General features: G+C 44.7%; 5 protein-coding genes, 1 long non-coding RNA gene, 1 other non-coding gene and 1 pseudogene across 21 annotated transcripts; 3 read left to right on the top strand and 5 right to left on the bottom strand.

The window, feature by feature from the left end:
* Nucleotides 1–11,891: 11,891 nt before the first annotated feature.
* On the bottom strand, nt 11,892–13,127 carry LOC109439186 (L-lactate dehydrogenase A chain pseudogene; annotated as a pseudogene).
* Nucleotides 13,128–16,655: 3,528 nt separating this feature from the next.
* LOC141572032 (U6 spliceosomal RNA) lies at nt 16,656–16,762 on the bottom strand. The gene has a single exon (XR_012497043.2). It is a non-coding gene; the product is annotated as a U6 spliceosomal RNA (small nuclear RNA).
* A 31,153-nt stretch (nt 16,763–47,915) lies between these two features.
* Nucleotides 47,916–53,612, top strand: RNF39 (ring finger protein 39). Its single transcript, XM_019719434.3, has 4 exons — nt 47,916–48,741; nt 50,389–50,411; nt 50,617–50,708; nt 52,132–53,612. Exons 1-4 carry the CDS (start codon nt 48,379–48,381, stop codon nt 52,710–52,712), a joined length of 1,059 nt encoding a protein of 352 aa, XP_019574993.1. The 5' UTR covers nt 47,916–48,378; the 3' UTR covers nt 52,713–53,612.
* Nucleotides 53,545–56,624, bottom strand: PPP1R11 (protein phosphatase 1 regulatory inhibitor subunit 11). The gene is made up of 3 exons (XM_019719438.3): nt 56,367–56,624; nt 55,189–55,297; nt 53,545–54,752 (listed from the first exon to the last, which is right to left on the bottom strand). Exons 1-3 carry the CDS (start codon nt 56,433–56,435, stop codon nt 54,550–54,552), a joined length of 381 nt encoding a protein of 126 aa, XP_019574997.1. The 5' UTR covers nt 56,436–56,624; the 3' UTR covers nt 53,545–54,549.
* Nucleotides 56,611–58,202, top strand: LOC148758888 (uncharacterized). The gene is made up of 2 exons (XR_016020391.1): nt 56,611–56,841; nt 56,990–58,202. It is a non-coding gene; the product is annotated as an uncharacterized LOC148758888 (long non-coding RNA).
* Nucleotides 58,203–58,824: 622 nt separating this feature from the next.
* On the bottom strand, nt 58,825–63,512 carry POLR1H (RNA polymerase I subunit H). Of its 4 annotated transcripts, none has more exons than XM_088795914.1 (5): nt 63,371–63,512; nt 63,035–63,188; nt 62,699–62,799; nt 62,382–62,491; nt 58,825–59,053 (listed from the first exon to the last, which is right to left on the bottom strand). In XM_088795914.1, the coding sequence occupies exons 2-5, from the start codon at nt 63,168–63,170 to the stop codon at nt 59,029–59,031; spliced, it is 372 nt and encodes a 123-aa protein (XP_088652040.1). In that variant the 5' UTR covers nt 63,171–63,188; nt 63,371–63,512; the 3' UTR covers nt 58,825–59,028. The 4 variants fall into 4 exon arrangements, with proteins under 4 accessions (XP_088652040.1, XP_088652041.1, XP_019575002.1 ...); XM_088795915.1 differs by having other exon boundaries at nt 62,382–62,502; nt 63,310–63,474; XM_019719443.3 differs by having other exon boundaries at nt 63,285–63,469.
* Nucleotides 63,513–63,526: 14 nt separating this feature from the next.
* Nucleotides 63,527–90,517, top strand: ZFP57 (ZFP57 zinc finger protein). Of its 9 annotated transcripts, none has more exons than XM_088795913.1 (8): nt 63,527–63,665; nt 63,850–64,033; nt 65,560–65,778; nt 67,646–67,721; nt 86,915–87,415; nt 87,875–88,001; nt 88,403–88,507; nt 89,278–90,517. In XM_088795913.1, the coding sequence occupies exons 5-8, from the start codon at nt 87,290–87,292 to the stop codon at nt 90,471–90,473; spliced, it is 1,554 nt and encodes a 517-aa protein (XP_088652039.1). In that variant the 5' UTR covers nt 63,527–63,665; nt 63,850–64,033; nt 65,560–65,778; nt 67,646–67,721; nt 86,915–87,289; the 3' UTR covers nt 90,474–90,517. The 9 variants fall into 9 exon arrangements, with proteins under 9 accessions (XP_088652039.1, XP_088652038.1, XP_074188693.1 ...); XM_088795912.1 differs by lacking the exon at nt 65,560–65,778 and adding an exon at nt 69,715–69,739; XM_074332592.2 differs by lacking the exon at nt 65,560–65,778 and having other exon boundaries at nt 67,646–69,739.
* MOG (myelin oligodendrocyte glycoprotein) lies at nt 89,050–101,009 on the bottom strand. Of its 4 annotated transcripts, XM_019719435.3 has the most exons (8): nt 100,347–100,631; nt 98,779–99,126; nt 95,000–95,113; nt 93,239–93,259; nt 92,870–92,890; nt 92,151–92,267; nt 91,841–91,861; nt 89,050–91,421 (listed from the first exon to the last, which is right to left on the bottom strand). In XM_019719435.3, exons 1-8 carry the CDS (start codon nt 100,432–100,434, stop codon nt 91,408–91,410), a joined length of 744 nt encoding a protein of 247 aa, XP_019574994.1. In that variant the 5' UTR covers nt 100,435–100,631; the 3' UTR covers nt 89,050–91,407. The 4 variants fall into 4 exon arrangements, with proteins under 4 accessions (XP_019574994.1, XP_019574996.1, XP_019574995.1 ...); XM_019719437.3 differs by lacking the exon at nt 95,000–95,113 and having other exon boundaries at nt 100,347–101,009; XM_019719436.3 differs by lacking the exon at nt 92,870–92,890 and having other exon boundaries at nt 100,347–100,800.
* Between the last annotated feature and the right edge of the window lie 15,821 nt (nt 101,010–116,830).

A 116,830-nucleotide genomic window follows, 5' to 3' on the forward strand; every position in this document is an offset into this window, starting at 1 on the left:
AAGCTCTCCGCATACCCACCGGGACACTGCGCCCTGTGACCTAGACGAACTATAAACAGAGGAGAAGCCCGTCTCCCAGGGAATCCCCCCATTGTGTGAGAAGTTGGAATAGTGCAGAGAAAACATAGCACTACCGTGTGGGAGAAGAAAAATAAGTTGCAGTTGGAGAAATAATAAAACATTCTACCAACAAGTACTGGCAAACAAAAGAAAGACCGCTTTCCATCAACCTGTTGCAGAAGTCACTCCTGTAGATGTCTAGGAAGAGAAATAGTAAACCAGTAATCGCCATGAATAACCAAGGCAACAAGATAGCTCAGAAAGAAAGTGAAAAATCTCCAGAGAAGGCACTTAAAGATACAGAAATATGTGACTTAAATGACAGAGAATTCAAGATTGCAGTTCTGAAGAAACTCAACGAGATACAAGAAAACACAGATAGGCAGTTAAATGAACTCAGAAACTCAATCAAAGAACAGCATGAGCATTTTACGAAAGAGATTGCAATCTTAAAAAAGAACCAAATAGAATTTCTGGAGATTAAGAACTCAATAGGAGAAATAAAGAATGAAATAACCAGCTTAGGTAGTAGAGTTGACCAGATGGAGCAAAGAATCAGTGACATCGAAGATAGAAACCTGGAAATGACACAGAAAGAAGAAGAAAGAGACTTGAGACTTAAAAGAAATGAAAGAACTCTACAAGAACTTTCTGACTCCATCAGAAAGAGCAATATAAGAATAATGGGCATACCAGAAGGAGAAGAAAGAGAGAAGGGAACAGAGAATATATTCAAGCAAATTGTCGATGAGAACTTCGCAAATTTGTGGACAGAACTGGACCCTCGAATCCAAGAAGCAAATAGAACACCTAGTTACCTCAATCCCAACAGACCTTCTCCAAGACACATTGTATAGAAGCTATCTAAAATCAACGACAAAGAAAGAATCCTCAAGGCAGCCAGGGAAAAGAAGACGGTAACTTACAAAGGAAAGCCCATTAGATTATCATCAGATTTTTCAGCAGAAACTCTACAAGCCAGGAGGGAGTGGAACCAAATATTCAAACTATTGAAAGAGAGAAACCATGAGCCAAGAATAATATATCCAGCAAAGATATCCTTTAGATATGAAGGAGGAATAAAGACCTTTCCAGACATACAGAAGCTGAGGGAATATTCTAATACACGACCTGCACTACAAGAAATACTAAAGGAGGCTATTCGACCACCATCAACAGGGACAATTTGTGGCAACCACAACTCAAAAAGGGGGAGAGTAAAGGCCTGAACCGGAATATGGGAATGGAGAAAGTAAGCGTGCTGAAGAAAATGGAATACTCTAAATATCAAACTTTCTTTTACATAAACTTAAGGGTAACCACTCAAAATAAATCCCGAACTGAAATATATACTGAAATAAAAGAAGAAACAGAGGGAAACATCATAGAGTACCACCACACAGAAATAATAGACAACAACAAAAAGGCAAAGAAACAATGGAGACACAGCCTTACCAGAAAACTAAAGATAGAATGACAGGAAATCCTCACATATCAATAATCACCCTAAATGTAAATGGACTGAACTCACCAATAAAAAGGCACAGAGTAGCAGATTGGATCAAAAAACTAAACCCAACCATATGTTCTCTCCAAGAGACACATCTCAGCTACAAGGACAAGCATAGACTCAAAGTGAAAGGGTGGAAATTGACACTCCAAGCAAATGGTACCCAGAGAAAATCAGGTGTAGCCATAATGATATCAGATGAAACAGACTTCAAGGTGAAAAAGATAACAAGAGACAAAGATGGACATTTCATAATGGTGAAGGGGACTGTACAACAAGAAGACATAACAGTCATCAATATTTATGCCCCCAATCAGGGAGCACCGAAATACACCAAGCAACTACTAACACAACTAAAGGGAGAAATTGACCAAAATACAATTATACTAGGGGACTTAAATACATCATTGACAACTATGGATAGATCATCCAAACAGAAAATAAATAACGAAATAGTAGCCCTAAATGACACATTAGATGAAATGGACATAATTGACATTTATAGAGCACTTCATCCTAAAACATCAGACTATACATTCTTTTCTGGTGTACATGGAACATTCTCAAGGATAGACCATATATTGGGACATAAAATCAGTCTCAACAAATTTAAGAAGATTGAAATCATACCATGCATATTCTCTGATCACAAGGCTTTGAAATTGGGTATCAACTGTAAAAAGAAAGCGGGAAAAAACACAAATACATGGAGATTAAATAACATACTTTTAAAGAAGGACTGGGTCAAAGAAGAAATTAGAGAAGAGATCAAAAGATACATAGAAACAAATGACAATGAAAATATATCCTACCAAAATTTTTGGGATGCAGCAAAAGCAGTTTTAAGCGGGAAATTTATCTGATTACAGGCCTATCTCAAGAAACAAGAAAACTCCCAAATAAATAACCTCATGTTACACCTTAAAGAACTAGAAAAAGAAGAACAAGTAAAACCCAAGGTCAGCAGAAGAAAGGAAATAACAAAAATTAGAGCAGAACTAAATGAAATAGAGAACAAAAAGACAATAGAAAAAATTAATATGACAAAGAGCTGGTTCTTTGAAAAGATTAACAAAATTGACAAACCCTTGGCTAGACTTACTAAGATAAAAAGAGAGAAGACACTGATTAACAAAATCAGAAACGTAAAAGGGGAAGTTATCACGGACACCACAGAAATACAAAGGATCATCCAAGAATACTATGAAGGACTATATGCCACCAAATTCAACACCTAGAAGAAATGGACAAGTTCTTAGAAACATATAGCCTTCCAAGGCTGAACCATGAAGAACTGGAAAATCTAAACAGACCGATCACCAGTAACGAAATTGAATCAGTCATCCAAAACCTTCCCAAAAGCAAAAGTCCGGGACCAGATGGCTTCACTAGTGAATTCTACCAAACCTTCAAAGAGGATCTAATACCAATTCTGCACAAACTCTTCCAAAAAATTGAAGAAGAGACAGTACTCCCTAACTCATTTTATGAGGCCAACATTACCCTGATACCAAAACCTGGTAAGGACAGCACAAAAAAAGAAAACTACAGACCAATATCTCTAATGAATACAGATGCAAAAATCCTAAATAAAATTCTAGCAAATCGAATACAACAATGCATTAAAAAGATTATTCATCACGACCAAGTGGGGTTCATCCCCGGGGCACAAGGATGGTTCAACATACGCAAATCCATCAATGTGATACATCACATAAACAAAATAAAGGACAAAAATCATATGATTATATCAATTGATGCAGAAAAAGCATTTGACAAGATACAACATCCATTTATGATTAAAACACTTAATGAAATGGGTATAGAAGGAAAATACCTCAACATAATAAAGGCCATATATGACAAGCCCTCTGCTAATCTCATAATTAATGGAGAAAAACTGAAGCCCTTTGCTCTACGTTCAGGAACACGACAGGGATGTCCCCTATCACCTCTGCTTTTCAACATAGTGTTGGAAGTCCTTGCCAGAGCAATCAGGCAAGAGAAAGAAATAAAAGGCATCCAAATTGGGAATGAAGAAGTTAAATTATCACTCTTTGCAGATGACATAATGCTATATATAGAAAACCCTAAAGACTCCACCAAAAAGCTATTAGAAACAATCAACGAATACAGTAAAGTTGCCGGCTACAAAATCAACGCACAAAAGTCCATTGCCTTTCTATATACTAACAATGAAATCTCAGAAAAAGAAACACAAAAAACAATTCCTTTTGCAATTGCAGCAAAAAGAATAAAATACCTAGGAATAAACTTAACCAAGGATGTGAAAGACCTATATGCTGAAAACTATAAGACATTTTTGAAAGAAATTGAAGAAGACACAAAGAAATGGAAAGACATTCCGTGCTCATGGATTGGAAGAATCAACATAGTTAAAATGGCCATATTTCCCAAAGCAATATACAGATTCAATGCAATCCCCATCAAAATCCCAATGGCATATTTTAAAGAAATAGAACAAAAAATCATCAGATTTGTTTGGAACCACAAAAGACCCCGAATAGCCAAAGCAATCTTAAGGAAAAAGAAGAATAATGGAGGTATCACACTTCCTGACTTTGGCTTGTATTACAGGGCTACAATAATCAAAACAGCATGGTACTGGCAGAAAAACAGACACATAGACCAATGGAATAGAATTGAGAACCCAGAAATAAAACCACATAAATATGGACAGATAATTTTTGACAAAGAAGCTAAAAACATACAATGGAGCAAAGACAGCCTCTTCAATAAATGGTGCTGGGAGAATTGGATAGCCACGTGCAAAAGAATGAAACTGGACTGCTATTTGTCACCATGTACCAAAGTTAATTCAAAATGGATCAAAGACTTAAGCATAAGACCTGACACAATAAACTGCATAGAAGAAAACATAGGTACTAAACTTATGGACCTTGGGTTCAAAGAGCATTTTACGAACTTGACTCCAAAGACAATGGAAGTAAAAGCTAAAATAAATGAATGGGACTATATGAAACTTAAAAGCTTCTGCACAGCAAAAGAAACCATTGACAAAATAAAGAGGCCACCAACGGAATGGGAGAAGATTTTTGCAAACAGTGCCTCTGATAAGGGGCTAGTATCCAGAATATACAAGGAACTCATGCAACTCAACAACAGAAAAACAAACAACCCAATTGAAAAATGGGCAGAGGACTTGAAGAGACATTTCTCCAAAGAGGACATACAAATGGCAAATAGACATATGAAAAAATGCTCAACATCACTAATCATCAGAGAAATGCAAATCAAAACCACAATGAGATATCACCTCACCCCAGTCAGAATGGCTATCATCAACAAGACAAATAATAACAAATGTTGGAAAGGCTGTGGAGAAAAAGGAACCTTTATACACTGTTGGTGGGAATGCAGACTGGTGCAGCCATTATGGAAGGCAGTGTGGAGGTTCCTCAAAGAATTACGAATAGAATTGCCATATGACCCAGCAATCCCTCTCCTGGGTATCTACCCAAAAAATCTGAAAACATTTAGAGATAAAGACACGTGTGCTCCAATGTTCATTGCAGCTTTGTTTACGGTGGCCAAGACATGGAAACAACCAAAATGTCCTTCGATAGATGAATGGATAAAGAAGTTGTGGTATATATACACAATGGAATACTATTCGGCAGTAAGAAAAGATGATATAGGAACATTTGTGACAACATGGATGGATCTTGAGAGAGTAATGCTGAGTGAAACAAGTCAGACAGAAAAAGCAGAGAACCATGTGATTTCACTGATATGTGGTATATAAACCAAAAACAACAAAAGAACAAGACAAACAAATGAGAAACAGAAACTCATAGACACAGACAATAGTTTAGTGGTTGCCAGAGGGTAAGGGGGGCGGGGGGTGGGGGGTGGGAGATGAGGGTAAGGGGGATCAAATATATGGTGATGGAAGGAGAACTGACTCTGGGTGATGAACACACAATGGGATTTATAGATGATGTAATACAGAATTGTACACCTGAAATCTATGTAATTTTACTAACAATTGTCACCCCAATAAATTTAATAAAATAAAATTAAAAAAAAAAAAAGAAAAGAAAAGAAAATGTAGGCCAATATCACTGATGAACATAGATTGGAAAATCCTCAACAAAGTATTAACAAACCAATATTAACAAACCAATTCAGCAATACAATAAAAAAAAAATCATACACCATGATCAAGTGGGATTTATTCCTAGGATGTAAGGTTGATTGAATATCCACAAATCAGTTAACGTGATACACCACATAAACAAAATGAATGATAAAAAATTTATGATCATATCAATTGATGCAGAAGAAGTGTTTAACAAAATGCAACATCCATTTATAATTTTTAAAACAAATCTCAGCCAAGTGGAAATAGAGGAAACATACCTTAAAATAATAAAGACTATATATGAAAAAAAACACAGCTAACATCACTCAATGGGGAAAGACTAAAAGTGTTTTCTTAAAATTAGGAACAAGACAAGGATGTCCACTTTCACCACTTTTATTCAACATAGTACTGGAAGTCCTAGTCACAGCAATCAGACAAGAAAAGAAATAAAAGGCATCCAAATTGGAATGAAAGAAGTAACATTTTCATTATTTTGCAGATGACATGATACTATATAGAGAAAGCCCTAAAGATTCCACCAAAAAAAAAGAAAGAAAACATAAGAAAACCAAAAACCAAACCAAAACAAAACAAAACAAAAACGCCCAAAGCTGTTAGAACTGATAAATCAATTCAGTAAAGCAAGAGGATACAAAATTAATATTCAGAAATTGGTTGCTTTTTATACACCAACAACAAACTATCAAAAGAAGAAATTAAGAAAACAACCCCATTTACAATTGCATTAAAAAATGAAGTACCTAAGAATAAATTTAACTATAGAAGTAAAAGATCTGTACTTAGAAAAGTATAAGACTGTCGTGCGGGAGACCCTGCTCGCTGCGCCATTTGTCGTGCGCGGAGGCCTTCTCGCCTCGCCATTTTTCAGGCGGGGCGGCCTGCGGGGTCTCTGCTCCCGCTCCCCACACAAGAACGCAGGACATGGTGAGGCCGAAAAGGAACACCCACGGAGGCATAGGTAGGGGAGTCATACCACTATGGTCTCACTGGAGGCTGGGCCCACTGGACGCTGACCTGCCGTCCGCTTTTCCGCCAACCGACCGTCCGACGACTCTTCTCTACTCTCTCCTCTGTTCCTCTCTCTCGGCTCTCCTCTTCCACTCTCTTCGGCTCTGCTCGGCTGTGCTCAGCTCCTCGGCAATCCTCGGCAATCCTTCGGCAGTCCTCTGTAGTCGCAGCAGCTATACCAGCGGCCAATTGGCTAACCGGCCACAGCCACCGGCCAATCAGCCACAGCCGAGCCAGCACCTTACCATGTGAGGCCGAGAGCCTGTAAACTACTCTCTGGGGCTCTGTCCCCACAAAGACATTAAAGAAAGATATTGAAGAAGATACAAATAAATGGAAGCATATACCATGCTCACAGATAGGAAGAATCAACATCGTTAAAATGTCTACACAAACCAAAGCAATCTATACAGTCAATGCAGTCTCTATCAAAATAAGAAGTGGAACAATATAATGACGAGTGGGGAAAAGAAAGGAGAGGATATGCTGGAGAGGGACTAATTAATTTACTTAGCAATATGCAATAGCAAAAGATAGAGGCAATTAAAACAATGTGCTAATGACAGAAAGTAAAGGTGGTTAAGACCAAACTATATACATTGACAACAATGTCATGTCAAAGGAATATACATACATATAAGTTTAAGAGATCCCAATATATGTTTACTAGTGATCAAAAACCACTTCGCTAAATGCACAAATAACATCAATAAGTAGTATCTAAAAGCAGTAATAAATTTTATGGGATAGCAACTATTATAGTAGATGCCAAAAGCTCACCAAACTGTGGGGAAACAACAGTGGAAAGGTCAGGAATCAAAATCTTGCCAGGTCCATGGCTGGGAAACTGAAGCATCTTCTGATTCTGCAAGCTGCAAGCTGTATGTAAGTTTCCAAAATGCTAACAAGTCCTCAAGAAGGCTAACCGTGGGGAACAACACTGGAGAGATCAGAAACCAGCCAGCCCTCACCAGGTCCGCAGCTGGAAGTCAGGGCCTCTCCTGATGTTGTAAGCTGCATGTTGCATACAAGTTCCCAAAATGTTAGAATGATGAAGAATCACCAATGACAAATGACAAAAGTACACTGCAAACTGAGGTCTGTCTTATTTTTTTTTCTTTCTTTCAGATGTACCTTAGAGCCAAGCTCCTTGTTCCTGCCTCCCCCTCAGGGAATGGCCAGTTCTGGGAGGGTTCGGCAGTTACTGTGATAAAAATATTGCTTATCTCGCTGAAGGGCCAGTTCATGTGAACAAACAACACTTACCATTCTCGCCTGGGACCATCGGCTCAAAGCCTTCCAAAGCCTGGCAACATGCTTGTCACATAATTCTGATATAACTTAGTTACTTCACCACCTCATCTGCTGATGCAGGCAAACAGACAGAAAACAACATCCCATATCTCTCCTGCCGGGAATCAGAGAAGGGAGAAATTCTCTTAACCCTAAGCTAACGATCACCCCACGTCCAGTCTCTCATCTGAGGGAACAAAAAGCTAACCATCACCTCACATGCAGTCTCACACGTGAAGTAACAAAAAGCTAATAGACAAAACCTAACATCAGCCAATGAAGGCAAAATTTCTTAACATCTTCCCCACAAACAAGTAATCCTAAAATTTATATGGAACCACAAAAGACCGCAAATAGCCACAGCAATCTTGAGAAAGGAGAACAATGTTGGAGGTATCACAATACTTTATATCAAACTTTACTACAAGGCTATATAGTAATCAAACAACATGATACTGGCATTAAAAACAGACACATAGATCAATGGAACAGAATAGAGAGCTCAGAATTTAACCTATGCCAATATGGTCAACTAATCTGTGACAAAAGAGGCAAGAATATACAATAGGTTAAAAATAGTCTATTCAGTAAATGGTATTGGGAAAACTGGACAGACACATGCAAAAAAAATGAAACTAGATCACCTTCTTACATCCTATACAAAAATAAACTCAAAATGAATTAAAGACTTAAATGTAAGGCCCCAAACCATAAAGCTCCTAGAAACATAGGCAGTAAACTCGCTGGCATTGGTTTTAGTAATTTTTTTCTAATGTATCTCCTTAGGCAAGGGAAACAAAAGTAAAAATAAACAAATGGGACTACATCAAACTAAAATGCTTTTGCATAGCAAAGGAAATCAGCCACAAAATGAAATGACGACCTACTGAATAGAAGAAGATATTTGACAATGAAAGATTTGATAAGGGGTTGATATCAAAAATTGGTAAAGAACTCATACAACTCAATACCAAAATAAATAAATAAATCCAATTTAAAAATGGGCAGCGGACCTGAATAGACCTTTCTCCAAATAGAACATAGAAATGGTAGACATATGTAAAGATGCTCAACATCACTAATCATCAGGGAAATGCAAATAAAAACCACAATGAGGGGGCCGGCCCAGTGGCTCAGGCAGTTAGAGCTCCATGCTCCTAACTCCGAAGGCTGCTGGTTCAATTCCCACATGGGCCAGTGGGCTCTCAACCACAAGGTTGCCTGTTCAATTCCTGGAGTCCCGCAAGGGATGGTGGGCTCTGCCCCCTGCAACTAAAATTGAACATGGCACTTTGAGCTGAGCTGCCGCTGAGCTCCCTGATGGCTCAGTTGGTTGGAGCATGTCCTCTCAACCACAAGGTTGCCGGTTCGACTCCCGCAAGGGATGGTGGGCTGTGCCCCCTGCAACTAGAAAACGGCAACTGGACCTGGAGCTGAGCTGCGCCCTCCACAACTAAGATTGAAAGGACAACAACTTGACTTGGAAAAAAGGCCTGGAAGTACACACTGTTCCCCAATAAAGTCCTGTTCCCCTTCCCCAAGAAAAAACAAAAACAAAAAAATAAAAAATAAAAACCCACGAGATATCACCTCACTCCTTTCAGAATGGCTATCATCAATAAATCAACAAACAACAAGTGTTGGTGTTGGTGAGGATGTGAAGAAAAGGGAATTCTCGTGCCCTGTTGGTGGGATTGCAAATTGGTGCAGCCACTATGGAGAACAGTATGGAGGTTCCCCAAAAAACTAAAATAGAACTATCATATGACCGAGCTATTCCACTTCTGTATATTTACCTAAGAAATCCAAAACACTCATTCTAAAAGATATATACATTCCTATATTTATTGCAGTGTTATTTACAATAACCAAGATATAGAAGCAACCTAAGTGCCCATCAATAGATGATTGGATAAAGAAGATGTGGTACATATATACAATGAAGTATTACTTGGCCATAATAAAGAATGAAATCTTACCATTTACAACAACATGGATGGACCTAGAGGTATTATGCTAAGTGCAATAAGTCAGACAGAGAAAGACAAATACCACATGATTTCACTTACATGTGGAATAAAGAACAAAATAAACAAACAAATAAAACTGAAGCACACTCATAGATACAGAAAATAGACTAATGGTTGCCAGATGGGAGGGGTTTGGGAGGCTGGGTGAAAAAGTTGAAGGGATCAAGAAGCACAAATTAGTAGTTACAAAACAGTCACAGGGATACAAAGTACAGCATAGGGAATATAGTCAGTAATACTGTAATAACTATGTGTGGTGCCAGATGGGTACAAGACTTATTGGGGGATTAATACATATACATTGGTCTTATTACCACTACCTATTTTTTTCTATTTTCCACACATTATTGATGATCCCCTCCAACTATTTGCCTTCTGTTTTATTGGTTAAATTTTCTTTCTTTCTTTTTTTTTTTCCCTTTCACTGCTTTGGAAGTTATAAATACTATTTCTATTATTTTAGTAATCATCCTTAAATTTTTATCTTATGTTGTTAACTTTATAGTTGTGTAACAAAGGCTAAAGTTAAGTATCTCTAAACTCCTAAAATCTTAGGTCCCTTAGCTAGGTCTTTAACTATCCTCCAAACTTCCCTCGCTTCCAATTCTCATATTATACTTGTCTAAAATTTTAGCTCTGCTTATTTTAAGACAAAACTTTTGTTTCTTATGTTTTATAATCAAACGTATGCTGTATTTACCAACAAATATTACTGAACTATTTTTCTTTTGCTTCATGCATCACACTTCCTCCATCGTGGCTCATTCCCCCTTTTTTATTTTTTTTTCTGAGTTTATTCACTTTTTTTTTAAACATATGACCTTTTTTTTTTTTTTCAATTTGTTGTCCTTTCAATCTTAGTTGTGGAGGGTGCTGTTCAGCTTCAAGTTGTTGTCCTTTCAGTCTTAGTTGTGGAGGGCGCAGCTCAGCTCCAGGTCCAGTTGCCGTTGCTAGTTGCAGGGGGCACAGCCCACCATTCCTTGCGGGAGTCGAACCGGCAACCTTGTGGTTGAGAGGATGCCCTCTAACCAACGGAGCCATCCGGGAGCTCAGTTCAAGGTGCTGTGTTCAATTTTAGTTGCAGGGGGCAGAGCCCACCATCCCTTGCGGGAGTCAAGGAATTGAACTGGCAACCTTGTGGTTGAGAGCCTGCGCTCCAACCAACAACTGAGCCATCTGGGAGGCAGCTCAGCTCAAGATGCCATGTTCAATCTTAGTTGCAGGGGGCAGAGCCCACCATCCCTTGCGGGACTCAAGGAATTAAACTGGCAACCTTGTGGTTGAGAGCCCACTGGCTCATGTGGGAATCGAACCGGCAGCCTTCGGAGTTAGGAGCATGGAGCTCTAACCGCCTGAGCCACCGGGCCGGCCCTCATTCCCCCCCCCCTTTTTTTTTTTTTTTTCACTGTTCAAGGTTTATTTGGTGTTTTTGTTGGTACGACACTTGGATAGTTGACTGCATTATTAATATGTAGACTTTTCATTTTACATTAGTCTCCAGTATACACTGACACATATAGTACATAAAATAAGATCCTTTAGAACATGCAATTTTGGATTTATACATTGGATCTCCAGCTGTGGGACTGGAGAAAAAAAAGTTGGATTAGGCACACAGGGTAAAGGAACCCAAGTTATGTAACACTGTAAACACACATCTAGTTTGAAGGGCAACTGTAGCATCGTGTGCAACAATGGCAGTGGTGGTGCCTCTGAGGGGTGGAACTATTCCACACTAACCAGTTTAGGACGAGATAAGTACCATCCAGCATCAGGATATAGCCGCAGGGTTTTATGAACCATTCCTATTGCTAACTTTAGGAAACTGATGTTTTTCCTAGGCTGTCTTAATAATATTACTGGTTTAGTACAAATCAGATAAAAAGGACAATATGCACAACCTCCAACTAAAATTCTGTTGTACCCTAGACAGTGAAGTGGCACGACATTAGAAGACTTTAAAACTGCAGCTCTTTTTGGATCCCCCAAAGTGTATCTGCACTCTTCTTCAAACGGGCCTCTTCCTCAGGTGTCAGAGTCACCTTCACAACATCTGAGATTCCATTCTGTCCCAAGATGCAAGGAACACTAAGGAAGACGTCATCTTTTATTCCATAGAGACCCTTAATCATGGTGGAAATTGGATGCACCCGCCTAAGATTCTTCATCATACTTTCTGCCAAGTCTGCCACGGATAGTCCAATGGCCCAGGATGTGTAGCCTTTCAGTTTGATCACCTCATAAGCACTGTCAACCACCTGTTTGTGAACTTCTTTCCACTGTTCCTTATCAGCATCAGTGCCTAAATTAGGGTGCAGAGACTTCAGGGAGACACCAGCAACATTCACTCCACTCCATACAGGCACACTCGAGTCTCCATGCTCCCCAAGGACCCACGCATGACAGCTTGATGGGTGAACTCCCAGCCTTTCCCCCATGAGATAACGGAACCGGGCTGAATCCAGATTGCAACCACTTCCAATAACACGGTTTTTGAGAAAGCCGCTAATCTTCCAAGCCACATAGGTCAAGATATCCACTGGATTGGAAACAATAAGCAATTTACAGTTGGGGCTGTATTTCACAACATTAGGAATGATGAATTTAAAGATGTTCACATTACGCTGGACCAAATTAAGACGGCTTTCTCCCTCTTGTTGACGTGCCCCAGCCGTGATAATCACCAGCTTGGAGTTTGCAGTCACATTATAATCTTTGCTGGAGACAATCTTTGGTGTTCTAAGGAAAAGGCTGCCGTGTTGGAGATCCATCATCTCTCCCTTCAATTTATCTTCCATGACATCAACAAGAGCAAGCTCATCTGCCAAGTCCTTCGTTAAGATACTGATGGCACAGGCCATGCCAACGGCACCAACCCCAACGACTGTAATCTTATTCTGGGGGCTTTGTTCTTCCTTAAGAAGATTCACAATCAGCTGATCCTTGAGAGTTGCCATATTGAATTTAGAACCAAAAGGAATCTAGTACAGGGAGTGCGCGGCGGGTGAGCGGGCGTCTGTGGCGCGCAGCGTTGGATCCGGACTTGGCGGCAGCAGCCCCGGTCATTCCCCCTTTTTTAAATGAAGAATAGCTTTTAGGTTTTTCAGCAAAAATACAAGAATTTCTTGGTGGTAAATTATTTCACTCTTTTTTTAAAAAAAAAGATTTTTTTTTTTTTTAATTGGGGAAGGAGAACAAGACTTTATTGGGGAACAGTGTGTACTTCCAGGCCTTTTTTCTAAGTCAAGTTGTTGCCCTTTCAGTCTTAGTTGTGGAGGGCGCAGCTCAGCTCCAGTTGCCGTTTTCTAGTTGCAGGGGGCACAGCCCACCGTCCCTTGTGGGAATTGAACCGGCAACCTTGTGGTTGAGAGGATGTGCTCCAACCAACTGAGCCATCCGGGAGCTCAGTGGCAGCTCAGCTCAAAGTGCCATGTTCAATTTTAGTTGCAGGGGGCAGAGCCCACCATCCCTTACGGGACTCGAGGAATTGAACAGGCAACCTTGTGGTTGAGAGCCCACTGGCCCATGTGGGAGTCGAACCGGCAGCCTTCGGAGTTAGGAACATGGAGCTCTAACCGCCTGAGCCACCGGGCCGGCCCATTATTTCACTCTTTTCATGTCCAAAAATATCCTTATTTTGCTCTCATTTGTGAATCATAATTTAACTGAATATAGACTTCTTAGTTTGGCAGTTTTACCCAACTACTTAGAATATTAATCTCAGTTCTGAAGATCTACTTGTTATTCCTTAGTAGGTACTCAACCATTTCTTTCCAACAGGTTTCAAGATATTTTCTTTATCTTTAATTCTCTTCAGTTTCACTGAAAGAGAAAAGGGTTTTCAGTGTGGAATTATTTTTCACTTGTCCTGTTTGATATTTGGTGTACAGAATATTTTCAGAGGACTCTTAAATGCTAAACAAACAAACAAAGTCTTTTTCTCCTCATATTTTGCTCCTCTGCTATTTCCTCTGTTCTCTACTTCTGAAACTCCTACTGGACATATGTTGGCGCTTCTTGATTTATTCTCTACATGTTATCTTACATGTTTTCCACCCCTTAGTGTGTCTCTGTGCTGTGTTTTTGGTCAACTTCTCAGTGGATGTTGGCCTAGCACTATCTTCCATGCACTAATTCTCTCATTGCCTGGCTATAGATTTTTATGTTTAAAAACTACTTTGTCATTGCTATGTCTTTGGAAGAGGAGGGAGTAGTGGTGACCACATGAATTTACATTCCCATCTTGACCCCAAATCTTTTTTTTTTCTTTTTTATATTACTGATATTAACCCTTGAGATATCATATGTATTGCTAGTAAATTTTCTCTTGCTATTATTTGTCTTTTGACTTTTTTTATGGCATTATTTTCCATATCAAAGTTTTTGTTTTGTTATATTTTTGGTAATCTACTGGTCTTTTACCTTATATCTTCTGAAATTTTTATCTTGTTCAAAAATGTCTCTCACACACAAAGGATAAACATTATTCTAAATTTTTATATTTTCATATTTGGTCTATCCACCCAGAATTTTTTTCCCCCTCCTTTCTTCTGCCTCCCCATCCCACTTCCAGTTCAAGCCATTGTTTCTCAGTCTAGTTGTGTAGGACACAGCTCCCTAGTCTATGCTGGTATGAGCCTTGCTCTCACCCCTCACCCCCCCTCACCCCCACTGAGGCAGTCGTTGGCTTACAGCAGCTCACGGCAGCTCTCACCAGCTGCCGGCCGCTCATGCTGGCTGCCAGCCACTCACGCTGGCCACCGGCCACTCATGGTGGCATACAGTCGCCCACGGCAGCCCCCTGCTGTTCACGGGCAGCGCAGCTCCAGATAGAGCTGTTGTCCACAATCTTAGCTGTAGAGGGCGCAGCTCACTGGCCCATGTGGGAATTGAACTGGCTGGCCTTTGGTGTTAGGAGCCCCGAGTATCAGGAAACAATCTTGCATTTTGAGGTAAAACAATCTCATCTGGAAGAAAAAGTTTTCCCAACCACTTGAGCCACCGGGCGGGCCCCAGAATTTTTGTTTATAGTGTACAGTATGGGTTTAACTTTATTCTTTTTTTTTCTCTAGATAGTCAATTATGTCAGCACCATTTGTAAAATCAATCAATTCTCTTTCTATTAAGCTATTTTTATTTTATATTAAGTTTCTATACATACTTGGATCTGCTTTTGGAATTTCTGTGCTGTTCTTTTGATTTACTAATGTGTTCATATGTCAATACCACATGGTTTTGATGAAAGTAGCTTTGTGGTATAGCAAGTTCACTTTTTTTTTTTTTTGCAAAGTGCTCTTAGAAATCTGCACAGCTTCAAAATTATTTTGTTTCTGGCATCTTTAAATACCACATTTTTCCTGGAAACTATTTAAGATATTAGTTTATTTTTTCAAAAATTTAAACCTATTGTAGTAATTATTTCACAATATATGTAAACCAAACCATCCATCATTATGTATACCTTAAACCTTATACAGTGATGTATGCCAATTATTTCTCAATAAAATTGGAAAAAAAATAACTTGACAAATAGGGTGCTGTAAAAAAAAAAAAAAAAAAAAAAAAAAGGAGTCATACTGCTCTTTATTGGACTTCCAAGTGCATGTGTCCTTGATTGTGGTTTTCATGCTGCTGGTCATGCCTGATTCTGTGTCTGCATCTAATCTCTATGGATGACTTCCCTGTAGCAGACACTGTCAGTATGTCACCACATCCTGACACTTACCATTGCATGCACACTGGCCCGATATCCAACTGCCAGCTCCTGCAACTCTGTCTGAGGGCTTCCTGTTGTGATCAGAGCCTGCTCTGCCCGTGAGGGACAGACTGGAAGTGCCAGGGAATTAATGCTAGCTAGAAGCAGCCACCAGCCCAAGACAAATGGGAGCAGGTAGGAATACCCCAGGCCCCTTTCCCCTTGGGTGGGGTAACTGGCTTAGGGTTAGGGTTAGGGCTAACCCTAGAGCTTTCCAGAAGGATTAAGCTCCAGATGCTCTCAGTGGAAACTTGCTTAAGTGACAGCCTTTGCTGATTTCCTTCCCTTTTCTACCTCAAGTTCCCACTCTGCTCCTACAAGTGTTACTAAGAATCCCCTCCCAAATGAACTTCCCGAACTCAAATTATTGTCTCAGTGTCTGCTTTCAGGAGAAGTCAAATTTTCAGAAGTCTCATTACCTTGTTTTCCAGATATATCCATTTCTCTTGGGTATTTTAGCTATCATATGTGTATTTTATTCTTGTACATGCACATTTAGGGTTGAGTGATTCTGTTCTGTCACATCACTTCTGTTTTTTACTTCTGTAGAGGACTAAAATAATACAGTCACAGTTGAAATGTGAAGAAATATGACTATTTCATTTTTTTAAAACTGAACTCAAATTGTGAATGAAACCCCACTTCCACTCAGTATCAGGAAACAATCTTGCATTTTGAGGTAAAACAATCTCATCTGGATGAAAAAGTTTTTCTGGTAATTGCTCAGTTCAGCATGCAGACTGTCACTTCAATCATTCTCCCATTCTTTTTTTAAAAATTTATTTATTTTTATTAGTTTCAGATGTACAAAGCAACGTAATAGACATTTAAACCCCTCATAAAGTCATAAAAAATATGGAGCGCTTCACATATTTGCGTGTCATCCTTGCGCAGGGGCCATGCTACTCTTCTCTGTATCGTTCCAATTTTAGTCTATGTGCTGCCGAAGTGAGCACAGTTCTCCCATTCGTGCCTTCATCCCCAAGTTGGAATCCTGATGCGGGGGAAGCTTACGAGTCTGACAATGAAGTTAATGAACTTGCCATCATGCGCTTACATTGTGGGACAGGGGTGGGGGTGTCTAGTCACTGAGCTGCCTCTGGCCCTCACTGATATCTGACAAGGTGTCTCATCCCATTAAGTCTTGGCAGCCCCCCTTCTAGATCTGTGCACCCACGGCTGTGTGGCTCCTTGTCTGTCCTCTTGTGCATGATGACTCTCTGGGGAAAAGCTCTGCTTCACTTCCTCCCTTATGGACAGTTGTTACGAATTCTATGCTTGGAGATAATAGTCTCTTTGAAACTAACACCATACCATTTCTCTCTCAAGACTCAAACAAACTGGAGGCATTTTTGTTTTAGACCACTGAGCCAACTAAGATTTTAAAATATCCATTCAGTCCAGTGGATGGATGACTCAACATCAAGCTAACAATAATAATGCTAGGAGATAAAACATCTTTGGAACACCACACATTCTCCTTTTTTTATGTCTAAATTTTCTCCCACATGAAGCTGTCAGTATATTTGGTGATAGTTGTTTGAAAATCTCCAGTGGTTCTCATATGTGTATTTTCCTTCTCTCTGTTGGCTTGCCCAACTTTGTTGAAAAATACCAATGTTCTTTAACAGATTTGCTCATTGTTTTTGAAGATTATTCTTTATGTTTGCTGTGTAGAAGTGCAAGCACTTAATATGGAATGGAAAACCTGGGATTGAATCTCAGCTGTCATTTATTAGCTGGATGAGCTGGAGCAATTTGCCGTGTCTCCAAACCAGTGGTTCTCAGTGTGTGGACCCTTCAGCAGCACCAGCAGCACCTGGAAATTTGTTTAAACTGGCAATTACCAGACTCCACCGTGGACCGATTTACACAGAAAGTCTCTTCTGAGGCCCAGGAAATCTGTACTTTAACAAGCTCCCCCAGTAATTCTGAAGCATACTTAGTTTCCTTTTTGCAAATAGATAGCGTTTTTCACAGATGAGACTTAAATGAGGTAATATATGCAAAATAAATCTTAAATAAGGGTCATATGGTCAAATGTGGGTGACAGCACCAAGATGGCAGAGTAGGAGACCCCAGCAAAGATTAATAATTAGACAGCTATAACGAACTAAAACAGCTCTGAGACAGTGCTGGACTCACGAATGAGGTAGGCGTGGTTACATAGCCTTAGGCTACTACTGACCTTCTGATCATAGGTCAGGAGGAGGATCAAAACTAGCACAAACTTATTTTTCCTTCTTCACAATTTCATGGATAGAAGAGTCATTCTTACCATAGATCTGAGCAACCTCAGCATAGGATTTTTCTTTCTTTCCTTATGAACTTGAAAACCTTTACCTTTTCACACAAAGGAAGCACTTTCGGGCTTCTCTTTGGCCTATTTGAATTGCCAGCCTCACTACTTTGGTACTTCTGGGTCATCAGTAAGTGGAACAAGGGTTATTTGAGCACCAGCACCGCGATACTGTGACAGTCAATCTGATCACCGAGGTGGCTCTAAGCGGCTAACAGGCAGGTAGCTATACAGAGCGGAGGTGATAGACAAAGGAATGACCCACGTCCAGGGCGGGATGGAGTGGGACAGCAAGGGATTTCATCACACTACGCAGAATGGGATGCAATTAAAACTTGTGAATTGTTTATTTCTGGAATTTAATATTTTTGGACCTCGGGTAACTGAAACACAGAAAGGAAAACCACAGATAAGAGGGGACTACTGTAGTCAAGATATGGAAACAACAAGTGTCCATCTATGGGTGAGTGGATTTTAAAAATAATAATAAATATATAGATATAGATATAGACATATATGTATATACATACATACATGTTTTTCAGCATAAGAAATATCCACACCTATACAGAATTTTTATGAGTTTATTTGAGCCAAACTGACAACATATGCCAGGAGAAAGATCTCAGATGCTCCCAAAAGTAACAGTTTTGCAGCTTTTTTTATGCAACACAGAGGTAGGAGAAAGCAAAGCAGGGATTGGATTACAGGACAGTTAAGATTATATGCTTTCTTGAGTGTGGTTACAGCTTATTTCAAAGGTGTGTTAACCTAGATGCACAGAAACAATGGACAGGGCTTGTTTAAGGCAAAGATAAACCTTTTACTAAAGAAGTTATATGCCTGGGACGTCATCACCCACCATGACCTGCCCTGTTAGGAATTCATGATCAGATCACCCTGGGAGGCTACTTTCCATAGAACCATATATATACATATATATATAAAAATCCTGCCCTTACAACAACATGGATGGACCTTGAGGGCATTATGCTAACTAAGTGAAATGTTAGAGGAAAACAAATGCTTTCACTTATGATTTTATATGCAGAATCTAAACACATTGAACTCATAGAAACAGAGAGTAGAATGATGGTTACCAGGGGCTGGGGGATGAGAGAAATAGGAAAATGTTGGTCAAAGGGTACAAACTATGAGTTACAAGATGAATGAGTTCCCAGGATCTAATGTACAGTGTGGTGACTATAGTTATAACAATATTGTATTATATTCTTGAAAGTTGCTATGAGAGTAAATCTTTAATGTTCTTACCATAACAACAGCAAGAACAGAAATGTAAGTTATGTGAGGTGATGTGTTAACCTTTGCAGAAGAAAAAGGGGTTCTATGGAAAGTAACCAAAACCCTAACAGGGCAGGTCATGGAGGATAGTCACGTCCCAGGCATATAACTTCTTTAGTAAGAGGTTTATCTTTGCCTTAAGCAAGCCCTGTCCATTGTTTCTGTGCATCTATGCTTCATGTGACCTCTGGCAAGTGGCTTTTACTTCTCTGATACCCACTGGAGCTCTGTCTATTCCTGACTACAGAGGAAGAGAAAATACGTAGATTCAAAGTCAATTCTGGGGAAATCCCTCTTCCAGCTTTACAGGGAAACAGAAATCAGCCAGAACAGAAGTGATGACTTGGGCTTTAGATGTTTGGTCAAATATTTTCCAAAAAGTTGTCTGGGTTTGCAAGTAGGAAGAAGTTTCAATATTTGTAAAGACTCCCTTCACTGGGAAGGCTATGCTTATCTGTGCCAGGAATAAGGACTGCAGGATGGAGAATTCTTTCTAGAAATATCAACACACACACACACACACACACACATACACACACACAGTACTCCAACTCCCACCTAGAGCTAATAAAGCCCAAGGGGTAGGAGGGTACTGGGGAGTCAACTCTTACCACTAGTTCAGGTTTCCATTGCTCCCTGTTGGGGGACAACTGGGTCTAGGAACCAGGGGTGGGGTCGGCTAGACCCTGAGAGACCTTGTAGGCAAAGTGCTTCCAGTGTTTGCTCTGCTCGGGCTCTAGCTACGTGGACCCCCCATAAGAATGTCATTGAGTGTTCCCCATGGCCTGGCTGCTGGCTCTCAGGGGAGATAGCGTGCTTCTCTGCTCTCCTGGAATGGCAGGGCACTAGAAGGGTCCAGGGGCCCAGAGGAAGTCCCCCATCTAGGGGACTATCTCTACAGCTCTTTGCTGCATCCAGAACCCCTACAGGATATCTAGGCTCTTGTCCCCAGGTTCTGCGCTCATCTGCAAACAGCACAGGATGTTTTGTCCCCTGTCCCTAATTCTGTCAGGGTGCAAGCAAGTCAAAAGCCCTCCAAGTCTGCAGTGGGAGAGAAAAGGTACTGAACTCCCCACTTCAGCAATGTCTCCTTTCCTCTCTCAAGCCCCCTTTGGGAGGTAGGAGGAGTAGGGTGGGATTGCCATCCAGGCTTGAGGGTGGTGGGATTCTCTTACCACACCCAGTCCTGGGTGGTAAGCAGCAGGCTGCCTTCTGCAGCTAAAGGGCGAAGATGAAAAAAGCACCTTTTGTCCTCTGCCCTTTCTCGGTTGTCAGATAGTGAGGAAGGGACTAGATCTGCACTGCCCAGCTTGGTGGCTTCTAGCCACATGTACCGGTCGGGCACTTGAAAGGTGACTAGTCCAAATGCAAGTGCACTGTCAATAAAGAGCACACATTGGATTTCAAAGACTTAGTATAAAAATAGAATGTAAAATATAGCAGTAATTTCTTATACTACATGATACTAACAATATTTTTTAAATATCAAGTTAAATAGACTATATAATTAAAATTAATTTTACCAGTTTCTTTTGACTTTTTGTTAATGTGACTTCTAGAAAATTTTAAATGCCATTTGCAGCTCAGATTATATTTCTATGGACAGTGCTGGGCTGGATAGCCACCTCAGGGAGCAAAAAGGGCATCTCTCAGTGTTTTATACTGTCTTGGTCCACTAAGGATATGAGAAACAAATCTGACTCCCATTCTTCCAAAGCCTTTCAAATCAGTGTCTTGTTGTGCAGTCCTGGGTCCCCAGCTCAACCTCCCAGACTCTCTCTATCTCATTCCATTCTCTGCCCACAGACAACCTCCAGGCTGATAGAAAAAATTATATTAGGTTGGTGCAAAAGTAATTGAGGTTTAAAAGCTTAAAGATAATTGTAGGGGCTGGCCCGGTAGCTCAGGCAGTTGGAGCTCTGTGCTCCTAACTCCGAAGGCTGCCAGTTTGATTCCCACATGGGCCAGTGGGCTCTCAACCACAAAGTTGCTGGTTCGACTCCCGCAAGGGATGGTGGGCTGCGTCCCCTGCAACTAGCAACAGCAACTGGACTTGGAGTTGAGCTGCGCCCTCCACAACTAAGACAACATGACTTGGAAAAAAGTCCTGGAAGTACACACTGTTCCCCAATAAAAGTCCTGTTCCCCTTCCCCAATTAAAAAAAAATAATAATTGTAAAACCCACAATTACTTTTGCACCAACCTAATAAAAGCTGTTTTTCAAAGGCATGAATGCAAACTATATAAAGAGCTATAAATGGGGACCGATGGGAGAATGTTTCTGCCATTGGGAGAAAGTGAGGAAAGCAAATGGGAAGAATTCTGTCTCTATGGTCACAGGCAGGCCAGAAGTGAGGGAATACTCATTCCTTGACCAATTGAGAAGAACAGGCACATGCACAGGTTTTATGATTTGAAACTCAGGTAACTCACAAAACAGTGACTAATCCTAAAAGTTTAAAGTATTCAAAAATAATAGACAATTATACATTAATTTCTTCATTCCTCAGAGTAAGGGAGGAGAAAGCGGGACAAGGAGACTGCGGAGGCAGTCCAGTCGGTAGCATTAGCTGTCCCCCCACACACCCCCGCCACATGCTGGCTTTCTGGGCAAATGCCTCTGGGTGTGAGGTCAAGACAGCTCAGGGGATGCAGACCCACTGTAACAGCAGCCAATACCAAAGTCATAAGAGATGGTTCTGCCACTTGAGAAGGTTAACACTAAAAGTACCATTTCTTAAACACCCACTATGTACGAAGCTCCCTGCATTCGATAGTTCAAAACTCCACAACTAACCCAAGGTTGATGTTATTATCTTTAATTTACAGATGAGTGAGGTCCCTGCAAGTCCAGGAGGTGAGGTAAGTTTCCCAGGTCATTCGACTATGACGTAGAAGAGATAGAACTCATTTTGCTGAAGCCAGAAACAACATAATGTATTCCAAAGGCAGAGAGCAGGATGCAGGGAATCTATTCCAGCGTCTCTCCATGAAGAGTCATTAGACTTTGCAGAGGGTAAATTGCGGTCCCTGCCTTGAGCCCTGCTGAATGTTTCACATCCCAGGCCCCAAAGCACACAGGCCAGAACCACCCCCTGCTGTCACTAAGCCAACTTGAAAGTTTCCACACTTCCCCATGGGTGGGGGCAGTGATCACCAAGAACCACTGACTGTTGTTTTTATTGATGGTAGCAAGGTGTTTGTTTCTGTTTTTAACTTGCAGAGAAAATTGGTTTTCTCTTCCCAATCCCTAGGGTGCCTATCAGAGGAAACTAACCCTAAGGCAAACAGAACCTCAGAGCTGGAGTCACCCTCTCCAGGCAGGAGTCCTGCCTCTGAACACTGGAGGCTTCTTCAGTGGTATAGTGAGGGGCCTCAAACTCTACAGGGGGCCCAAAAGCTCTGTGCACCCCAAGCACAACAGGGAATGCTGTGAACTGACACTGCAGCGGAAGGGAGGAGACTAGGCTGCAGAAAGAAGCCCCTAACATACAAGAGCATCCTTCCTGAGCAGAGTTAGGTGGGAAGGAGTGACTTTTCTCAGTTCCAGCCTGAAGTGGAATGGAATAGAGACAGAACAGACAGGGATTTAGAGAGATTATATGAGGGACTGAGAGTTGGGAGAGGGAGAGGAAAGATGGTGAAATCTACACTTCTTAAAGATTTTAGGTGCTAAGATGGCATGGGTAGATGGGGGGCAATGGGGCATCTCATCCATCTCTGTGGATTCTCAAATTATACCTCCCCCAAGAAATAATACACTCCCTGATCAACTCACTCCTAACTTGTTCCTGTGTACTTTCTTGAGTCTAACCTTCATCCCTCCTGCTGTGTCTAGCTCTCAGAAGTGTTTTCTGGCAAAGGAGGACTATTGCTCCCACCGATCTCTTTTCTCCTTTCCTTCTTTTTCAAAGGTGACTGAACTACACCAGCGTCACCAAATCCCCACCCCTCAACTCCATCCCACTGGGCCTCCTTCGCAGGGAAAACCATTCCTCCAGGATTGCTCCTGGCGGGAAGTAGGGCCTCTTTTGTTGCGGTTTCCCTGATCCAACCCAGCTCTGAGAACCCGGGAAGATTTGGCGCAGAGTGGTCTGAAGAGTTCAAGGTAGAGTCCAGTGAGTGGCTGAAAGCTGTCAAGGGTCCCTGGCTGAGTGGAGTCGGGCTGAGGAATTGGAGCCCGCGGGAGAAGCCCGGGATACTGAGAATGGCGACAGGGGTGATGGTGGTGAAGTCTAGAAGAAGGGGTGAGGGTTTCTTGAGCAAAACCAGGAAAAGACCACCCGGGACGTCCAGCGCTTCCGCCCCACTTTTGTCTTCTCATTGCGTTGGCTATGGTGCCCCCTGGTGGATAAAGGAAGTCTCTGTAGCTGACTCTTTTCTGTTCCACTTTAAAAACAAAAAACCAAAAAAAGTAGTATTTACTACCGCAGCACTTCAGCCAGGCGTGGGGTCTAGAGATGAGTCTAGAGACGAGTAAGGCCTGCCTGAGTCACAATCTGCCTAACCGATCTTGATGAACCTTCCCCACATTCCCACATCCGCCATCTCTCCCAAACCCCCACATCCAGCAAGGGAAAATTAATGAATATTGCAGTAAGAGAATGTGAGACTAGATAACATTGGGAGATTGAATGAAGCCCATATTCCTAAATCTCTAGCAAAGATTGGAACCACCACTGTGCAACCCCTTCCAGCCTTGATAAACTATGACAACGTCCAAACCCAAGTAAAAGTGTGCGCGGGTGGTGGGGCGGGCAATGACCATTCCTCCCGCTGTACTGCAACCCTCCACTCATCCCTATCTTTGAGGGGCTTCTCTTTAGAAAATTAATCGCGTTTAGAAAGTCTGAGCCTCCACATCTTTTATATTAGACCCAGATCTTTTAAAAAATGAAAATCAGAGACCACAGGAAACGGGGAAGGAAAAGGAGACAGCCTAAGCTCTGGGTATTGAAGTTACACCCCCCACACACCACCACTACCACCTGTGGGGAGCTGCCCCTCTGCATTTATAGAGCACGAAGACATTTAGGGACTAACTTCAAGGAGGAGGATGGGGGCTAGGACTTCCCTAGGGGCAACGAGGGCGTGGCTGGGAAGAGAAAGGCTTCCTCGGGCTGTATCCAGCCGGAGCTCAGACGTAGGAGGCTGGACAACCTGACCCGGGGATACCCTTCTCTCTCATCTGTCGGCAGCCTCCGCGACCCTGGATGCGGCCTCGTCCCACTCGGACGTCGTCATTTTACAGGATCTGAAGACAATGACGCGGGACCTCATTTCTCAGGGTGGCTCGCATGAGCCTGCTGACCCACGGCGCTTCTACCGCTTCCGCTGTGTGCTGGGCTCGCTGGGCCTCTGTGGCGCCAGGCCCCGGAGACTGAGCTCTGAGAGTCCGGGGGCGGAGCCTGCGTGGTGGGCGTGGTCTCAGAGCTACCTGTAGTACTCAGGAGAGGCATCCCGATAATAGACCCTTCGACCACCTTCTGGGTGCTGCGCATCGCGGGTTCTGAGTGCCAGCGCTCACCAAGACCCGCACCCGGGAGTGTCTCCTGTCCGTCCACGGAAAGTGGGCGTCCGCGTGGGTCACGAATGCGGGGAGGTCGTAGTCTACGAAGTCTCACGAAGTCTAGAGCAACCGCATCTACCTTTCCACACCTCCTTCCCCGGGCAGACCTTCCCCTTTTCCCGGCTTCTGTTTTCTGGCACCCAGACCACCCTGAGTTCCTAGAATTGTTACTTTGCCTTTCTCTCCGTCTCCTCCCCGGTACCCCCTCACTTGGGATGTGCTGCAGCTGGCAGGGTTGAAGCTAGGCTTCCAGGAGCCCTTTAGGAAGGTTACATTCTTTGGGCTTCCTAGGCTGGGCCTGATGTCTCTGACCCTGCTTTAAATTTTTCTTCTTTCTCTCAGTCCCCCTCCCCCAATACACCTAGGTCGAAAAGAAAGCCTCGAATACACGAAGAGACTCCGCACAGGGCTATTCATTGCAGCACTGTTTGTAATAAGACTAGACTGGAAACAACGCAGATGTGAATCAACAGGTGATGGTTAAAAATGACGCAATGAGAAAGGAAGCATCCAGCTGTATCTTGGATAAGACACAGATACAGGAAACTGGACAACTGACCCGGCGCTGCCCCCTTCTCCTCCTCCACCTCATTTCCCTGAGGCTCCATGACGCCGAACCTGGCCTTAGCCCATCTGGACATTTTCCTTTCTGGGGATCTGAAAAAAACGTAATGCTGGACATTGTATCTCCAGGAGATTCAGTCAGGCTCGCCCCTGTGCCTTCTGTCCATTTTACAAATAAGGACTATCTATGTGTTCTTATAGGATGACCTCCAAGATATAGTGTCAAGTGAAAAAAAAAAAGAGGGGGAACAGTGCACATAATATGCTACATTTTACCTAAGGAAAGGGGAATGTAAATATACATATTTGGTTATAATTATTATTTTGGTTAAATATTTATTATGTTTATTTATAAACCATAGCCTAACAAAACAATTACCTATTGGGGCAAAGAAAAAACAGGTAGAAGGGATAGAAACTAGTCTTTTCCGAGTATACCTTGTTTTGTACATTTGGAACCATGTAAATGTTTTACATCATTATAAAACAAAATTTATTTAAGAAGAGAGGAGTTATTCTAAGTGACTTTAAAATGCAGTAATTGGGGTTGGCCGGATGGCTCAGTTGGTTGAGCCTGTGTTCTCAACAATCAAGGTTGCTGGTTCAATTCCTGCATGGGATGGTGGGCTGCGCCCCCTGCAACTAAAGATATATAATGGCAACTGGACTTGGAGCTGAGCTGCGCCTTCCACTAGATTGAAGGACAGCAACTTGGAGCTGACGGGCCCTGGAGAAACACACTGTTCCCCAATATTTCCCAATAAAAAAAAATTTTTAAAGGTTATTTCTGATAATGTATTTTAAAAATGCAGTAATTGGGCCAGCCCGGTGGCTCAGGTGGTTGGAGCTCCATGCTCCTAACTCTGAAGGCTGCCAGTTAGATTCCCACATGGGCCAGTGGGCTCTCAACCACAAGGTTGCCAGTTCAACTACTCGAGTCCCGCAAGGGATGGTGGGCAACGCCCCCTTCAACTAAAATTGAACAGGGCACCTTGAGCTGAGCTGCTGCTGAGCTCCCGGATGGCTCAGTTGGTTGGAATGCGTCCTCTCAACCACAAGGTTGCCAGTTCAACTCCCGCAAGGGATGGTGGGCTGTGCCCTCTGCAACTAGAAAAACGGTTGCTGGACCTGGAGCTGAGCTGCACCCTCCACAACTAAGATTGAAAGGACAACAACTTGACTTGGAAAAAAGGCCTGGAAGTACACACTGTTCCCCAATAAAGTCCTGTTCCCCTTCCCCAATAAAATCGTTAAAAAAAAATGCAGTAATTGACTATATATCCTTAGTTGGATGTATCCTAATGACATAAAGAGTTGCAAATAAAACAAATTTTTCAGTTATTATTTTGGTAATAATATTATTGTTGTTATTCTGAATCTACTACCATGTTTCCCCTAAAATAAGACTGTCACACAGGGAGTCATGCGGGGTCTCTAGTCCTGCTCCCCACATAAGAACGCAGGATATGGTGAGGCCAAAAAGGAACACCCACGGAGCCATAGATAGGGGAGTCATACCACTATAGTCTCTCTGGCGGCTGGGCTGGAGACACAGGAAGCAGGAGCCACACAATCCGCAACCTGCCATCCACTTCTCTGCCAACCAACCCCTTGCTAACTGCAATCCGCACTTGCCAGCCACCATTCGCTTGCTAGCCCGCATTTTCTGCTAACATAGCCACGGCAGTTATATTAGTGACCAATGGCTCACTAGTTACAGCTGACGGCCAACTAGCCACAGCTGATGGCCATCCAATCACAGTTGATGGCCATTTACTACCTGAGCCAGCACCTTTCCACGTTGAGGCCCAGAGCCTGGAAACCGCACTCCTGGCTCTGTCCCCACAAAGACCTAGCCGGACAATCAGCTCTAATGTGTCTTTTAGAGCAAAAATTAATATAAGACCTGGTATTATATTATATTGTATTGTATTATACCAGGTCTTATATTAAAGCAAAATAAGACTGGGTCTTATTTTCAGGAAAACATGGTATATGTTTGTGCATATACATTATACATATGTATGGTAGGCAAAAGCAAATAAGTAACTATGTTAATGTTACTAGGAACCAAAATTTTCAACCTAAAAGAAAAGATTAGGTTTTCTTGTATGAATATAACAAAAAAACAAATCAAAACAAAACAAAAAAGAAATAAAAACATAGTAATCCCAAATTTGAACTGGAAAAGCAGTATAAACTCATGATGTACTTTCTCTTAAAAATATCAAATGTATTTCTTGACTCTCTTCACAAAGAAGGCCTAATAATAATGGCCTAACTAGATGAACTAGAGTGAACGCTGCTTACACTTAGCTGGTGATCTCCAAATATTATTTCCCAGTGAAAGGAAAATGCCTCCTTGGAGAACTGGCTAATTCTAGATCTGGGAGAAGAAATATACAAGATGACTCTGGAACACCTTGCCACATCAGATTGTGAGAAAGCTACTGTGGTCATGTCAAAAACGACTCAGGAGACAACTTGAAGGATCAAAGGTAGAATACCTTTAGCATCAACAGGGATAATAACTACAACTGATTGAAACACATCAAATATGTACAAAAATACTTCCATCAGTTCATGATAATAACTAAAAAATAAACTCATTCGTCATTTTTGGAGGATGCTAGGAACTGCTCGACTTTCTGAAAACTGGTAAATAAAAAGAAAAACTCAATACTTGTGCTATCATTCCTGTACAAACATATCTAAGTTACCAAACAGTTGAGAAATACGTCTGTATTACAAACTCTAGCTAATAAATGAAGAAAGGTTGAAAGAATATCTTTTTTGTTGTTGTTATACCTAATGAAATAATGGACCTTGGCAATAATCAACAGCTGCTGATGGGGAATCTTGTAATGTTGGCTCAGGCTGACAACACCTGAACTCACTGATCAATCCTAACATCATAAAAAGAGAGACGATCCAACATTATGTGCTTCCTAATGTAATACAACAGGAAGTAACAACCTCCTGTATGCTTGCCAAGAATAATGAACCTGAAACCCATCAGGGTTCTTGATCTATCAGAATCATTTTGACACCGCCTCAGAGATGCAGTCAGGAAATCCCACTTTAGGAAAGTTCATAGGACAAAAGGCCAGCTTCTTCAAGAAATAAAGTGCTGGGGCGAGGGGTGGGTGGGGGAATAAGGGAACCTACAGATTAAAAGAGACTTACAGGATATATCAACCAAATGCATTCGTGGACTTGTTTGCATCCTGGGTTGAATAAATTTTTTGTAATCTAATCTTTTAAAGTATGAAACGGAAATTTAAACATTGACTAAATTTATATTAAAGAATAGTTAGATAATTATACTTTTTAAAAAGGAGTTTTTTCCCTCCTAAATTTCAAATGCATAAAAGCTGCAAAACGGTTATTCTCCGGAGCATTTGAGATCTTGCTCCCCGGCACACATTGTCAGTTTGGCTCAAATAAACTTTTGTAAAACTTCTCCAAAAAAAAAAAAAGGAGTTTTTTTTTACATATTGATGTTTTAACTAATGAAATCTGATGTCTCGAATTTGCTTTAAAAAATAAATAAATAACAGTGGGAAAGGGGGAAGGATGAGTGGGAGATGATTGATAAAACAAAATTGGTCATGGGGGCCGGCCCAGTGGCTCAGGTGGTTTCCGAAGGCTGCTGGCTCTGTTCCCACATGGGCCAGTGGGCTCTCAACCACAAGGCTGCCAGTTCAACTCCTCCAGTCCCGCAAGGGATGGGGGTCTGCCCCCTGCAACTAGCAAGGGCAACTGGACCTAGAGATGAGCTGCGCCCTCCACAACCAAGACTGAAAGGACAACAACATGACTTGGAAAAAAAAGTCCTGGAAGTACACATTGTTCCCCAAAAAAGTCCTGTTCGCCTTCCCCAATAAAATCTTTAAAAAAAAATTGGTCATGAGTTGGTTACTGTTAAAGGGAGTAGTGGGTGCACAAGAGTTGATCATATTCTTTCTGTACTTTATGTATGTTTGAAATTTTCCATAATAAAAAATGGACACTTTAAAAAAATAAAAAAGACATCCTCTAAGTATCGGCTGCCACAGTGAATATCTGCGAGTGAATCTGATTCGGAACCCAGACATACTTTCAAAGGTTCTGGATTTTGAGTCTCACCAAAGATTGCTTTAGCCCGGCGTGGGAGTGGATGTGGTTTCTCTTTCAAAGACAAATCCATCTGCCTTTTCTATTTCTTCATACTCAGAAACCAAAATTAATCTTAGGATCAGATGCATCCTCCCTTCGACTCTTCACAGCCCCCACCCTCAACAAAAATTTTAATCATTTATGGTATTACCATGTGACGGGTGAAGTTAAACTCCTGGGGTGAGGGGCTTGGAAACCCGGAGCCAACGGTAGAACAAGACGACCTACGGAGATCAAGACCCAGAATGTGCTCCAGAGCTCAAGATTAGTATGTGTTCCTTCCTCTTGGGCTCCCGACAGCCGGGCGTTGGCGGGATTGGCTGTGGAGGGCGGACTTCCCGCGTATCTACAGCCGCCCAGTTCCAGTTGCTAGATGGCAGGGTTACAGGAGGCGTGGGGAGTCTCGCCCACCCACCGCCCCGCTGCCCCGCGTGTCTCCGCAGCCGGAGGGCGGGCGCAGGTGTCCGCAGGGGTGAGCCACCTCCCTGAGCGTGGATTCCAGGAGCGCGCAGTCAGCCGTGGCCCAGCTCCCCCATCCAGTTTTCCCGGTCGCCCGCGAGGCGCCGCAGATTACACAAGCAGCCCTCACCTGTTAGGTGACGACTGTGGGCTGGGGACACGCAGACCAGAACCCTCCAGACGTTCACTCAGAATCATAGCCATTGGTGCAAGTTGCTTATTTCCGGTCCTAAAAGCCCTAGTCATTGCCGTCATACAATTTATATTGTTGTTTCCTTTAACTCTGTGCAGATTTAGCTTCCTTACTAGAAAGGGAGAGCTTCCCAGACTGAATTATGTTGATTTCATACTTTCTTTCTCCCTCTGCTAACCCCTGACACTTAGCACAGACTCTAGAATGGAATAGTTGATTGATACATATTTACTAAATTAAAACCATCCCCTCATTCCTCTTTCCCACTCAGTTGTGGCAGACCAGCCTCACCTCACCTCCTCCGGGCGGGCGGGGTTTCTGGCTCTTCCTGTAGGAGGTGTGCACTGCCAAGGCCATTGCAGCCCCTGCAGCACTGACCGTGCTGCATGCAGTGTACTGTGAACTCCTTGAGGGCAGAAACAGCTTCTTATTCATCTTGGTTTCCACTCTCCCACCGTCCTTGCAGTTCTTAGTGACTGAGGGATACTTTGTGGCAAGGTATTGAGGAGGTCTTCCCACCGGGCCCTTAACTTTGAACTGTGACCCCTCCCGCTTCTGTCCCTGGGAGGAGTGGGAGCCCGGCTTAACTTTTCAGAAGCTGATGTACCTGAAGGGGCTTCTGTCCATCCATATGGTGATATGGTTGGGAAATCAAGTGGTTACTGAGACCAAGGGCCTAGATTTCCATCTCTAGTCCTGGGTGTTTACTGCTCCTCCACAAGGTCATGACAGCACTAGTAACAACTTGTTTACAGACATTAACAGTTTACTGAACAGTTTCTTAGACAAGATTCCATTTACTCCTCACAACTTCTTGAATTAGGTATCATTACATTCCCACGTTCCAGATATGACACTGATTGATGCGCAAACTCAGGTCTTTTAACCCAAAACACATACAAAAGCCATCTTGAAAATGTAAAATATATGACGTACGGTTATAACAAATAAAATCCCGTAGTATTGCCTCCCACCTCAACACCCTTAACTGTATTAGTTTCCTAGGACTGCTATAACAATTGGCAGCTTAAAACAAGAAAAGCTTATTCTTTCTGGAATAAGTTCTGGATGTCTGCAATCAAGGTGTCCACAGGGCCATCTCCCTCAGAAAGCTCTAGGGAAGAACCCTTCCTGGCCTCTTCCAGTTTCCCGTGTTTGCAGGCAATCCTTGGTGTTCCTTGGCCTGTGGACGCATCAGTCCGGTCTCTCCTTCATCTTCATATGCCCTTCTCCCCCGTCTCTGTGTCCAAATTTCTCTATTCTCAAAAGGATACCAGTCTTATTGGACTAGATATCCAGTCCAGCCTAATCTAGTAAGACTTCATTTTAACTTAATTTCATCTGAAAAGACCCTATTTCCAAATAACTACATTAATAGGTACCAGGGGTTAAGACTTCAACATATCTTTTGGGCAGACACAATTCAACTTATAACTCCACCTATAACCCACTGGGAAGCATGGGTATGAAAAAAAGAAAGATAATGACATTGGGAAGGAGAGCCCGGCAGCTGGTTGGCTCAGTTGGTTAGAGCGCGATGCTCCTAACACCAAGGTTGCCGGTTCGATTACCACATGGGCCACTGTGAGCTGCGCCCTCCACAGCTAGATTGAAATAACTACTTGACTTGGAGCTGATGGGTCCTGGAAAAACACACTTAAAATAAATAAAAGTTTAAAAAAAAAAAGAAAAGAAAGGCGAGCCAAGGACAAGATTTGAGGAGAAAGAGGACAAGGCAGTGAGAGACGGAGGAAGTACTCTTCAGGCAGCCAGATGTGAGCATCTGGGCTGAGGGGATGGAGGAAAGAGAGAGGTGGTCTTCAAAAGGCAGAAGAGGAAACAGTGCCTTGGGGGTTGAGGAGGCACTAGGAAAGCAGGACAGCTGTTCCCCAGAGAAGGGGAGTGAGCAAGAACCAGTCACCTCGGGGAGTCCACTGAAAACTGGGTAAGTGTCAAGAGAAGGAGACCCACCATGCTGAGCCCTCTTCCCCCACCAGCAAGGTCCCCTTGAGGGGCCAGGGGTCTGTGAGTCCCAAAGCACGTTCCTGCAGACACTTCAAGATCAAGTCATCTAGTCCCCCTTCCAGAGCTGTTCCCACAGCTGTTCTATACTCATTTGTTGCCACCATCCCCACCCAGTCACCCTCCCCTGGGTGTTATCCTTAACTCCTTCTTCTTCCTCACTCTCACAGTCCTTCAAGCCCCAGCCCTCGGGATGTTAGCTCCTATCTCAGGACTCCACACACTTTGCTCCATCACCCAGAGACCTAGATCAGGCCATCCCGCCATCTGGATTTTTCTTTTCCTTTTTATAATTATCTCTTTTTTCTTTCTTTCTTTCTTTCTTTCTTTCTTTCTTTCTTTCTTTCTTTCTTTCTTTCTTTCTTTCTTTCTTTCTTTTTCCTTCCTTCCTTCCTTCCTTCCTTCCTTCCTTCCTTCCTTCCTTCCTTCCTTCCTTCCTTTCTTCCTTCCTTCCTTTCTTTTTCTTTTTAAGGAGGGTGCAGTTCACAGTGGCCCATGCGGGGATCAAACTGACAAATTTGGTGTTATTAGCAGTGCACGCTAACCAACTGAGCTAACTGGCCACCCCTCATTTTTTTTTTTTTCAAAAAATTTCCAATTGGAGTAGACATACAATATTATATTAGTTTTAGTGTACAACATAGTGATTAGACATTTATATAACTTATGAAGTGGTCACTCCAATAACTCTAGTACCCACCTACACCAAAAACAGTTAGTACAATATTATTGACTATATTCCCTATGCTATACTTTACATCCCCATGACTGTTTTTATAAATGGAAATTTGTACTTCTTAATCTCTTCCCCCTTTTCACCCATTTTCCTAACCCCTCTCCCATATGGCAATCAACAGTTTGCTCTCCGTTTCAATTTTGCTTGTTTATTTATTTTGTTTTTTAGATGCCACATGTAAGTGAGAACATACAGTATTTGTCTTTCTCTGTCTGACTTATTTCACTCGGCATAATACATTCTAGGGCCATCCATGTTGTTGCAAATTGCAAGGTTTCACTCTTTTTTATAGCTGAGTAATACTCCATTGTATAAATGCAGCACTTCTTCTTTATCCAGTCATCTATTGATGGATGCTTAGGTTGTTTCCATGTCTTGGCTATTGTAAAAAATACTGTAATGAACATAGCGGTGCATATGTCTTTTCAAATTAGTATTTTGAATTTTTTCAAATAAATACCCAAAAGTGGGATTGTTGGTCATGTGGTAGTTTTATTTTTAATTTTTTTGAGGAACCTCTCTGCTGTTTTCTATAGTGGCTGCACCGATTTACAGCCCCACCAACAGGGCATGAGGGTTCCCTTTTCTCCACATCCTCGCCAGCACTTGTTGTTTGTTGATTTATTGATGATAGACATTCTGACAGGTGTGAGGTGGTATCTCACTGTGGTTTTTATTTGCATTTCTCTGATGATTAATGACATTGAGCATCTTTTCATATGTCTGTTGGCCACCTGTATGTCGTTTTTGGAGAAATGTCGTTTCAGGTTCTCTGCCCATTTTTTAATCTGATTGTGTTTTTGGAGTTAGGTGTATGAGTTCCTTACAGATTTTGGATATTAACCCCATATCAGATGTATCATTAGCAAATGTCTTCTCCTGTTCAGCAGGCTGTCTTTTGTTTTGTTGACAGTTATGATGACAGCTGCCTCCCTCATCTCCCTGCCTCTAGACTTATCCTGGCCAGTCCATCCTCCACAACTGAGGCTAAAGTAAACTTTTTCCCCAAAAGTTTGTTTTACCCATTTTCAGATTGAAGAGTTGAAAGAATTTAACAGTGACCACCCAAATACTTAACACCTAGATTAGCATTTTACTGTAATTGCTTTATCAAATGTTTCCATTTAGCCTTCCCTTTATCCATTGACCAGTCCGTCATCTTACAATGTTATGCATTTTCAAGTAAGTTGCAGACATTCAAATGATTTTTAAAAACATAATGTGATCATGTCAGGACTTCCAGAACTTTCAATGGACTTTCAATGATACCCACTTTCACGAAAGGATAAAGCCCAAACTTCATATCAAGATTTGTAAGTGCCTCCAGCCTAACCCTTCCCCTAACCTGCTTCCCATTTTTCACTCTAATAGGATCCATTGTATGTAAAATTCTCCACTCACCATCCTGTTTATCATATCCCTGGCCTTCTCTTGCTGTCCCTTCTCATGAGATTGCCCTCAGCTTCAAGCACCTCTTCCCCAGAAGGCCTTCCTTGGTACCTGACCTCCGTTACCACATTAGTCTACAGGTACCTTCTCTACAAGCCTGTGACAGTCCCAGAGCATACCTCAGGCACCGCACTCATCTCCACAGATCCTGGGATGATCTGTTCAGCTGTCTTTCCACCCGTGCTGCGAACTGAGAGCTTTCTGAAAAAATCATGGATCCTGCTTTATTTGCCTATTGTCCTTGGCACCTAGACAGTCTGTGGCATATGTGGGTGCCCAATAAAATATCTGTTGAGTGAATATGTGACTGGTTTTGTCCCTTCTGACAGCACCTCTTGTCTTCGTACCATCTTTTCCTACATAGTCTGGCTCCAGGCTCTCTCCAGACAGTGTAGGTCCCAGATGGTAAAAGTGACAAAAAGAAACACTGAATGTTATCAATGCCCTCCACCCAAAGGCCCCCAGAAACATACCTGCAGTCAAACAAGCTAGGTTTATTACCCTTTTTGCAGGAGAGGATGCATAGCACAGGGAACTGTGGGACATTTCACTAAGAGAGTGTGAGGGGAAAAAACCTATTGTAGGATTTGGACTTTGCTTAGGTGATTTGGGGGGAGGATCTAAGGAAGGCTCAGAATTGAGTACTGTCAGAAAGCAGGGAAAATTCTATGACTGGATATCTCAGTCAATACGTAGGGAAAACTAGAATGAGGATAAAGCTGTAATTGATTAAAAAAATAAAAGTAGCAGTCATTCTTTTTGGCCAAGAGACATGATATTTGGTGTTTTAGTGGGTGCTTTTGTGTTTTTGTCTGCGTTCAGACAGACTCATGAACTAGACTTAACTTTGGTCCATTTTATTATGGTTTCAGAGTAAACTTGTCTGAGGCTGGTGTTCTGCAAGGTAGTTTGTGCCTAACAGAAGAATGACGTACATGGTCTAGATGTTGAGTGTCAGGCCAGCTTCCAAACGTCAGAGGCTGCTCTTTTTTCCCCCCCTCTTTCTTTCTTTCTCAGTGTGTAGGTGGTGAATTGGGGAAAGGATGAATTATTGGTAGGGTTGGGGCATGTGTGTATATCTGTATAGAAATCAGTTCAATGCAAGAAACTTTACAAATAGAGAAAATCTCAAGTTTATCTCCAGTGTCCAATCCTCAACCTAGCCATATAATCCGAGGTCACAGGGCTGACACTTTCAGCTCTAATGGTCACCACCCCCATGGCCATAGGAGGGGACAGGTGACCCTGGGCACTGATGCAGCTGAGTTGTGATTAGGGAGGCGCCATCTGCCCTGGGTGGCTGTGGTTGTGACCTTGTCCTCCCCAGGCGCCCTCCTTCTGTCAGGGCAGAGACTCTGCAGCTTGTTTGCTTGGCCGGCCTGCTTTTGTGAGTCATCCTGCAGGTATCACAGCCTCCGAGTGGCTCCCATACCTACTCATTTGAGCCCCGAGGAAAATCTATTAGATATGAATACCTGGCTGGTTTAGTGACAGTGGCTTCAGACCATTATGGGTGAAGCTCTGTGGCCCCCAAGGGCCTTATTGTCTCTGCTCCCTGCCTTTGGGGTGATGAGCTCACTCTTGCCATCAGTTTCTGGGACCCAGTGACTCACTGCAGATGCCTGGCCTCTGAGCGCTCTGGGGACGCTCTCTAAGGATGGGGCCGTGACCTTTCCTCCTCCAGTCCAGTGCTTCTGACTATCCGTGAGCCTCCTGCCCCCACAGAGCCCTCACAATTCCTTCAGATCAACAGCTCTGATGTCACGGCCTGCTGCCTTCTGCTTCATTATCCCTTTCTGCCAAAGGTGACATCTCTCCAGTTAAAGATTCCGTGTTCCCCCACCCTACCCCCCAAAACCTGCTTTTCATTTTGCTTCCTTTGTCCCACCCCAGTGCTTGTCCCTGCCCTTCCTTCAGGTTAAATCTGGGTTTTACCAGTTGTGCCTGCTTACTGTAACACCTCGAACAAATTACTTATGTCTCTGGGCTTTAGTTTTTCCATCTGTAAAGTATGGGCAACGATAATTACCTTGTACTCTTGTTGCATGGATTAGTTTTGCTTTGTTTTGTTTTTACTGCACAAGTAATTAATGTATACATTCATTTGCAAAGAATTTAACCAGACAGGTAGAATGAAATTCTCCTTCAGCCACTGTCCCCTAATTTGATGTGGTCCTTCAGGAGATTTTTCTGTGTACTTACATACATATTTAAGTATATAAGAAAATGTATGTGATGTGTGTGCGTGTAGTTTTGAAACAGCTATAAAATGAGGATGGTGGGGAATGACAAGGCTGTCTGTTTGTGGATCAAGTGAGGGTGATAGTTGAAAAAAAAAAGCTGTTTCTTTCATAAAAACAAATTAGTACATAATGCCTAAAATGAAAAGAGTATGCAGGAATGATATAATCCCAGTGTCTACAGATATGGAGACAAACACAGAAAAGCAAATCAGCTGAGAGTTGAAAGTGATGGGCATGAGGGTGGGGCTGCTAATTTTCCTCACTAACTCACCTAATCATTTGACTTTTCATACGTACGTATAACTTCGATTACAATCCTGAAAAATAATGTCTGTGTTCCTTTTTTTTCCATTCAGACATGCTGAGATCTGCTACCCACTCCCTCTCTCAGACCAGTTTCCCAGTCTTCCTCCTCCTCCCTGTTCCATGGCCCAGGCTCATGCAGCCCTCCGGCCAGGACCTCTGCAGCCCTGCAGCCAGAACCATCTTGGTAACATGTTTAATCAAAGTGTGTTTCTTCCCACATCAAAATTCCCTGAGACTCACCTAGGAGAACAGGGGCGACATTAGCCCTCAGCATGGCAATCAGCACATCCGTGTTAGCTCCAGCCCCAGGCACAACCCACCATCCTCACCACACAGGTAGTCCTCATCCAGGTGATCTACCTGCCATTCTTCAGACATGCCTCATTCTCTCTGCTTGCTTGGGTCTGTACTACCTGTTCCCTCCGACCAAACCCTTCTCTGGGTGTTTCTTTATTATGGGTCATAACTCGGAGTACAAAATACTCTGCACTTAGTTTTTCTTTTGACCATTGGTCTTAGAGACCTTCTCATGTCAATCCAAATAGGTCTTCCTCATTTTTTTCCAGCTGCTACATAATTTCATTTGGATAATGTATATGAAAACACTTTGCATGCTATCTGGCACACAGGAATGCTCAATGAATGTCTCTTTACTTCATTTAAGTTCCTATTACCCCAACAGAATGGAGAAACACCCTCATAATCCAGGAACACTATAGTTGTAAGATCCCTCCTCAACCCTCACTACAGCTATGCAATAGTTTTGAATAGATCATGAATTAAATGTCTGTTCTCTATCCAGTTCCCCTCACATTCCTCTTGTGTTCTGTTTTAACACACTCCTCTCCTCAGAGCGCTCCCACACACTGTGCTTGCTTGACCTGTAAAGTGGAGGTAAAGAGATCTACTTCAGAAGGATGACAAATTAAAATACATGAAGATGCTCTGAAAATGTAAAAAGTATTATTACTCCTTCTTCTCCATGAATTAGTGATACTCATTTCCAACTTTAGTTCTGACAGAACCTTCTCCCCAGTACAGACACTTCTGGAGACCATCCTCCTCTTGCCACCTCCGTCTCTGGTGGTGTTGCCCCCTCCCTTCCTCTTCATCTAATTTGGTGGGCCCTGTTCTCCCTAATTCCTCCCGTGGCCACTTCTCTACAGCCCGCTGCTTTCTCCTCCCAGTGTGGATCCATCTTCACAGCTTCCTCAGAGCCATCCCACCAGCTTTTCTGGGGTCCTTTCCCTCCACTTCCTTGAAGCCCCTCCCTGCCCTTTCTGTCACACACACCACGGGGCGGCGGCGGCGGTGGGGCGCCGGGTGTGGGCGTGGATGCCTCTCCCCAGCTGGTTTCAAGGACGCTCGCAAAGATGTTCAGAGATGGCAGATAAAAGGGCGCGAGATGCCAGGCTCTGCGCAGGGAGGGTCTTGATGAAGGGAGCCGCAGGTCTCGGGGCCAGTTTTCCTCCCAGAGACGCAGGGCCTGTGGGACAGGGTTGGGGGTGGGGTGCTGCCGGGAGTACCTCAGAGACTCCGGAGGAAGTCACAGGGAGGGGCTCCTGAACTAATTGGCAGGCTGGATGCCAGCAGCATGCCGGTGATGTTTTGGTGACAGGTCACCTGGGAAGGGGAAGGACGGGAGGGCGAATCTGTCATGTGGGAAAGGCACTCAGGGCTCCTCTCAGCCTGCTCTCCAGCTCATTAAGCTTTTCTAGGTCACTCTGTGTGGCTGTATCCCCCTGCCCTGCCTTCCACTTCCTTTCATGTTTCTGACTTGGTTTCTCTGACTCATGGCCCATATCCCTGGCTCTCTTTGTGTCTCTGTGTCCCTGGGAGTCAGGAGTCAGGGTTCTAACACCTGTGTTTGGGGAAGAAGCACTTGAGTCCCAGCACTGACTGCCCTTGCAGGCTTTGACCTTGGGCAAACGTGGGCCCAGTTACTTCCCTGTAACGATGCTATACACTCTCCTGGAGTAGTTAGTGAAATTAAAAAAAAATAAAAATAAGAAGCTTTGAAGATGATAAACTGCTGTATAAACCTCACTTGTTCTTTTTGGCTCAGCCACCAGTCATAATGCTGCACACTTACACAGGGCTGCATGCGTCACAAAGCCACGGCCATCTGAGAGGCCACTCAGCTTTTCATGTCCACCACCGACCTCCTGACCTCCCATCCACACCCACCCCTGCACCCTCCTCAACTCAGTCACTGAATGCTCTATGTTCCCAGGTGCTGGGGCCATACCTCTTGCAGCTTCCTGCTGGCTCTTTTATTTACCCTCACATTCCACATCCAATCCACCAGCACAACCTCAGTTCTCCATGAACTCCCACCCAGAACTCAGCACTATCTTGCCATCTCCATCCTTTACCAGGCTCACCTCACTCAGTACAGAAAGAAGCTTGAAAATGGCCTCCAGGTCCTTCCTGGTCAGCCCACTCCCTCTCTAGCTTCCTACCACTCTGCCCACTGCTCCCTCTGCTTCAGCCCCAGGCTTTCGCGGTAGATCTCACAGCCCAGCAGCTTCTGCCTCAGGGTTTTTGCCCTGCCTTTCCCTCAATCTGCACCACTCTTCCTCCAGATAAACAGTTGGCCAATTCTTTCACCTTCTTCAAATCCTTGCTTAAATATTATCTATTAAAATTGTAACCCTGCCCACTCTACCCAGCACCCCTATCTTCCTTTCCAGCTTTATGTTGCTTTATGGTACCTATCATACATTTCACTTAGTTGTTAATTATCTGTTTTCCCCATGCAATTCCCATGAGTACAAATTCCTGTCTGCTTTATTGTCTGCTGAGTCCCCAGCTCCCAACACAATATCTGGCACATAGTAGGTGCTTTAAAAACATTTGTTGAGTAAGTAAATACAAATTATTTTCTCTGATCCTTAGAACAATTCTTTGATGTAAGTATAGTTGTTTCCACTTTATAGTCACAAAACTAACAAGACTTCAGTCAAATTTTGAAAACCCCACTGTCACCAAGTGGGGTATATGTTCCTTCATACTAGGTGGGTTCTTGCCTAGTTTAGTCAGAATGGGCTAAGGCCTTATTTTTCTCAGTTGTAAAATGAGAGGTTTGGAATAGTCAGTTTCCCATCTGCTAGAGGATGACACCTCCTCAGCTGCTTCTGTCTAGGTTCTTCTCCCTCCTCCCAGTTTCCCCTTCCTGGGTCTGTGGAGGAGATGCTAAATGGTTTACCAGGACTACTGGGAAACTGTGGACCACAGAATGATGGGAAACAATTCCATTTCTAGCTTCCTACACTCCATCCATCTCATTGGCTGAGCCTCTGATTCTGTCCAGGAAATGGTCTGACTAGAGTGGGGGAAAAGGAGAGGGTATAAAAACGTGAAAATGATGGCGGAGAAAGAAGGCAGGGAGGGAGGGAAAGACAGAGCAGTAGGTAGGTCGGAGTGTTCTGCAGAGATGCAGTGGTGGTGCACTATTGTCAGACGGAACAAGATCTCATCACCTTGTCTTCACCTCTCTTGTGATCCCATCTCAACACCCCAAGCTCCTTAAGAGCAGTTTCCCATTTTTGTAATAGCACTTGCATCGACCCAGCTGTCCATTCCAGGAACTACGAATTCATCCTTGATTTTCCTCTCCCTCACCCCATAATGACCACTCCAATATTCTGTCAGTTTTGTCTACAAAATATAATCAAATTGGCCTCCTCATTTCCACCTCCACTGGCTCCCACTAACGTAAGCCATCATCATCTCTCACCTAAATTACAGGAATCATTTTCTCTCCTTAGGATGACCACCTTGCACAAAGCTGAGAAATGCCACTAGCACGCAACGGCCCAGGCTCTGTCCCATTCTGTTTTTATTCCACCACCCAACACTTAAGAGTCTGCATGATCTGGTCTCTGTCTGTCTTCATTCACCTTGTACCACCTTTACCACTAGCTCACCACGCAACAGCTTTGTTTAATTAGCCCAAATTGTTCTTGCCTTGGAGTCTCTGCAAAGCTGTTCCCTCTGCCTGGAATGCCCTTCCTCCTCTCTGTGCCTGATGAACTCTTATTCATCTCTCAGGTTTCCCCTTAAATGTCACCATATAAATTAGGGCACCCTGCTATCAGTCTCTGTGTTGGATCTTTGTAGGGTTGCAAGATTTAGCAAATAAAAATATAAGACACATATTTAAATTAGAATTTCAGATAAATCTTGAATCATTTTTTTAGTGTAAGTATGCTCCATACAATTTTTGGGAGGTAACTTATACTTTAAAAAATTCATTCTTGGGGGTGGCCGGTTAGTTCAGTTGGTTAGAGCGCAGTGCTCTTGACAGCAGGGTTGCTGGTTTGGTCCCTGCTTGGGACGCTGTGAGCTGCGCCCTCCACAACTGGATTGAGATGACTGCTTGACTTGGAGCTGATGGATGGGTCCTGGAAAAATACACTTAAATAAATAAAGGTTAAAAAAAACATTCTTTATCTGAAATTCAAATTTAACTGGGCATCCTGTGTTTTATCTGGCAACTCTAGATAATATGGATTAATTTCATTCTTCTTCTATTTGGAGAGGCTGGAAAGGAAAAGAAATTCTATTTCTCAGAAAATTTTGTAACTAGGTTCTGGAAATGAATTCAGTTCTAATTAGATGTATTTGAAATTGTAAAGGCAGAGGTATCCATTTCCTATGACAGATAGGAGGTACAAGTTCCTGTGAACATGAGAGGCCCATGCAAGTGGGACAGTTGGGGCAGTAGCTGCTACGCTAGGAGTAGCTGCAACATTTCTGACCTATGACAATTGACCTTGAAGCCCAGAGTCCAGTTAGGAGCACTTGACTTGTCATCCTCCAGGCCTTTCAGTGACTTTCTTATCACCTAGTTCCCTGTATTAAATCCCTTGTTGCTTAAAACCCCTGGAGTGATTTCAGCTTCCTGCACGAAGGCCTGCCTGATGCAGTCCTCACCACCCTGTACGCTCCTTCACGTCACAGTGTGTGCACACTGTGTGACTATGCAGTATCTCTCTTGGCCATGCATTTGAAGCTGCCTGAGGACAGTGGCTGTCACCTCACCATCATACCCCAGTGTTGCTGTGCACGAACCTTGTCACTTGCTCCTGTTATTCCTGTGAAGCTGGGCCCTGACTCTGGACATATAATGAGTGGTCAGTTAGTACCGTTTAAATTGAAATATGTGTCTAAGAGACAGAAACAACCTGTTCCTGCATTTCTGAGGGGTAAAGACCAGAAAGTCTCCCCACTTAACATACGAATTAGCTTCACAAGCGAGGTCACTCCTCTGGGCCTCAATTTCTTATCTATAATGTAAGGGTTAGATTATGTGTCAATAATGTCCCTTTCAACTCTAATATTCTACAAATCTATGATTCTTTGAACTCTCGAATAGAGATGGGAGCCAGAATCAAATTAGCTACCTTTGGTGCTCAGGTTAATAAATAATTTGTTCAGAAGACTCATTCTCCCCCATGGGGAAGTGGCATGGAAATGGGACACTCGTCTTGAATGAAAATATGCAAAGGAAGACAAGAGTTAGAAAAGGAAATGGAGAGAAAAGACTAGTAGCACAAAGTGAGTGTCTAAATATGTGAAGTGGACCATGTAAATTCCCCACTGAAGCCCTTCAGCGGCATTCCACTGCCCAAACCCAATTCCTCATCCTGGTCCCAAGGGCCTGCACAGCCTGGCGCCTAGTACTGCTCCAATCTCATATCAAACCATTCTCATCACACTGCAGGCTTTAACAAAACCTGTCCCACTTCAGGGTCTTTGCACCTGCTGTTCCCACTGCCTTGGAAGCTCTCCCCCAGTTGTTCTCACTGCTGGCTCCCTCTCAACAGTCAGGGCTCAACTCAAATGTCACCTCCCCAGAGAAGCTTTCCTGAACACCCTATTAAAAGCAGTGCACACCTCCTCCAGTTAATTCGTCTTATATTATCCTCTTTATATTCTTCAAAGCACTTGCCACATCTATAATTATCTTGTTAATTTGTTTACTTGCTTATTGTTAGTCTTTCCCAATACAATCTAAATGGCCAGAGGATAAGGGACCATGGCTGGCTTTTTCACCACTGTACCCTGACTCCTACAACAGTGCTTGACACGTAGTAGGTGTTGAGTGGTTAAATGAACGAATGCATGGCTCCTACAGGAACACTGCTAAGGGGGTGGGGAATAAGAAGTCCCGAGGAACGTTAAGAAGAGAAGAATGATTAGTGAATGTTTAAAGGGGGATTTAAAGGATGGATGAAGACAAATCAGTGACATTGATGGAGGGTTGTCAGAAGGAAAGAGAACAAATGAGCAGCCAGGATAAACTGGAAGGAGGGGCAACACCTCAGAGAAACTGTAAGCCCTAAGCAGGATTTTAAAGGGAGAGGGAAGAAGGAGGCTTCCAGGAGGGACAACGGAAAAGAGAAAATAAAGTCTCCGAAGGGAGGAAGTCATGTTGAAGGGAAAGGGCACCAAATTTGGAGGCAGTAAATCTGAAATTCAGCCCTGGCTCTGCCTCTAACCTGCTGTTTGAGCCTAGGCAAACCCATACCATGCTAGAGTCCCAGAGTCCTTACTGCAAATGGCTGGACTCTAGGCTCCATGGCGGTATGGTTAAACAAGAGTCCAGGCTGTGAGGATGCCATTCCTCAGAGCTGGGTCACGGCATGTGCATCAGGATTGTTTGGTTAATCTGGTTGAATCCTCTCTCTCAAGCCCACCGGCCTGAAGCTGCCATCTCCATCAGGGGCATTTCATCCAGAGTTCTGGGAAAGCTGCTCTAATAGAACTCCCAATCACATTAAAGCACATTGTAAACAACAGTGCCTTTGTGAAAAATGAGCCATTACAGAAGTAACCAAGATTGAAGAAAATCTTCAGGAAGGGGCATAATGAGTGGGAACTGAGAAGGGATTTGGTCTCCTTCATTTGTGCTTCTCACCCGTCTTACCCTGGCCCTTTCCGCCCCCTTCCAGTCCCCAAAGATGCTTCACATTCTTTGTTCAAGCTTTTTCATTTCTGTCCTACTCAACCCAACCTGCCCTTCATTTATAAGTCATCTCTTCCAGGAAGACTTCCTGAAATCATTCCCACTCATTCTCCAATTTGTCAATGGAATCCTCGACTCACTCTTCTCTCCTCAGTGCACCCTTACAGTTCGGTAATGATAGATTTGCAACAATGATGGATATGCCTTATTTGCCATATCACACTCCCTAATTTGGTAATGACAGATTTTGGTTGATGATGGATATACTTTACCTGCACTCCCTAAGGGCAGGAACCATGACTGTCTCCTTATCAGTCTCCCAATCACCTCTTTGTAACAACCTCTCCCCCTTGAAGGCTCCTAAAGACTTGTAGACTCTTCAGAAGGGTGGAGATGTTACTGATATAGAGACAGACTGAAGAATAAACAAAAAGAGAGAAGGGAAAAAAAAGGAAGAGAAGGAAAAGAAATGAAAGCATGCACTAAGTCCTGTCCTACCGCTAGCATTTGCCAGTGCCATGCAGTGGGTATGGAGCTACAACATTCCATAATACCACAAGTAGACATCTGGGAAGGAGCTGGAAAGGAGTGGGAACAGTTATGTGGGAGGCACCTACATTAAGACGATGTGGTGTTAAGAGAGAGGCAGGATCCAGTCACGGTCAACCGGAGCAAGCCAAGCCAACACACACCAAAAACCACCTTCACCCATCCAGCTCTCTGGTGATAGAAAGAACCCAAAGGGAGATTAGGGGATCAAGTATAGTGTTGTTAGGGATTCTGGAGCGGGAGGAAGAAAGTCTTGAGAAGTGAGACACTTCCTGGCATCATCTGTTTCCAATGCCTCTTCCCTGTACTGTATGTCCTAGGACCACGAGGTGTGAAACCTGCTAACCACAGCTTAAAGGCTGAGCTGAAGCATTGTTAGCAAGAATCCTCATCATCTAGTTATAGAAGCAAATGAGAACGAGACAATGGACTTCTTCAACCAGACTAATCGCCATGTCTCGTGTCACATGAGCATTTTCCAGCACTGCACCTGGCACCTGCCAGTGAGGAAAGACTGTTGATTGAAGTATAAGAATATCTTTGTCTGGCATTTAGGTCAAAGGACCCTTTCACTTTGCCCATTTGGTGATAGACAATTTAATGACGGGGCACATATTCATTGATACCTACTGTGTACTAGGCACTCTTCCAGGTTCAAGGAAAGCAGCAGTGAACATGAAGGCTAGGTTCCTACAGAGCTTTCTTTTATTGGATATAAACAGATCAAGACAGAAAAAAATTATTTCAGATAGCGATAAATATCAGACAATAAATCTGGATAAAGGAAACTACCTGAGGTATAATGGTGAATGAAATCCTCTCTGAATATATTACCTTTGAGCTGAGACCTGAATGAGAAGATGGAGACAGCCATGGAAAGCTCCGGAGGAGAAGGGGCCAAGCAGAAGGAACAGCAAGTACAAAGGCCCTGCAGTGAGATCAGCCTTGGCATGTTCAAGGAACATGAAATATAAAGCACTATGACTAAAGCACAGGAGTGAAATGGGGAGGGGCAGTTCCACGCACACCTTATCATATAAGACAGTGGGGTCCCTTTGGGTAAACATTGGAATTACCTGGAGAGCTTTGAAAACTCCTGTTACCTGGGACCCATCTCCAGAGACTCTATTTCATTGATCTGAGGTATCCTGGGCACAGGGAGTTTAAAGGTTCCCCAGATGATTCTAATGTGCAACCAGGATGAGAACCACTGACAAGACCTGAGGGCCACACATGGTAAGGCCCTGGATGGATGACAGTCCTAAGCTCCTGAAGAAATCAAAAGGCATTTCCCCAACACTCCAGGCCCAGGTCCAGAAAGAACCCAGTGTCTAAGAGGCCTTGGGCTGGTGATGGAGCCAAGAAAATAAAGCAATACAAAGGGAAAGAAATAAAAAAGGACAAACAAGAAGGCCAAGCGAGGCAAAGAAATTCAGAGAAATCCAGACACATTGGAAGGAACAAACACAGACAAGTGCAGATGGTCCCAAAGTGCCAGAGACTGAGGGAGAAAGGAAAACCTGTGTATTAGTTGCCTATTTACTGCTGTGTGTGAAACAACATACATTTATTTTCTTAGTTCTGGAGGTTAGAAGTCTGAAATGGGCCTTACTGGTCTAAAATCAAGGTGTCAGCAGGGCTGGGTTCCTTCCGGAGGCTCTAGTGGAGAATCCGTTCCCTTCTTTTTGCAGCTTCTGGAGACCACCCACTTCCTTGGCTCACACCCCTCCCTCAGTCTTCAAAGCCAGCAGTGTGGCCAAGCACTTCTTATGTTTCTGTTTACCTGGTGGTCCATTTCAGCTTTTGTCCTCCACTTTTAAAGGTCCCTGTGATTACATTAGGCCCACTTGGAGAATTTTGAATACTCTCCCTACTTTAAACTCAACTGATTGTGATCCTGAATTTCATCTGCAAAACTTAATCCCTTTTGCTGTGTAAGGTTACATGTGTCCCAGGACTTAGGGTGTGGACAACTGTGGGGGACCATTATTCTGCAAAACATAACACAGAAGTCCATCTTTTACAAAATAGATTTTGGTCGTATCTGTAGTCTTTAACTTAGGTAACTGTGTTTTATGAGCATTGATCTGGGAGGTTTGTTTCAAGATGAGTGTGCATGTGTTTACTTGTATTAGTTTGTTGATCAGAGTGTCATAATTGAACATCTCCCTGATAAGTATGGGGGGAGAAGAGGGCCTGGAGGGGATGCCTAACATAGCACTGCTGCTCCATAAAGACACACTGCTGTTGTGTTGTTGTTCTTATTGACAATAAAACTAATGACAGAGTGTCTCTTTGTATGTTTTCTTTGAGTATGTCTATCTGTCCCTAAATAATACTGGGTGTTCATCTCTATGATATTTAGTGTGTATGAGATTCCTTGGGTGTCTCTGTGATGTCTGCATTATGTGAATGTACCTGTCTATAAGTCTGAGCACTTTGGCATTTGAACACTGACGGATGCACATGTATGTTTGTACAACAATGTGTGTGATTGTAAGTGTAGACATCTAGATGTTTACTTATTCATACCCTCCTCCCCCAAGAGTACCCAGACAGAAAGGCCTAGCTTGAAAGAGGTGGAGAAGCTAGAAAGAAGGGGTGGGGGGGGAGGGAAGACAGGAGACGAGGGAAGAGGAGGGGGAAGGAAGGAAGAGACAGAGAGATGGAGGTGAGGAAAGAGGGCACAAGGAAAATCGGGGGGAAAAACAGAAAGCAGAAGGTAGTTCTAGGGATCTGAAATTTAAAAAGAGGCAGGGTGGGGTCACAGAAGGGCACACATTAGACGATCTGGGTATGGCTCCACTTCTGGTCATTCCCTTGCTGTGTGACTTTGGCAATGCCAGCTCTCTGGGCCCGGGTTTACCAAGAGTTGAAATATATAACCCTTGGGTACATCCCAAAGGAGAGAGAAAAAACTGGAAATGAAAACATACACAGACAAAAATAGAGAGAAGTAACTAGAAAGAGAGACGTAGGAAGAAAGTAACAAGAGAGGCCCTGAGAGCCAGCCAGTGGTAGAGCTGGAGACAGTCCTAGGCTGAATCCTTGAGGCAAGAGCGTGGATTCCTGCTCCCCGCCCCTTCATCCAAAGCTTCAACTGTCCTTAAGCCCTTAATAGGTAAGGCAGGAAGGTGGAAAGAGAGAGGCACCTGGAATGACAGCCACACACCGACACTCAGGGGCCTGCCAAAGCCACACAAACCAGCATCCCAGTTTCCGGCCCCAACCCCCAAAGGTAGGCGTGCCAGCCACCTGGGCTGACTCACAGCCTAACGATGTGGGCACACATGCCAAAAGCGAGCTTGGGCACCTTGCCCACCCGCACACCACAGGCCGAGGGTGGAGGTGAGATTTGGGTACTTCGGGGGGCTACCTTGCCCCCAGAGGGACCCCAGTGACCACCTTCCTGGCTCGAAGACCTAGGTGTCCTCCCGCCTTCCTCCCCCAAACCTCACTTCCAGACGCGGGAGAACCAGATGAAGTGTTACGCAAGGCCTGATGTTTACCTCCCGCAGGGGCCTCCGCCCTCCCTATAAAGCCTGACGTGGTGGGGAGATTGGCGGAGACTGAGACTGGTTGAAGAGAGAGGCCATCCCAGGAAAGGGGCAGAACAGCGTCAGAAGGTTAATGCGGGAGACGGAGAGAGGGGCATCGACTCAGCAAGCAGCAGGGGCGGTCCGCCATCTGCGCGCTCGAAGGCGGTCGCGGTGGTCGCGGAAAGGAGGGCGCCCTGACACTGGCTTCCCATGGAGGCGCCCGAGCTGGGCCCGGGTTTGGTGGAGCGTCTGGAGCAGCTGGCGACGTGCCCGCTGTGCGGGGGCCCCTTCGAAGACCCAGTGCTCCTGGCGTGCGAGCACAGCTTCTGCCGGGCGTGCCTGGCCCGCCACTGGGGGACCCCGCCCGCGGCCGGCACCGAGGCGTCCCCCACTGCCTGCCCCTGCTGCGGTCTGCCGTGTCCCCGCCGCAGCCTGAGGTCTAATGTGCGGCTGGCGGTGGAGGTGCGGATCAGCCGCGGGCTGCGGGAGAAGCTGGCCGAGCCCGGGGCCCGCGCGGGGAGACGCCGAGGGGGCCGCATCCCCACCATGGGCAGCCTGGACCCGCACGGAGAGGTGAGGCCGCGGTGCGCGTCACGGGTCCCCAGCTGTTGGTGGAACAGGAAGACTCATGGGTTCCCTGGGGAAGCGAGGAACGGTCACTCCCGACCCGGGACCCTTATGACAGCTGAGGCAAAGGACGGAGCTGAGCAGAGAAAAGCATGGGACGAGGGGGCGGGGGCTGACCACCTGTCCTCAAAGCGAAGCGAGAGGTGCCGGGAAGGACTGTGGGAAGGAGTTGACACCTTGCCCAGGGGGAGGGGCTGGAGGATACCTGAGTTGTGAGCGAACTGGGAGCAGAGAAGGTTGGAGCACTGGGCGGAGCGCGAGGATCCCCTGGAGCCCCCGCGAAGGGCGCGGGCTCTGCGGGAGCACGGGGAGGGACGCCGTCAGGCGCCGGGAGGAGGAGAGCCGGCGCGGGGACGAAGAAGCTGACGGGGTGAGGGCGAGCTGGTGGCCTGGGAGGATAGTGGGCTGATCAGAAGCAACATAGGGGAGGGGAACGCCGAGGGAGGGCGGAGCAAAAGCTGCAGTGGAGGGGCGCAGAAGGAGGAGTTGTCTAAAGGGGGGAAGCAGGGAGAGGCAGCAGAACCTAGAGCCCCTGTAGCATCGTGGGGTGAGTCCCGGACTCCAGCCCTGGCGGAGCTGAGTGTTGTTTGCTATTGTTGTCCTGGGCTCCTCGTAGGGCCCCAGGCCGGGGCGGCGAGGGGTGGAAGCGAAGTCCGAGAGAACAGCCTTAGGGGCCTTTGGCTCCTATTGCCCAGCCTTATCACCCACCCATCCCCGCGCCCTTCACGGGCTCCAACTCCTTGGCCATCAACCAAACCCATTCCCTTGCCCGACCCCCAGGCGTCGGGGATTCCCGACTGGCTTCTCCCCAGCAGCCATGCCGTCTCGGGTCTTGCTTACCCCCTTTGAAGTCTACATAGACATAATTAATCTAGGTGTAATTGGCATAATTAGGCAATTTGCCTTTCCTCTCTCCCCTTCACCACCATACTGAGCTGCTTCAGTCATTCCCGGTGGACAGGGAAGGGGCAAAAGGAATCTTCTGTACGGAGGTGAGCATACAGCGCCCTCTGCTGGCTCCCATGGTACCCTGCAGATCTGCTGAGCCTCCAGGGACACACCCAAGTCCAGCAGCCTTCTTGGCCAGAGTAGAGACCACAAAGCAAAGGGCTCAACAAACGCCACTGGGCTTTTATGGCAAGAAGTGAAGCAATTTTATTATAAGGCTTTTATATACCAACCCTTAGCCCAAGGGCTCTGAGTATGTGTTGGTCTGTGAGATGGAAGGGGAAGGAGACGTTTATCTGGGATCCACCATCAGGAAGGTGGGTAAGGACAGGGGGCACTAAGATGAGAATGGGGTTGTGGGGACAGCAGGGAAAGGTAAGGACTCTGGGGGCAAGAAAAGAGCATGGATGAGGCTGGGCACTGACAACCCATGGGGAAAGGGAGAACAGAATAGTGGAATTAGGAGAACAAAAAGAAAGTGGTGCTGGAGTGAGAGGAATAGTGAGCACAGGGGATAAAGAGGAGATCAAGCTGAGAGATGGGGAGGGCACTCACCAATCCAGGTCACTCCAGCGGGGAGGAGGGAGAGGGCTCCCCACAGTATGAAGCTCAGAGCTCACATCCGTTTTCTTCTGCCCACCCCAGGATATGAGGAAGATGTGGACAAGGTGAGTTCCATTTTTACTGTTCCTTTGCACTACCACTGCCATGTACATCCCTTCTCACTGGGCCCACATCTTAGCACCCACTCACAGTTTTCTGGGTGTGGCCTTACCCCTTCCTGCTCCAGAGATGTGAGTGAGGTAAGAGAGGGGGCATCAGAGCACAGAGGATATCTACTGATCTCCTGACCCTTCTCCTTCATCTGTCCAGAGTTGATGCCCCAACACCCAAGTCACCTAACTCAGAGGACGAGCTCCCTGAAGACTACCCAGTGGTCAAAAACATGCTTCACAGACTGACTGGTAAGAAGGGCAGAAGGGAGGGCATGGAGCGAGTCTGTTTTAGGCTTGCTCTCTCAAAAATAATCAAGTCCTTCTTGATGTCTGTATTACCTAGTTTCCTAGGCTTTGTACAAAGCATCACACACTGAATGGCTTAAACAACAGAAATGTATTGTCTCACAGTTCTGGAGGTAGAGTCAAAGTATTGGCCGTTTGGTTCCTTCTGAGGGCTGTGAGAATCTGGTCCCTGACTCTCTTGTTTTTGGAAGCCTCCGATGTTCCTTGGCTTGTGGATGGTATTCTCCCTGTGTTGTTACATTGTATTCCTCTGTACGCATTTGTCTCTAGATCCAAATTCCCCTTTTTTATAAGGACACCAGTCATATTTGACTAGGGCCCACCCTAATGACCTCATTTTAACTTCATTACCTCTATAAATACTATTTCTAAATAAGATCACATTCTGAGGTCCGAGGGAATTTAACTCGTCCTTTTGGGAGGAAGCAAATCAGCACATAACTGTGTCCATCCTCAACTACACACATTCCAGCCACTCCCCTCCTGCCTTTCACATGCTCCCACAACAGACCCCAGAGGTCAGTTGCCTCTCAGGAACCTCTGCTCCCACCACAGCTCATCACTCCTCTCCAGGATTCCAGGGCTCCTGCATCTCCTTGTCCGTGGGACTCTGGAACTTCTCTGCAGCTTCTGGGGAGTTCCTTCCTCAATCACTCCCAAGGCTGTCCTCCACCTTAGAGAAGATGCTTCACTCTTTTGGTCACCCCCCATCCCACCCAACCCAGACGGCTTCTAGCACGCCTAATCCAGAAATCTTTTCTCAAGGCATCCCATCCACACAAAGCCAATGATGTTTTTTTCTGGTCCCTATCCCCACCTTCTCTCTCCAACTCTGCCCCACTCTCCCTTTAGAAATAGGCCTGTCAACTCCCACCTATCCCTGTGGGTAAGTGGTCTGGCTTCTCAGGATACCCAGGATCTCTCCTTGTGCCCCTCCCTCTGACACTTGGGGTTTGTATCTTTTTAGATCCACCTTCCCCATCCTGCTGATCCAGCTCACAGGCCGCACCCCAGATACTGCAGATTGAGGTTATCAGCCGACATTCCTCTCTCTATGTCAGATCAGCCCCACTCTTTCCCCACCCCCACAAAACAGGCAATGTTTCCTTTGCTTTTTGAGCTGTGCCCCCTGCCGTGGGCCAGATGGGTCCTTCTCCAAGCCCAATTCTACATAAGTGGGCCATCCATGCATCAGTTGGGTCTTGCCTGGGCCTATCCTTCATGTCCCTTTACCCTGTCTCGTGCCACAGGCACGTTTCCAGCTGTTGCGGGGCCTCCGAAGTGCCCTCTGCCACGTATTCTGTCCTATCCTACTTTTGACTCCGAAACCCCCCTCACTTGGTCCTTTCCGTCTTGCGCTCCCCAGCCGACCTGACCTTGGATCCTGGCACCGCACACCGCCGCCTGTTCATCTCTGCGGACTGCCGCAGTGTCAGACTGGCCCCACCAGGAACACCTGCGCCCCCTGACAGCCCAGCGCGCTTCGATCAGCTCCCAGCGGTGCTGGGCGCGCAGGGCTTCGAGGCTGGCCGCCACTGCTGGGAGGTGGAGACCGTGGACGCTGCCTCCTGCGGAGGCTCTTCCGGGGAGGATGAGGACGATGGGGAGAGTCGCTATGCCTTGGGCGCGGCAGGAGAGTCGGTGCGACGCAAGGGCCGTGTTGGGCTGTGCCCCGCGGGCGCCGTGTGGGCCGTGGAGGGCCGGGGCGGCCGCCTGTGGGCACTCACGGCACCGGAGCCCACCCCGCTGGGCGGCGCTGGGCCCGCACCCCGGCGGATTCGGGTGGACTTGGACTGGGAGCGGGGCCGCGTGGCCTTCTATGATGGCCGCTCGCTCGACCTGCTCTTTGCCTTCCAGGCACCTGGCCCCCTAGGGGAGCGTGTCTTCCCGCTGCTCTGCACCCGAGACCCCCGCACCCCACTGCGCATCGTGCCAGCAGAAGGCTGAGAAACTCGCCTACAACCTCCTTCTAGTTTGGCCCACAGCGAGGCTGCTTCCTTTTGTGCTCGGAAATCCCCACTCATTCCAGGGATCGTGTCCACACGCCCGCAGCCGCCCAAGTGTTGATAAACACCCCCACCCACCCACAACGTCTCTCTTCTCCCAAATACGAAGACCTCAACTGGCCTCCAGTTTTCACATCCACTCCCAAAGCCGGATCCATTCTCACCCTTCCCGGCCCCTCCCGCCCACGTCTTGTGATACCTCTTGGAACGCTTCTCCCCAACAGCTACCAGTACGCCCCACGTGGTCACTCCCCTGCTATCTTACACTGTTCCGGGCCCGAGTTAGGGAACACACCTGCTTCATCAGAACTGGTAAAGGGCCCATGTTTACTACAGAGAGTCCTTCCTAGTCAAATCTTTACCTCCCACTCGTGCCTCTCCTAGTCTCAAAGGGCCCAGCGCCTTCCCTAGTTTTAAGGATTGGGCTTTCCTGCCCTGTCCACTCGCAGGTTCTCAAGAGAAATGAGACCCTCCTTCTAAAAAACAAGAGGCTTGACTCTGTCTGGGACTTAGGGCTCTCTAGGAAGGTTAATAATTGTGGGGTTTTTTTTGGGGGGCAAGGGGTCATACCCCACCATGACTTCTTTCCATGTTCCTAGTTTATTCCCATTAAGAACCGTCTTTAAACTCCCCCTGCACATACCCACAGTAAGGAACCAATGGTGCTACCTCTCCTCTCCTCAACCTGGGAGTGGCCCAGACACCCCAATTCATCCTTGTATATAACCCTCACGTTGTTCCCCATGTGTATAAATGGGTCCGTATTTAACACGTTTTGTGATGTTGGGTTATTTATTTTGTGCATCTCTGGCAATAAATGAGATCTCTACGGTGGTATGGATTTGACCAATCTCTACACTTGTGCACGGCAAGAGGCCTGGGAAATGATATTCAGATCCCAGTAAGAAGGGGAGGGCCAAGAGAGTCGGACATCTGGACTGGCAAAAACACGAAAGCCTAAGAAGAAAGGGGTAAGAGATGGGGAGACAGCTCCATCTCTTTGCTCCCTTTTCCTTCCTCTTTCAGGAACCCAGGCCCCTGGGACTAGGTTGGATCTGTCTCCAAAGCTGGAAGACTACTCTTGAAGCCAGCTTTGTCAGAAATCCTAGATTACATAAGAAAGGTTAAGAGAGAGGACACGACTATTTTTTTCATTTTCCATTAAAGGTGAGAATGACAAAGAACTCTCTCTCTCCTAACTCCTCTTGAAGGTGAGGGGTGTGGGAAGGAGGGGAGGGGAAGGGCTGGGAGCCCTCCCATAATACCTCACATACCACAGGCAAGTACTAAGAGTTAGGACTATATAAATACATAAGTGGATGAGCTCTAAGCCAGGCTTAACAAGCATAGCTGGGGCAACATTGCCTGGAATCTGACTGGGACCCTGGCAGTGAAAGCTGGGGCTGTTGGAAACCCAAATTAAGTGTTTGGGACTCAAGTAGAGAGCGCAGGGGGCCAAGACAACTGGATCCCAGGACAGGCAGTTTGGCAGTGAGAACAAAGGGAAGAGACTGGGACCAAGATGCCTGGATCCCTGGAGAGAGGAGGATGGAAAGAAAAATGAGGGCTGGGGGAACCCAGGAGCTTGGGTTCTAGAATAGCAGCAAGTCAGAATTCCAGGATCTCTGTCCACCCTCCTCTTCTTCCCTCTATCAACCCGGGGCGGGGGGGGGGGGGGGGGGGGGGGAGAAGGGATTGAACCATGGGTTGAGTTCCCAAGTAGCCACATGAAAACATTCAGGGCCAGACAGACACAGGAATGATGGGGAGAGAGGAATTTAGTGCTGCATTGGCCCTGGAGGGGGCTGGGAGGGGTCAGGAGGCTGGGGAGGGGTGGTGGGGCTGGGTCCGGGGATTGCACGACTCCGTCCTTTGCGGTGGCCCCGTACACAGTGTGTATGACCACAGCCCTCCTCTTCCTCCTCATCACTCTCCGTGGAGCTCTCGCCAAAGGCCCGAGGTTTCTCATAAATACAGCAGCCTGGATTTGGGAGGAGGAGCCCAGTTAAAAAGGAGAAAGGGTAAGATGTACACTCAGTTCCATTGCTATTGGATCTCAGTAAAAATGGCTACTTCCACCATTGTCTCCTTCTATCTTCCAGGATCCAGCTTCCCCAGGTCCACCCTGGGCCTCAGCCACCCACCCCCTATCCTTTCAGATAGCCAGGGATCCAAAGCTCCACTTCTCCACCTCTGACACTTCTTGCCTTCAAGCCTTGGCACATCCCAATTTGAGCTCCTGCCTATGTCTTTTCCCTCTAACTTTAACCTCCTCTCCCTGATGCCACAGAACCACCCAGGTAGCGACAGGATTGTGAGCATCTGGGGGCTTCAGGAGGACAAGTGGAGGTGAAAAGGTAGAAGGTATGCAGACGGGAGCCAGAACTCCAGGGTTACTGTGGGCAACAATTACTCACATTTGGATGAGCGGCGCCCCATATGTTCGTTGTCCACAGTGTCACTCGTCCATTCCACCTTTTTCTCTGGCTTCCGTTTCCGGAGTTTGATGGTTAGGCTCCGGTTCTCCTGGAAGGTTAACAGGGTTGGGCACACCTATGTAATTTCCTCATACTGACCATCCCCACTCTCTCCTGGGGGCCTACTCTCTGCCGTGTCTCAGCTCAATCAGTGTCATAGACATAGCACCAGAAGAGCTGAGTGCTGGGAGAAGATGAACTAGAACAGGTCTTTGACCTCCTTGAGGAATCATAAAGTAGTATTTCCTGTTCTTGATAACTACTAGTATACAGAGAAAACACAATCCCTAACCTAGGGAAGGTCCCAGTAAATCTTCAAAGGAAAATATAACCTTGCTGTTTCTCCATCTTCCTCCCCAAATTATCCTTAGTGGTATTAATACACAAAAATTATTTTCTCAGTCCCAATGCCTAATCTGTGATTTCCCTTTATTTTTTCCAGACTCCCTATTCTTTTACCCATTAAAAATAGAACTCCATTCTCACCTCTCTCATCCTCAAGCCCAGCCCTTCTTACCTCTGATGCACCTATTCCCTAGCATCCTAGAAATCTCTGGTAACTATTATTCTAAACTCCCTTAATCCGGTGTTATTAAGCCCAATTTAACCTCCCTTTGAAAACAGCCTAGTTTTTGCAAATATGGTACCTTTTATTTACATCTCTGATTTTTCAAAATACTATCTTCATCTCTTTTTTTTTGGTTCCCTCATTCTGCTTCCTTTCACATTCATCCCTTCGACAAATATTTAATAAGCATCCTTCCCGTCAAATTCCTCTACAGCTGGCCTCCAACCATGCCTTCTTACACAGCTTTCATCCTCCTTCAGCACCTCCTCAGTTCCTTAAACCCCAGGTTCCCATTCTTTCATTAGTTATACACACACCACCCCAAGCAGCACCACCTACATCCTAACTCTATTACTTATCGCTTGACGAGCCTTGCACCACCTCTGCCACTCCAAATATCCCCAAGACGTTGCGATTCTCTCAACCCGACATTCAACCCCACTCCTCGCGTATCACCAAGCCCAGCCCCTCCAGCAACTCCACGAAGCCCTAACCCCTCCCTCCCGGTATCTCCCAGATCCTAAACAGCACCGCCCCCCGCCTTTCTCACGGGCTCGGTTGTCACGGTAACCGTTGTCTCAGTGACGGTCTCACTCAGCCCGGCCCCTGCCTCGGCCATGGCTAAGGCTGAGGAAAGGGAGGAGGGGAGGAAGGGATGAGACACCCTTCCTTCGTTCTGTGTCTCTGGGGTCTAAGAGAAGCGGTATCGAATTCAGAGTAGTAGCCAGGATCCTCCACCTTCTTTTCTCCCCCTCCTCCTAGGCCTCCGCTTCTCTACCCCGGGAGATAACCTGTCCAACCCCACTTCCGGCTCTCCGCTTCCGGGTGTGACGCAGTCTGTAGTCCTCTTCTTGTCTCCTGCACTGCGTCAAAGCGCAGGCGTCACCAGATTGGTGCCGTCGTAATGTAACAGTGCGCAAGCGCCGCAAGGAGTTGGCGGAGTGACTGCCGTGGTGGAGGGCGATCAAGGGCAGCTCGCGCACGCGAGGCGAGCAGGAGGGCGCGGTCCCGAAGGCTAGAGCCAGGTTAGGCGTTGCAGACTGTGCGGAATCCTGTAGCTGAGCCCATGCCCCCCACCCCCTGGGAGGGTGTGATGGCGGGAGCAATAATAATGAGGAGCAATAATAATGACCTTATAATGGTCCATTGTTGTCTCCTTATTGTTTCGTATAGGAATTACAGAAAGGGGACCGAGGTGCAGTTGGAAATACACCGGATTAAGAACCTGGGTTCTAGTACTCGTCCTGTGCCTGTAAGTGTTCGAGTGGGGCACTTAATGCACGTTCAACTCGAATTTTTTCCTGTCATTGTACTAGGCCTTTAAGATGGCCACGCATGAAACCTTCCTGTTAGCTCCCAGTCTAGTGGGAAAGATTGGCATGCTTAGGACTAACAAAAAAATAAGACATTGGGATATTAACATAGATGTAAATCTCACCCGTGAAATGCAATTTAGTTGCATACTGCCTACACTCTGGGGTAGAGATGAGTAAGATTAAGCAAAGACGTGGCCATAAATTATAGGACAATTTTGCTATGATAAAAATGTATGTTTCTCAGGGAGAAAAAGTGGGTAAAAAGGGAACCCAAAGTTTGACAGACCAATGGGTTTTTTAAGTAAAAGGAACTTACAAAGTCATAGGTGTATGGACTGAAGGAAATTTAAGTTTTGTACTACTGGGATACAAGTGGAGTGCCTGATGAGGCTTAACAGGTAGGTGTGGTTATATGGGAAGCCCTGTATGCTTTGCTGAGAAACTTGGACTTTATCCAGCCAGTGTTGTGGGCCAAGAAAAGGCTTATAGTGTAGAAACATGAACAGATTTGTTTCAGATTTCAGGAGTGAGGCAAGGAAGTCAACTGCCAGAACAGTTCAAATGTACGATACAGAAGACTGTCCTACTCATCCCTCCAAGTTGCTGAGGCATTAAACAAGAGTGTGTGTGCTTGAGAGCGCTGAATACATAAAGGGCCACACGGTTACAAGATAATTATTATTAATATCATCCTTTGATCACCATTTAAGCCAAGGAATGCAGGAATACTGATTCCCAGACTAAAATTTGAATTATGTTTATTGTGCCTGGATTATATATTTGTTTCTCTTTTAAGTTTTGGTTCAAAGGGAAAAAAGCAAGCTAGAACTCAGCATATATAGAACTCAGCCCATAAAAAAAACAAATATCGGGGGGTGGGGGGTGGGAGATGAGGGTAAGAGGGATCAAATATATGGTGATGAAGGAGAACTGACTCTGGGTGGTGAACACACAATGGGATTTATAGATGATGTAATACAGAATTGTACACCTGAAATCTATGTAATTTTACTAACAATTGTCACCCCAATAAATTTAAAAAATAAATTAAAAAAAACAACAACAACAAATATCTCTGCAGAGTGGGATTCTTTGTAATTTTTACTTTGTTCTTTCTCTATATGAATCTATTACAGTAAATATATATTACTTATCTCAAGAGCAATAAAAAAAATTTCCAAAATGTCCACCTGTAGTAAGTACACACTGGTATCCCTTAGTATCAGATTTTTGTTGTTCAAACTTACACATCAAATATAGTGCTAGGTGAGCACTAATCAGGGGGATCACCATAAATTATACATATGCCTAACCACTGCACTATACACCTGAAACTAATATAAAATAATATTGAATGTCAACTATAAAAAGCAATAAATAAATAGCCTATTTTGTCTGGTAAAAAAACAAATTTACACATCTAGTTAAATTTTCTGTTGAATCTCACTATCCAATCTCCCAATTTTTGTTTCCCTAAACTGAGGAACTAATAGATTTAGATAGTGAGGAAATAGTTATAATCGCTTTTCATATTAGCCTCATTCCTGGCTCCTTTTTTTGTCCTTTTTTTTTGTCATGTACTAATTTATACTTGTTTTTGTAGTTAATATTTGTTGAAAGAAAAATTTATAAGCTCATTTAAATTCATTTTGGAACAAGACAGATTATAAATAACATACATATGTCTCAATCTTATAGAAAAATATAACTTTAATAGGAAAATTCAACTAGGAATAGGAATAAGCACAATGGTAGTCCTCATATGATGATCTGCTTCTCTTCTGGGAGCCAAATATTACAACCAGGGGATGGACAAGGGGTCTAAGAATCCAATATGCTTCACCTTCCAAGGAAGAGGGAAGCGTTGTTGAGTCGCCCAGAAAAACAAAATAAAAATCAAGAGTCTTCTTTCTCCTGGAACCTATGGAGAAAGAAAGGATTTCTTTGTTGTATTTGACCAAAGAGGCTCTAGCAGTGTAAGATGAAATACACTCAAATAATCAAGGAAGGACTTTTATTTATGACACTGTGGAAGTCTAGCTCCCCCAAACAATTCAACTTTAAGCCAACTAAAACTGCTGGTACTAAAAATATATCTAACAAATTATGACCTTGAAGTACGAGGTCTGACAGTTAAGTTCGTGAACTCATCCTAGAAAAAGTGCTACATACCTCATTGCTGAATATCACTACGGTCACCTTCGAAGTACTCCCCTTGGGAAGCTATGCACCAATGCCAGGTTTGGAACTCTTTCCGGAATGGCCATTAGAGCTGTCGTAGTATTACCCATGATGTCCTGAATGTCATCAAAATGTCTTCCTTTCAATATTTCCTTTATCTTTGGGTAAAGAAAGAGGTCATTGGGGCCCATATCAGGTGAGTAGGGAGGGTGTTCCAATAGTTATTTGTTCACTGGGCTAAAAACTCCCTTACAGACAGTGCTGTGTGAGGTGGTGCAGTGTCGTGACGCAAGAGCAATGAACTGTTGGTGAAAAGTTCATATCATTTTCATCTAACTTTTTCACACAGCCTTTTCAGCACTTCCAAGTAGTAGACTTGGTTAACTGTCTGTCCAGATGGTACAAATTCATAATGAATAATCCCTCTGATATCAAAAAAGGTTAGCAACATCGTTTTGACTTTTTTTTTTTTTTTTGCGGCCCGGTTTGACTCTTGATTTGGACTGATGGAATTTTTTTGGTGGTGGAGAATTGGCTGACTTCCATCGTGCACTTTGACGCTTTGTTTCAGGTTCGTACTGGTACACCCATGTTTCATCACCAGTGATAACAAGGCCCAAAACATCGTCTTGCCTCTTCAAAAGGTCTTGGCAAACTTCGACTCTCCTTTGCTTTTGTTCATCAGTGAGCTGCTTCTGGACCATTTTTGCACACACCTTTCTCAGGCCAAGATTTTCAGTTAAGAGTTTCCTGTTTATTGATGTTTACTAGGTCTGCTATACTTCTCACAGTCAGCCGACGATTTAGACGCAGAATTCGACAAATTTTTGCAATGTTTTCTTCAGTTCTGCTCATTACTGGCCGCCCTGACCTCTCTCTATCAGTGACGTGTTCTCACCCTCAGAAAAATGTTTAATCCATTTGTACACTGCTGTTTTCTTCATGGCATTATCCCCGTAAACTTGGACTAACATGTCCCTGATTTCACTTCCATTCTTGCCAAGTTTAACAAGAAATTTAATGTTTGTTCGTTGCTCTAATTCAAGCTCAGACATTTTCGCGATGGCACACAAAAACATGCAACAATAATGAACGCCACTCAGCAAGATACTGCCACGTGTCGACACAAACACTGCTGTGAGACACTAATGTACCAAGGTTATGAAACTTTCCTGAGCTGTTTGTACAGTGCTGTCAGTGTAAGCACATGGTGACAAGTTCACGAACTTAATTGTCAGACCTTGTATGCAAAGATTTCTTGGGACACAAAAAGCAGTAGCCATAAAGGAAAAAGGATAAACTGAACCTGATAAAAATAAAAAACTTCTGCTCATTTAAAAAAAGAAGAAAATAAATAGGTAAGACTGGGGAAAATATTCTTAAAAGATTTATCTAACAATAAATATTTTTTAATCCATTGATGAGATGGCAAGAAAGTAAAGGCAATCTTCACATTGGTAAAATGATGTAAAATCAGGAACCTAAACAGGTAAAATTGAAGCCCCTGCTACGATGGCGCCCTTGCTGTTTTGACAGCAATATGAAGGAACAAAAGAAAAACCTATAATACAATGTCTGATAGATATTCTGCATAAATTTGGGACCTCCAAGGAGCTACCCCTCTGTAAAAGTGAATACGAAAAAAACAAATTTAACTCTACAAAAGGAATGTGTCTCACTAGGCAGAGAAAGAAAAAAGTCTCCTCTGAGATTTTCTAACCATAAGTCCAAAAAATCCTGAAGCCAAGAATTTATTTAAAAGTGATTCTGTCTTGGTAGTGCCTCAAGGCACCTTAACAGGAAACACAAATGCTGAGACAATGGCATTCAACCCAGGCCTCAAAGAATTCCCATAGTTCAAATTCTAAAAAAAAATCCGAACAGTCAAAAATCACAAAACAAAGCACTATGAGAGTCAGCAGAAATAACAGACAGCAGCATCAGACCCAGAAAAAACACTGGGTACTGGAATTATCAGAGACAGACTATAAATAGCCATGCTTAATATATTTACATGTAATAAATATTTTAAGAATAGAAAGTACAATTAAAAGATGATTAAGGGGCGGCCAGATGGCTCAGTTGGTTAGAGCACAAGCTCTTACCAACAGAGCTGCCGGTTCGATTCCCACATGAGCCAGTGAACTGCATGCATCCTCCACAACTATATTGAAGGACAATGAATTGACTTGAAGCTGATGGGCCCTAGAAAAACACACTGTTGCCCAACATTCCCCAATAAAGAATTAAAAAATTTTTTTAAAAATTAAAAAAAAAAGATGATGAAGGAATCAGGAATTCTTTAAGATGACTGAGATTTGAAAAACTATCAAGTAGAACTAAAAACAAATTAACATAATAATTGAAATAAACTCAAGACAGAATTAGTGACCTGGAAGAGAGACCTGAAGAAATTACCCAGAAGCAGCATAAAAAGAGATGGAAAATATGAAAGACAGAGGAATGGAGGATAGATGGTCTAATAAACAGGTCTTTAATTAGAATGCCAGAATGTGAGAATTGAGGTCATGGGGGAAAAGCAATATTCAATGACATAATGGCTGATAACTTTCCCAGGTTGATGGGGAAAAAAGAAAAATCAATCCTCAGTTTCAAAAAGTTCAACAAATCCCAAACAGGATGAATAAAAGAAAACCGCATCTTGATAAATTGTAATGAAACTGCAGAACACCAAAGGCAAAGAGGAGTGCCTAAAATCATCAGAGCCCATGTTTTTTAAATCATACTCCACTAATTCCCAAGTACAACTTCCTTGAGTGCAGTGGAAGATTCCCACATGACATGCTGACCCCTAAGCAATACTGGCTTTCTGTATTTTTCATTCCCTTTTAAGTATCTTAAAAGGTTTAGTTCACTGGCTAGTAAAAGGATACATGTAATTTTGAACAATAAAAACGACCACAAATCTCCCTATTATTTCCTGAACTGTATAGAAATGGTTGGGGCCAAAAGAAACAATTGTTTATTCAGTGCAAAAAATAAACCCCTGGATTTGTTTAGTTAGCAAACGGACTTAGAAAGTGGAGAAGCAAGGTAAAGTTACCCACTTGCAGTTGGTACAGGTGTAGAAGACAGTCTGCCCTTCATCGGCTGAGCGCATTTGTCTGGTGTGGTATGCCATTCCCTCGTGACCACATCGAGAGCAGCGCCTGTCAACCTGGGAAGCAACTGGTGGGTTAAGGAGGCCTAGTCATCCCCCCTCCTTCTCAAAGGAAGCAGGCTATAACGCTCCTCGGACACTGCTGCTCTAAACGCTCCTCTTCCCACTTGGAGTTGGATACAAAGCTCTCCCGATCTCAGCGATCAGCTCTCCGTTTCACCCCCACCCTCCCTATGGAGCCCGTCCTTGAGGTCCTTAACTTACCACGGGCCCCTGGTATTCAGGTCCTTCCTCCACCGACATAGGCATGACCGTCCCCAGTTTGTGGAACACAACTGAGGTCTTCACAACCTTCCCTTCGAAGTCTGCGCAGGCAGTAAAAACTAGTTGTACAAACACGCTGAAGCAGCCGACGCCCACAACTCCCAGGTGGCCCTACTCTACATCGTGCCCTTCAGGTTTCGTCCCCAGACGAAAAGTGTAAGTATTTGATCTCCTGCTTTAGAGTCCCCCTCCAATCCAACCGACCTGGAGGTCTCCGAGCCTCCGACCCCTCCATTCTGGGCCCTCAGCCCGGGCCCCTGCGTAGAAGCCTCGCACCTCGCACGTTGACGGAGAAGCCACAGCGAGTACAAGTGACTGTATCCTGAGTTCCTGGCAGAGGCAGGACGGAGCCGCAATCAGGACAGAAATCCAGGTCCGACTGAAAGCTGGAGCAGGTGCCGGCGACGTCCATGACAGACGGGGTCGAGGGCTGGGAAGGGGATGAGAAGGTTATTAACAACAGACAGAAAGTAGCCTCCTCCCCACTCAGGGGTCATTCCTATTCGGTTCCTGGACCTAAGCATACAAACGCGAGCCCTCCTCCCACGCACGTCTCGTGTCTCTGTGACCAAGGGAACCGAGCATCCGGAATTCCCAGCCCGCGTCTGGTACCACCGAACCGGGGGTCTTCCCCCGGGCTGGCGAGAAGAGGCAGCTAACTCCGCGGGTAGAGCGCCTACTCTGCGCAGGCCGCGGGGCAGCGAGCGCCGGGCGGGCTAGAGCGCCTACTCTGCGCAGGCCGCGGGGCAGCGAGCGCCGGGCGGGCTAGAGCGTCGACGCGTTCCGGCCACTTGGCTGTGACGTCATAATTAATCGCAAACGTTCGCCTGAGAATCTTAATAGAGGGAGAGGAGCCTCTCTGAAGGAAGGTTGCAGGGCTACCTTCAGCTTGGTTCTGCGACTTTGGGTAAGAAAACGGCTGATCGATGCTGCACCTCCCTCTACTTTTCCCCTCAGGACCCAAACCTGGGATGTTTATTTTCTTGGTCTCGCATCTTATAGGGACCCAGTGCGGTGGGGATGGGGGTGGGAGGGCAGGCATTCCCCCCAAAAAAATCGTACTAACCTTACCAAATATTAATTTGGAATAGAGAACTACAATTCCCGACGTTCTTGGGCCTTTATTTCCCTTTTGCGGCTGCGCAGTGGCTAAAAACAAAGCTGAGCATTTCGGAAGTTCTAGTGTTCCTTGCACCTCGCGGGCCACACGAGGGTCTTAGGCAGAACACAACCTGGCTCCCGTGATTTGGCTGTTCTTCCGGGCCTTTGGAAGGGGTAAGTCTGCTCTTTTTTCCCTTTTATCCCCCTTCTTCCGCCTCCCCCCCACCACTCTGGTTTAAGCCACTGTTTCTCAGTCTAGTTGTGTAGGACACAGCTCTCTGGCCCATGCTGGTGTTGTGAGCCTTGCGCTTCCCCATGGCTGAGGCAGTTGGTTGCTGATCGTTGGTTGGCCACTCACAGCAGCTCATGGTAGCCCATGGCAGCACACAGCAGCCCAGCTCCAAGGAGAGCCCTTGTTTATAATCTTAGCTGAAGAGGGCGCAGCTCAGTGGCCCATGTGGGAGTGGAACCGGGGACCTCAGAATTAGGAGCACTGCACTGCAACCATCTGACCTGCCCCGCAGGCCGCAGTTGGCTTCTTAAGGGGCAGGAAGTGGTGAGGGTGGAAGTGGAGGAGAAATGGTTAGTTCCTGGGAAGGACAGGAAGCCGCAATGAAAGGGGACACTTGAGAAGGGGCTCTGGACATTGGAGGTGGCAAAACAGAAGAGGTTGTTGGGACCACCTCTCCTTAGACACTACCATTAGTCAAAGGAGCAGCCTTGGATAGGATTTCATTAAGACTTAGGTCGAGTTTGGCTTTCAGTTGCAGACCGACTTCCACCTCGTCCCTCACCTCCTGGCCAACGAACTCTCAATCATCATCATCCTCCATTATGTGGACAGTTGACATTTCCCAAACCTTTTGGAAAACATGAGGACAAATATCTTTAGAAAATCTTGCTATTTTCAATCATCTGTAAATACAATCTAAAGTAGAAACTTGTCCTAAAGGGACAGCTTCTGGTTGAGTTTCCTCGTTACTTCCCGGCCCTTCCATCCCCACCCACTCAGATAACTGTGCTAAGCTCCTTACATATACAAGTTCTGGAGCCATCACTATTTTCTCCTCTGAAAGAGACAAGCTGTGGTCTCTCCTTGAGAAAGGCTGTGGTCTTCCTTTCTCTGCAATAATGGAAAGAAACAATAGTTGAAGGTTTAGAACTCTAAGCAAGCTACCAGCAAGTGACAAGCCCCATAATTTTACTTACTTGGGTGTCTTGTTCCCTGTCTTACACAGGGAGGTCAGTTGCTGAGCCCATGATGATAGACAATTTTTATTTTCACTTTTCTATATGTGTGTCTCCTTTGAAAATGGAAATTTTCAGCAACTTTCCCTTTTCATTGAAGACCCACCATGAGTTGAATACTGTTCTAATGCAGTAAAGGAACACCACCAGCTTTAGAAGGCATGGTGCTTTTCCAACAAAAGCTCACAGTCTGTTCAGTTAGTATTTATTAAGCACCTATTGCCAGTCTTTGAGCTGAGGCTGGGGCTGCAAAGTTGAAAACTGTGTTCTCTGACCTTAAAAAGCACAAATGAATAATTAGAATACAATGAAAGTACATTAGTGGGACAAAATGTGAGAACCCAGGACAGGCATATAAAACAAATATGCCTGTATATTTCAGGGAAGACTGGCAAATGCTTTTGTTTTGCTTTTTACTTTTCTAATTATAGCTTTTTCTTTTTATGAAAAAGATCACAAAGAATTCACCAACTAACAAAATTCCAAAAGAAACTTAAAGGAAAACAACAACTCCCCCCAAAAAACAAGCCGAAGTCTAGCTTTTGCTTCCCATTAAGATTGTCTGGACCAGGCCTCCCATCTCCCTGGAGGGCGCAGAGCCTATGGCCCACAGCACTTGGGTGGTCCATCCTCTCAGCCTCTGCTCTCCCTAACTCCTTCTCCATCTGGGAGTGAGTACAATACACCTGGGCCGTGGTGGTAGGCAGGTGGGGTGTGCTTGGGACAAGAGGTGCCCATGAAACTGGGTACAAGACACTCACAATCTAAAAGGAAATGAAAAATAATATTCTGCACATCAGAATGTATTCTCTTTTTTTTTTAAATAATTTCATTGCTATTTTTTCACAGTTTTAAAAAGTTTATATTTGTCTTTACTATATAATTTTAAAAGTTCATTCCATTTAAAGGCATATGATACAGGGAGAATTCTACAAGTTGGAATAAAACTACAGGTTGGAACTGCACCTCCCTCTGGGTGTGGCAGGAATGAGGATTTTAAGACTTGTAATAGTTTTAATAAAAATAAATATAATGTTACAGGGAATATAAGAGAGAAAGATGCTCAGATTTTATGTGCTAAGGATAATCACCAATCAATAAATCATTATGAGAACTTGGGATCACAAAATCTAATGTTAAATACTGTGTTAGATGCTATGTACTGAGAAAGAAAAGTAAGATGGTAATTTTTTAAGTCTCAAAATAGCTATACATAATCAGGCAAATAAAAATGTGTCTAAGAGATCAGTGAGACCCAATACTTACTATCAGATCCTTTCTGATTATATAGATACATTGTTGTATTTGTAGACATAAATTATAATCCCCACCCTTTAAGATTCTAAATTTCAGCATTAAAATTTTTAAATGATATATGAATGTAGATATCACGGTGTAAACCATGACTGATTTTCAAATGAGTTGTAGAAGTGAAAAACGTTGTGTTCAGAAGAAGGCAAAATCACCATTACATAGAGTAAACCAAAAAGACTTTATAGAGAATTAGGGGCTTGACCTATGGAGGATAGACAACTGGCATTTATTGAGAACTTACCATATATCAAGCATTGTGTCAAGCTCTTTAATCTAATTCACATTTGTTTTTATTTACCCTGAGAAGTAGATTTTTGTCATATCCATTTTATAGAGGAGGAAACTGATGTAGAGGGAGATTAAGTTGCTTGCCCTGAGTCACACACCTAGGAAGTGGTGGAATTAGGATTCAAACATAGCCCTGTCAGGCTTCAAAGCCCATGGTTTTAACCATAAATAGTTTGGTTTTTTTTTTTGTTTGTTTTTTTAAGGCATAGAGATGAAATGCCAGGCATCTTTAGTGACTTAAATATGACTCCACAGTAAACTCAGATTAGACCAAGGATGACATAAAAAGTTGGTAATCTTCACTTGTGTTGCAATCAGCCTGTCCTGTAAATAAACCCAGAGTAAGCACAAGTGGGTCATAAAGGGTTCAACAGGGAATGGTCTCATAATGGATTTAAGGTGAAGGATGAATAGGCAATATAAGGAGGAATAGAATTTCAGAACAAGATTAGAGGACAGAGACGCTAGGTGTGCTGATAGGGGCACAGAGGGCACAGATCAAGAAACTGCAGAAAGAGGAAGAACTGATAACACGGCAGTCTAGAATTATCTCAGAACTCAAAGGAGGCCGGGAACTGAGCAATCTGACAGATGTGCTTGAGCAACACTTGACCAACAAACCTATCTCTTCCCAGTCCCTGATACCAGACTCACAGTGGTTTGCACTGAGTCCACAAGAGAAGTATGCTTTTAATTTATATGAAAGGATGGTACGCTGTTATTAAAAGAGCATTCATTATTCTCCACCAGAGGAATGCAGTGATTTCCCATGGGGGATATGGTCCTGCTGTAGTTTTACCTATTAGGCAGATATTTTCTAAGCAGAAATATCCTTGGCCTTGGCCAAGACAATTGGATTTTTGATTGTAGCCAGTGTATGAGACATGTTCTGACACTTCCCACATTCTAATCTATCTTTGCTTTCTTACCTTTCAGACTGGCCTGGGCTAAAGCATCTGAAGACCCTAGGATTGCTTCAGCTCAGCAGTCCCTACTGGAGGAAGAAATACTGGTAAAAAAAATATCTTCATATCATACAGTTTGGAACTAAGAGAAGGAACCTGAGGTTTAAAGTCCTTCTGCCAAAATGAGACTCTCCAGTAGTGTGTCTACACTGGCAAATGTTTTCTAGCTATATCCATACTTGGAAAACAAAGTATTGTTTTGAAACTCCCAACATTATATTTTTAAAAAACTAGTTATTGATTTTGGTGGTGGGTACTTCAACTTTCAGAGCTCACAGGCTCACCTAGGAATGATGGGAATGAAATCACAGTTCTTACATCAAAGTAAATAAAAGACAACGCATGTTTTCTTGATACCAATAGTCAGGATGACCTCCTGTTTAAATGTGTTCAAAGTAAAAAGATGGTCACATTATACAGTTCTGTACCTCACTGACAGAATCTAGGTGGTGTGCATACAAAAGCAGTAAGACAAGAGATAACTCGAAAATACAAGAAGAGTATTTGCTCTTGCTCTTGCAAGAGCAACGTCTTGCTCTTGACTGTGGGCTTGACAAAGTGTAGTCTTACTATAATAAAAGATTAGTGGAAATAATGAAAAAACAATAGACAGGCAATGAAATCAAGAAGAAATTGGAGGGGAAAACAACCCAAAGCATAGAGACAAAAATGGTGCTATTTGGTACCTGAGAGAGAAATTAAACTCATAGAGAAGCACATCGAGCAGGACAGATGAGAGAATTTAAGAAGAAAACATTTAGACAATTACTATGACCCATAGTGAAACAACATTCCCAAAAATTGTGCCAGAAGAGCATGGTGTCCAGAAAGCACAGAGAAGAAAACAGGTAAATAAGAGGGAACAGATGCAAATTAAAGATCACCAGGAACGTGTGACTGGAGGGAGGGAACTCAGAGCAAAGACTCAAGGAAAGAATCTTGAGAAAAAGCTAGAGGCAGCCATCTGCACAGGAGAAGCATGAGAGGATAAAGAAAGAGATGGAAGAGTTTGAACGCATTATTGCATATCCACGTTTCCAGCCTTGCAGTAGAAGTCAGATTAAAGTGAACATCCTTATGGAAAAGTCTCAGAATAGAGAAGAGAATACAATTATAAAACCATATCAAAGAAAATTCTTAACTATGCCACCCTGTTTGAGAAGTCATAGGAAAAGAAAAAGATTGGTAAAGTTTCAATGCTTTCATGATAAAATCATGTCCCTTAAATGAACCTTTTGTTTTTTAATGCTAGTTCTCACCTCTCCGCAGAGTTCAGTGAATAGTCCCATTTGTATCATACAGAAATATCAGATAGTTCTGGATAGGGTTTCCGGGTGGGAATTCCTGCCTGATCTCAGGAATTTTTTTCGCTTTCCCCTTCCCAAATCCTGAGATATAAACTGTTTTCTGTTCTCCACGATGAATCGATGAATCGTTTCCACAAAGTGACGGCCAATACTACCAACCACCTGGGTTCAAGGCGCCAATTTTCCCGATTTCCCGAACAACTTTTCTTGGGAATCAGGAACGGAAAAGCGAAAAAAATTCCCAAGAATGGGTGGGACGGAGACCCTAGCGATAAATCGGAAAAATGTCTAAGACATATATTGTGAGTAGTACGTGTATTTCCCATTGTGGGTATTACTGGGTTCAAGGAGCTGATTTTCCCAATTTCCTGACCAACTTTTCTCGGGATTCGGGAATGGGAAAGCGAAAAAATTCACGAGAACGGGCAGGAATTCCCGCCCGGATACCCTAGTTCTGGACTTGACAACTAGCTTAGCTGTTTTTAGTTGCCTTGTGTTTGTTAAAGTTGCTTATTCTCTCTGATGTTCACTTTCCTCGTCTGTAAAGTGGGATTAATAATAATATGTTACATAGCATTTATGGGATGATAATGATTTCTGTGAAGCGTTAGCGTATGTTAGATGTTTCATAAATGTTAGTTCCCTCCTTGGAAAGACCTGGATTGGGCAACGATGGCGAATAAGGAATTGTTCTCATCTGCTTCTACCATTTCCCTTGCTCCCAACCCTGGAGGGTTATGTTGGTGAGATTGCTATAGGTAAGTCTAAGGTCTTTCATTTCCCATCTATACCTTTATCAGGGAATTATTAACCATACCCTAAAAGTCTAACTTGCACCATGTAATTTATTTGTATGAGAGATGTAATTATGAGGACCTCTTATGTGCCAGGCATGGTTAGTTACTGGGAGTAAGAGAAGTCCCTGCCTTTGAGTAGGTTACAACCAATGGCACAGATCACTCTCTAACAGATAATAAAATGTGGTAAGGGTTATGGTCAAGGTTTGTAGAGGTGTGTGCAGAAGAGGGTCACCTAACGTGGCCTCCGTGAGCAAGGTGAGGAGGAAGAAAGTCAGAGAAGGGAGTGTAATCTTATGTTTCTTCCAGCTCCACATTTTGTCACTTTCTGTCACCCACTTAAGCAAGAGCTTTCCAGTGCTTGAATCTACTCAGAGGGTAACCAAACTCACTCTCTCAGATGTCCTCAACACTCATTGATAAACCAGAAAGCAAATTTATGAATTTAGTGAGAATTTTAATGGCCACGCAGAATGAAATTTATTGTTTTCCATTTAGTTCATTTCTTTTCAAAATACCAGAAAGCTGGGAAAGGAGAGGTTCAGAGTTGGTGTGTAGAGAATCAGAGAAATGGAAACTGGATGCCCTAAGGAATATTTATACTTAACCTGTGCTATTCCTGATGCCCACCCTTCTCTACTGGCAGGACACCCTTTACCCAAGATATTGCTAGATCAGCACTGTCCAGCAGAACTTTCTGTGTGATATAAGTTACATTTTTGTTTTTCAGTATGGTAGCTACTCCCCATGTGTGGCTGTTGAGCATTTGAAATGTGGCTAGTGCAACTGAGAACTGAAATTTTTATTTTATTTTATTTGGATTAATTTGAAATTGCCACATGTGGCAGGTGACTGCCATACTGTAGAGCATGGCACTAGATAAATGCAATTCTTGTGTTCTAGACTTCAATCCCACAATCAACTTTCTGTCTTTGACCATATTTGCAGGTATGATAGATCACTGCTCGTCTTACATTAGTATCAGTTTAGTTTCCCTAATTTGAGAGGCTTCCTGATACGTTGAAGAGATTCAGAAAGTGGGCGGATGGGTGGCTCAGTTGGTTAGAGTGCAAGCTCTGGGCAACGGGGCTGCTGGTTTGATTCCAACTTGGGCCAGCGAGCTGCGCCCTCCGCAACTAGAATAAAGTCAATGAGTTGCCGCTCAGCTCCCGGGTGGCCAGATGGCTCAGTTGGTTGGAGCGCTGGCTCTCAACCACAAGTTTGTCGGTTTGGCTCCTCAACTCCCGCAAGACAGGGTGGGCTGTGCCCCCTGCAACTAACAACCGCAACTGGACCTGGAGCTGAGCTGCGCCCTCCACGGCTAGGATTGAGGGGACAACACTTGACTTGGAAAAGTCCCGGAAGTACACACTGTTCCCCAATAAAGTCCTGTTCCCCTTTCCCAATAAAATCTTAAAAAAAAAGAAAAGATTCAGAAAGCACTGTAGATGATTTCTGTTTGAAAATGAGATGGCTGAAGTTGCTTAAATTGGGTTCAGGAACTGGCCCTCTCTTTGCTCATCCTGGAATTTCACCAGGACACAAACCAGAATCTCATTCCCCACTCCCCGATTTGCCTTGTACAGACTCTTGCCCGGTCTGTTCTTTGGTCTTCCATCAGCATGTTCCAGCTTTAGATTCTACTATACCTTTCAAAGATATGGATCATCAGAATGCAAGAGGCAGAAGACTTAGAAATCTACAGCCATAGGGTAATAAGCTGAGTTGAGTGGGAGTGAAAAGTATCCTAATGCATTATGTTAGTAATTGTTTACCGTGAGGATTTTCAGTGCTGGACACATAAATTGATGAGTTCAGCTGCCCTCTCTTCCTCCAAAACTAGCATAAAAGCAACTGGTAATCTCAGGGCAATTTTACATGTCATGACTCAGAGTAGAAGTCTGGTTAAAGGGCTCAGTTTGGCCAAATTTGAACCCATTATCCCCACTTCACATTCCCTTGTATTATGTGTGAATGATACCATGATAGTAAGTCACACTTAATGCTTTTTTATGTGTGTCCTATATTCTGTTTTCTTTTCAATGTGAAATGTAATATACAAATGAAAATGTATATGTACCTTGGGAAGAACAGTAAAAGATGTCCAGGTATCCACAGCTCAGGCAGAGAAATGGGACATCACCACAGCCAGGAGTCTCTGTACTCTCCCTGTTCACATCTCCCTCCCTCATCCCTAGAGGTAGTTGCTATGCTGAATTGTGTAGTAATTGTCACCTTTTTATAGTTTTTATAATACTGTATGTACAGTCTACCCTTGAAAAATACTGGGGTTAGGGGCACTGACACCCCCCCCAAACTGTCGAAAATCTGCATATAACTTGACTCCCCAAAACTTAACTACAAATAGTCTACTGTTGACTGGAAGAAGCCTTACCAATAACATAGTTAACACACATTTTCTAGATATGTCTTATGTACTGTGTTCTTACAATAAAGTAAGCTGGAGAAATGATGTTATTAAGAAAATCATAAGGAAAATACATTTACAGTACTCTATTTATTGAAAAAAATCTGCATTATAAGTCGATCGACCCACGTAGTTCAAACCCATGTTGTTCAAGGGTCAGCTGTATTCCTAAGTGACATAATTGTTCATAGTTGCCTGTCTATGGCCTTTACATAAGTGGAAATATACTGTATATGATTTCCTTTGCTCATTAATATTTTTGAATTTGTTTATGTTGCTGTGTGGCACTGTCGTTCATTTTCTTTTTTGTTTTATCCTCCTCTTCCCAGTCTCTAAATGATGGAGTTCTCCAGAGCTGGGTCTTTAGACCTCTTATCTACATTTGTTCTCTCATTAATCTCAGAGTCTCATGGTTTTAACATTATCTGTACATTGATACACCAACAATCCAAATGTATATTTCTAGTGTAGTTCATTTCTATGCCACAACTTAATTACCTATTCTATTGATGTCATTTGGGTTGTTTCCAGCTTTTGTTTTCTGTTACAAGTGATACTTCTGTAAACATTCCTTTAACATGTTTCTGGTACACATCTGCAAGATTTTCTCCAAGGTATGTAAGTTGTGGTACATCCATTATTACAAGCTTAGTCCTGGAGCTTGTTAAATTTCTATTGCATTGTGGTTTTATACCCATAGGTCTGTTCTGTAGAGTCTGGCACATACTACACTTAGTAAATAAATGTTTGTTGAAGAAACAAGGACATTTGTTAGCGGCTAGAAACAGCTGTGTCTGAGAGAGCCAGGCCCAAAATACAGCTGATAATATACCACTATACCTTCTTACATCCTGTCCGTGCACAATCATAGTCAACCTTTTTGTGTTCTTATATTTCAGCTGAGGTAGTAAAGTATGTTTATATACTTAATTTGTTTTTTAATACCCTTCCGTTAAAATTCAGGATTTGTTTCTCCCTTTGTCCCCTTTCCCAGAACTTTTTCTTCACTGCCTTCTAGACAAGGTTACCCACATGTCCTCTTAAGACACCTGTCAGCACCATAAAATAAAATTTCATTAAAGTCCGAACAAGAGCATTCCCAGAGACTCCCTTTTAATGGCCAAGCATGGACTCCCTTTTAATACCAGGGGACTGGTACTAAAGTCCCTGGACAGTCAAGGACTCTAACAGTTCCCTGTTGTCTGCTGGAGAAAAGTCCAAGTTTCTTGGATGCCCTCATGCCCTCAACAAAATGCCCTCAAGCATTCTGTTACTTAGCCCCAATAGAGAACTAAGGTTGGAATTGGGAGATTTGTTTTGGGTCCCAACTCTGACATGAGTAAATTCTTACCCTCAGGAACCACTATCGGTAATAAAACCTTCACACAATTGTTTCAATAAAATAAGAAATAAAGTGCTTTGTAAACATAAAATGCCACATAATAAGAATTATTGTCCTACTTTTGGTTTTCTTCCCCAACTTGCATGCTGTACTATAAAGTTATACCCAAACAGAAGCATGGAAACTCCATAGTTCAGGCTTAAAATGCTAAAGAAAGATATGAATGTTTGTTTTGTTGAGTTGTATGAGTTCTTTATGTATTTTGGATATTAGCCTCTCATCGGAGGTTTTGTTTGCAAGTACCTTCTCCCATTCAGTTGGTTGTCTTTTTGTTTTATTGGTTGTTTCTTTTGCTGTGCAGAAGCTTTTTAGTTTGATACAGTCCCATTCATTTATTTTTGGCTTTCCTTCCCTTGCCTTTGGGGTCAAATTTATAAAATCCTCTCTAAGATCAAGGTCCATAAGTTTAGTACCTATGTTTTTTTCTATGTGTTTTGTTGTTTCAGGTCAAACATATGGTGACAGAAGGAGACTTGACTTTGGGAGGTCACAATGCAATATGTAGATGACGTATCACAAAGTTATATACTTGAAACTCATATAATCTTATTAACCAATGTCACCCCAATAAATATAAAATAATAAGAAGGAAGATATGAATGAAAAGAGGCCTGTCAGTAAACAAGAAAAAACAGCAGAGTGGAAACTTTAGGCTGATAATGAAGCAAGTTTTGCTGAGTGTTTATTATGTAAGCTTGTTTGAAATACCTGGGCACAGGATACCATAGTAGGCGTAATGTGGGGTGAGTAGGCATAACGGGGACCATTACCCAGGAGGCAAAGACGTTTTATTTAGACCTAAAGCCCGTGTGTGCATTCATTCCATAGGTATAGAATCCTGTTAGTGAGGCACTCTGCTGATTGCCAGGCATATAAGGATGGGTAAGGCAGCGTTCCCTGCACTGTAAGAGCAAAATCTGGTAGTAAAGATAGAGATGGATACATATACAGTAGTACCTCGGTTTTCGAACATCTCTGTTGATGAACATTTTGGTTTATGAACGCCGTAAACCAGAAGTAAATGCTTCAGTTTTCCAACAAGCCTCGGAAATTGAACATGCCATGCAGCTTCGGTTGAGTGCAAGATCCTGAGGCCTAGCTGTCGGCTGTTTTCGAATGTTTCAGAACTCGAACGGTCTTCTGGAACGGATTACGTTTGAAAACCGAGGCATCACTGTATTACGGGAAGGAGGAAGCTAACAGAAACATTCTAAATGCTACAGAAACAATGGAGAAAGACTGCTGGGGCCTTTGGAACAGAGCTAAAGAGCCTTTTGGAGAAGAGGTGGATACTTTTTTAACTGAAGGATGGATAAGCAAGTGAGAAAGAAAGGAAATCTGGGCTCAGGGAACAGCAGGTGCAAGGGACCTGCAAGTGACTGGTGAGCATGAGGGCTGGGGCATGGCAGCAGTGGGGCTGTGGAGAATTGTCAGGTCAGAGCCTTTAGGGTCTTGTGTGGCAGCAGTTTGACTCAGACAATTGAGGGTGACAGAACAAGATCGGTGGGTAAAAGGAAATGAAAATTACTGAATTAATAAAACAGCATTAAGAAACTTCCATTTGGGTGAAAATTCAGTGTTGGTAGTCATACCATTAGCATCAACCCTTTATTAAAATAGGTTTGGAAATTGAATTCTAAAATGTTGAGGTTTTTTTGTTTTGTTTTTATTGGGGAATAGTGTGTTTTTCCAGGACCCATCAGCTCCAAGTCAAGTGGTTGTTTTCAATCTAGTTGTGGAGAGTGCAGCTCACTGGCCCATGTGGAATACGAACTGGCAACCTTATTGTTAAGAGCTCATGCTCTAACCAACTGAGCCATGTGGCCGCCCCAAAAGTGAGGTTTTAAAAGATGAAAATGGCCCCCACAAAAGTCTACAGGGATAAACTCGTATACCAAAACATCTCTCAGGATAACCAGCCCCACCTGGATCTAAAGTGCAGCTGATTAGAAGCCGACCCAGTCCCTTCCACATATGCCCCACCCTGCTATCATTGAAGTGTTCTCTTAGAGATAACTTTACTGTTCATTTGAACTTGATTTCAATTAAATATTATGTTCTGGGAACAAGGAAGACTGGTAGACTTAAATATTGAGGAGGCAGCCTTTGATAGATGTGCTTAAATGGTTTCTGATTTTATAAGCAATTGCAGGGAGAGCTCCTAACTAATTTGTGAGTATTGGCATTTTCAGGTATTTTAGTAACCTTAGCCCAAGCAGCAAATTTGGTGGTCGTGTACAAAAACAATTTAATTGCAAACCATTGGGATTTTCCATTTGAATATGTTTTTACATGATAAGTTCTATCCAAAATGAAAGATGCCTGACAAACTATCAAATGAATTGTTAAGTTATATATTAAAAAGATTAACTGAAACTGGGGTGCCAGTTGACTCATTGGTTAGAGCGCAGTGCTCATAACACCAAGGTCGCCGGTTCTAGTCCCACCTGGGCCAGTGAGCTACGCCTTCCACAACTAGATTGAAAACAAGTACTTGACTTGGAGCTGAGCTGTGCCCCCCACAACCAGATGGAAAAAAAACAACGACTTGACATGGAGCTGATGGGTCCTGGAAAAACGTACTGTTCCCCAGTATTCCCCAATTTAAAAAAAAAGATTAAGTGAAACTAATATAAAATAATACTGAATGTCAACTATAATTGAAAAAAAAGGCACGGATATAAAGTACAGCACAGGAAATATAGGCAATAATATTGTAACAACTCTGGACAGTGTAAGATGGGTAACAGACTTACCAGTTATTACTTTGTGAGGTATATAAATGTCTAATCAGTATGTTGATTTGTACGCTTGAAACTAATATATTGTATGTGTCGTGCAGGGCGGCATGCGGGGTCTCTGCTCCCGCTCCCCACATAAGAACGCAGGACATGGCGAGGCCAAAAAGGAACACCCATGGAGCCATAGACAGGGCAATCATACCACTCTAGTCTCGCTGGCGGCTGGGCAGGAACCACACTGTCTGCAACCTGTTGTCCGTTTCTCTGCAATCTGCAACCCGCACTCCGCCGTGCTAACTGCAATTCGCGCTTGCCAGCTCAGCCTCCATCTTCTTGCTAGCCCCCATTTTCTGCTAGTGTAGCCATGGCAGTTATATTAGTGGCCAATGGCTCACTGGTTACAGCTGATGGCCAACTAGCCATAGCTGATGGCTGTGCAATCACAGTTGATGGCCATTTACTACCTGAGCCAGCACCTTTCTATGTGAGGCCGAGAGTCTGGAAACTGCTCTTTGGGGCTCTGTCCCCACAGTATGTCAATGGTAATTGAAAAATTTTTCAAAATTAAAAAAAGATTAAGAAAACCAGGAAACTTGTTATTTGAGGAGCACACCCAGCTAATATCATTTCTCTCAGAAATCTTTTCCATGTGAATATAGCAAAAATTCCTAGGAGATACGGTATATATCTTGGAGATATATATATATTCTTGAGGGAAGGAGTTTTCTTCATGTGACTTCTTATTTTGTCCGTGAAGCAGAAAGTGAGATCATCTGTTTAGAGACAGAGGAAAAGCAAGTCTTGAGTAGTCATTTCCAAATGTACTAAGGACTCTGGAATTTCTTATAATAGCCTGCCTTTTAAAAGTAACATTGAAAAGTTTGATGAATTGAAATACAGTAACATCATGGTCAAAATTTCTTGTTTGCAAGCTTTAGAAATTTACTTGGGCTAGTATAAAGAAAAGGGAAAAATCAATAGACAGTATCTTAATATATTTCACATTATTGGGACTCACAGAAGACTGGAACCCAGGCAGTAAGTATTCCTACCAATTCTTGTTTCTGCATCTTCCATCTGCTCATTCTCTTTTTCTGCTCACTGGTTTTCTCGGTCTCTTTGTTCTCATAGCAGAAGATGGGGGCCTCTTCGCTTTCTCATAACCTCATGCTATTGGCTATTCTCTCTCTATGTATATATCTGTGCTCGCTTCGGCAGCACATATATATATATTTAACTGCTCCTTCTCAACTGGATCATTTCTATTGACCTATAAATATGCTGAAGCTTTTCCCATTGAAATAGGCTACCATGTTATTTCTTTGCATTCCTTCAATTCCAAGTCTCAGATGGCTGCATTCTGGCTTCAGTGCCCCCCAATCCACTAAATCCCCCTTTACTCAGTCATCAAAGAGCTCCATGCAGCTAAATCCAAAGGACAGGGTGGCATGGAAAAAGGAGGACAGGCAGAAGACCTGACAGGCATTTGGCAGCAAAGGCAGCATGGGAGAGGGATCAACAGTTCAAGGGTAGGAATCCAGTCCTGAGAAAAGACGGCAAGGAAATGTAGTCCTGAGGAGCTGGAGATCAGGTAGGGAACAAATGGAACCCACTTAAGGAACTGGAGTGAGGTGCCAAAGGAACGAGATAAGCAAGCAGTTACAGGACTCAGGATAAAAGACAGAATAGGAGTGGAAAAGCTGACAAAACAGGGCCGTAGAACTATTGAATTGGGTTCCACTAGGGATAGGACAAGTCTCAGTCTTAGGCTGAGCTGAACCAACAGTTGAGGGTTAAGAAAGCCCAAAATCAAAACCTCAGGTTACAAGGGCAGGCGACAAAGGAGATAGCTTACTATAACCCTCATACTAAATCAGGTACATGAGGTAAGACTGAACTGATGAAAGCACTTTCTGATACTGTCTCTAAACATAGAAGTTGAAGTGCTTGAAAATTGAACCTCAAGATGTAAGGTGGACAAGACCGATGTTTTGTTTTAAATAGATCTAATTATAATATGGGATTAGCATCACAAATTTCATTTATCTCTGAAGGGATGGTAGCAGGTCAGCAATGCCATGATGGCCTAGGCTTTCTAAAATTCACCTGTTCTCTTCTGTCAATTTAAATAGTGAATAAACTGTACCTCATCTATCATGACTCGTATTTTTATTGATAACCCAGAAGGAAGAAAGGGTAGTGGTATAGAGACAGAACACTTACTGAGTGTCTGTCATGTGTCACAACATCGTATATTTTTTTCATTTAATCATCACATCTTGATTCCAGGGAAATTAATATATCCTGACTTAGTTGAGAACAAACTGTCTAAAGTCTCTCGTATTGGCAGAAAATTCTATTGAAAGGATTAAGAAATGTAGCCAGTATGTTTCTCAAATTTTCTGGGATGTGAATGTGACATACCCAGGTATTTTATATTTTATATACATAAAGTTGTGTTCTCTAAGTGTGGGTTTTTTTCTGTTTTTGCTTGTCCTATGTCCCTTTCTCTGGTAAACAAAATCCCACTCTCCTCCTCTTAAAGAACTGCTTCCCCCTCAACTCCCAGCCAGTCATTGTACCCTATTTTTTTGGCTACAATGGTGATTGACATTAGTGTAGCCAGTGGTTGGCTATAAGGACTGGCATGTGACCTAAGTGGCACCAATCAGAATCCTTCCTTATCTCAACAGAAGGGACCAAGAACATTTTTATAAACCATACAGAGATCCATTGTGCCCTCCACTTTGGTCTGTGTAGGATTTGGGACTTCATGAGCAATGTACTCAATCAAGTGGTCATTAGCCTTATAATCTAGGACCAAGTAAATCCAACAAGAGAATCCAATTAGCTGGGCCAGAATTAAGTTTGAATCTCTTAGGACCCCCTTTTGGGTGGGCTGCCACCCAAAGGATTTCCCAGCCTGGCCAGTCTGGGGTTGCTGTTAGGCTTTTAGGGAAAACGAGCCTCATGTCCAGGAGTTTCCTGTAGGTCTGTATAACCTCCATCCCTTTCATCTGGTAATTACTTAGAAAGTGGCCATGAAGAGATGATCCTTTGATCCTTTTGGGGGACAGCAGCATTCAGTGACGAAGTTGGGACAGGTAAGAGAGAAAGTGAAGGATCCTTTCTAGTCAACCCTTTTTTTTTGCCTCCCGCCCCACTCCGGTTCAAGCCGTTGTTTCTCAGGCTAGTTGTGTAGGACACAGCTCCCTGGCCCATGCTGACACCATGAGTCTTGTGCTCCCTCTGCTGAGGCAGTCGGTCGTCGGTCAGCCACTCCCTGCAGCTCTCGCCAGCTGCCAGCCGCTCATGGCAGCACATGGTTGCCAGCCACTCACCCTGGCCATCGGCCACTTAGCGCAGCCCACAGCAGCTCACGCCAACCTCCGACTGCTCACAGCAGCCCAGCTCCAGGGAGAGCCACTGCCTGCAATCTTAGCTGTAGAGGGCGCAGCTCACTGGCCCATGTGGGAATCAAACCAGTGACCTTTACACTAGGAGCACAGCACTCCAACCAACTGGGCCACTCTCTAGTCAACTTTTAAGAAGGCTGTTTGAGCCTGTGAATGAAGGTAAGCATGACTATCAGTCCATCGTCAGAGGCTTTATGATAAAGGCACACCATTGTCAGACTCAGAATAGTCTGGAAAACTGAAAACATGACAGATTAGTTTCAAAGGCCACAATGGTATGGCTGGAGTAAGCTGATTGGACTAGAATAATAACACTGCCCTAAAAAAGTGTCAACAGTGGAGAGGGTCAAAGATCCACTGAAGTTTCTCTTCCAGGAGTGTGGACAATGCCCCTTGCTCTGTGGGCTCCCTCACTGTAAGACACACAGGTCGATTTTTGGCAGTAGTCACAGGTCTAAATCAAAATGAATCCTTTACTTTGTGCTGTCTATGATAGTTAATTTCTTGCCATGTCTGGTATTGTTAGGTAGACGTTAGAAAATGGAGGAGGAGGAGGGGTGGGAGGGGGTCCGTGGAGCCTACAGAAAAAGCTCTTAACTAGCTTTGATTTAGTGCCTCCAGCCACATACCTATTTTTACAACAACAGATGACAAGAGTTGGTCTGGAGCCTCCACGCATCTTAGGAGGTGACGCCCTCTCGTGGAAGAGCATGCACCACCTTTTCCCACCAAATCAATATGTAACTCCCTCACCCCACCCAGCAAACCCGGGACAAGGGGTCTCTCTCTCTCTCTCTCTCTCTCTCTCTCTCTCTCTCTCTCTCTCTCTCTCTCTCTCTCTCTCTCTCTCTTCCCCTTTCTCTATTTCTCTCTCCTTCACCTTTCCCCTCTCTCCCTTTCCCCTCTCCCCCTCCCCCTCACCTCAGCTAGGCCCATTCTCTTCCCTGATAATGTACCACTAATACCAGATCCTGTCTCTCTCTCTCACCTTGGCTAGGCCTGTTGTCTTCCCTGAGAACGTATCAGGGATGAGAACATGTCACTAACAAACCCTGCTTGCATTAGTAATCAGCTTGCGGACCTTGGATTCTTCACTGGGTCAGCAAGAAGAACCGAGACTCGCATACCAGTATGCTGACGGGTCCAGGCAGCACTGAGGACAATCTGCACAAAACAGGCTCCATCGGCAGCTGGATTCCAGTCGGTTCTTCCATCAGAGAACAGGCTCTTCCTATGTGTACTCACCTGAGTGACCCAGATGGTTACAGCAACAGTTAATGGTTTATTTTCAGTTTGAAGCTCCAAAAAGAGATGTCTAATGAGTCTAGTTTTTCAAGTGTCAGACCAAACAGCTGGGCCATTGGCAATAGCCCAAAAGTCAGTAAAATTATAGGAAGGCTGATCAGAGGGAGTATTGATGAGAGCCATGAAAATGGCCTTGAGTTCTGCCCACCAAGTAGAGTGACATCATTCATTTTCAGTTGTGCATAACTGGCACTGAGATAGAGAGGCAGGCCACTCCAGATTGGTAGGTGGCAGGTTCAACAAGCAAGGGAACTTACATTCCCTTTTGTTGTGGCTGGCTGTGAGACAAGTAGATCTCTGCACACATCCACAAGAATCTTAAAAGTTTATGTAGAGGCCTTAACTGGGTTCAGTCACGTATTCAGTCCAGATGGTCTTAACATCTTAACTAACTCAAGGCTATGTCCTTGAAACAGCTCCTAGTGTGGGAATGGTGGGTGGAACATACATTCCAAAAACAGAGGAGGGGGGCCGGCCGGGTGGTTCAGGCAGTTGGAGCTCCATGCTCCTAACTTGAAAGGCTGCCGGTTCGATTCCCACATGGGCCAGTGGGCTCTCAACCACAAGGTTGCCAGTTCAATTCCTCGAGTCCTGCAAGGGATGGTGGGCTCTGCCCCCTGCAACTAAGATTGAACACGGCACCTTGAGCTGAGCTGCCCCTGAGCTCCCAGATGGCTCGGTTGGAGCGCATCCTCTCAACCACAAGGTTGCCGGTTCGACTCCCGCAAGGGATGGTGGGCTCTGCCCCCTGCAACTAAAATTGAACACAGCACCTTGAGCTGAGCTGCCCCTGAGCTCCCAGATGGCTCAGTTGGTTGGAGCGCATCCTCTCAACCACAAGGTTGCCGGTTCGACTCCCGCAAGGGATGGTGGGCAGCGCCCCCTGCAACTAGCAACGGCAACTGGACCTGGAGCTGAGCTGCGCCCTCCACAACTAAGACTGAAAGGACAACAACTTGAAGCTGAAGGGCACCCTCCACAACTAAGATTGCAAGGACAACGACTTGACTTGGAAAAAAGCCCTGGAAGTACACACTGTTCCCCAATAAAGTCCCGTTCCCCTTCCCCAATAAAATCTAAAAAAAAAAGAAAACGAGGGGGTGAACAGCCTCTCATTGCCCGGGTCCCTGATGGGTCCTCTCAATGATCTCTTCCCACAGTAGCTCACAAGGTGTGTGGAGCTTCAGTGGTAGAGAACTTGTCACAGCTTATTAGATGGTGACAGTGAGGTGGAGGTCTTCCATTTATATCCTATTAATGAGAAAGGATTGGGGCAATGATTATAGATCGAGAATCAGGAAGTTGATTCAAAGACAGCTGCCCACATGGTGCCCTGGCTGTTGCTAAACTTCAGATCAGGGTCTTTGTCACTAACCTGGTGGTTAGCGCAAGGGTTTGTGTCAGTTTTTGGAACCATGTCAATCAGAAGCAGGAAGGCTCCTCCCTTTTCACCTTCTTGTCAGCCCTCACTTCTATCAAACCCAGGCTCCATATGTAGAAGTTCCCACAATACCCAGTTCTCCAGCTCTCTTCCTCCAGCTCATTGTCTTCACACTCAAACCTCAATATCTGTCTCATATCTTGCTCCACCTTAGCATAGCCCCTTGTCACCATCCCACCTCACACTTCAGGATGCGCCTCAACCTCTGTCATCAGGGTTGGATCCGTTTCTCTTCCCTGGTTGCTTCTCTGTTTTAGACTTAAACTGCAGCATGGTGGGTTTGGTACTGCTCTCCTGTCTCAATGAGAAACCCGAGTTATAACCCAGCTGGGTGTCTACTGCAAAGCAAGCCTTGTGGTGAGTGCTGCTGAGACATGCAGAGATGAATAAAACTGGGTCCACCCCAACCCCTTTCTTGCCAAACCTACGGTCTAAAATGATTCTTATTGAATGAATAAATGAATGCTCTAATCATCCCATAGCTCGTTGCTGATCCTCAAGATTTGAGGTTCAAATCAAATCAGCAAACTGTGGCCCCTGGGCCAGTTGCCTGGTTTTGTAAATAAAGTAGTTGGGAACCAGGGCTGGGATTAGGGCAAGCAAGTGAGGCAGGTTCATGCCAGTGCAGGGTCAGATCCTGTCTTTTTCTGAAGGGCTGGTTTAGTTTCTTCATGGTTAATGGGAAGCATATTTGCCACCCCTCCCCCAGCCCATTTTCATGTTGGTCTGAAGATGGTGGTAACGCACATGACTGCTTCAGCCTCATGCTTTTCCTGCTGCCTTCCCGACTAGCCCACTATCTGGAGACTCCTTAGTCCCTGTATATGAATTGTCCATAAGGCAGAGCACTGTGTCAGGTACTTTAGGAACACTGAGAGGTTGAAAAGCTGCACCTGCCAGCCCTCCACTACCAACCATGGATCCCAGACACCAATGTGGTGACTTGAAAGCAGAGGGTCTAGTTCAGGTCCCCATGCAGCAGGATGTGGGCTTTGGCCAGGCTCAAAGTCTCTGGGCCTGTTTCCTTAACTGTGAAGATGGAATAACAATTCCTACCTCCCATGGTGTTTGTGAGGATTTAATGAGGCTCTATTTACAAAAGTATTTTGTAAATTGTAAAACCCCATGCGATGTTAAATATTTCCGTTGGGCTCATTAAAAAAATAAAAAGCCGATGAAAGGATGAATTGGGTTCTGGTAAAGGGCCAGGATAAGTAGAACTTTACCTGGGCACGGTCCTCTCTGCTCCCCTACCTGTCTGCTCCCCCCCACACACACACCAGTTAAATCACAGTTGTGTACGCCCCCCCCTTTATTTAAAGTAAATTTTCTCTTTTTTTTTTTTTTTTTTTTAGATTTTATTGGGGAAGGGGAACAGGACTTTATTGGGGGAACAGTGTGCACTTCCAGGTCTTCTTTTCCAAGTCAAGTTGTTGTCCTTTCAATGTTAATTGTGGAGGGTGCGGTTCAGCTTCAAGTTGTTGTCTTTTCAGTCTTAGTTGTGGAGGGCGCAGCTCAGCTCCAGCTCCAGTTGCAGTTGCTAGTTGCAGGGGGCACAGCCCACCATCCCTTGCAGGAGTCGAACTGGCAACCTTGTGGTTGAGAGGACGTATTCCAACCAACTGAGCCATCCGGGAGCTCAGCGGCAGCTCAGCTCAAGGTGCCCTGTTCAATCTTAGTTGCAGAGGCGGAGCCCACCATCCCTTGCGTGTAAGCCCCCTTTTGCCCTTGCTTTTCTAAGATGCTGTCTGTGTGCTTCCATGTCGCTTTCTGTGAGGGTCTCATTTTTGTCCTTTGGGCTCTAGGTGGTTGGAGGTTTTAATTTAAAATTTAATCCTTTTTGGGAAGGCCCGATGGCTCAGTTGGGTAGAGCTCAGAGCTCTCAGCAACAGGGTTGCTGGTTGGATTCCCGTATGGGATGGTGAGCTGCGCCCCTACAACTAGATTGAAGGACAATGACTTGGAGCTGATGGGCCCTGGAGAAACACACTGTTCCCCAGTATTCCCCAATTAAAATTAAAAAAATAATAACAATAAAATTTAATCCTTTTTCCAAGAGTAAATGAAGAATGAGAATAAAGAAAGATCCTAGCGCTAGGTGGCACCAGCGATTACAATTGGCAGGAGGCGTGGGCTGGGCGGCGGGCGGGTTTCTTCCCTTGAAGCTTCTTAGATTGTCAACACTGGACGCTGGCGGACACAGTCTCAGCTGAGTCACCGGGCCGCGGACGCGGGGGGCTGAAGAGCTAAGCGGGAGCGGGGCCGGCGGCATCGTGGGAGCCCCTCGCTTGCGGCCCGGGAACGAGTGCCCTGGGGTGGAGCGGGCTCGCCGCAGGCCCCCGGGAAGCCCTGCGCCCCGAAGTCTTAGCTGCGGGTGAGTCGGACGGAAGGGAGTAGAGCTTGCGTGACCTGAGCTGATGGAGCGTGTCTGTCCCGCACTGCTCCGCCCTAGGTCTTCGCAGGCGAGGACAGCGATGCGCTTCTGATCCTGGAGGAGCGCCCAACCTTTGGGGCCCTCGGGGCTGCCTGGCTAGGCAGGGGTGTGGCCCGGTGCTCCCACCGCTCCGGCCACGTTGGGCTTTCGGCTCCGAGGAGGGGCCCCCGGCACGTGTTGAGAGAGGCGGGATCTCAGAAAGGAGATTTCGGTGAGCAGACCCGCATCGGGCATTACCATCCCCGTCAGTGGGGCCTTTTTGAGCACAGACGCCCCATCCAGTGGGGGGTTTATGAGCGCCTGCCGTACTGCGCGAAGGTGAGCGAAACCGTCACGGTTCCTGCGGGCGGAGGCCTCCAGGGCGGGGTGCGGAGCCGGGCGCGCGGCAGCACCCATCCGGGCCGAGGTCGGGCGGCGGGGCCGGGCAGCTGCTGGAAGCGGTCCCGGAGGGATTGAGCAGAGAGGGGCGACAGTACGAGGGCTGTTTTGCTTGGCTGAAGGGCAGAAAACTAGTGATGGAGCTCCCGGGTGGGCGAGGCCAGGGCGGGTCCCATTCGTTCTCAGAATTGCTGCGGGAAACCATTGACCAGTTTTGGGTTAGAGAGAGATTGGGTTGGACTCAGAGGAGTGGAAGATGGCGGGCCACACATTCCCTCGGGGGATTTACTTTCTGGGAGGGCGGGGACAGGCCCCCGACCAGGTAAGACCCCCTGCGCCAAAGGCGTCTGGACTTACACCCAGCCTCGGGACACCTGCCGCCAGCCGGGTAGAGTTCGGGGACTTGCGGATGTAGAAAGTACTGTGGGAGGTAGAAGTGCCCCCAGTCATGCTCCCTCCCCAAACCAGAGCTAGTTTAGAGTCTGGACAAGGGGAGTCTTGCTACCAACTCCGGGAAATGTTGTTTTGTGGACTAGCGACAGAAGTGGGTCTTTCGTGCCCGAGAGCAGGAAAGCCAGCGTCTTGAGGATACTATTATTGATGCTGTTTGGAAATGTTACCTTTAATGTGTTCTGGAAAGTAGGAGAATAAGCCAGACCTGCACACCTCACAGAATGATGGTGAATCGTCTGGAAGGAAAGGGAGGGAGGGAGAGAGGGAAGGAAGGACTCAACCTCAGATCCCAGGAATGCACCTTTCGTGTCAACTTTCTTTTTAGCTATCCCGTTAACTCCTTTGTCATGCCCTTTTCCTTGCTGGTATTTTCAATTTCATCACCTGTCAAAAAAAGTGAAAGAAAAAAAGTCAAGAGGCTTTTGTGTCTTTATTCTGATTCCATATCAAAAGGGAGCAGTGGAGTGAGTGGCTGTCAGCAGGAAGAGCAGGAGTTCAGCCACGTTTGCTTCACAGCAGGACATTTTCCGGTGGGCAGGCAACCCCACTGCTGGACTCATGTGAGGCCTGAATAAGTGTTTGCTGTGGGGTTGTTATCACTATTTTTATTTTACAAGGATCTGTATATATTAAAAACCCACAGAATTGTATATGCGTTACTCCTAGATGGGATCTTAGAGAGTGTCTCCTTTAATCTCATTTTCCGACAAAACCAGATCAGAATGAAGAGAATTGTGTAAAGTGGTTTGTGACAGCTCTTGGGCTGGTTACCTCGGGCACATGCTTTCTTTACAGAATACTGCACTGCTGCTCTAGAAAGTACTTTGGGACAGTGGAAATCATGTCCCCAGTGGTACAGTCTGGGCTTTGAACACTGGTTCTGCTGTGGACCAAGAGTATCCTTGAGAAACTTAGCATCTCTGCACTTTAGGTTAGTTAAAAAGCTCATAACTGCTCCCTGGCAGGACAGTGCTGAGAGGATCACATGACACAGAGCAGGAGGTCAGTAACTATTGGAGTTCCTTGACCAAATAGGGAAGCTGTTGTTCCTCACTCCACCTCTTGCTGATGAGTGTGTGTGTGTGTGTGTGTGTGTGTGTGTGTGTCTGTGTGTGTGTGTTTTTCTCTTTGACTTCAGGTTCCTAGAGGTGAGCAGCAGTCAGTGGTTACACGCAGAGTGAAACTGAAGGCAGGTGCCTTCACAGCTCCAACCTGGCATTCTTGGACAATGGCAGCTGAGCCTGGGGCGACCAGGTCCCTGAACTCTGTAGCCTAGGCTTTTAGGGAACCGAAGGTGTTCTCAGTTGTGAAAGAGGAGAATTTGGACAGCGGAACAAAAAAGGAAGATAGCTCCTTGGAGCAGATATATTTGTCACAGGAAGCCACATCAAATCCTGGGGACTTTGGAAAGCCTCCCCATCTGCTCATTTACTGGGAGGTGGAGCGCCCCAGGAAGGCATCCAGTCAGTCCTGGGGGCCAGGCCAGGAGCAGGTAAAGCTAGAAAGAGACGCCATGGAAGAGAAGGCGTTTGGCCAGCTGAAGCCCATCGAGCCTGTACGGAAGCTGCTCCCTCGTGTGGACCAGGAGGCCTGGCAGGAAGCTGCGAGCAAAGAGTGCTGGTGGAAGGCCTGGGTGAAGGTGAGGAGACCAAGCTAGGGAGCGGGGGACCAGGTCCTCGGCTCCAGGAGCTCTTTCATCCGTTCCCCTGTCTGCAGATCAGATGGAATCTCAGACTGTTTCCAGCTAAACGACCCCCAGGAAGGGGGGCCGCAGGGCCTTCCTTCCTCAGTCTCCTGCACCACCCTGTCTCCTTCATGGACTGCTTCCTGAAATTCATCAGACTGGCAGCCTTGTTTCTTTTGCTTCCCCTCCTATATAAATTCAGTGTATCCCTCTCCCTTTTCTCCTGTATTTTTCTTCCCTCCTCTCCATCCTTCCTTACCTTTCTATACATCACAGTTGTTGGCTTGGTGCCTGTCTTTTCATGTTCCTCCCCGACTTCCATGGTTTGATTTTTCTCTTAGTGTTCTGAACCTTGAGCCTGGATGTCTGTCTCTGTATGTGTACAGATTCCCTGAGTCTCTCCTGCTCTTCCAGAAGCCAGTCACCTTTGAGGATGTGGCAGTGAATTTCACCCAGGAAGAGTGGGAATGTCTAGATGCCAATCAGAGGGTCTTCTACCAGGATGTTATGTCAGAAACCTTCAAAAATCTGGTGTCTGTGGGTAAGAGGCCGGGGTTCCTTCAGCAAGCCCCTTGTTCCAGGGCATTAGGACCTCTGGTTTCCCCGGGCAGGTAGATCAGCTCACAAGTAGCTCCACTGACCCTTGGTTTTCAGGTGTGAAAGATCTGGGTCACTAAGCTCAGGGTAAAAGGAAAAGAAATGAAAGCCTGCCTGTTCTCAAAATATGCAGATTTGCCTACTCACCCAATCAGTATTTGCTGAGTCTCTCTTATTATGTATCAGGCACTTAGTTAGGAGCTGGCCTTTTGAATGTCCCTTCCCTGCATCTATGTATCCCAGGTTATGGTTCTTAAACCAAGGATACAAAAGAAGTTTGTCCCCATCTGTTATGAAAGGTCCAAGCCTGGGACCTCAATTCCTTCTCTTCTTCCCACTCTCCAGCTAGACTCTTTCTGTCTAATCCAGATCTGATCACCAAGCTTAAACAAGAAGAGAAACAGTGGAGAGCAGATCTCCTTCACCCCGACAGAGAAGGCCTCCCTTCAGGTAAGAATTACAAAGGAGAGAGGAAGGATAGAAACTGCCTAAGGGAATCAGGGCTCTGTAGATGGTCTCCTAGTACATACCCTCCCAACCTGGTCAGACTTGGAGCTGGAAGAGACCTTGAGCTATCTGCTTGAGGCCCTTGGCTTAAAAGGACGAATATGTAAGCTGTTCAGGACAAGGGAATATCTCCAGTTTCTAAGCATTGTAGATTGCTTATGTCAGTGGCCCTCCTTTGATGAAAAAGTCTTTTCCGAGAAAAAAGGAAAAGAAGGGGATGAACTTGATGCTGAATGGAGTAGGGGACACTTGTTGCTGAGAGTAGAATAAGGACTTGAGAGAAATGGAAGGCCAGGCTGACCACACGTCTTGGATGGCCAGGACAGTCCTGGTTTACGCTTCGCAGCCTAGCTTGATTGTGAATAGCACTTTCACTCAAGTGTCCCAATTTGCATGATTTATTATGAGGTCACCTGTGGGTGTCAGTGGACTATCGGAGGGAGTGTGAGCAATACTGAAAATGAGAGGAAATGGATTTCAAACAATGTGGTTATAAGTTAAAATTTTAATTGTTGAAGGATTCCAGTTAGATTTTTATTTGCTTTTAATTTGAAAAACCCAAAAGTTTATTCTTAACTCCAGTCTATGAGGTCCAAGAGTGAGGATGAATGTGTTGGCTGGGAGAATGAGGGCAGAAAGAGGGAAGCTTGGACTGAAGGGAGGGTTGGGGTTCTCGTGGTGAATCTTGTGTTATTCTTCCTCATTCATTGTAGGAGGCAAGAAGGAGGAACTTCAAGGGCACTGTCAGAGTTTGAGATATGAGGGGACTAGCGATGACAAGGTCTTCCTTGCTTGTAGAGGGTCCGGCCTGTCCTCTGCTCCAGCTGGGTCCATGGGCAGGACCCCAGTGTTCCCAGCATCTTGGGCTGGACCCCTCTTTTCCTGCCACACCTGTGGCAGGTGTTTCAGCAAGCGCTCCAACCTTCATAGCCACCAGTTTCTTCATAATCCTAAGCGAACTGACAATTGCAGCCAGTGTGGGAAGTCATTTCGGAACCCCAAGGCCCTCAGCTACCATAGACGCATGCATCTGGGGGAGAGGCCCTTCTGTTGCTCACTCTGTGACAAGACCTACTGTGATGCTTCTGGACTGAGTCGTCACCGCCGTGTCCATCTAGGTTACCGGCCCCATTCATGCCCCTTCTGTGGGAAGAGCTTCCGGGACCAGTCTGAGCTCAAACGCCACCAGAAGACACACCAAAACCAGGAGCCAGTGGCTGGAAACCAGAAGCATATCGTGAGGATTCCAGGCACCACTGCTGGAACCCAGGAACCTGCTGTCAGGAGCCAGGGGTTTGCAGCTGGGAGCCACGCACTGATGGCCAGGGCCCAAGAACCCATATTTAGAACCAAGGGTCCTCGAGCTCCCACACAGCCATCGACAGATAGGAACCAGGCACAAGGACCTGTGACCAGGACCCAGGCAGCCAACCCTGGAGCCTGCTGCCTGGATTCCAGGCCCAAGTCTTACCTACCAAAGCCTTCAAGACTCAAGGTCTTCTCTTGCCCTTATTGTCCCTTGACTTTTAGTAAGAAGGCCCATCTCTCCCGGCACCAGAAGGCCCACCTCACAGAGCAGTCAAATAGCTGCTTCTGCTGTGGCAAGTCCTTTAGCTCATTCTCCGGGCTGGTCAGGCACCAGCAGGCTCATTGGAAGCAGAAGGCCTACCGTTGTCCTGTCTGTGACCTCTGCTTCGGGGAGAAGGAGGATCTTGTGGGTCACTGGGGGGCCTACAAAGGCAGGGGGCTGTGCTGGGACAGTCCTCAGAAATGCTGGGCAATCCTGGGCCAGTGGCTTGGCCTCTTTCACGATGCCGCCTCTATGGCAGGAAAGGAGATGGATCTCCTAGGATCCAAGCCCAGGAGAGGGAGAAAGGGAGAAGGCATGCAGGGGGAAAAAAGTAAATGAGGCATGAGGGTCTTGGAACATTAATAAATGGTCTTTCTGACTGAGGCCTTCCTTTGCGTTTGGTTTTCCTGAGGACTGACCTCCAGGGTAAGGAGACTGGGGTAGAGGAAGAGAGATGAGGGGATAATGAAAGAAATACAGAAAGGAAAAGGAACAAGAAGTGGCACGTGGAAACTTGTATTATTAATTAGCACCTAGCTTGTGTCTCATAAACCATCATGTATAATTGCTGAATGAATCAGTGGATATTGTGATAGGTATGAAAACAGGAGGAAAAGAATAAGGCGAGGGAAGGAGTTTGAGGGACCCAGCTGTACAAGTCACAGAAGTAAATGGGAAGGTTCCAAAGCGGGTGTGTGGCCGAGTTTGCGTCCTTTACTTCCCTAGCTCCTCTGTCGGCTGCCGGGGCAAGATGGAGGTCTGGCCAGCAACCTATGGGCTTCTCCCAGGTCCTCACTCTGCAGCTCACCTCGCTGTCTTTGATGTCTTGGACTCATCTTGTTCTTTCCCTTCTACCCTCCACACCTCAGCCCTGCCCATCGGGCCTGAGGTCTTGGAAAAAACAACCATTTGCAAAGTTGGCATGCTGCAGGTTGCTCTGAGGTGGTTCCTGGTCTTCAGCTCATGGCAGACCCTCCTGTGCATTACTGTCCAGCACAGGGGTCCTGGTGAAGAGCAGAAGGGGGAGGGTTTCCGGACAGAGGAATTGGAAAGATGTAGGTAACAAAAACTGAAAAGAGCTGGGGAAAGGTAGATGACAGAAGGAGAGAAATCCATCCTATTTGGAATTTAGAGCGAGTGGTCCTGGAAGTGCAAATGGGACCGTCCCCACAGCACAGAGGCCAGTGAGTGTGCAACTTGATGAATGCAACATCCCCAAGGACCAGTCCTTGGACCAACCAGGCTCTCTACTTCTGCCAAGATGTAGCATCACTCAGAAGGGGTTTCCTAGGAAAGGAGGAGAAAATAACTTGAAAAAGCTGTCAGTAATTTCTGTCATGAAACCATTAAACCAGAGAGCGGAAAAGCCCTCTAGGGTCTTCCTGTCTACATGCCTGCCTCAGGATGGTCTTGAAGGTGAGGCATGGGAAGCTGCCTTAGGGAATGGGAGAGGAGGTCCACCTGGGTGGGGTTTTGCCGTGCAGGCACTGAAGGTGGAACAAATCAGGCAGCAGGTGGGAGTGCCTCCCCTTCCCTGCCACCTGGAAATCAGGTGCGTGGGCTCCTGCCTCACAGGATTTTTCCCTCCACCCATGCGGCCAGCCCCCTCCTTTCCTCTGGCTTCCATCCCTCAATAGCCCCCCTCTTTCTCTTGCTGCTTCCCTGTTTTTCTGTTCTCAGCTTATAAGAAGGAGGAGAAAACTTACTTAGCTCTTCAAGAAATTGCCCTGAAAACAAAGAGAAATAGGTGATTGGTGGAAGTTGACTGCCTCCCTCCCCACTGCCTCCCTGGGCAGATTCCAAGGAGTCACCCTTCCCTTTTCGCTAAGGGACCCCGCAGATCTCAGTAAATGGTTCTTTTCATGGCTCTGAGAAGCCTGGGGTTGGCCAAAGGGACAGGAGGAAGGAACCCCCTGCTCCCCGAATTGGGAAGCCTGGGCCATCCTTCTGTCTCCCACTCAGGACTGACTCAGCCTCCACTGCTTACTGGTCCTGTTTGCTGCCTCGCCACTGTACCTGCTAGTCTTCGATGGAGCCAGTTGTAGCAGATGATCAAGGCAATCAGGGGTCCGAGAACAGGCACAATTACAAACAGGGTTATCTTCCAGCAGGGCACCCTCAGAAAGTGGGGATCTGAACCGTTCAGCACAGAACAAACAAGATTAATGGTGCTCCCCCTTACGCCCCACACAGCCCTCTCCATATAGTGTTTCCTAACGTGTTGCAGAAATCTGAAAATATTGCCTATGTTTATCTGTATTTTGAAATGACAAGTTGTTAGACCTGAACGACATTCTAGTGGGGCTTGGTGTGTCTTCACTCTTCCTCCAAGAAGCCTTCCCTGATTAGTCATGTATAGTTACTCATGAAAACGCCACCAGGTGAGTTCAGTTGATATATATGTACTTTGTTCTCCAATTAATCCATATGTATGTATCACCTCCCCAGCTAGACATCAAGTATTTGTGCAAAGGGTCTGTTTACCTTCCCTTTGTATTTTCTGAAAAGAAATAAAGTGCCTACAGTGATTGTGATGAGTTAACAGGGTAAAGCTGTTAGTTTAGTGCCTGACACAAAAGTGTAGTGTATGTATTTGCTATTCTCTTACCAATTCTAGATGCAGGTGACTTATTCAAAGAAAGAAAAAGAAGGGAGAAAAGCCAGCAGGAGCCAGGGGCCTTTATCTCCCCAGAGCAGCAGCAAGATGACTCAGAGGACCTGTGCTCAGCACTTACCGAAAGTCCTGTGGAGGTTCTCTGCAAGAGGAACAAATGGACAGGGGCTTAGCAGGCACCCCAAGGCCATACTTCCTTCTCCGCGCCTTTCTCATGTAATCACTTAAAATTGTTTCTAGCCCTGACACAGTGACACGTGATGTAGGGAGGGAAGCTGTAGGATTTTGTGTCTACTGTGGCAGATAGCAGGGAGGAGAAATGAGATTTTCTGCAGTTCTTGGCTGCTTTGGGGGTTTTATATGTGATTTTCCCACCCGAAGAGAGCATAGGGAATTGGGACAGACGCCAACATGGTCTGGGAAAATGACCACTTCAGTTCTGCCAAGACCAGAAGGGAGGGATTGAGGAGGGAAGGTGCCTGGAACTCACCTATCTCTGCTCGAAGTTTTCCTAAAATAGAAAAAGCAAGTTTTAGTTCCTGCTCTGGCATTAGATGGGCCTTTTCACACCCTGGGCCTTTGTGTAAGTGTCTGCCTGGCCTGGGAGCTTCCTCTGGGTGGGAGGAGCACTGGATTTGGAGCCAGGAGTTGGGGCTCTTTCCCTGGCTATTGCCTGGGATAAATACTGGAGATAAAGAATGTGGAGAACAGGGTAGACAGCAATGCCTCAAACCAACACAAGATTTTATTACCTTCCCACTGCTCTTTGCTTCTTTTCTTGGGTAATTCTCAGTTCACATTGCCACTCCACCCTGCTGGTTGTCACTTTGCAAATGTAAAGCCACTTCCCATCTGAATGAGGAAGGGAGGAACTAAACGTTTAGTTGAGCAGCTACTTTGTGACCAGCTCTGTACCTGGCACTTTGCATAACATTCCCCCATTTAATCCTTTACAATTTAGGAGGGAGGATGTCATGTCTACCTGACAGGCGAGGCAACTGAGGCTTGGAGAGTTCCAGTCAGTGCCTGAGCTGGGATTCAAACCTAGGCTGCCCAACTCACTGATCAGATTCTTTCTGCTCAGCCATGTGGACTGAAGGCCTTTTCCTTGTGGGAGGAGTAGATAACTGTTTCTGGGATGAATTCAAGGGGAGAAAAAAGACCCCATTGTTGATCCCAGCAATACCCCCCTCACGTACTCCAAGCCCTCCTTGCTGCTTTATCCTCTTAGGAGCGTGAGGAGGAAGAGAAGAATGAAAGGTCCTGAGTGCTTTTGGCCTTGAGAACACCTGGTTGGGGGAGAAGGCTCAGAATGAACGCTCTGGGCACAAAAGAGGAGCTTCCTCCACAGCTGAACCCGAGTCCCTACTGTTGAATGGAAAGAAGGAGGAAACAGTTTTTCAAGACCTGTTACGTGGTAGGGACTTTTACTTACGGTATTTTTATTTAAACTTGACAGCCTAGGCCTGTCTGACTCTGAAGTCCGCTCTCACAAAGTTACATGACACTGCTGGGCGGGGTCCTGAGGCAGGAAGAGGCGGGTTAGGCCTGAGCCTGCCACTTACGAGTTGTCAGGCTAAGATCACAGAACCACTCCAGGTGGTAGTTGCCCCCTCTGTAAAACGGGGCTGTTACATGCCACCCTCCCTCATAGGGAGCTGCAAAGTCCTATTATCCATATGAAAGTATTTGGCAGGCAGAGAAGTGAATGGTGGACTGCGGATCCTGTGGATACTACTGTGTGTGTCTCGCCACGCCGCCAGCGAGAATATAGTGGTACGACTCCCCTAGCTATGGCTCCGTGGGTGTTCCTTTTTGGCCTCACCCGTGTCCTGCGTTCTTGTGTGGGGAGTGGGAGCAGAGACCCCGCAGGCTGCCCCGCACGACACCCACCTAGCACCATAGATAGTACAAAGATATTACCTTTACCTATTTCACCCACTGCCACCTCCCACCCCCTCTGGAAACAACCAATCTGTTCTCTGTATCTCTGAGCTCAGTTTTGTTGTTGTTGTTGTATTAGATTCCATGTATCTTTACCCCAATATATATTCTTGTTTCCTTTGTCATAGATTAAATGACCATATAAACATGGGGGAAAAAAGTATTTGGTACCATGTAAAAGTTGGTATTGTGGAATTCTGAGCCCAGAAGTCACTCAAAAAAAAAAAAAAAATGAATGTTCGCTGACCACTCCCTAAGAGGCCAGCTCATTTTGGGCAGGACCCCCAGCTGTCCCCTCAGTCTGTACCTCTCAGTCGGTGCTGCAGGCAGAGGAAGACGAGGCCCAAGGACACCTGCAGGAGCAGCACAGGCAGGACCGCGATGACAGCCAGCACCCCGGGGGTGACCCAGTAGAAGGGATCTGAAAGGCAGAACCGGCCGCTGCCCCCTTGTGTCCACCACGAGCGCGGCGCCGGGCCTCGGTACCTCAGGCTGAATAAAGGCGCGGCTATCACCGAGATTCAAGGAACGTAACACAGACTTGACCCCTGAGCTCAGCCTGGAGGGAACAGTGGGTTTCTAAGAGGGCTACAGGTTTAGAACAACAGGATTCGAGGTTGGATATTGGGGTAATCTTGGAGAATTTTGAGAACCAGCCCGGGGACTTAGACCTGACCCCAAGACCACGGGTCCACGGCCAGTTTCCGAGCTGAGGAGTGAAGATCTGATTTACCGGCTGCAGGACTAGAGGAGACCCCGAGGGAAGTCAGTTAAGAGGCCTTGGTGATAGTGAAAGGAAAAAGCCACAGGAGCTTGAAGTAGGACAATGGTGGAGGTGCAGAAGTCAAGAAGTCTGTGAACTTAAATAGGAAATGGTACATATTTATTTTCAATAACCTTTAAACTGAAATTTAGTGTTTCTTTCAACTGTGTTTGTAGGCAACACACCACAACAATATGAACAGAACCTGTGACTTTGTCGTCAATAAAACCACAAATATTTTCATATCACATTGAGTTGTTGCAGAAATCTCAAAATATCACTTAATGTTCATCAATATTTTGAAATTACACTAATTATTGGGGCCATCCCATATTTTGTTATTTTAATATTTTGGTAACTATTTCAACACAAATGTGTTTTATGCATTTCAAACATCTTTCTAAGAAGGGTTTTTCAGCTTCAACAGTCCACGAAAGGGGTGCATGACACCCAAAAGGGTTAAGAACACCTTTCCTGGAGTTTTTGAGAAAGGACGACCCCAGAATTTGGTAACAGTGCATGTGGAGAGGGGTGGGTAATGAGGGCGGGACTCAGCTTCCCGGTGCCCACCCATTTCCCATTTTGGGGTCTGTTCTTCCCAAACTCCATCTGTCTGATCTCAATGTGCCGTTCCCGTGTCAAGCCCTTTTCATCTCATTCTCTGTTTTAGGGGGGAGATAAACACAACGCCATCAAAGGTAGGGATTAAGGCACAGCAAGCGGCATTAAATGGTCCAGGAGGGTTTCTTAGGTTTAAATACAGTCACAGAAAAATGCAGCAAACTCTACTTTCAAGTTCTTACTGGAAGTTACCTGTAGCAACATGATTTAGCAAGTACACACTTCAGTTTTTTGGTGTTTTTTTTTTCTTTTCACTTTTGTACTTTAACAAAGGATTAGAATCACAAAAAGAAAGCAGGAGACATTATGAGTTTTCTGATGTAAAGCAATAAGGGTGTAGCATTATCTGAGAAGTATGCTTAGCAAAATAAATCAAACCTGCATCTGAATGTGTATCTATACTCGATCAGTTTACAAGAGATACAGGGGATGAAATCCTCAAAATCTGGACTGTGGGAAACGCACAGGGCAAACACCGATGTGTGCATCTTGTTTGAATCCGATTCAAACAAACCAATTGTAAAAATGTACCTATGAAACAACCAGGAAAATATAAACACAGACTGGATATTGCTGACATTAAGGAACTTTTGCTAACTTTTAAAGCTATGATAGTAATATTGTGGATATAATTTTTTTTAAGCGTCTTATATTTGAGTGGTTCATTCTTGAGGATTTAGCGATGGCATGGTAATGCTGCCTAGGCCTCAGTAATTCAGTTGGGGAGGGTGGTAATGAGTGGGGTCGGGTGAAACAGGTTATCTTTTGGTTGATAATTGTTGTAGGTTGTGATGGGCATTGTTATTCTCTCTACTTCTGTATATGTTTTAAAGTTCCATAATGAAGAGTTTAAAGAAAGGATTAGAGACAACTAACTACTAATAAAATCACAAAAATGACAAGAAAAAAAGTTGGGCGACAACAAAACTCTTTAGAGAATGAGGGGAGGTAATGACGTCTGAAACTTGCAATAATACAGTCATAGCATTTCAGTCCTAAATTTGCCTCAGCTTCCTGGCTCTCCAGGCCAGGCAGTCGCTTGTTTAGTTGTAAAACACTCTTTGTATAGACTCTTAGGCATGCTGGCTTGGAGATGTGAGGGAAAGGGCTGGAATGTGGGAACCAACCCAGAGAAATACGTTCTTCCGTGAGGCAAAATTTTTAGGTTACTTTTTCTTTCTTTTCTTTTTTTCTGTGTGTGTGTGTGTGTGTGTGTGTGTGTGTGTGTGTGTGTGTGTGTGTTGTGTACTGGGAAGGCAGTTATTGAGCTAGGAAGTTATGGAACAGGAAAGAGGAAACTCTGCAAACTGGAAAGGTCCTCACTGTCAGATTTCTTTGCAGGTAAACATCTCTCAATAAAAACAGCTGTATGAAGAACATTCTGTGACACAGAAAGCTATTTTCACATCCCTGCAATCTGTCTAGAAACAGTGCTTTGTTATCCTGCATACAATGCCACCTTATGGTCCCAGCCCACAACAGTCTCCCTGGAGATACAAAAGTGATGGACTGTCTGAGGGATTGTCTGCTGTGTTGCTGCAGATGGGGAAAGGGAAGGTGGCAAAGGGAAAGGACCTGAGGCTTAAGCCCTCAGAACAGTTTTGTTCTTCAATTAAACAGCAATTAACTTTCTAAGCTCCCCTCTGTCTAGTTCAGCTTGTCCACATCTTAACTATTCTGGGGTAAAACAAAAAAAATTCCAAAGTCAACCACCCACAAAACAAACTGAAAACAAAATTCTGGAGAAAGGAAGTGGTGGAAGTAAAATCTACAGGTGACATCTCTTTATTTCTGTGATTATATTCAGACATTTGTTTTACTTATTTATTCACTTGGGCCATGTGTACCAGCAATATATTTCTCAATAATGTGTCTCATCTAATAAAACAAACGTATCAGATTTGATCAGCTTGACTCTTGGAAAAAAGCCCATGCAGATACTTTGATTAACTTGCAGGTTATTCATATTCCCTCTAGTAGCACAAACTTATCAGAAACTGATTATTTTGGATTTTGTTGTCTCCACTTATCATTTTTCCTATTTTATTTCTTAAAAATTTTTCTTTAAATTTTCTCTATCTGTACCCACACACGTACATGTTATACATACTCTTATATGAGTGGATAAACAAAATCCTAAGGATAATTAGACCTTTTATCTTCTTTGATTGGATCATACCCCATCCTCTTTTCTTTCCCCTCTTCCCCCAAAGAGAACCATATTGACTTTCTTATGGATCTCTTTTCATACTTTTCTCTGAGATTTTATATATATATATATATATATATATATATTCACAAACATAGGTTTTTTTTTTCCCTCCCTACATTGTATAGCTTGCTTTTATCACTCAGCAATACGTTGTGGAATGCCTCCAAGCCATCACTATAACCCTAAAACAACCTTTTTAATGGCTGTATAACTTTCCTGGCAGGGAACACAATATGTATTCAGTCATGTCCCTCCTCACGGGCATTGCCTTGATTCTAGTCCTCTCCCACTCTGAATAATGATGCAGCACACACATGTGGGTGCATACATAAATGCGTCTGTCCTGATGTGTGTACTTCTATGGAATGGATTCCCAGGAGTGAGATGTTTGGGTTGGAGGATCTCATTTAAGTAAGAGAACGGTTAAAGTCTCAAAGGGAGGCCTTGGCCACCCGACGGACGATACCCAGTATTACATGGCACGACTCACCTTCCACTTTCAGTTCCATTGCTGCCTCCTCTTGGTAAGAATGATCGCGGAAGAAGCAGGTGAAACCTCCTTCATCTGAGAACCTCACATTCCTGATCCTGAGGGTCACCTTCCCCTCATCGATGGCCCCTTTCAGCAGCTCCGTCCTGCCCCGATACTCAGGCGCCTGCTCTCCATCCTGGTCCTTGCCATTTCGGTAGAGATGAACCACCCGAGAGAAGGGTGGCCTGTACCATCCCACCTCCATGCCTGTAGCATTCCTTCCAGGAGAGATTCGACATGGCAGTTCCACTTCATCCCCCACCAGGGCCCGGATAGGGTGCCCTGGTCCTATTACTCTGAACTGTCCTGTCCAAGACACCAGAGAAAAGAAACAGCATCAGAGGGAACCTTGACAAACAAGCCAGCCATGGGAACAGCTGCTTCAAAACAGGAAAGGAAGAAGATACTCAATTTTTTAAATGGAATTTTGAATAAACGTTTTAGATGGCATTCTAGAGCCAGGAAAGAGCTCAGTTTTTCTTGAATATTTGTACCAATAAAAGGTCTCTGGTTATAGAGATATTGTGAGTGCTCTGGACAGAATATTCTATCATGTGGTCATTTTGACAGTTGCTGATCACCTTTCTGCCATTGTTTCTGTCCGTCCCTGATCCTACAGCCCCGCCTGAAGGCTCCACCTTGGAATGTGGACCTTCTAGCATATATCAGCTCAGTTCTCCCATGGACCTTCCTGTTTGGACTTGGCTGAATTGGTCCCTACTCTCCCCTTAGGGGTGTTGCTTTTGTTATTCCTCCACTGCTGCCTCGCCACCATTCCTCAGCCCTCTGTCCTGTTCCCATACTCTTCCCAAACTCTTCTGAGACCTTGCACCCTGGAGGTTGCTGTCTCCTGTGCCTCCTGGACCCTGCCTGTACAAACTCCCCATCTCTTTCCGATGTGGAATGTGTCTCCTCAGTTAGACTAGGAGCTACTGGAAGATAAGGCTGGCTTCTCCATCACACCTGCCACAGTTTCCTGAGGGAGGGCAGGACTGGGCCTTCCGGTAGGTGGCTCCTTGAAGGTGGGATCCTGTCTTCTATTTATTTCATTTCTCCCCAGCACATGAGCACAGGACACCTCTGCAAAACTTTACAGTGCCTGATCATGTGGAACAGAACTCAGGCATGACAAGACACTACAATCCAACAGACACTGAGGGAGACTCACCGTGGGGCAGGCACCACTAGCATGCTCTGGACCTAATCTCACTGAACCCCGACAGCAACTCCAAGAGGCTGTTACTATTATACCTCCATGTGATAGGTGAGAAACCCAAACCTCAGAAAGGTAAGAATAAGTTCAAGGAGAGCCTGGAGTTAAGGTCATATTATGGAGTTAGGGCTCTATCCTGAAGTCTGCAGGGAGCCGCTGAGGTTTTCTGAGAAGAGGACAATGTTGGCACATCTACATTTCACAAAGATAATTTACATAGCAACTGGAGGATGAATTGAAGGATGTGAGCCCAGGGAAACTAGCCTTTCTGTTCTCAGGGTCTCCCCAAGGCAGGAATAAAGATCAACCTTACCTGCATAGCTGGAAGACAACTGGAGGAGGAAGAGGAGGCTGGGGAGGCAGCTGGGCAGAGAGGAACGAAAGAAACCCGCCATCTCCATTCTCCCTGAGGACAGAGAGCCCCTGCAGCAGGGTCAGGCCAAGTGGAGGCCCTCAGGGTGCATGTCCCCTCCACTGAAAAAGCCTGAGGAGGGATCTTGGAGGGCAGTGCTCATAGGCCTACCTCCTCCCGGCCACGCTGCAGCTGTGCTCAGGGGAACAGCCCACGTCACCCTTGCCAGGCACTTACACAAAAGGACTACAGACCCAGGGATGGCCAGGGTTTGCCTTCCCCACCCCCTCAGAGCTACGGAGCAGAGGCTGCCTGGTACTGGGCCTTCCTCCCCCACTCCTTTCTAGTGACCCAGCCTTCTAGGATCTGACAAGTTAGGGCCAGGACTTCTCACTCATTGGACCTCAGGAAGAGGCTCATCCATATAATCTGTAAGGTTCTTTCAACTTCTGTCTTCCCAGTATTAGCCAAAGGAGAGGGATCATTGTTGGCTTTTTAAAAAAGAAAAAACCATTCAGACTTGGCTTCCTATTTCTACTATCTCATAACTGTCATTACCAAGCCATTCTTCTTGATGTCTAATTTCCTACGCTCCTACTGCACATCCAAACTCCCTTTCTTATGTGCAGATGTGTGATAGGTCATTTGGGATTAGTTAGCATCTTGCTCCCAAAGAATACATTTAGGAAAGTCATGAGTTTGTGAGGGAGGAAGAAACTTTCTTCTACCCTCAAGGTTCTTTTAGTTGTTCTAATAATCAAATAGGTATGAAACAGATTAACATGAGAAAATGACCAATTTAATTACATACATTTGTATGGGAATCCTGTATACATGAGAGACCCCACATACAGGACAAGTTCAGGGACCAAAAGTTAAAATGAGATATATATGGCATTCTGTGCTAAGGATGAGGTAAGGTGCCTTGGGGCTTCAGAGGGTCATTGCAGGATGAGGAGAAGAGCAGGTGTTTAGTAATTAGTTTTCGCTTCCCTATTGATAAGTAAAAAAGGTTATCTCTGATAATCTGTTGTTATGGACAGGGCCCCTAATTCAAGTTCTAGGTAGTTAAGGTGGACAGAAGTTCCTCTTGAGCCCACAGGGTCTTGTTGCCTTTAGCTCAAGACAATCTACATACCACAGAGAGACACATCTTGGGGTGACTTGTGTTGACGCCCCCAACACACAAGTTAGACATTGGGAGTTGATGGACACCTGTGCTCAGAGAGGCAAGCCTGGAGGAAGGACAATTAGCAAAGTCAGCAGCTGTCAGTCAACACAGCCAATGAAGACAAAGCCAGTGACCAGAACACATCTCTGCAGCCATGGCCTCGTGCTCTGATCGCCTCGGTGTCATGGTTGGAAGTGAGATCTAGAATGGAAATACGATCTTTTTCCTTACCTCCCAAGATCAGCTGATCGCTGAAGGGTGAGACCAGCATCAGCACAAATACATGTCCCAATCCAAAAGCAAAGGTGTTTCATTAAATGATAATAAAAGGGTCAGACAGACGATTTAAACCATGTTATCTAATACAGTAACCACTAGCCACAGTGGCCATTAGAATTAAATGAAATGAAATAGAAATTCAGACCCTTGATTGCACTAGCCGTGTTTCAGATGCTCAGCAGCACCATGTGGCTGCCAGATCATGCAGCACAAATATAGATCATTTCCATCATCGAAAAAAAAAAAATTGCATTGGGCAGCACCATTCCAGGGCTAGGAACATGACTGGGACATACATTTCCTGTTTTTGTCTGAGATGAGGACCAGGGGCTAGAAGGACACACTCTGATCAGCTGTCTGGGAGTTGCTTATTTTTCCTCCCTGCAAAGCATCTGGAATTTGGGCACAAGCAGGGCAGATACTCTGGAGCTGTGAGGGTGAAAATCAAGGTCAGGAGGCATGAATCAGGTGGGAAGAGGAGCCTCTGTGCATTCCTGACTTCCTCTGAAGTGGGGATTCTCTCCTTCCAGAACCTACAATGTCCTGCAATGCTCTTCCTCCATGGTGCGTGTTCAGTTTCGGGTAGGAGGGTTATGCACAAGATGCTTTCCTGGGCAGTGTTTGGGGTCATAGGTGCTTGAATTGTCCAGCACCATCCGATTGTCAAATGCTGGATGAGAGTGGGGTGGGGTGGGGTGAAGGGTTGGGGGAAAGAGAGTCAGGAGATAGATAATCAAAGCCACTTTGGGGAAATCACAGCATCTCTGAAAACAAACAAACAAACAAACAAACACCAAAACTCCTGACAGAATGCTTCTATGTGCCACTGTTCTAAGCATTTTACATGTATTAATTCACTTAGCACTCACAACAGTAAAACGAATGTTGAACTACTATCACTCTTATTATACAGATGAGGAAATTGAGGCACAAAAGAAGCTAAGTCACTTGCTGAAGGGCACACCACCGGGAGTGGCGGAACTGGGATCTGAAGCCAGGCTTTCTAGTCTCAGAACCGGCACTTGTAATGACTACACTACTCAGTTTGAAGACCTCACCTCACTCACCCCCATGCCCCCAAGTCTCAGATCTTTTTTGTTTAAAAGTCACTTTTTGTTTAAAAAAACAGTAGCAATTCATGTTGGACATCTTTCCATATCAGCGCCCAAAGAACATACTTGTAATTTTATACAGCTACACAATATTTTATTGCATGAATGTATCATACTTACTTAGTTTCCCAGGATATTTAGGTTGCTTTAATTTTTAAAATATCTATTTTACTAGGTTGAAATAAAAATGTATTCAATTAATTTATATTAATAAATATTTAACAGCAAATGTCATGTATCAAGCTCTATTTTAGACCTCGATTACAAAACTTTCAGCGAGACAGAAACAAAGTTCTTGCCTTCATGAAAGTTATCTTCCAGTTCTATTGCAGCTATGTTCTAGTTATGTATTACCTGAGGGCACAAGTCAATGAGTGTCAGGCCATCATTTTCAACCTTTTTGCTCTTACAGAGAATTTGGCAATGAATATCAGTCTACTAGGGCCAGCTACATAATTTGAGGGGCCCAGGACAAAATGAAAATATAGGAGTCCTTGTGCAAAATGCAGAAGAAAAGCCTTTTCCTGTCTTCTGCAGTTTCACTATCTTTTTCTTTCTTTCTTTTTTCTTCCTTTCTTTTCCTTTGCAGTTTCACTTTCTAAATGTAATGGTGACTTTTTTGGTTTTGCTTTTAATGTTGCACTTTTCAAGCACAGTGACACTTTGGGAGAAAATGCAGCCCTTTCACAAGTGCTGGGGTCCTGCCCTTCAACGTGGCAAGACAGGTGTGCATGCCTGACCCATCCTGTCCCCTTCCCTGTATCCAGGTCCCTCCTGGGAGGGGGCAGCACAGAGAGTGGTAATGATTCCTGGGGGGAGGGCAGCCAAAAACCAGCCCTGGGGAGGCTGAGCGCTGTAAGAGGCAAGACCGAGCTTGAGCCCAGGCCCCAAGCCCCAGCACATGGTCTATCATACCATTGCATTTCACTTACAGAACAAAAATTGAAAGATAAAATTATTAAGAATTTCAAGATGGTGACAAAGAGCATTCAAAACTCAAACACAGTGCCCCCTTCTAAGTAAGAATGGGGCCACACGCCCATGAAGTTCGCTCTGCCGTCAATAAATATTGATGAACTGCCCTGTACAAAGTTGTACACTTTGTACAAAGTCACTTGCTCAAGGTCACACCACTAGGCAGTGACAGAGCTAGGATTGGAAGCCAGGCTTTCTAGCCTCAGAGTTGGCACTTGTAATGACTACACTACTCACCTCAGTACACTGTACCTCAACTTTCTCCTCTGCACGTGGGGGAATAACATGCCTCTCATGAGGCCTGGGTGAGAATTACATGAATGAGTCTGTGTGGAGTGTGAATGGTACACAGTGACCACTCAGGAAATGCTGCCGTTAGCCATGCAGTGATTTTTCTTCTGGAACTTCCTTTAATGACATGAGTATCAAGAGGAATTGGACATTTTCTTTTCTACTTCTGTGGCCCTATTTCCATAGTATTTATGTGTTTAAATTTGTCTGGATATTCCATGGAGATTCGATGATTGATAGAAGGAAAAAATGTTCTGATTTACACCTATTTAGTCAGATGTTTCATAGATTGGCAGGAGAAACGGGACACGGTTCTGAATCAGTCTGATGCAGCGCCCCAGCCAGTGAGGGCTTACAGCAGTGATCAGGTGTGATGTAGTAAAGCCAGAGGCTGCCCCTTCTCGCTGGTGTATTTATGTAAGTGACACACAATACAGAAAACTAGAAAAAAAAATGGAGAGCATAAAGCCAGCGATGGTCTGCCAAGGGTTTAAATTATTTTCTGTAATTTTCCCCCCATTTTATCCTAAAATTTACCAATATTTTTTATCTTTCATAAAGAAAATCATTCTCTATGAATCGAGTGAGTCAGGCACTTAGGTTTTTTTCCTTCTTCCAGAAATGGGAATGCATTTGTGCTGATTCTGGCCAAAAGGTTAGGGGCTGCCCTGTGGGAGAGGCATCGAGCTATTCTGTAGGTCCTCGTAGGGTAGAGCAGTTAGCTGGGAGTCCTCGAAGGCCGATTTCAGTGCAATACAAAGAAGACCCTTCCCTCCATCAGATCGGTCCACCCGGCCTGCAGCAGCGAGTTCCTCTGTCTTGGACATCCCAGCCAACATAGAACGGACGTCAGGCGAGCTAACCCTAAGGATTTTTCCTAGTTGTAGGACGGTACAAGAGTATAAGTTTTCCTTTCCCATCTTTTCCCCGTTCTTCTTAGCCTGCTTTCCATTTCCCTGGCACCTTCACTTTTCGCCAACATCCCCGCAGGATGTTGCGGCTAAAGGCCCAGGAGGCGATCCCAATCTACCCCGCAACGGATGACGTCCACGGCCTCCCCACCGAGAATTGGTTGCGAAGAGACTTTGGGGGCGGAGAATAAGGCGGTGACTTCAGATAGGCAAAAGCGAGGAGCCTGAGATAGGGGCGGTGACGGCCGGCTCCACGGACGAATCCTTCCTAGCCCTTTCCGCTTCAGACTCACTGCCCTTGGTTACCTGCTTTCCTCCGCTGTCCGCCTCCTTTCTCTGCTTTAGTCCAGCTTGGACCATAGCTCAGAAGGAAGACCCAGGTGGCGACTGTGGCACCTGACCCAGTCCCTGGGAGCACCCACCTGGTGATGGCCTTTCTGTCACTACGTAATTGCTCCAACGGTAGGAAAACGCGGCGTGGCCATTTTGGAACCGGGCAGCTGCGATTTTGGCCATCATCTAGGAGTCTGGCAAATACAGTATTTTCCTCTCCTTCTCCTTCTCCTTCTCCTTCCCTTCCCCCTTCCCCTTCCCCTTCCTCGCCTTCTACCCCTATCCCGTCCTCCTCCTCCTTCTCCTTTTCTAACAGATAAAACCAAATGGAGGGATAATTATGTAATGCGGAATTCCTCAGGCTCTTTCAGGACTCCTAATATCCCTATTCCAAAATATGGAAGACCCTGCGCTTTCACATATAATGGGATATATAGAAGCTTGGAAAGCTCAGAGACAAATTCCGGCCCCTCTGGCTGATTGATGCAGGAGTCAGACTCAGGTTTACTGTCCTGTGGGGAGACCTATGACCTTGGACAAACAGCTTAAGGAAACTTCAGTTTCTTCAACTGTAAAATGGGAATTATACCACCCACCTCACTGGGTTAACATGAGGACTAAATGAAACAGGTACATAAAGTGCTTAGGCCTGTGTCTGGCTCTCAAGAACCGGAATAACACCTACTGTACAGGGTCTGTGCATAGGAAATTAGGCAGTAAGGACAGGAATTTATCTTATTTTCCCAGTATCCTCCTCAGTGTGGAAGAGTGAGGGATACATAATAGAATAACTCCGTTAAAAGAATGAGAGACAAAGTAGGACCCCCACCTTTCCACCTCCAGCCTTTGCATTTTCCTCCCTTTCAGGCCCTGGGGTCCCCCCTCAGACATTTACTTGCGTTCTAATCCCTTTAGGTTAACATTTACACTTTCACTTGATCACACCAAGTTGTTAACTCCGAGGTTAGAATTTTTTACTTTCGATCTGAAATTCTGTGTTAAGGGCTTTGTGTCCTGATGAGAAACTTCAGGTGTCTGGTGGCCTGGAGGGAGCTATATTGAGGGGCAGGGATGACCCATGATAAAATGGTTTTGATTGGCATTGATTGCTTTCCAAAGGGCAGGTACAAAGGTACCTGGAGCCAGTGTCTTCTCTCCCTTTCCCCTCACCTTTCACTTCTCTTAGTTGTTCACCACGGCCACTTTCACAGCTTCCAAGACTGTCACAAGCACAGGACCCAAGTACTTCTCTTTGTGTCGTGTCTTCTTCCCTCTTGCTGCAGGGAAGTTTTTCCCACTATTGGCATCAGTCTCTGTGTATATACCAGAGAACATTGGTGCTTTTGGACCTATAGCATCCAGCCCCAGGGCTCAAAGATCCTCCAAGCGCCAGATGAAGAAACTGAGGTCCAGATTTTAAAACTTGTGCCCAGTCAAGTTGAATCAAACTTGGTCTTTCTTGTTGAGTGAACTTTATTACAGCCATGTTAACCAACCAGAGTGTTTCGTTCCCATTTGCCCTTGGTTCTCAGCAGCATTCGGAATGGTTGGTGTAGCCAAGTCACCAGATAAAGGAAGCATATGTAGTTACTGTTTTAACCCAGAAAAAATGTTGTGAATGGAGAAAAACTATTATGTGAATATATTTGACTGTAAGATTTTTAATATGTTTTCTGAAACTGTTGATTCAGTTACTGACTTACACCACTAAAGCTCAACCAGCTCAATTAGCCTGTTAATGCTCTTCCCCCAGAGAAGGACAAGGACTTTGTAAGGAGCCAGTAAGCTCTAAAGGGGACCGTGGCCGTAAAATTGGTGAGAGTGGAGTTGACCGTGGAGATGTGTCTGTCTAGGGGTGGGGTGGGGTAGCAGGGACCCAGTGGCTTGTTGTTGGTATGATTATATGTCCAGCGCGGCCTGGAGACGTTATAGTGATTTCAACTATCCCAGCACAGCTTTGTGCCTATCTAAGGTTAATCAGGGTTACACACTTTTGTATTCAAATCAGGGCTAGTAAACTGCCTCCAGGCTTACCAGAAACAGGGGATTTCCTTTTTGTGGGGAGCCATGGTTACAGGTGACTCTAAGCTTTACAGAATGGCTCAGTTTATGCTTAACCTAAGCTGCTGAGGAATGTGGTGGGAGCGGCCAGTTCCCGGACACAGAAGGCTGATGCCTATCAGGGCAATTGATAGGATAATTACTTTTGAGAGTTTCAGTGAATTTTGTATCCTCTATGTGAAAGTTAAAGAATTTACATTTGTTAAGGTAATGCATATTTTCGTTGCTAAGTTGCACGTACTCAAACTGCTTATATGGGTGCAGTAAAATAAACTGGACGGCTTCAGCATCACTGGAGTCCGCGATCGCCATCATCATTTGTGTGAGTGTCTTTTATTCATTCCCACTCCCCCATTCGGGAACCGATCGACTTGTGGTGGCTGGCCCGTCACACTTGGCGCCCGACGTGGACCTGAATACGGGGGTAACAGTGAGGAACACCGCGTGGCAAGGGCCCGGCTCGTAGAGGAGCTTATTTCAGTGGATGCGCAGTGAGTGAGACACTTTAATATTACCCCTCGGTCGAATGGATGTGTGAATGAGTGATAGTTCCACGACTTTTTGTCACGGAGCTTGATTGGGCCCTAATCTGCGGTTCCGTTTCTGTCATACGGCATAACGGCGACTGGATTTCAATCCACCAGTTCGGGGATTTATACCGAAGCGCATTAGCCAAGACAGATTTAGTCCCGCGAGGGGCACGGCCAGACGGGCATCTGATTGTTTTCTTTGTTGATTGAAGGGCCGAAAAGGGGAAAAAATGGGTCACGCGAGCAGCAAGGACCTGTATGTTAGAGGACTTAAGAAGTTGCTTGCCGCCCGTGGCAGTCGGGTGAGCAGAGAACAGCTAGACAAGTTTTATAAAAATTGCAAAAAAAAAGTGGGAAAACAGTTACAAGATTATTATGCTGCCCATGGACTTAAATGTGAGGGCTGCAAGTTAGAGAAAGTAAAACAAGTTGGAAATGAGGAAATCCTCCCATCTGCCGCTTCTCCGGTGGAGAGAGAGGAGGGGGAGGAAGCCAAACACACAAAAGGATTTTTTAAGGTTAATAAAGAGCCTGTTTGTCAGGAATCTCCTGTCGAGCACTGGGAAGATTTAGAGCCTCAGGATCAGGAAAAATTAGAAGATGAAGTAGCCAAATATGATAGGGACAAAAACCCTCCTTTAGTGGCTATGGCTCAAGGAGACGAGCAGCCTGCAGATACTGCACTTTCTTTTGCAGATCAGCTAAAAAAGATTCAGGGACAGTTGATAGAACTTAAAGTTACAGTGGATGGAGGAAATTGTAATAAACCTCCGCTGCAGTCTTCGGTTTGGGAAATGCCTGCTGAGCCTTCGCCAGGTTATGTTAAGCCAGGATTGGACTCTGTTGTACGATCCCCTCTTCAAATGGCTTGTGAAGAAGCTCACAAGCAAGGGGAGTCCACAGAGCAATTTGGGATATATCCTATCTTTGAAAGGCCAGGCCAGGCAGGGCGCAGGGTTAGAGAATGGAGGCCATTTCAATGGAAGCAATTGAAGGAATTGAAAGAGGCTTGTGTACAGTATGGTCCTATTGCCCCTTTCACTATGGCAATTTTGGATGCACTGTCTAGTGAAGTTACCCCTGCAGAGGATTGGAAGCATATAGCTCATGCTTGCCTTTCCGGAGGCGACTATCTCTTATGGAAATCAGAGTTTTATGAAAATTGCAAAAAGAAGGCTAATCAAAATGCCCTAAGGCAAATTCCTATTACTTTTGACATGCTAGCAGGAGAAGGCATATATGCTGAATTAAGAAATCAGATGGGCTTTGCAGTGGGAGTTTACGCTCAAACCACTGCTGTAGCAAAAGACACTTGGCGAATGTTGCCTGATTCTTCCCGCAAAGAGGAACATGTCTCTCAGATAAGGCAGGGACCCGATGAGCCTTTTCAAGATTTTGTGGCTCGCCTCAATACAGCCGCGGGGCGGATTTTTGGGCCATCAGCTGCTACTCAGTCTTTCATAATGCAGCTTGCTTATGAAAATGCTAATTCTGCATGCCAAGCTGCTATTAGACCGTTTAGAAAAAAGGGAACATTGTCTGACTATATTTGCTTGTGTGCTGACATGGGATCCTCTTTTACCCAAGGCATAGCCATAGCGGCAGCTATACAAGGAAAGCCTATGAAAGAAATATTGTATCAACAGGCAAGACTCAATGCAGGGAGTCGCTCTGGAGCTTGTTTTACATGTGGAAAATTGGGACATCGAGCTGCCCAATGCCCTCGTAAAGGGGAGTCTGAGAACTCAACCGCTCCTACAAAAAAGCCTCCAGATATATGTCCTAAATGTAGGAGAGGAAAACATTGGGCTAATGAATGCAAATCCAAGACAGATAAAGATGGGAAACCCATCCAGGGAAACTGGGTGAGGGGCCAGCCCCTGGCCCCAAATCAACAATGCTATGGGGCACTTCAGATCCCAGAACAGATGCAGGGACAGAGAGGGAACGAACCTCTGAGAGGAAATACATCACAAATTTATTTCAGGCCACCTCAGGTAGCGCAGGATTGGACCTGTGTTCCACCACCGACATTGTACTAACTCCTGAGATGGGAATGCAAGCATTGCCCACAGGGATCTTTGGGCCACTACCACCAAGAACTGTAGGTTTATTATTAGGAAGAAGTAGTACCACTATGAAGGGGATTCAAATTTCCCCGGGAGTTATTGATGAGAACTTTACTGGAGAAATTAAGATTATGACTTATTCATCTTCAAATGTTTCAGTTATACCTGCTGGGACTCACATAGCTCAGCTAATTATTTTGCCTCGTGGAAAAATAGGGAAAAATAGGCAAAGTCAGAAACGTGGAGACCGAGGATTCGGTTCCTCTGATGCTTATTGGGTTCAGGAAATAAAAAGAGATCGACCTGTTTTGCAGCTTAAAATTAGTGGAAAAAGTTTTCAAGGGATTTTAGATACTGGAGCTGATGTATCCTGCATATCTGTTGAGCATTGGCCTTCTAGTTGGCCTATGCGATGCACTAATACAGACTTACAGGGCATAGGTCAGTCTCATTCCCCTAAGCAAAGCAGTAATTTATTGTCATGGCAAGATGAGGAAGGACATCAAGGGACTTTTCAACCATACATTATTCCCGGTCTGCCTGTTAACCTATGGGGACGGGACATTATGAGCAATATGGGAGTTTATCTTTTTAGCCCAAGTACTCAAGTAACTCAGCAGATGTTAGATCAATGGCCCCTTACTCAAGAAAAAATATTAGCCGCTCAAGCGCTAGTACAGGAGCAGCTTGACAAGGGCCATGTAATTGAATCTACGTTGCCCTGGAATTCACCTATTTTTGTAATTAAGAAAAAAATCGGGAAAATGGAGATTGTTGCAGGATTTGAGAAAAGTAAATGAAACTATGGAAGTTATGGGTGCTCTCCAGCCAGGATTACCTCATCCTTCTGCTATTCCAAAGGATACCTATAAAATAGTGCTAGATTTGAAAGACTGCTTTTATACTATACCACTCCATCCCCAAGATTGTAAGAGATTTGCTTTTAGTATTCCTAGTCCAAACTTCCAGAAACCTATGAAGAGATATCAATGGCGAGTCATTCCCCAAGGTATGGCTAATAGCCCCACCTTATGTCAGAAGTTTGTTAGTGAAGCAATTGATAATACCAAAAAACAGTTCCCTTCTGTGTATATCATTCATTATATGGATGACATTTTATTGGCTTGTAAGAAAGAAGGAATGTTGTTAGCTTGCTTTGTAGATATAAAAACGAATCTTCTGGCCTCAGGTCTTATTATTGCACCTGAGAAAGTACAGAGAAGTGAGCCTTATTCTTACTTGGGATTTCAGTTGTTTGCTCAGCATTTCGCCCCACAAAACATAGAGCTTAGGAAAGATCATCTTAAATCTCTTAATGATTTTCAGAAACTGTTGGGAGATATTAATTGGCTGCGTCCTTCTTTGGGACTAACTACTGGAGATCTTAAACCACTGTTTGAAATTTTAAAAGGAGATTCTGATCCGACCTCGCCCAGGTCTCTTACTGAGCCTGCACGAAAGGCTCTTTCTAAGGTTGAGAAAGCCATTCAACAACAGCATGTTTCCTTTTTAGATTATTCTAAACCTCTATATGTGTATGTTTTGGACACCAAACATACACCCACAGCAGTGTTGTGGCAAGAAGGGCCACTTAGATGGATACACCTCCATGTGGCTGCTCAAAAGAATCTTACTCCTTATTACGAATTTGTGGCCAGTTTAATTCAGGAGAGCCGCTTGGAAGCTTGAAAATATTATGGAAAGGAGCCAGATTCTATTGTTATTCCTTTTACAAAAGCACAGATTCAAGGCCTGATGCAATTTACTAACAGTTTTCCTGTTGCATTGGCTCATTTTGCAGGAACTTTAGATAATCATTATCCCAAGCATAAATTGCTTCAATTTTTTCAACATCATGATCCAATCTTCCCTTCAATAGTATCACATGCTCCTCTTCCTGCTGTACCTAATGTTTTTACTGATGGATCTAGCAATGGTGTAGCTGTCTATGCACTCAATGAAAAGGTCATCAAAAGAGTGCAGACACCTTCAGCCTCAGCTCAAATAGTTGAACTTCGAGCAGTTCATATGGTGTTGCTTGACTTTGCTTCCCAGTCTTTTAATTTATTCTCTGACAGTCATTATGTAGTTCGTGCCATCAGGAATTTAGAAACGGTACCTTTTATTAGCACTAGCAATCCTGTTATTCAGGACTTGTTTCTTCAGATATAGCAGGCCATTCAGCTGCGCTGTGAAAAATTTTACATTGGCCATATTAGAGCTCACTCTAATCTTCCAGGCCCTTTAACCTCAGGAAATCAAATTGCAGACTCTGCCACTCAGCTCGTTGCCTTGACTCAAATAGAAAAGGCACAAAAGTCTCATAGCCTCCACCATCAAAATAGCCAGAGCTTGAGATTGCAGTATAATATAACCAGAGAAGCAGCACGTCAGATAGTAAAACAGTGTCCAGACTGTTCACATCTCCAGCCTGTGCCTCATTATGGAGTCAACCCTCGAGGCTTGCGTCCTAATGACTTATGGCAAATGGATGTGACTTATATACCTGAATTTGGAAAATTTATTAGACATTGTCTTGCTGCATTTGCCATGATTGGAACTCCTAAAAAACTTAAAACAGATGATGGCTCAGGTTATACCAGCAAAAAATTTTCTCTATTTTGCCAGCAATTTTCGATCAATCATGTTACTGGCATTCCTTACAATCCCCAAGGACAAGGGATTGTTGAGCGCACTCATGGCACTTTGAAAGTCAATTTTCATAAAATAAAAAAGGGGGAGTTATATCCCCTGATGCCTCATAATTATCTGTCTCATTCTCTCTTTATTCAAAATTTCTTGACCTTGGATGCCCATGGTAAAAGTGCTGTGGAACGCTTTTGGCATCCTTCTACTGCCCCTCAGGCTTTGGTCAAATGGAAAGATCCACTTACGGGCTCTTGGCAAGGCCCAGATCCAGTCCTCATATGGGGACGAGGACATGTATGTGTTTTTCCACAGGATGCAGAAGGCCCTCCGTGGCTGCCAGAATGATTGGTGTGACATGTGGACCCTCTACCTATTGATGATGCTGATAGTCCTCAGCAATGCAGAAGACGACCAGACGTATTGGGCCTATGTACCTGATCCACCAATCCTCCACCCCGCTGTGTGGGACGGTCCTGAGATTCCAGTCTATGTTAATGACACCCATGTCTTAGGACTGCCCTCTGATGGACACATGAAACAGCAACTGGAGAGGAATTTCACTTATAATGGTATAGGAACAGGTTTGCCTATTTGTATTGCAAAAAATATGTCAACATCTGGGTGCTTGCGTAGTTCTCCTGTCACTATGCACATTAATGACTCTTTAGTTGGATGGACTGTTCGTCTTAACATGCTAGGTGATTGGTCTGGAGGACGCAGAATAAATCTGCCCGTCCCTCCATCACGTCCATCTTGCGATAAAAGATTGAAATTAAATATTGAGACTGTCCCATGGAGAGACTGTCCTGGCAATGATCCTGTTCGTTATAACATCCCTGGAACAGGCAGATACATCATTGACTGGTCAAGAAGTAACCAGTCAGGATGGGCCCGAGAACTGACTTCTGGACTTTGAAATTCTGATACACAATATCAGCAAAATTTATTATGGAAACTTATGGGAGTAATGGGTAAAGTTATTCAAATAGTTGAGTTCTGTAAATCAGGCACTCCCTGCAGTCATGTGAGTGTCTTGAAAGATGGGACTAGAGGTTGGACTACTGTTGCTAAGACTGTTAATATATCTGCTTGTGTTCCTTCCCCTTATGCACTGTTGATTGGAAATGTTAATGTACACTTTATAGGAAATCAATTTAATGTATCCTGTAATAATTGTTCCTTAGCAAATTGTATTTCTTGGGTACCATTAGGAACTCATGTTATGATATTCAAACAACCATCTTTTGTTATGCTTCCTGTTAATATTTCTGGACCTTGGTATACTGAAAGAAGTTTACAGATTTTCAAAGAAATTGAGTATGCTTTGAGTAGGCAAAAGCGGTTTATTGGACTTCTAATTACAGAAATTATGGCTTTGGTTACTATTATTGCAACTGCTGCTACAGCAGCTGTGGCTCTTTCTCAGACTATTCAAAATGCTCATTATGTTAATACTCTTTCAAAAAATGTTACTTTGGCTTTAGGGACCCAAGAAGCTATTGATGAGAAATTAGAGCAAAAAGTGAATGCCCTTTATGATACGGTTCAGTATATGGGAAATGTCATTCAGGGTATGAAAGTTAAATCTCATTTAGAATGTCATTCAGAATATCATTGGATATGTGTTACTTCTAAAAAGTATAATAATAGTCAATATGATTGGAATCGGGTTCGTTTACATCTTCAAGGAATTTGGCATAATGCTAATTTGTCTTTAGATATGCTTCAGCTTCATGATAAAGTTCAAAGTATGAGAAAAGCTGAACCCTTAAAATTTGATGCAGCTCAGGCTGCCTCTGAGTTTGTTGATGTTCTTAGGAGTGTTTTGCCCTCTATGCCTTATATTACCCATTCTGTTATGATATTTCTTACATTGAGCATCTGTGTCTGCTTGGTTCTGTGCCTACTCCCCGTCCTCATCAGATGTTTCATCAGCAGGATGTTAGACTTACGAGCTGACATCCATCAGCTTGAGCTTAAGGCAAGCAATAAGCCTCTCACCACTGTGCATTTAGAGGGACGGGTTAGTCAACGACAGGTAAATACTTGGGAGCCGCTTCAACACCTAAGACAGGGCTTGTATGGTAAAATATGAGTACCAATGACGGGTAAGTTGAGGCAGGCGTCCTGGGACACCTAAGACAGGCACCGTCACCTCGCCATCCTGGTCGGATGGATTTTGTTCCTATAAAATAAAAAAGGGGGAGATGTGGGGAGCCATGGTTACAGGTGACTCTAAGCTTTACAGAATGGCTCGGTTTATGCTTAACCTAAGCTGCTGAGGAATGTGGTGGGAGCGGCCAGTTCCCGGACACAGAAGGCTGATGCCTATCAGGGCAATTGATAGGATAATTACTTTTGAGAGTTTCAGTGAATTTTGTATCCTCTATGTGAAAGTTAAAGAATTTACATTTGTTAAGGTAATGCATATTTTCGTTGCTAAGTTGCACGTACTCAAACTGCTTATATGGGTGCAGTAAAATAAACTGGACGGCTTCAGCATCACTGGAGTCCGCGATCGCCATCATCATTTGTGTGAGTGTCTTTTATTCATTCCCACTCCCCCATTCGGGAACCGATCGACTTGTGGCGGCTGGCCCGTCACACCTTTTATGCCATATACCATTTGCGGTTTTTTCACAGTGAGCATATGGTATTTATAACAATTATTTTTTTAAAGTCACAAAACAAACAAATGTGGAAAAGCTCCTTAGTTGGGAAAAATGCTCAATTTCTGAAGTTCGCCTTATAACTAGTGCCATCTAATGGTCAAACTAAGTTATTGCTCTGACGTTGGATGCAAAGCCAGCGCAGGCAAGATACTGGGTGGAGTTCCGCACCAATAAGCCAGGTGAGAGCACTTAGTGGACAAGTACCACCGTCATTTGCCCAAGTTGTATAGTTTATACAGAGGGCGCCAAAAAAAGTATCACATTTTAAAAAAGGAAAAAAACTGTATTAAAATTGTAATAGTGTATACCTGTAACAAAAGATGAATACAAGTTATGTGTATACATTTTTTTGGCACCCCCGTACTTACTGAAATATTAATGCATTGATGAACTCACATTTAAGAACTTGCTGGAGTATAACACACCAACATTGAATGCCAATCAATGGAAGAAATACTATTATAATTTGCATTCGAGTGGAGTTTTTAACCTCCTCAAAACGTTTTCTATAATTGTATTTTTTCCTCATAGCAGTATGCAACATAAGCAGACAAAATAGTTTATTCCCTTTTACAGATGATGACATTGAGGCCAGAGGGATTTTGAGGGGCCCAAGTTTGGCCAGATGACCATTGTCGGGCCGAGACCTAGAACCCTGGACGCCAGGTTCCCAGACTAGCATTCTTGTCCAGGTATGTCTGCTGCAGGGGGGGCGAGGACATGCAGGCTTAATTTTACTTTTAGATGTTTTATTAGAAACCATAACCTAGGATTCTCTAAATTTTCTCTATAATTCCTGTAGCTTTTGTTTTATTTTTCACCTCTTTTTTTAATTGCCCCAACCTGAAATGTGTTTGGAGAGGTGATTTTTATTAACAAAGCTAAATTTATGTATAATTCATTAATTTTTTCTTATTAATCAAAGATATTTTAGATTGCAACTTCCTCTAGTCTTCTAGTCTTCACCATGTGTGGATGTGTTGAATAATTCTACCGCAGAATAAGGAAACTTGATGTTTTAAAATTAGTGCTCACTGGGCTGGCCCGGTGGCTCAGGCGATTGTAGCTCCGTGCTCCTAACTCTGAAGGCTGCCGGTTCGATTCCTACATAGGTCAGTGGGCTCTCAACCACAAGGTTGCCAGTTCAATTCCTGGAGTCCCGCAAGGGATGGTGGGCTGCGCCCCCTGCAACTGGCAGCGGTGCCTGGACCTGGAGTTGAGCTGCGCCCTCCACAACTGGGATTGAAAGGACAACTTGACTTGGAAAAAAACACAAAAGTCCTGGAAGTGCACACTGTACCGCAATAAAGTTCTGTTCCCATTCCCCAATAAAAAATCTTAAAAAAAAAAGAGTGCTCATAGCAAAATATGTATCTGTTTAGATTTTTAAAT

This window comes from Rhinolophus sinicus, chromosome 2 (assembly GCF_057876585.1).
Source record: "Rhinolophus sinicus isolate RSI-liver-muscle chromosome 2, RSI-T2T, whole genome shotgun sequence".
Taxonomy (NCBI): domain Eukaryota; kingdom Metazoa; phylum Chordata; class Mammalia; order Chiroptera; family Rhinolophidae; genus Rhinolophus; species Rhinolophus sinicus.

Excerpts from the sequence above, each read along its gene's own strand:
- RNF39 (XM_019719434.3), top strand. The coding sequence starts at position 48,379 with ATGGAGGCGCCCGAGCTGGGCCCGGGTTTGGTGGAGCGTCTGGAGCAG. Across the intron at positions 48,742-50,388 it reads GCCTGGACCCGCACGGAGAG|GATATGAGGAAGATGTGGAC; the intron begins GTGAGGCCGCGG and ends TGCCCACCCCAG. Across the intron at positions 50,412-50,616 it reads ATGAGGAAGATGTGGACAAG|AGTTGATGCCCCAACACCCA; the intron begins GTGAGTTCCATT and ends TCATCTGTCCAG.
- PPP1R11 (XM_019719438.3), bottom strand. The coding sequence starts at position 56,435 with ATGGCCGAGGCAGGGGCCGGGCTGAGTGAGACCGTCACTGAGACAACG. Across the intron at positions 55,298-56,366 it reads TTACCGTGACAACCGAGCCC|GAGAACCGGAGCCTAACCAT; the intron begins GTGAGAAAGGCG and ends TTAACCTTCCAG. Across the intron at positions 54,753-55,188 it reads GGGGCGCCGCTCATCCAAAT|GCTGCTGTATTTATGAGAAA; the intron begins GTGAGTAATTGT and ends TCCCAAATCCAG.
- POLR1H (XM_088795915.1), bottom strand. The coding sequence starts at position 63,170 with ATGGACGTCGCCGGCACCTGCTCCAGCTTTCAGTCGGACCTGGATTTC. Across the intron at positions 62,503-62,698 it reads CTGAATACCAGGGGCCCGTG|TTGCTTCCCAGGTTGACAGG; the intron begins GTAAGTTAAGGA and ends TTAACCCACCAG. Across the intron at positions 59,054-62,381 it reads TACACCTGTACCAACTGCAA|GTTCCAGGAGAAAGAAGACT; the intron begins GTGGGTAACTTT and ends CTTTCTCCATAG.
- ZFP57 (XM_088795913.1), top strand. The coding sequence starts at position 87,290 with ATGGAAGAGAAGGCGTTTGGCCAGCTGAAGCCCATCGAGCCTGTACGG. Across the intron at positions 87,416-87,874 it reads GGTGGAAGGCCTGGGTGAAG|AAGCCAGTCACCTTTGAGGA; the intron begins GTGAGGAGACCA and ends CTGCTCTTCCAG. Across the intron at positions 88,002-88,402 it reads CAAAAATCTGGTGTCTGTGG|CTAGACTCTTTCTGTCTAAT; the intron begins GTAAGAGGCCGG and ends CCCACTCTCCAG.
- MOG (XM_019719435.3), bottom strand. The coding sequence starts at position 100,434 with ATGGAGATGGCGGGTTTCTTTCGTTCCTCTCTGCCCAGCTGCCTCCCC. Across the intron at positions 99,127-100,346 it reads GTTGTCTTCCAGCTATGCAG|GACAGTTCAGAGTAATAGGA; the intron begins GTAAGGTTGATC and ends TGTCTTGGACAG. Across the intron at positions 92,891-93,238 it reads AAAACTTCGAGCAGAGATAG|AGAACCTCCACAGGACTTTC; the intron begins GTGAGTTCCAGG and ends TTCCTCTTGCAG.